This window comes from Canis aureus, chromosome 12, assembly GCF_053574225.1.
Source record: "Canis aureus isolate CA01 chromosome 12, VMU_Caureus_v.1.0, whole genome shotgun sequence".
NCBI lineage: Eukaryota > Metazoa > Chordata > Mammalia > Carnivora > Canidae > Canis > Canis aureus.
The window spans coordinates 34,395,169-34,539,347 of record NC_135622.1 but is presented as its reverse complement, the minus strand read 5'-3'; the positions used below and the strand labels follow the sequence as shown (position 1 = coordinate 34,539,347).

At 38.9% G+C, this 144,179-nt stretch overlaps 1 protein-coding gene and 3 long non-coding RNA genes across 12 annotated transcripts; 1 reads left to right on the top strand and 3 right to left on the bottom strand.

The window, feature by feature from the left end:
- The first annotated feature begins 13,970 nt into the window (after positions 1-13,970).
- Positions 13,971-32,451, top strand: LOC144280961 (uncharacterized). 3 transcript variants are annotated; one of them, XR_013349413.1, is made up of 4 exons: positions 13,971-14,053; positions 14,683-14,794; positions 30,417-30,707; positions 32,142-32,451. It is a non-coding gene; the product is annotated as an uncharacterized LOC144280961 (long non-coding RNA). The 3 variants fall into 3 exon arrangements; XR_013349412.1 differs by lacking the exon at positions 32,142-32,451 and having other exon boundaries at positions 30,417-32,114; XR_013349414.1 differs by lacking the exons at positions 30,417-30,707; positions 32,142-32,451 and adding an exon at positions 27,058-27,299.
- Positions 24,423-58,063, bottom strand: LOC144280962 (uncharacterized). Of its 3 annotated transcripts, none has more exons than XR_013349415.1 (3): positions 47,034-47,263; positions 46,592-46,871; positions 24,423-24,964 (listed from the first exon to the last, which is right to left on the bottom strand). It is a non-coding gene; the product is annotated as an uncharacterized LOC144280962 (long non-coding RNA). The 3 variants fall into 3 exon arrangements; XR_013349416.1 differs by lacking the exon at positions 47,034-47,263 and adding an exon at positions 57,786-58,063 and having other exon boundaries at positions 24,428-24,964; XR_013349417.1 differs by lacking the exon at positions 24,423-24,964 and adding an exon at positions 38,199-38,480 and having other exon boundaries at positions 47,034-47,265.
- A 1,725-nt stretch (positions 58,064-59,788) lies between these two features.
- On the bottom strand, positions 59,789-61,913 carry LOC144324665 (uncharacterized). The gene is made up of 3 exons (XR_013390092.1): positions 61,321-61,913; positions 60,863-60,946; positions 59,789-60,540 (listed from the first exon to the last, which is right to left on the bottom strand). It is a non-coding gene; the product is annotated as an uncharacterized LOC144324665 (long non-coding RNA).
- An 18,202-nt stretch (positions 61,914-80,115) lies between these two features.
- ATL2 (atlastin GTPase 2) lies at positions 80,116-136,027 on the bottom strand. 5 transcript variants are annotated; one of them, XM_077843574.1, is made up of 15 exons: positions 123,256-123,273; positions 118,893-119,013; positions 113,357-113,601; positions 97,518-97,652; positions 97,114-97,218; positions 93,399-93,449; positions 93,039-93,095; positions 91,455-91,547; positions 89,014-89,152; positions 88,119-88,246; positions 86,907-86,963; positions 85,123-85,194; positions 84,066-84,497; positions 82,541-82,555; positions 81,961-82,443 (listed from the first exon to the last, which is right to left on the bottom strand). In XM_077843574.1, exons 3-15 carry the CDS (start codon positions 113,555-113,557, stop codon positions 82,336-82,338), a joined length of 1,593 nt encoding a protein of 530 aa, XP_077699700.1. In that variant the 5' UTR covers positions 113,558-113,601; positions 118,893-119,013; positions 123,256-123,273; the 3' UTR covers positions 81,961-82,335. The 5 variants fall into 5 exon arrangements, with proteins under 5 accessions (XP_077699699.1, XP_077699700.1, XP_077699701.1 ...); XM_077843572.1 differs by lacking the exons at positions 118,893-119,013; positions 123,256-123,273 and adding an exon at positions 135,869-136,027 and having other exon boundaries at positions 81,963-82,443; XM_077843573.1 differs by lacking the exons at positions 81,961-82,443; positions 82,541-82,555; positions 118,893-119,013; positions 123,256-123,273 and adding exons at positions 80,116-81,954; positions 135,869-136,027.
- Between the last annotated feature and the right edge of the window lie 8,152 nt (positions 136,028-144,179).

The window sequence follows — 144,179 nt, the reverse complement described above, 5'->3', positions numbered from 1 at the left end:
ACATTCAGTCAGTTGGAATTGGTTCCCTGTGTTGTGTAAGACAAGGCCAGTGTACAGTCTCGCATCCCCCATGACTGAAGCAAAGAGACCCCAGAAGCAGGAAGGCCACCAGGAAAACAGACTGGGTGAGCAGCACATGGCTTGAGTCAGAACAATGGAGATTTTTCCCATTTCTCAGTCACAAATATTTTTCCAGCTTTGGCTTTTACTTTGAGTAAGACCTATATTTTGATCTAGCCAACTAATTTCCTGGAGAATTTGCTCAAATTGCTTATTTTGCATCTTGCTAACTGAAGTGGAAAATGAACACTTGAATGTTCCAGTTCACACGTTCCTGATGTGTGGAGATGTGAGCTCCGGGGAACCAAGGTTTCCTCCAGCTGCAGGGATAAAATGAATACACGGGCAGCTTAAACCAGGAAGAAAGTGAGCCATCCTGCAGAAATGTGTGGTTATGGGCTGAGACTTTAGAAAGTGAGGAAAAGACATCTTGTTATCAGACAGAAACTGAGTTACCTCAAAGGACTGGAAAGGTGAATCAAACAGTAGTTACGGGTATGTCAACGCACAGAGGCTGTAATATGGAGAGGATGTGGGGAAGCACACCAAGGTCCATCTGACTGGAACACGGGATAAATAGAGGGGAGTAAGAGGTCAGAAGATTAGACAAGTGCTTTAGGGAAAATCTGGAATGCCAGGATGGAAAGGAATGTTAGGTGTTCAGTAGTGCCTGGGTGGGGCACTGGGAGTTTGGTAAGCCTGATGGGAGTTCCCTTGTTGAAAGTAAATCCAGCCATGGTAAGTAAAATGAACTGGAGTAATCAGAGGCAAGACTTAGCAAACAATTGCCTTTGGAAGTCCTTGATGTGGAGCCTGGGTGAAGGGAAGAATGATACTGTCACTAAATTCAAAAAAGACCCCAGAAGAAAAACTTGGTCTGTGATAAAATATTATTAATCTACTTTTAGCTCTGCTAAGTTTAAGACACCATTCAAAACTTCCAGCAAAAATGTCTACCAGAAAGTAAGAAACAGAGTTTGGTTGCTGAAGGGAGAAGATAAAGCCAGAAAGAGAATTTGAGACATCACATGTAAGCAGTAAAATGGTGGGTATGCAAAGTGGGGGCAGTGGATGGAAATCATCTGGGTTTTCTTTTTCTTTTCTCTCAACTCAAAATACAGATGCCTTTTGAGTTTTGTCAGCCACCCCTCCCAAACCATCTACCTCGATTCAGGAATGAAATGCAGAAATATAGGACAAAATTTTACATGTGGTCACATGGATTAATTCCCTAACTTTCTGTTGTTGGGTAGAATCATGGTAGCCTTAGTAGAAGTGTGAGAATTCTAAGTAAAATGATGAGGGGCAACGCACTCTCTTTACTTTGCCCTCCACCAAGTTAAGACAAGGGCATCCATCTTCAGACCTAACATCCTGATCAGTCTCCCCACGAGCCACAGTGCATTGCTGCCCAGGACAGGCTTTGAGGAACTGGCACAGGGCAGGGAGAGCATATGCCTTATTTAGGGGTAGAGGCAAGGTGAGGCTCAAAGCTGGTAGGATATGCCCAGCACCCCCGAGAGATTACCCATCTGAAGAGTCAGTTAGTTCTTTCTTAAAACATCCTAAACAAAAGAAAGTGCAATGAAAAGGCAAGATTCCACTGTTGGATTCCTCAGCCGGTTCTACAAATGAAACATGAGTGTTAATGGGCTGAAAGTGAAACAAGTATGGAAGGAGTCTATACAATCTCATTTGGTCAGGCGTCAGGGGTCAGGAGCATCCGCTCATCACTCTTCCAATGATGGATGCATTCTCATTTCGGTCCGCTGTCTTCCTCTCAACTTGCCTTAGCTGCATCTGTTGGGTAATTTTGTGTCATATTGCATGTTTAGGATGAGGTTGCATGTTTCCATTGTGAGTACAAAGGGGTCACAGTAGGAGAACTCCCCCAACATGAACTTGGAACAACAGGAAATCAGATTGCTGGATGAGACCAAAACTTGAAAGTAAATGCTGATGAATCAGAGAAGAAATACAGCAGATCTCCTGAAAGAACAAATGTGTTCCTGGAAGAGCACGATTTGACTTGATTCTAACTGATAGCATATCTAAAGAAAAAAGGTATCCATGAGAAGGGGAACCCTGCTCAGTTATGAAAAAGGCAATTGCAGTCGTTCAATAAATATTTTTCTGAGTACCTACTATGTGCCATCAGTGAGCTCATATTCTAGGTGAGGAGACAGGAAATAAACAAATGCACATATAACCAAATGTCAGGTAGGGATATGTGTGTGTCCCAGGCAAAGGGTCTGCAAAGTAAAGGACAGCATCCAGTACTCATTGGCCACAGCAAGATGAACTCATTCAAGTTTTGTGCCAGATTTGGAGGCATGGTTGGACCTACAAACCCAAACCTGTGTCTCCAGCACTTACTGGTGATATTTTGACCTAGAAATAGCCCTTCTGTCGATTTCTTTCTGTGTGACTTTCATGAAGACATACACAGAAAAAAGAATACATATACAAGCATGCATGGTTCAATGAATTTTCCAAACTGAGCACATCTGTCTAACCAGCACCCTGAATCCCTCCTCATGCCCCCTCTTAGCCCTTCTTCCACCACAGACTAACCACTACACTGATTCTAACACCATGGATTTGTTTTGCCTGTTTCTGAAACTTAATATATATGGAAATATCATAAGCCTTCTTTTATTCAATATTACGTCTACATGATACATTCATAACATCGTATGTATCAATAGTTTATTCTTTTTTCACTGTAGTATATTTCATTGTATATCACGATTTATTTATCCATTCCATTTAAATGGACATCAGGGTCATTTCCACTCTTCTTTTGATAAATTATTTTTGTTTAAATCTGTTAGGGCTAATTTCTGATGTTTGTAACTAAGAATCCTGAGTGATACATTTTTGTTTTAATTCTAAATTTTTATTGAGTGAGAAAGTGATTGAACATTTTCTGTAGAATTTCTGTAGAAATTCTTCTTCTTTTTTTAACAATGCTATGAAGGCATGGACTTTCTCTTCCTCACTATTTGGCAAAGAACATTAACTCACTCTATCTTAACAGTGAGGTCAAATGATCAACAATAACATTCCATGTAGATAAAACTCTGAGTTCCTGGCTTAAATACAGTAATTTCTGGAACAACAGCTATAACTTGGGGTCTCTTTGGTTGCTACACAGACTGGTTAGGAGGTTTTCTCTGCAGGGGCCAGGGAAATGACCACTTTCGGGTATGTGTCTCAGCAGTTACAGTGGTTCAGATTTTGATTGTGCAATAGGAGAGGTTTTGAGACTGTGGTTTTGGTTTTCCTCACAATCCCCATGGCCCCAGCTGCTGCTCTCAGGAACTCTGAAGAGTATTATTAATAGGCAAACACAATCCAGTGAAAAGGAAAATGACAGACTCAGTTAAAAGACAGTCATACCAGTTATTCATCAGTCCCTGAGATCTTTCCATTATTCAAGCACACATCAGTGCCCTTCATGTGGGAGTTCACCCTGTCCAAGCAGGGCTATAGGAGAGAGGAATGGCCCACTCTGCCTTTTCATCATTTTCCTCTTTGGCCAGGCTGAATCAACTGTGGAGGCAATCATTCATGGCCTGACTTTTGAGCAATGACTTGGGCCAGCCGGTAATTGTTCCCCTTGGTATTCCACTCAGACATTTGTAATAACTGTGGCAAGTACTCACTGTGCATTTATTATCTGTACCAGGTACTATGCCAAGGACGCTCTGTGCATGCCCACTCCATTAAAGGCCAATCTCTCTATTTATGCTCTGGATATATCCTCTCATCCTTCCCGTAATTAATCTCTCTCTTCCCCTGTCATGATCAGTTTCTCCCTCTCATTTCCACGAGCAGTCATATCTCCCTCCAGGCACATCCCACTCCTCTGCTTTTTCACAGCGCAACTTCCTGAAAGAATGATCTACAGTCCCATCTTCACTTCCTCATCTCCTAGTATTAGCTCAACCAATTCCAGCAGGTCTTCCTCCTCTCCGTGCCATTTGGAGATTTCAAAGTCATGACCAACCTCCTTTGCCAATCCAAAGGTTACCTCTGTGTCTTCACCTTACTAATTTTGCAGGAGCATTTGACGCCATTGACCATGCCCTCCTTAAAATCTTCTTCTCTCCCAGATTCCATGATGCCACTTCTCTTTTCCTCCTACCTAACCAGCTGCATCGTCTCTGACTTTTTGCTGGTTTCCCTTTCTTTGCCTGATCTCCAAGTGGAATGATGGGAGACTTGTCTAGATATTATTCTGTCCATCTCTACCCTCTCCCTAAGTGAGTTCACACAATCTCATGTTTTTAAATATTATCTACATACTGATGTTGTTCAGATGTAAAATATCTAGTCTTGATACCAGTGACCTTCTTCCGACTCAGGTCCCTGCACCACACTGTCTGCTCTGCATCCCCAGGGATGTCAAAGAGGCATCTCAGATTCAGTATCAACAGACAAAGCTGTTCCGGGTCCCCAGTTTTGCCTCCCTGTCTCAGTAAACAGCACAAATACGCACCCTCTTGTTTAAGGCAAATATTTGGAAGTCATCATTAGGTCCTCTTGCTCTCACTTTCCCAAGTGAATCATCAGCAAGTCCTGTTGGCAACAGCTTCATATCCATAGTCAATTCTAAGAGTCTTTTATTCCTTTTAATTTTACAAATTAAAAGAAAGTTTGAAAACAGGAGGGAAACACCAGGGTTTTCTCATAATCTTATAATCAGTATTTTAATAGTTGCACATTGTCTCATGGAGTGGACACATTCTGATTTCCCAATGCTGCATCTTCAATTCTTCTTATATTTCACTTTTATAAACAGTTGTGCAGTGAATATCTGCATGCACATATAGGTATTTTATTTACTTTTCTTTTTTTTAAGATTTTATTTATTCATAGGGATGCAGAGAGAGAGAGAGAGAGAGAGGCAGAGACACAGGCAGAGGGAGAAGCAGGCTCCATGCCGAGAGCCTGACGTAGGACTTGATCCAGGGTCTCCAGATCACGCCCTGGGCTGCAGGCGGCGCTAAACCGCTGCGCCACCGGGACTGCCCTACTTTTCTTTTTAAAATAGAGAAGCTGAGGGGCACCTGGGTGGCTCAGTTGGTTATGCATCCAACTCTTGATTTTGGTTCAAGTCATGACCTCAGGGTTATGAGACTGAGCCCTGCATCGCTCGCTCTCTCTCTGTCCCTCTCTCTCTGCCCCTCCTGCCACCCACTCTCTCTAAGAAAAAAGATAGAGAAGATGATATTTTTATCAATATAAGATCACTGAGTAGTTGTCTTAGCAGAGAAAAAACTAATACATAAAACCTACTTCCTACAATTCAAAATTAAGGAACCCAAGAGGGGGGACCTGGTATGACCTCCCAGGTCCTGTGGGCAGGAAAGGCAATGAGACTATTGAGACAAAGGCCATGGAGAAAGGGATATTAGGCTAGTGGTCCAGATGTAACATAGTGAACACTTGGACTCATCATGTAGCTCAAGCATCTGAGCTGGAACTTTTGGAGCCAAGATGTGGAGATTATTAATAATCTCAACCTTGCAGCATGGGGTTATGTTTTAAAGAGCTCCTGTGGCAAGTGCTGGCACTTAGAGGGATCTCAGTATGACCCCAGACATGGATGCCCTGGACCATTTTCAATAGTAGTGCAGGTGGTAATGACAGAAGCAACAGTAACTGAGCCTGGAGGTTCTGCTGTGGACTAGTCCAATCCCCTTCTTTTCTGACTCTCTTTGGATTGAATAAAGCACCTAGTATTCTTAACCAATAAAGGAAGTGATGAGAAGCTTCAAAAAGTCAAGACTCAACTTCCTGCTAGTAGAGCATTAGAAGTTCAGGCAACTACCTAGAAAATGGGTATTTGCATCCCTCCTACTGTGGAGCAGGTTTGCAGGTTACATGAGGTATTCTTTCCTGAGGCTAGATTCCCAGAAAAAGGATTACCGATTCAAAGGGCATGAACATTTTTATGACTCTTGGCCAAAAGTACAATTTCTTTTCAGAGGGATGCACTAATATCCACCATCTATTTCTCTATATCCTCTCCAGCAATGAATAATTAAGTGGATTTTCTTTTTGTCAAAACCAAGAATTCTTGAAAGGAGCAATCAGTGTGAGAAGCAGTGACCCACAGAGGGGTCAGTGCACTTGTGAAATCAGTAGCATTTTGAAACCCACTCATTGCCACTGGTTCCAAAATGTGCATTCCCAGGCTGCTTCCCACGTGCCTCATCCACACTCTCAGGGCTTCCCTTCTGCACCAGCCCTATCAGATTCTCATGCCTTTGCCCTCCTTTCTCGTGCTTCTTAAAGCCAGCATAGGAACAGATATGACAACAGTCACCTCTTCATGTGGCTCTAAATCAAAGTATCATCTCTCAAGTACATGCCTGCATCTCTTAAAGATTTAGGAATGAAAAGTTCTCTGCTAAAGGAACTGTGAGCTTAGATGTCCCAGACGGAGAATCTGTCAAAAGCCATACCTTTGACTTGAAGAGCAAAGGACCTCATCATCAGGCCATGATTTGAGAAGCACCAAGAGGCCAGAGCTTCAAAGCTGAGATCTGGAAGGTGGAATTGGCAGGGGGAAGATAAGAGCAGCCAAAGAAGACTGAGCCCACCAGAGGAATAAGGTGTTGGGGATCAAACATGAGATAAAGAACTGAAAGTAGAAGCCCCCCAGGCTGAAAACATGCCTCACTGATGTCAGCATTTCACCCAGAGCCGCTCCAAGATGAGTGAAACTCACTTAAAATAAAAACCCGAAAGCATAACCCGAAAGTTATGCCTACAAATAAAGAGCAATTTAATAAATACTTGTCAATTATGTTTGTATAAATTGCATGTGAAGCATGAATGGTTTTAATCTTTTATACTCATGACACAAAAGCTTTTAGTCCTGTTTGTGGTTCTATCATTGCATAAGCCTAGGCAAGCCTTGCAATCTTGCTGGCCTTGACTTTTATTTATGGGCTATAGACAATTGCACCCTGCCTAATGGCCTGGGGGGCTGGTGAGGATGAAGAGGGGGAACTGAGTGGTTAAGCTGAAAGTCAGATGTGGTCTTTAGTGGTTGATGCCAAGCATTACCTATGGTCAAGGTCTAATCGTGAAGAGCCGAAGATTAAATAACAAGGAGAATTGAATGCCTTGAGCTCATTGTCTCATGACATGGATGTGTAGTTAACAGCCTGCAGCCCAGATTTGAAAGATACTAATGGGAATATAACAAAAACCCCATAGAGAGTAAAGGGCAAAGGAAACTTAAAAATGAGAGGCAGGAAATAAATGTTATTTAATTTGGACATGTGCCCCCAATGCATCTGGAGGAAAATCAACAAAACATAGATATCAATGGAAAACCTAGAGCGATGAGCCATAATTACTCTAAAAAGATATGCAGACAGGAAATTGGATGGGAGCTTACAATGTTGTTTTGGGCTGCACAGATGGCCTTTTGGGCCTGCAAAGGGAAATGAGTTTATCTCTGAATGATCAAACGGAGTTGTACATAAAATCAGACTACAATTTGTCACAAGTCATCTCAGGATGGCCGGGGTTTTGATATACTGCAGGTCAGTCTACGATCCTGGCAGAGACATGGGTGCAGGGAAAGACATCTTTCCGGTTTATGGTCAGACATCTTCATGGGATCTTTGCCTTTGGCTAGCTCTGCCTCGTTAAATGTGTTCTAACTTATCTAACCAATGGGTTTGGTTCAAGAAAATGGAGAGAAAAAAAATCTTCCATTCAAGGTTGTTGGAAGGACTCCAGATAAAGTATATGAAGTTCTCAGCACATGCAAAATGGCAAGCAAATGTCAGTCAGTAGCAGCAACATGAGTAGAAATGAAAGTGGACTCCTAAGTTTTCAAACTCCACCCATCACTGAGTCTTTTTCTGCCTTAAGTGTTCCCACAGTCCTGATCCCTGCACCTGCACTCCTCACCCACAGCCAGTGGAAGCTCTGGGATTGTTTCATAAGAGGGTTTTGGGAGATGATACAAATTGCCTGCAGGAGGTATTCAGCTACTAGGAGAATGAGCTGTTACCTGAGTTTCATGGTGGATGTGATCACTAGCTGCCTTGCTCACCAGCCAGTGCCAGCAGCTACAAATCCACCCAGAGAGTTGCTTAATGAACTTGATAGAATGGAAATCTAGGATATATTGTCTTTTAAACAATACGTTTTTCCAGTGGCCAAGTATGTATGACACTTTCTTAACATCTCCCTTCTACAAATTATGGTGGAATGCATTTTCAATACATGCTTTGCCAATTATTGTTCAAATGTTGCTTTTGATAATAACTTTGATCACATGCTTTGCCAGCTACTTTATGTATTTGTTCATATGATAATTTGGGCCACATGCTTTGCTATATGCTTATTGCAAACGCCGTTAGAGATTGAGGCCCTAGCAGCCCGCCAAGTCACCTGCTGGCACCACCACAGCCTCCCAGCTCCAGAGGTAGTTTCTAGGAAAGCAGGAACCCATCCAAGCAATGGCCTTGACTCTGATACCAAAGTTACCACAGGGCCCTTGCTCACTATGCTGCATTCTCAAAATGGAAATGACAGCTGTGTCCATCGGAACCCACAGAACCCCTGAGAAATGAAAGAGGGAAGCAATGATAGGTAGAGGGAGGCTGGTGGGAAGATGTTACCCGGCCCTAATGTTCCCAATCCTTGAGCCCTTTATGCTGAAAACTGTTTATGCCAGACAGACTGTAGATTTGGGCTGGATGTTGGCATGCTGTGGATGAGTCAGGATCTCTTGTCCTCACCCAAAAGAAAGTCATGTGTTGAACGGCACTTTGTCCTCTGTTCCCTTACTTTATTGGTTTCCTGTAAATTATAGCATAGCCTTTGGGTCAGAAGGCTTCTCAGACAGAGAGAATTAAAATGAAAGCCTCAGAGCAACAGAATGAGTCAGAGTGATAGATCAAATATTGAACTATGAGAAAAAGAAATTGGAGAAGGAAAAAAATGGGATTCAGAAGTTTTAAGTTATGACTTCTAGAAAGCAGGCAGAAAACTTGAAGCCAGAGTAAAGAATATAAAGAAATTCATAAATGTTCACTATTTTAGCTAAGTTGAGGAAGAAGCATGAACTTCAATAGAAAAAAGTGTTTGGAGATGAACATGAAGGCCCATTCAAGATGTGGAGGAAATTAGGAGCAGAGAAATACATGCAAAGAGAGACTATATTAAAGAGAAGTGGGACTCAAATAAAAGTTCACACACACACATACACACACACAGAGATAAAACCAAAATATTTAGTGATTTCCTTTTCCTGTGGTCTGCTTTAGAATTCACCCCAAAGCCATTTGCTTTTGTGGTTATTCAGATTTTGTTTCTCCTTTCAACCTCCTACTGTCTAGTCCCTAATCCCCAGAGTTGGGGTAGAATAAGGGAGAGGAAGTGAAACTCAAATCTGTGTTTTACCCTCTGCTGGCCTTTTGGCTGAGAGATGTGAGGAGTGAAGAGGTGTCTGTGGCTACAGTGTGGTTTGGAGAATGTGCTGGTGCTGTTTGTTTATTTTTGTTTTTAGCTACTCTACTCAGATTACCCCAATTTACCACATCAAAAACTGTTTGGGCAGGAAAGAGAGAGACTCAACAAATGTGTTGAATGGCTCGACTCCGCTTTGCTCCTTTTCTTAAACATTCCTCAGTGGAGTCCTAGCAATAGGAACCCCAATGCTAGTGTCTGATTAATTGGGTCATCGATGATGTGCTAATCATTACTGGGAGACAAAGTGGGCTAAGACTTGCAGTAGCCAAAATACATTTTATAATGTATTCTTTAGAGTCAGAAACAAGGTAAATAGGAGGAAGTCTAAGCTACTCAGGAGCATAAGCTGTTTTCAAATATTTCAGCAGTAAGTATTTGCTTACCAACAAGAAACATGCTAAATACAAATGGCATTTCTCAATTCGCTAAAGCAACCAGCAAACCCTTAACCTGGGTGTGCCCAATACACTTTCTTAGCCACTAGTTCATGTCCTTACATATACATGTTTGTTGTAACCTGTTCCTCTTCCTAATTCTCAATATTTGAGATCATTCACTAACTTGGTCTCCCCTCCAGTCATTCAAAGTGGGGTTTTACTGTGATTTTCAAAACTATGTAACAAAGCAGGAAGAGGTATGATCTTCTAATATTGACTGTTCCTTTCTCCTTGTGTAATATAGAAAAGACTCTACACACTCCCTCCCCTAAAAAGCAAAATTCTATACAGCAAGATGACTTCAGGCTGGATGAAAAGAAAAAACAAGCATCTCTGAGGTCAGTAAAGATAGTAAATGTGATTTGTAAGAGGAGAAGGGATCTAAGAAGTTGAAAAGCCCAGCTCAATGTGAGACGTCTTTCTCTTAGAACATGGATTCCAATTCTACTCCAGTTCCATACCAACCTGGGTATAACCATCAGGAAATGTAAAGTCCCTTTCAGGCCATGCTCCATGACCTGGGAGAAACACTACCCACCAGCATGCATCTGGAAAGGCACTAGCCATCCTGGGCTCCCCAAGAGCCCGGCACCTTGGGTTTTTTGAGAGAACCCCAAGTCCCATAAAAGAGATATATTACTCACCTCTATCCTTGATAGTAAGCATTTCTTCAGACTCCTCAAAAGAAGATAAGCCTTTTTTTTTTTGTCCTTCAAAAACTTGACACCTGAAAAAAGGGAAGCAAAGAGAAAAAGAAAAGCATAGCATATACCAGGAGTCTCATATTTTCAGAGCCTCTTCTTCTGTGAATCTACTTTCCACTGAGCTAATGTCTGCCTTCTGACAGGCTGACCACTCTACCCTAAATTCAACTCAGTAACTTGTTCGACTTTGACCAAAGACATTTTTAAGAAAAGCTCCATAATAGCATAACATTTTAGATATGGCAAAGGCAATCAGTATCCATATAAAACTGATAAACATGCATGATTCAAAGGAAGAAATTTTCCTCTATATATTATCTACTGTTGATAAATCCTTGGTCAGTGAATCACCTCCTCTGATTTCTATCCATCCTCTTCACTATTCTTGGGAGGATAGGTCACATCAGGGATACTTCTCCACAATCTCACTGTAAATAAGTCAGGGATTCAGGTTAGGGCAGCTTTAAGAGATCAAATTCAGTTTTGTTTTTTTTGTTTTTTTTTTTTTGAGTACAAATACAAGATTGCGTGGCAACCTTCTGACTGGGGTGGTCTTTGGGTTTTGGGTTAGGCAATCCTCCAAGAGTACCATAGGTAGTGCCAGAGAAGTGGATGTCCCTGTGGGACTTAACATAGCCATGAAGACTAAGTCCCATTTTCACTCATTCATAATCCATCTCCCATTCTCCCTTCCCAAGCCATTCTTGTCTTCTTCATACATCTCACAAGGTTTTCCCTGACCCTGTGTCCCAAAGAAGCCTAATTCATTCCTAGATCTCCCTTCCTCCATGAAAATAAAGAATAGATAAAAATTACATCTAGTAATTCTTTTAGAAGTTAAATTGACTTGATTTCTAGTTGAAATCAACATTGGCCAGATGAGATGGTTTTCATGAGTGTTAATTCTTATTTTGACGGTGGAATCAGCACAATGGGCCATTGCATAGGTAAGTACACACCAAGTCTGCCAGTGAGATAAACAATACCTAGAGCCATAAATGCGCTATCACAGGGCTCCTTCAAATGAATCTTTATTTATTTATTTAGTCTACAGCAGGAAGCCAAGTGCCTCACTTCAGCCCAGAGGAGGGATGCTGAGATACTGAATGAACCACATGCGAGTATCTAAGCTTCAGGAAATTCTAGTTGACACTGACTGACAAAGCCCATCCTACTTGTACTATATTGAGCTGTTGTTTAAGCCCTTTTTCACATGTGATGAGCGCATATTCAGAATGTTTTGACTCAACATGCATAATGGCTTGGCAAAGGTTTGTGGGGAGGAGCACACTGTCACAGAAAGCAAGAGAAAAATAAGGCTGGGGCTTGGCACATTCTCTTAGAGCACACAGGCCTTCAGGAACCAGGCTTTCTGGTATTAAAAAAGCAAATAGAGACTCTCTTCTCAATACCCCACTAATTTCCAGGTTACAATAAGTCAACACTTTTTCCATGGCTTTCTACTACAGAGCATTCCAATAAAGTGTATACTTGATCTACTAACATATGTTCTAAAAGGTAGAATAATTAGACATTAGCCAATATTGGTTTTGGTTATTTTACCATCACAAACTTGTTTAAAATGGCCATCATTTCAGAGTTGACCACATGCAAGATACATATTGCTTTAATAAGTTTATTTAACATCTGGAAGGGATACATATTTTGCTAGGACACACTGTTCCAAGGAGTTTATAAAGGATGTAGTGCTCACAGGGCCAGAGGTTGTTAGCTCTAAGACTGCGCATGCTTGTACTTGCCAGCATAAATGCCCACAATGCACATCTAGCCCCAGACTTACTCTCAGATTTCAGTGCCTCCAAAGAAAGTCCTTGGAAGTCACTATGAACACAGTTCATGCATAACGTTTTCACCCTCAAAAAGACAGTCATCCTACAGCATCTGGGTGGCTCAGGTCATGATCTCAGGGTCCTGGGATCGAGCCTTGCATTGGGCTCCCTGACCAGCAGGGAGCCTATTTCTCCCTCTGCTGCTCCCCCTGCTTGTGCTCTCTCTCTCTCTCTCTCTCTCTCTCTGTCAAATAAATAAATGAAATCTTAAAAAAAAAAAAAAAAAAAAGACAATCATTCTATTCCTGTGTTTCAGTGGAAGTTGTAGGTAATCCAAATTAAGAAGAGCTAGAATGGCTGCAATGAATGGACTGCACAGAATGCCATATTGAGTGATATTTACTTTATTTTTCCATTAATGTGAAATCCAGTAAGGTTTTAAAGTCTCTTTGAGAATGAGTCCAACAAGAGTGAGAAAGATGGATTCAAAGGAGTATACAACATACAGAGATGTAGGGAGCAGATCAAGGCCTTGACATATATAATGTTGGTAAGAACACAAAGGAAGGGAAGAAAAGAAGGGACAATTAGATAAGAATTGATTAGCCTTGATACAGAGCAGAATTCTAATGAAGGGTCTTAAAATTCGCACTACTGGATCTGCTTAGTCACATATCCTCCCAGAACCAATCACAATGACCAAGGAGTCAAATATGGTGATCTGAGTCATATGCTCCACCCCCAGAATCAGATTCTGTAGAGACAAATGAATCCCCAAATTGAAATAAGGACTAATGGGGAAAAAATAATAGAAGTTGCAGGATCAACCCCAAATATCTATTATATATTGTTTGGCTGAATCCCTTTCTCTTTTTTTCCATATCAAGTTTATGACTTTTCTGCTAGGTAAATGATTAAGTGGTTTGCCCCAAAGTTTCAAAAATGTATTCTACAGAAATCAGAATCGCTGTACTTATGATAGGGCTGAGAAAAAAGAGCAAGTGTTTAGAAAAATTTTTGAAAGGGTAAGAAAAGTAACTAGAGTGAATAGATTCAAGCTCTAGACAAATGCAACCAAGTCTTTGCCCCTGAAATATATTTTAGGCAGCATTCTCTAATGCCAGGTGAAGTCTGAGGCTGACTCAGTTGTGGGCTGGCTTGGTGGTTGGTGACCCAGTTATATGAGGTTACTTGTCACTCTGGCATTGATGATGAGTGGTGTGACAAAGTTTGATATAACTTTGAAAATTATTTTAAAATAACTCCAAATTATCCAGGTCTTTTTCCCCTACACTATTGCATAAGAAAGTCTTTAGCAACCCGTGGTACATGCTTCTGAGAAGCATTTGACCACAAGTGTCTTAGATTCAAAACACATTACTTTGTGGGAAGAAAGGCACTAACCAGCACACAGACCCATCCTAATTTGGAATGGACTTAACTTCTGGATTCTAGACATTGCCTCACAATGCTATTAAAAACAGTAAGTGCCTCATTAAAACTCCAAGAGGCTGAGCCTATGAACAGGGACTAACAGAGTTCCTAAGAAAAGGTAACTGGACGGCATTTCTAAATTTTGAGCTATCTGGCTGGCTAAGGCAGATGATCTCATGGCAGGGATGGCTTTCAGAATATTCGACAATGACCAAGCAGGGCAGACAGCCAACCAACCTAAATAGTCACTGATTCTCACATGCTACCTTTCCTCACCAGTTAAATATCAGACCTACTCCATGGACAGGGCAAATCTGAAGGGGGAAACTCACATAAGGCTGCACTGAAGCAAGTGAAGGCTGGTCTGAGTGGCAAGATGGGGAATCAGCCCACTTCTCCTAAGTCAATGCAGCCAACATGTTCCAAGGAGGAGGCACTGATGAAAAGAAGAAGGGAAAGAAATGGAAGAAGAAGTGGGAGGCAGGTGGAGATGAATGAGGACAGAGCAGAAGCAGAGGAAGAGAGGGAGGAAAAATGAACAGAGGAGAGAATGAAGGAACATGGAATAACAGACCAGGAATAAACAACAACAGTGAAGAAGACTGAGGAAAGAGGAGGAAATTCAGATAGTTAGAGGAAGAAAAAGAATAAGGATGAAAGGGAAAGCAGAAAAAGGAGAGGTGTTAGGGATCAATAAAAAATGGTAGTGTTTATGAGTGATCATTGTCTCTCATGTGTGTGATGCAGGAGTCAGCAGACTTTTTCTGTAAAGGATTTGACAGCAACTATTTAAGTTTTGTGGATGGTGTGGTCGTCGTTCAACTACGTGACTCCAGTAACATGGAAGCAGTCCCAGACAGTAAGTACACAAAGGGGTAGGTCTGTGTCCCAGTGACAGCCCAGTCAGCCCATGGGTCATAATTTGCTGACTCCCACACACAAGGGTAGTTCTGACACTTCTGGTACCTCCACAGTGCCTAGCACAGACCCAAGCACAAAATACTAGAAATATTAAAACCTCCTGAAAGAGCTATTTTACAGGCAGAAAAAAAAGGTCAAAATGGCAGCCATTTTCAATGGCTTTTTATAACTTTTAGCCTACAAAATGGCAGTTTCCAGTGATTCAACCTATCACTTCCTTAATTGGCCATCTGTTGCCCAGATCATATGACACTCTCACTCCCAAATACATCTTATAACAATGTACACAGAAGAGAAGCACTAGGCAGCTGATTCAGAGCTGTATTCAGTACTGACTGTTAAGCTTTCAGACTGAGAGTTCTCTATGCCCTATAGGTAATGGCTTCACAGAGTTTAGATCTGTGTCCCAATACTGCTTCAGATACCAGCACCAAAACCAAAACCCCTTTTTTGTCTCTTTAATGTATAGCCTCCTCTTTCTCCTCATCTTTGACTTCTAGAATGTCCCCAGCTTAACTGCAGAGCTAGGTTCTACAACCACCCAAAACAGCCTATGGTGCCTGGGAACAGCTTCAGTGATGGGAGGTATCAAGACGTGGCCAAGGGGGGGCTCCCCAGGAGTTGGAGCAAGCTTAACTCTCAAGCTCAGTATCAGAGAGATAGCTGACTCTCTGCAGGCTCAGACTTCTGACAGTGACCTCACATTCTCTTGTTTTGTGATTGGAAAAGAGTACCTTGCAGCCTCTGACACAGGCAGCTCTTACTTGACAATTGGGTTTCTGTTTGGGGAAGGCAGAGTCACTATTCCATGGCCTATGAAGCACCATGTAGGATGTGGGAGGTTGATCTGGTGACTGGTTTTCTTTCATTTATGTTCATTTGGTACCTGGCACCATGGCCATCTTTCCATTCGTTTTGGCTCCTGACCTTGACCGTTCTTCAGCCACTAGGAGTTTTTGAAGTCCTTCTCACATCATTTCCCAGGGCAGCACAAGCCACCTTGTGAATTACCAGAGTTAAAAAATGCCCCCGAGGGACATCATCTTGAAACCACATGATGAGAGACACCGTCACATGATTGTAAATAAAGCTTGATGATACCAAACATTCAGAAAAAGGAAAAGCTAGCACAGGTCTAGCATGAGCACCTGCTCTGCATTCCAAAGGGAACACACAGCTCTTGTAGGAAGGGAATCCTAACATGTTACTCTCCAAGTAAATAAAATGCTGAAATGCTTTTGTAGGCATTTTGCCTTTGCAGAAAAAAAATTCAGTTTGCATTTAGGAATGAATGAGTGCACATGGGTGTGTTTGCATGAGCACATTTGCTTCAAAACATTTTCTAGTAACTGCTGACAGCAGCAACCCTAAGCCACCAGACACCCAGTTCTCATCTTGAAATGGACTGTTTGCTTCCCAGAGCAGCAGCTGTGATGCTCCATAGAATCATTCCTGGCCTCCCCAGTTTCTGAAATCTGCAGATCCTGACCCTTCCTCCCTGGCCTCATCTGTCTCCCTGAGCTTCCCTGCTCCTGTCACGCAAAGTTACTCAATACCCAGTAGGAGCTAACTAGAGCCAAGGAACCATGTTCCCACGGCTCCCATCTTGCTATTCACTTTGTGCGGCTGGGTTCCTCTGCACTGCCACCCTGGGGCACAGAGGGGAGAGAGCTTCATAATTCACATCCCTAGCTTTGGTCAGATCAGCCCTTCTCCTTTGTCCCACACCGGTCCCTGCTGCCCCTGGTTGAACCCATTCCCCACACCCTCTGTCTGTAGCCCAGTACATGCTGTTTCTCTTTGTGACCAAATTTCACAGCAGATTGTGTGCAGTTTAGTAATATCACCAGTAGCGCTTCATCTTTTTCAATCTATTTAGAGATCATGCTGAAATCTACCAAACCAGGGGCACCTGAGTGGTTCAGTCCATTAAGGGGTCTGCCTTTGGCTTGGGTCATGATCTCAGGGTCCTGGGATGGAGCCCCACTTCCTGCTCAGTGGGGGGCCTGCTTCTCCCTCTCCCTCTGTCCCTCCTCCCTACTTTCTCTCTCTCTCTCCCTCTCTCTCTCTTAAATCAATAAAATCTTTAAAAAAAAAAGAAAAGAAAAGAAAAAGAAATCTACCAAACTAGCTCTCTTATCTGCATTATCTTCCATAGTCTTTTCTCTTTGAGGCTTTAGTTCATACCATTTCATATGGTATAAGAGACAAGCTTCATTTAAGACAGATTTAATAAATTTTTCTAGTCTCTATATCTTCCTCTATAAAATAGTGATAATACTGTCTTACTAACTCCCCAGGAGTAAGAAAATCTATGTGAAATTCCTAGCATTGAACCTGATTCATAACGGGTACTCAACATATGTTAATAGCAACCTTCCCACCACCATAGCCACATGGTGTGACTAAAGTCAATTCAGATTGTCAGGTCACACTCTGGACCAGCAGTTCTCAACCTTGGGAGCATAATATAGCTACCTGGGAGCTTTAAAAAGCACTTGTGTGGGGAGCCATCATCCCCTCCTACCCTTAAATATCCCAAGTGGCCAACCTCCCTCACCACTTCTTTTGAATTTAGGCATCAATATTCCTAGGTGTCAGCCCCGCCACCAAACCAGACATTTGGTTTTCTTCCTCTTCCTTCTCTCTTTCTCTGCTTTCCACAAAGCTTTGGGGACTATTTGTTACATAGCAATAGATATCTAGTACACTCCTCATATCACAACATAGCACAGTTATGTCCCTGACTTTAGATAGATTTTCATTTTTATATGACTTGTTTCCCAGAAATAAAAATTGTCATCAAAATTGTATTGGACTGCTCCATTAGCTGTGTTTTAAAAAATGAATGCCTGAAGCCATAGGACAAGGGAAGGAGTGGCAGGGCTTCCAGGTGCACGGCCTAACTACAGCTGTGCTGCTCTGTGCCCTGGCCCAGGCTGCACGTGCAGGGCATCCCACCTACAGGCTCCTAAACATTCAATCTGGAGCCCTTGATGGACACAAAGTCAGTGACTGACAGGGTGGCTCAGACCCTGCTGTGGACTGAGCTCTTCCAAGGACTGAGCAGGGTCCTGAATGTCCTGTTCTGGGAGCCGGCCACCATCAACTACCCAAGGACCCACTGAGCCTGTGCTTCCATCCGGAGAGGGGCACTGCACCATGCGCAAGCTCTTCCAGGCTGTGCACCCTGTCCGGGCCATCACCAGCGAGGCTGAGCCCCGGGGCCCACGTCACCCGCAGGACCAACAGCTAGGACATCCACAAGGCCAAGTGCATCTACTGCAGCATCTACTGGGAGGCCTACCCTGTGGCGGCATAGTTGAGGGCCTCAACTTGAGTTCTCCACAGAGATGCATGAGGAGCTGCTGTAAAACAAGGAGAAGTAGCTCAACTGGGCCTAGGAGGAGGCCAAGATGCAGCCAACATCCAGTCCCATTACCCCTACCACTGACACCCCACCAACCCCCACCTGTAGCCCACAGCCCCCGCAGCCCAATACAAAAGCTCTGCCTTCCCCCCACACTCAAAATAATGGTTTCTTTAGCAGCCCTTGGTTCTCACTGGTGGGGCTGTGTTGAGGCTCCATCTCTTAAGAAGTGAAAGATTACTTCCCCTCTTGAGAATATTGGATAATTCATCAGTGGGAAACTCGTTGTGGAGCCTTCCTTGTATTCAGTATTCCCCTTCCTACCTGACCAATAAATATGACCGATGATGCCCATGAGTTCCTTCTGTTCTTGGAATAGACATTACTTCTTCAGGGACAGCTTGGCTGACTGACAAGTCCCTATATTTCTTCTCTCGTGGAACCAATACAAATCAATACTTTAAAACAGATATATACTTAATATTTTTTTGAGAATGCTTATGTATACTAATAAACTGCATTCACCTTTCTTTTGTATCAGAACTACATTTTTATACACATATTGCTTAAGAGTATTATGATGAATGCATGGCCTTTCACAGACTCATCCTGTACCAATTTACCATCATTATATTCATATTCATTATTTGATGTTCATATGCCTTTTTTTTTCCTGTCCCACAACTGGATTCAACTGACTTCCAAGAAATTCTGATTGCTTTGAGAAAGGAATAATGTTAGAAATGACAGTTCAAGCTTCTTGCCTGTGTGTTACAGAGAAGTGCCAGGCCTTTAGCCACTCTTGGGGCCTATTTTGTGACAGAGCCAGGAATGATGTTTTCATAGGGTAGAAATTCATGCTGATTTTCCTTATGTAGCATACTACGTTGCTATAAGATTTCTGTCAGCCAGGGTCTCATAAGAAAAATAGAGTGACTATTCCTAGAAAGTCTAAAGGTAGGCAGTTTCCCAGCCAAACAGTGAGGCAGAAGCCCTCAGAGGCACGTCCTCCCCAAGATAGCATCACACAACCTTGCCTGGGTCCTCAAGAGAGAACAACAGGGCTCAAGCTTCCTCAATGGCACTGCCTGGCCCACTGATTATTTCCCTGAGCTGCTTCCTTTTTTAAAACAGATTTATTTACTCATTTTAGAGAAAGTGAGTGAGAGAGAGAGAGAGCATGAGCGGAAGGGGCAGAGAGAGAGAGGGAGAGAGAATCTCAAGCAGATGCAATGCAGAGCATGGAGCTAAACACGGGGCTCGATCCCATGACCCAGAGATCACAACCTAAGTGAAAACCAAGAGTCAGACCCTTAACCAACTGCACTACCCAGATGACCCCAAAGCTGCATTTCTATTAGGACTAATACTTCGTCTGCACTTTGCCTGCTGCTCTACTCCCTCACTGTCTTTCTTTGCCTCCAAGCAGCCTCAGTGCTCCACTCTAGGGTTCTCAGGACCGAGAGGGTTTCTAGGATGCAGGATTTTCCATTTTCAAACCAAACAGTCCCCAGGCCAACTGGGATGAAGTGGTCATTCCATCGCCAGTGACCTAATAGCAGGATAGCTAAAGCAATTCATCACTTCTACACTCTGCTTGATGGAATACTGGAAGATGGAATACAAATATGCTTGAGATTTACATGTAAGGCAATCATTCATGTGAATTTAAGAGTCATACTGCAGTGCAGACAAATTCTCCAGCTCATACAGCCAAGATAATTACATGCAAAGCTGGAAGAGGCTGAGCTGTTTAACCTAGAAAACACACAGCTGTGAACAATTTTCTCATTCAAAAAGCCCTGGTCTTCCAGCTGCAAAACCTGGTTTTCCTTCCCTATCTCAGAGGGCCCTACAGAAGGTAGGTCTGAAAAACTAATCCTGGATAGCATATTCCCCAAGAGGGAGAGGTACAGAGAGTAAAGCCCGTAGGAGTTTTCTTTACCCACAAACACCCTCCCTCCTTACCCAAAACACCCTCCTGCCTCTCACCTTTGAATGATCACAGGTCATTTGGATTTTATAATCAACCAGTTCAATACAAGGCTTATTTTTCCATTTGAAACTCAAAAACTTGAAACCCAAGGGATGTTATTTTACCCACTGTCAAACTGGAACTGTTCATTGTAAGATGCCACAGCACTGGTTTTTGCTGTGCAACCATCCAGTTGAAATACAAATGAATGTGAACCTTCTATCTAAAATACATCATCATAAAAATAAATAAATAAATAAATAAATAAATAAATAAATAAATAAATAAATAAAATTAAATAAAATACTTCATCATGAAATTTTCCATGCATCAAATAATTGAAAGGCCAAACCACTGATCAGGTTGTAAAGTTGTGAAATTCTCTCAATTCTGAGAGGTAGTTTGAAATTAAACCAAAAAATACCTATGGTCTCAGGAACAGCCACCGTGATTTGTAATCCAATACGGAAAGAGCTATGGAGAAAATGATGACCTTGTGTAAGGTATGTGCACTCTTCCTTAGAGTTCTTCCCTCCAAGGTCAGAGGGCCCATCTCGCTGCCCTATGTGGTCCCCTTGTGGCCTGGAAGTGTCCATTCACCACCAAGTTTACTTCTGAACACTAGGTTACCATAGCATACTTAACTATATTTTCTGAAAGAAGTACCTCAACCTTGTATATTGGCACAAGCTAACTATAAACCTACAAAAGAAAAGGATCCCACATCCTCTGGCCATTTATGGACATAGTACTCGGGGGGCGGGGGAGGGAGAAGAAACTTGAAATTCTCTGTCCCCTACATTAAGAAAGTCCTCTGTAAGAGCTCTTTTCGGATTAGAGCTGACAATAGCAGGGACAGCCCAGTCACGCCATGGAATTCTTCCCAGATCCAGTTTCATAATTCACCCTCTCCCATGCGGCCTCTATTATTACATTTAGAAGACTTTTCTTAATAAGGGTCACTTATGGGATCCTAACTGGGAATGTAAGAAAGAAGAAGTTTAATAGCTATTCCAGGACTCATGACATTGTAAAACAAAGGGTGGATTTTAAGACTAAAAACTTAGCACTGAGTGCAACTTCCACCAGACACTAGATGTGCTGACCTGGGAAAGCTGCTTGCCCTCTCTGAGCTTCAGTTTTTTTCATCTGTCAGTTGTTCAATGGGCTTGGTCATTTGCAATAATTTTTATTATTTTCTAAAGTCCTCTTTAGGTATTGTGAGGGGGGATGGTTGGATGGATGGATGGATGGATGGACAGACAGATGGTTAGAAAAATGATGGATGAGTGGGCAGATGGATAGATATGTTATAGGCTGAACTATGTCTCCTTAAAATTCATTTCTTGATGTCTTAACCCCCAGTAACTCAGATTGTGGCTGTATTTGTAGATAGGGTCTTTAAAGGAGACCTTTAAGATTAAGATTAAAGGTTAATTAAAGATTAATTAATTAAATTAAATCTTTAATTAAAGATTAAAGGATAATTAAAATTATCTTAAAAATTAAGATACAATGAAGTCATATGGGTGGCCCCTGATCTATTAGGACTAGTGTCCTTTTAAGAAAAGGAAATTAGGACAGATACACACAAAGAAAAGATGGCCATTCCTAAGCCAAGGAGAGAGTCCTCAAAACAAAACAAAACAAAACAAAACAAAACAAAACAAAAACAACCCTGTTGACACCTTGATCTCAGACTCATAGCTTCCAGAACCATGAGAAAAATAAATTTCTGTTGTTTAAACCACTCAGTCTTTGGTACTTTGTTATGGTAGCCTTAGAGAACTAGTATAGGTAGTTGGATGGATGGATAGATAGATACATAGATACAGAAACAGATGATAATCTGGAGCAGAGAGACCTATTGTTAGTAAGATTCTGGTGTTTAAAGTCAGCAAATCCAATAAGAAGCATCCCTTTTTGTAATACTATCCTGGCAGAGCCAACAATTTCTGTGTAGATGTGCTATGTATTACAAAGAGTCTTCTGCAATTTCCAAATATAAAAAGATAGTCATCTGAGAACCCCACATCCCCACTTTTTCAAGCCACCAACTCTTTCCACAAGGTCATGAGAAAATTATTGTAACAGGAGACTCCAGAGTCATGTCAACTCTTTATTGCGAACTGGACCTTGGGCCTGAGCCTTAGCCAAGCTGGGCTGATCTGCTGATCCAGGCTGCACAGGTACAAAGAAAGGACTTCTGTTGCCCAGAAGCCTTGGCAGCCCAGACCAAAAGTAATAAAGGAGCTAACTTGGCCTCTTCTCTGAGGCTTACACTTACACCTGGTAGCCTAAGGTCTAGCAATTTGAAAAAGTCAGGAAGAATGAACCCAAAGAACAAAAGGAATGAGAGCTCTCCTCCCTGGGGTTAAGAGCAGTTGGCCTGAGTCATCCTTCCCTGGGCTCTACCCTGTTCCTGCCTGGCCTTCCCAGAACAGGATGCTCCCACACATAATGCAGCCCCAAGCACTTTGTGCTCCTCCAGAAGCCTAGGAGCAAGATTCCAAATGTGAAGAAAATGATCCAAGAAAGAAAAGTCAGAGTCAATGGCATTAGTATGTAAATGCCTTTAAACTCTCCTAAAATCTCCCCAGTAGTATCCTCCCTTTTGACATGGATCACACTCCTTTTTCCCAATCATGGAGCTCTGAGGGTGGGGTGGAAAACAGAGAGAGTGACCTGGAAAAAGCACTGAAGTATAAGAGGCCATTACCAAGAGGTTTCATTACCAAGATGTCTATGTTTTTCCATGAACAATTATTCAATGCATCTCGATGCTAAGCGCTGTCCTAGGAGCTCATCCCACTAGATGAGCCTGGCCCTGGTAAGGAATGTGAGAATAAAGTGTGGTACTCAGAGCCTGGCAAGAATTAATTGTCTTACCTCTCTTCTGGATTCCAACTGTCCCTTCTCTGAATTGTTCTTTTTGTGTTGTCTGACGTTGACATCCTCTGCACGTCTTTCCCTCTAAAGTCCTCTGGGAACAAGGCTATGCTTCACTCATTTGTGGGCTTTTGGTACCTCCCAGCCCAACCCCTACTCACATGCAAGTTGGTTCAATGTTTGTGGAAGGAAGGAGGGGAGAGAGGATGGAAACTTATGGCTTGCTTCTGAAGACTTCTTACTAATTCAAGGAAGAATTTCAATGATTATTGGTCACACATTTTGAACTCTCCACCTCACCACTGCCATATATTTATACTATGGACCAACCCAGCTGAAATGGACTTACATTTTAAATGTGTCATTTTGCAGAGTAAAGCATACATCACCAAGGGGCTCTCAGAAACAGACCATGCCACTATCTTACCGAGAGTGATGATTTCAGCAGCAGCACACCAGGGTCTCGGACACTGCATGTCCTTAATATGTGAGACATTCATTAGAGGGGCTTTCCCAACTGTTATTTTCATAAACCACCAGATTAATATAGGGGATTTTTCTTGCATTTGTTTGGAGACATTTTATCCTGATGTAGAACATTCAAACTCCACTGCTTACAAATAAGCTACAACCTTTCCTCTCAGTTGTCCCTTGGCCTTCGATCTCATCCCAGCTGAAGCAACAAGTATGCTTAATTTTGGTTTGTTGTCCTTCTAATATAGAAAGCACTTCAGGTCAAAGAACTGAGAGAATATAAATGCTGACCCTACATGTTTCATTATTTGTGGTTTCCTATGTACTTACTGTAGTGTGGACTTCCCCCCCCCCCTTCATCCCTTTACCCGCACCCCCCCTACCCCTGGGGCCCTTAGGATTAAACCAAAGTATTGTTCTAGCTTTAAAGCAACAGCTTCTTTACTTAGTTACAGCCATGAGAGGCCTACCAGAGTTCAACAACCACAAAATTCCATCAGGAGTCAACATTTCCCAATCACAAGCCTGAGGGGCCTTCCCGGGGCCATCAGGCTCAATGCTGCCTCCTCAGAGGGTCCATGGGCCACCCAAGATGGCTGGTTGTCTGCGTCATCTGTTTCCTTTTCCAGCCAACTATCTTTGAAAGAAAGAAAAAGAAAAGATCTCTTTGCACCCATTTCTTTCCCAAAAATCCTGTTTAATGAATTCCTTATTAGGCCAAATCCCATGCGCTGAAGTATGTGCCGAGCACGGCACTCTGCACAAAAGGAGTCTGAAAATAGCCAGCAGCTAATGTAAGGAGAGCACATGTGAAAGGACTCGGTGAGGAGTTTCCCATCAGTGGCTGGAGGTCCACCACTGCCTCGCTATTTGCAGATTTGGGCTGAGCTATGCACTACATTGTTCATGTAAAGAAAAAGCGGCCGTTCTCCCTGAGTGCCCCTTCCCTGCTCCGAATGGCTGCGATCAACAGCCCCAAGACCCTAATTGCCACAGCCTATTAGAAATAATGAGACTTCCATGGCAGAAGCCAAGGGTAAAAGCGACATCTCACAACACGAAAGGTTAATATCAACATATACTGCCAGTGAGTGCAAAGGGCACGTCAATTGGTGGCTCATTACCGCGGGTTGACCCATGGGGAAAGTGTCATTCTGCAGAGAGGCTTTCTCAGGATGTGGCAGCAAAAGTTACAAAAGATAAGGACTTGCCTGTGGAACACGCTCAACTAATGAGAGCTGGAAATTGTTTGAAACATCCCGATGACCTCACAGATGGGGGATGCTGATTAAGGTGGCTACATGAGGCTCCTTTCTTGTCTGACAGCCCATTGAGAAGCTTTGGTGAGATGTGACTAACCGGCCGTGAAGGTGTCTCCATCTTCCCTGACATGGTCCATGCTTTGGGCAAAACAAACATGAAAAATAAGTCTAAACTGACATGCATGTTTGAGTTGAGTTTTCAGAGACATGCTTTGGGAAAAGAGCACTGGTGGGACTGTGAGCTATGATTCCTTTATGGCAAAGGGGGTCTGTGACTCCTTGCGTGACTAATCGCATGACTGCGCTGGGGGGGAGCCAACAGCAAATTTAGGTCTTGAACACTTGACAAAACAACTCTACTGTTCTCTGGGTGAAATTCTATGGAGCTTCATGTGTAATTAAATGAAAGTTTCACAAGAGTCTACACCTCAATCATTCAATGCTGATATGTGGCACAAAGAACGGATTTGGCCACATCAAAATACATCCACGGAACAATAGGGAAATGAAACCAGATTTTTGTTTGCTTTGCTGGACGTTTTCTGAGACAGAGATGTTCAAAAAAGCCACCCTGGAGTTCTCTTGACCTTCATTTAGAGCCTGAGACTCTGAAAAGAGATCACCATTATGGATGCCCTGTCCCTTTCTCATACTACAGATAAGGATGAGGGTGTATATTGTACTGTTTGTCTTAACTCTTTCTCTAGAAAAGCCATAAGTAATGCCGGCCTGTTTACCACCTCACTTAAAATTGCAAGAATCACTCATATCTTACAAAAATAGTCAGATCTCAGAAAAAGAGCTTATCATTGAATTAAATAAAGTTAGATAAGGATTTTTATAATGAGATTCAGGAATATTTTGTTCAAGCATTTCTAACTGGTTGTACTAGTTACAAATTGCTTTATAACAAATTATCACAAAACATAGTGACTTAAACAGCAATAAACTTTTATTATCTCATATAGTTTCTGTGAGCAACCACATAGGTTGCAGTAAGATGTTGACCAGAGCTGAGATATCATGTAAAGCCTTGTCAGGGGGTGGAGGATTTGCTTCCAAGGTAGCTCACTCACATGTCTGACAAATTAGTGCTGATTGTATTATGGAGGCACTAGCCAGCTCCTGCCACATCCTTACTATAGAGCTACTTGAGTGTTCTTACTACACGGCCACTAGCTTTCCCCAGAGTGATAATCCCAAAGAGAGAAAGATAGAAGCCATAACTTCTTTAGTGACTTAGCCTCAGAAATCATGCCTCATCATATCCACAATATCCTAGTGGTTACACTTCAAACTATTTGATGGGAGAGGGGACTACCCATGGGTATGAATACCAGGAGGCAAGAATCTTTGGGAGCCATCTTGGAGAATGAATACCACATGACTTTTTAAAATATTAAAAATATATCAGACTGGTAAAAAAAAAAAAAAAAAGGAATATGATTGTTAACCTAGTCACCCAGAATTCTACAGAGACAAAACCAAAAAACAAAAGTCCATGGTAAAATTTCTGAAGAAAATATGCTCCATTCAACGAAAAAAAAAGTCTTTTAAGTATACCTATATTCTGTGCCTGCAAGGCCAAAGTAAAGAGACAAATTAAGAGCTTATTCAAGATAAGTTAAGCTTGATAGATTTTTTAAAAACAAAGGTTCTTTTTAAAACAACTCTTTTGACCTCAAGAGCAGGATGTTTTTTTACCTAAAGCATCTAGAAAATTTCATAGTCTCCCTTTTTAAGTGCATATCCATGGATGGTTTATAATCATTCATCAATGTGCCAAGTACAGAGAATTCAAAAGGAATGTGGTGAGAAAAATCAAAATTGGATAATCCATTTTAGGCAGAGACACCCTTTTCAGGGAACTGGACTTGATAAACCTGTGAGGAGTCCCTGTGAGTAAGAAAATGACCAAGGTTTATACCATATATATTTTTTTGATATATTTTATAAATCAGCTATATATATATATATATATATATATATATATATATATATTTATAAAATATATCAAAATTTATCTCATAAAAGAAATTCTTATTTAAGTACTTAATGAACAAAAAAAGTACTTAATGAACAAGTTTAATAATGAACTTTTCTTGTTTCTTTATAGAATATTATAGACTTGTTTACCTAGTTCAGGTTTATCACAAAATTAGATAGTCTGTCCTCTAATTTATATTAAATTCCTATTTTCTAAGAACAACAACTTTCTTTTTTTTTTTTAGATTTTATTTATTTATTAATGATAGACATAGAGAGAGAGAGAGGCAGAGACACAGGCAGAGGGAGAAGGAGGCTCCATGCCGGGAGCCCGACGTGGGACTCGACCCCGGGACTCCAGGATCGCGCCCTGGGCCAAAGGCAGGTGCCAAACCGCTGAGCCACCCAGGGATCCCTAAGAACAACAACTTTCTTAAACCTCTTTTCTTTTTGTCTCCCATCCCAACTATTCTGATCTAAATAAATGGAGAGACAGACCATGTCCAGAGATTAGAAAATTCTATTATTAAAATAGCAACATTGCCAAAAAAAAAAAAATAAATAAATAAAATAAAAAAAAATAAAAAATAAAAAATAAAAAATAAAATAGCAACATTGCCCAAATTCTCTCCAAGATTCAACACAATCCTCATCAAAATTCCTACTGGCATTTTTGTAGAAACTGACAAACTAATTCTAATATTTATATGGAACTTCAAAGAATCTAGAAGAGCCAAAGCAATTTTAATAAGGAACAAAGCTGAAGAACCTCTTCTACTTGATTTTAATACTTAAAATAAAGCTATACTGATTCAGACTGTAGGGTACTGTCTAGGAATAGATATATAGATCAATGGAAAAGAATAGAGTCAAAAAATAGACAAAGTGACTTTTGACAAAAATACCAAAGCAATTTAATAGGAAAATAAAGGTTTTTCCAATAAATGTTCAATGAACTAAGTATTCATATTTTTAAAATAAGTATCAATCCTTAATGACTACAATACACAAAAATCAACTAAAAAGGTATCCAGTAGCTTAATGTGAAGCCTGAAACTACAAAACTTCCAGAAAACACAGGAAAAAATACTTTAGACCTTAGGGCAGACAAAGATTTCTTAAATATGACACCAAAATCATTATCTAAAAGAAAGCATATTGAAAACTAAACTGTATCAAAATCTAAAACTTTTGCTCTTTGCTCTGACACCAATAAGAAAACAAAAAAACAAACTACTGGCAGAAAACATTCACAACACAGCAATCTGGTAAAGAACTTCCATTTAAAACATACAGAGAACTCTTATAATTCAAAATTCTATAACACTCTTCACTAAAGAAGAGATATAAGTGGCCAATAAATACATGAAGAAATGTCCAACATCATTATTCCTCGTTGTGGCAAACATATAGCAATGCAAATACCACAATGAGGTTCCACTACACATACTTTGGCTAAGATTAAAAAGACTGAGCACTAAGTCTTTGCAATTATGTGAAGAAACTGAAAACTCTTACACACTGATGATAGGAATATAAAATGGCACACCCACTCCCAAAACAATTTGGCAGTTTCTTAAAATAAACACCTACCATGCAACACAATCATTTCAACTGCTAGGTATGTATGTATGTATGTATGTATGTATTTATTTATTTATTTCTAAGATTTTATTTATTTATTTGAGAGAAAGAGATAACAACAGAGAGCATGAGTAGGGAGGAGAGGGAGAAGCAGGATCCCAGCCAAGTAGAAACCCCGATGCGGGTTCTACCTTTGAACCTGGAATCATGACCTGAGCCAAAGGCAGATACTTAACCAACTGAGCCACTCAGGCACCCCACTCCTAGATATTTAACCAATGAAAAAAAAATGTATGCCCACACAAAGATTATACGTGAATTTTCTTAGCAGCTTTATTTTGTAATACTAAAATATAAAAATAATCCAATTGTCCATCAATAGGTAAATGGATTAATAAATTGTAGTGTATCATACAAGGAATACTATTCATTGATTAAAGGGATGATCTACTGAGATATACAACAACATGACTGAATCTCCAAATCATTATGCTAAATGAAAGAAACCAGGTTAAAAAAAAAAAGGCAGATGCTTGGGCTCAAGTTCCAACTCCATCTTGCTATGCAACATTGAGCAGTGTCTTACTTTACCTGCCTTAGTTCTCTCACCTACTAATGGGAATAGTAATAATGATAATGATTAATACTACTAATAATAGCTACCACTTACTAACTGCTTACTATCTTTCAAAGTCTTTCCTTGCAATATCACACTGAATCCTCACAACTCCACAATATTTGAGATAATGCATGTTTAACACTTACCATAGGACCCAACAAATTGCAGTTATTATTTTACTTTCTTATTTCTTGTTAATAATAAATAGATATATGTTGAAACCCAATTATGTCTAAGGCCATATGGAGAGATACAAAGATAATAAGTCTGAGTCCCTATCCTCCAGAATCTAACAATCTATGATTGGAATCAAACATATTCACAGGTAACTGTAACACAAGGTAGCATTAAAAAGAAGCAAATATGGTGCTGTGAGCAAGGATCATGGAAATTTTCATAGAGAAACTAGTGCTTAAGCTGGGCACCTCACCAGGGAAAGCTGCTGAGTATAAAGAAACTCTGGATATAATAGTATGAAGAGAGAATGTAGGAGCATTGGGAACAACAGCAAATAGGACGGTATTAGTGGAGCACAAGTTGTGTGAAAAGAAATGTGAGCAATGAGGGTCAGATCTTGGAAGGTCTGAATAGTAGGTAATAGTAGGAAGTTTGAGTGACAATCTGACTCTTGATGAGATTGTGGTGTATTTTAGCAGGATTACTATGCCAGGGATATGGCCAAAGGAGAGATGAGAGGTGAGAAGAGCTACTAATAAGTTTCTGTGAACAGCTCAGTGGAGCCTGAACAGAGGCAATGGCTGAATAAATGAAAACTATGTAAGAATTAATTCTAAAGTAACATCAAATTGGTATAGTGAATAACGTGGACCAGAGTAGAGAAGGAAGTCAAAGGGATTCCAAAGTGGCAAGCTTTCTTGACTGGAAGGAATGGGAAGTCCATTATTAGATGTTCAGAACTCCAAAATAAAAGAATATTTGAGCAGGATACAAGAAGTGCTAACAATAAAGTAAAAAAAAAATAAATCTTGAATTACATTAAAATTAACATTTTTGTTCACAAAGCAAAATACAACACCCCCTAAGAGAACGAAAAGCAAACCACAGAGTGGTGGGAAATATCTAACAAAGGATTCATTTTTAGAATATATAAAGAACTAGTATAAATTGGTATGAGAAAAACAGACAGCCCAACAGAAAAATGGACAAAAAGCCTCAAAAAGCACTTCACAGGATGATATGCAAATGGGCAAAAATGCTAAGTTGCTCAACCTGATTAGTCATTGAGGACATGCAAAGTAAAGCCCTAACAAGATTACATGGCACACTCACCAAAATAACTCAAATAAAAAAAATAGGAAATACCACATATTGTCAAAAATATAGACTAAATGGAATTTTCTTTTCTTTTTTTTTTTTAATTTTTTTATTTATTCATGATAGGCACACAGTGAGAGAGAGAGAGGCAGAGACACAGGCAGAGGGAGAAGCAGGCTCCATGCACCGGGAGCCCGACGTGGGACTCGATCCCGGATCTCCAGGATCGCGCCCTGGGCCAAAGGCAGGCGCCAAACCGCTGCGCCACCCAGGGATCCCTAAATGGAATTTTCATACATTGCTGGTGGAAATGTAAATCAGCATAGGCACATTGGGAAACTGTTTGGCGATATCTGCTGAAACTAAATATGTGCACATCACAAAGCCAGCAATACCACTCCTAGGCACAAACCCAAGGTAAATGCACATGTATCCAAAAAACCCAAAACTTTAAAAGAGTGTTCAAAGTAGCATTATTAATAACAGCCTGAAACTGGAAACTACTTAAATGTCCATCAACAATATAATGGATTTTAAGAATTGTGGTATGTTCACATAATGGAATATTATACAGTAATGAGAATGAATAAACTCTCTCTACATGTAAGAACTTAAAATGATATTATAAATATGATGTTGCATGGAAAAAGTCATAAAACACATAAATATGATTCCATTTATATGAAGTTCAAAAATAAGAAAAACTAATCTATTCTGTTAAAAATCAGGATTGAGGTTATTTTTGGGGTGAGGGGACAAGGACTTAGAAAAAAGCAAGAGAGGGGATATCTGGGATGCTGGTAATGTTCTGTTCCTTGGTCTTGGTGCTGGTTACAAGTGTGTGTTCCCTTTGTAAAAATTCCTTGAACTCTATGCTTATTATTTGGCACATTTTTCTGCATTTCTGTTATACATTAATAAAAAATGTATCCCTGAAAAAGCAAGTTTGAGGGTTAGGTGATACAGTTAGAATTAGAAATGATGATTTCTGTAGAAATACAGATGTTCAACAAGCAGGAAATGTGGCTCTATGTTAGTAGTTGACAAGATGTTACTGGAGATAAATATATGTGTGTCATTCATCACAACAGTCGTAGATAATGACAAAAGGGAAGAGGGAGGAAGCTAAAGAAAGAATTTTGGGGAATGTCTACCAACATAGGTGTTGGAAGAAGAAAAATAGAGAAAAACAAAGAGGTCAGAAAGGGTTAAGAAATGCATGCACATAAGGCAAAGCAGAACAGTGCTTCCAAGAGGAGAAGAGCAGCTCAGAGCAGCAGCAAATGTGGCCCAGTGATTAAGGGTATGGACTTTGGAGCCAGGGTTTCTGGGTTCAAATCTTCCATTTCCTCATCTGCCAAATGCCAAATGCTAGCACTGCTCAGATGAATGGACACTAACACATTGGGTGAGTTCATCTGAGCAGTGCTAGCACCCACTTATATAAAGAGTCCCAAGAAGTGTGGGAAAGGCCGCTGAATTTAGTAGTTAGGACTTGAAATGGAGCTATTTTAGGAGAACAATGGGAGAAAGGGGAGGAAGTATGGTCTTTCTCACCAAGAGTGAAATAGTGATGAACAACCAGTGTCCCTAAGACCACAGATAGATCTTGCAGCTTTCTAACATGACACCAAGAGTCTGGTCAACCTCTCCAGTTCCCACCAGAGTACTTTCTCTGGTGCTCCAGACATGAGAGTGAGGCTATGGTTTGGCCAGGGTTCCCATTAGATAGAAACCTCCAGGCATGTGGCCCAGGAAAAAAACAGTGGTTTTCTCCGTTGGCTGAGAAGTTTGAATGCAGCCATACCTATCCTCTAGAAATAATGCTGGGGTGTTGTTCTTGTTTCTTAGATTAAGAAGCCTCCCCCATTAAAAACCCATCGTAGGAAGGAGAGGGGAGAAGTCCTAGACAATTGTACATAAAGGCCAACTTACCTGTTCTCTCTGAAGTTTCTTTTCCAGTGATGCCATTGATTGGCAGCCCACATGGTGAAACTAAGTTTTGCTGTAACTAAGTATTAACATATGGATGTATTGATGTAAGTATTGATGTAATAAAGTATTGCTCCTGTCCTAGCTTTCCCATTATTTCCAAGGGGCATCTCAGCCACTTATATCACTTCTTTTAAAAATGGATCCTTGAACAAGATTCACTGAATTCCTCGGGTGCTTCTATGTTCTCTGTGAGCCATCAAAAATGTCTTTTTTATGGCATCAAATTCCTTACAATTTCTTAGATTCACTGAAATTCCTATATAATTCAGGAGGTTTTGTTCCAATGCTGATACTATCAGAAAAAAATATATGAAAGTCAGAATAGCACCTCCATCCTATATGCTGACAAATGGATCCAAAGAAACAAAAACAGATCGGATAATAGAAATTTGCCTTTCCTGAAAGGCATCATTTGTGTTTTTAGAAATCTTGCTGTTGCAAGAGCTAGGGTGGATAGGTTATACCCAGGATTTTGGACAAGTTAGTTCTCCAGGGTTTCAAGTAAGAATAAGACTGGACCATAGAAAACTAAAGTCGAAACCAGAAGATATGATGTTATGAAGAAACTGCTACTCTGAACACCAAGCATAAATTCCTGTTTTTTTCCAGAGAATACCAGAACCACAATTCACAAAACTTATTTTAAAATATCCTTTGCCTAAAAAACTCCTTCCTAAGAACTTAAGGAAGAAGTTCAAGAGACGCCAAACAGAAAACTATATATGATAAGATAATTTGGCAGTGTTATTTCTAATAGGAAAAAAAAAGTGGGAGTAACAAACAACCAATGGTACAAAGTTTTGTAAAATAGGATGTTAACAGAGTAAGAGTTAGTGATTTTTTAAACAGTAATTATGAAGTCCAAACACACAGGGAAATATTTTCCATATTTTAAAAATATAATAAGTTTAAAAAAGGACATAAAAACGTACATACACTTATTACTAACCTGTAAAAAATTACATGAATATTGGCAAGAAATGGAAAGGAATATGTAAAAATGAAAAGATGAGATTATAGGGATCCCTGGGTGGCGCAGCGGTTTAGCGCCTGCCTTCGGCCCAGGGCGTGATCCTGGAGACCCGGGATCGAATCCCACATCGGGCTCCCGGTGCATGGAGCCTGCTTCTCCCTCTGCCTATGTCTCTGCCTCTCTCTCTCTCTCTCTCTGTGTGACTATCATAAATGAAAAAAAAAAAAAAAAAAAGAATTCAAAAAAAAAAGATGAGATTATGAATGGATTTTTTTTCTTTTCTCAAAAATGTGTCAAGACTTCAGCTTCCAGGGATCCCTGGGTGGCTCAGTGGTTTAGCGCCTGCCTTTGGCTCAGAGTGTGATCCTGGAGTCCCGGGATCGAGTCCCGCATCGGGCTCCCTGGATGGAGCCTGATTCTCTCTCTGCCTGTATCTCTGTTTCTCTCTCTCTCTCTCTCGAATAAATAAATAAATAAAATCTTTAAAAAAAAAAAAAGACTTCAGCTTCCAGGAAGATAGAAGAGATGTACTTTTCCATTCTTCCCACTAAGTACAACTAAAAACCCTGCACATTATATATAAAGCAAACATGAGAAAGCTCTGAAAGGTAGGAAGAAGAAGGCAGCCAGCCAGGGATGTTAAGACCCATGGAACAACATGGTGGTGAGTTCCATAGGTTTTCTTTTCTTCTTCATATAGACCAGACTTAAATCCAAAGAAGCTGGCAGCCCAGAAACACCAACAGGAGCAGAGAAACAAAACAAACAAAAACAAAATAAAACAAAAACAAGAGAAGATTGCTATCTTAAGCCAAAGGACTGGGAAAAGGGTGGCCTAGAAAGACAGAAAACTTTTAGACAATTTAGATAATTATTGTTCTACTCCAGCCAAACACCACAGAAAAAAACTGTGGGCCCACCCTCACCCACACATGCAAAGGCTAAGTGAGAGCCAAGTCTTCCACTCTTGCCAGGTTGTATCCAGGCTCCCAGAACTCCAGCTAGGGTGGTGTTAGAGACCAGAACTTTAGGAAACCAGTACTTTCATCTTTGCTGGCTGATAGCAAACATTCCCTTTCCCCCTTGTGGGAAGCCTGGCTTTCCACTCTCACCTGGCAGTAACATGACCCCTCTCCCTTCTCTACAGGGTGGTATCAGAGTCAGGTGGACAGTCAAGACTTTAATTATCATCTAGGGGTAATGAGGCCACCCTTACTGTAGACCATCTGGAAAGCTAGATCTCCTTCCCATGCCCAGCAGCTATGAGGAGCCATTCTGCCAAGTCCCCAATTGGGGACTCTGGACTTCTACCTCCTTTGGAACCAACAAGGCAGCACTCTCCCCACCGCTTCCCTCTGCCAGAGTGATGTCAGAGAAAGCCAGCTAAAACTAATCATTTAAATTAAATCCAGGGTCTCATAATTAGAAAATGTCCAGGTTTTAATAAAAAAAAATCACTCATCCTACCAAGTACCAGAAATATCTCTAACTCAATGAAAAAAGACATGTTGCCATTAGGATGAGAAATTGACTAAAATCATCTGACAAAGATTTGAAAGCAGCCACATGTAATCTCCAGAGCAGCCACTAAAAGTTATACAAGATACACTTTCAAACACTATAGATAAACCGTTATAGAATTCTTTAAAATGTTCAAGTAACCCATGTGAGGGCAGAAAAAAATGAAAAACAGGACAAACAGAAAGCAAAAAATAAAATGGCAGACTTAAGCCCTAATAAATCAATGATTACATGAAATGTATATGGTCTAACTACACCAATTAAAAGGCAGAGATTAGCAGAGTAGATTCTAAAACATGACCCCAAAAAATAAAAAAATAAAAAATAAAACATGACCCAACTATATTCTGTAAACAAGAAACTCACTTCAAACATAATATAAGCAAGTTAAAAGTAAACTGCATGTAAAGTGTCACTAAACACCTACCAGAATGGCTAAAATAAAAAAAAATAGCAATGATGCCAAATGCTGACAAGCATGTGGAGAAACTGAGTCACTCACCCATTACTGGTGGGAATGTAAAATGGCACAGCCACTCTTGAAACAATTTGACAGATTCCAAAGAAACTAAGCATTTAGTTTTATCATAAAATTAAGCAGTTTTCTTTTAAAACTTAACTATCACAAAATTTAGCAATTGTACCCTTGGGCATTTATCCCAGAGAAATGAAGAAGGATGTTCACACAAAAGCCCATATACAATGTTTATAGCAGCTTCACTCATAATAGCCAAAAACCAGGAAAACCTCTCATGTCCTTCAATGGATAACTGGTTTAAAAAAATTTTTTTAAACCACCTATGGTAAACTCATATCAAGGAATATCACTCAGCAATAAAAAGAAACAAACTATTGGTACACACAATAACCTGGATGAATCTCTGGAGGTTTATGCTGAGTGGGAAGAGCAAATCTCAAAAGGTCACATACTGTAGGATTCCATTTATATGCCATTCCAAAATGATAAAATTACAGAACTGGAGAGTAAATGAATGGTTGCCAGGAATTAAAGAGGGGATGGAGGTCAGGGAGAAATGAGCATGGCCCTATAAGGCAACAGGAGAGATCCTTATGGTGATGGAATGTTCTGTATCTTAGCTGTATCGATGTCAATATCCTGGTTGTAGGACTGCTTTATGGTGTTCACAATGTTACCTTTGGGAGAAACAGCCACAATCTTTATCTGACTCCATTTGACTTATAAGTTAAACACTAATCACACCTCACTAAAAGCTCCTTACGTTCACCTACAGTGTTGTCTTAGCTCAGGCTGCTGAAAAAAAAACAAAAAACACCAGACATAGACAACAGAAATATATTTCTCACAATTCTAGATACTGAAGTGCCAAGCATGGTTGGGGTGCTGGTGAGGGCCCACTTCCTGGCTTATATAGACGACCGCTCTCTCCCAGTAACTCCAAGTGGTAGAAGGGACTGGGGCACTCACTCAGGTCTCCTTTATAAGGATATTCATTTTGTGTCACTTGCTTGGTGATCATTTTTATAAAAGAAAAAACAGGATTGGTGCCTGGCCAACTGACAGAACAGCACTGTAGCATCTGGAGGGCTGAGACACTCTGGAGGCAAGAGGGAAAGTAAAAGAATGAGTCTTCCTATGGAGGCAGACTGACGAGGTGGGGGTCCTTGGTGAGAGTAAGATCAAAAAGACCGCTCTCGGCTGGCACCTGATGCAACTGTGCAAGGGGAGGGGAGGGGGGGCTGTCAGTGGCTGAAGCCTTCTGAGCACCTCCCCCAGTGAAGTCCCAGCTGGATGCCAGAGCTGTTTTTTTAACCCTAACAAGATCTGTCATTAAACGTTACTGGAGCCTGACTTTGCCTCCTTCCCTCTAGGCCCCGCTAGTGGAGGTCAAAGGTCACATCATCCTTCAACACAGGCTCCTGGGCCCCAGCTTTTGTTCACCAGGCTTCATAGTGATGATGGGGAAGCACCCTCCTGGCCCTTGGAAGGCATACAAGAAACCAGCGAACCATGGTCCTTAACGAACTGGGCCCCTACAAGGCCAGCCAGCAATAACCACTTATGATATTTACAGCCTTCTGTCTGTACAGATTAAACACAAGGAACCAAAAAATGGAACTCCTTTGTCTTGGTAAACTTATGTCATTCCTTATTAAGACAAATAGAGAACAAACCTTGATTTTGTTGGGAAACAACATTTGCTTCTAAGACAGTCTTGGATGAGGATAGGAGCATTTCTGGGGACAAGGACATCTTGTACGATATTATTAATAAGTGACTGTGTTCTGATAATTTCATAAACACTTGGCTGCATTGTTTTCTAGCAACAGAATATACTTTGGCCAAGGGCACAATTTATCACTTGTTCATTGACAATTAGTGTTGCAAACAGATACCTTGTGGGTGCATTCCTTAGAAAAGAATCAACACCAAAGCAACAAGATCTTGGCAGCTCGAGTTTTCACTTTTTGTTTGAAATGTGGACTTTTTCTAAAGCTCCCTCAGGGCTTTGGGTGCTGAGGTTGAGGGAAGTATTCTGTTCACTGTCTTTGCAATCTGAGAACTACGGGTGTAGGGACAATAAATTCTGGCAGAGAGACCTTTATCCAGAGAAAGAATATGCACAAACCCAATATGTCAATTTAAACCCAGAAGTGCTTTGATTTAAACCAGGTAGGAGACAAGAGCTCGCCTGACCTGCAACCCTACTTCCCATGCCCACCCCAAATCCACTGCCCTCACACACAAGCATCCCCTGAAGAGGCTCTTAGAACACAGCTTAACAGCCACACATCTGTCAACTGTGCCTGGAACTAGTTGTCAGAAGACCTGCATGCCTAAAGGATCTTCAAGCTTCATAAGCTGGGGAAAGCTCCATGGTCTCATTGTGGCTAGCTTTCTCATCTAGTAAATGTGACTTCCTTATTCCCTCTGCCCAATGGGGCTGTAATCAGTGTTGAAAATCAAGGACAATGTGCTGATAAGCCGATGGCATCCCACTCCTGAGGTGTGGGGGTTATTATTCATAACAGTTGTATAAAATAACTTGATTGAGACATGATTCACATATTTTATAACTCACCCATTGGAAGTGGCTTCAGTATATTCTATAACTATCACCACAGTCACTAACAGAATGGTTTCATCACTCCAGAAAGAAACCCTGTACTCACTGGTGGTCACTCTCTATTTCTCCCTACTCCTTTCTCTATATGCTGCCTTAAGCAACCACCAATCTACTTTCTGTCTACATGGATTTGCCAATTCTGGACATTTTATAAAAATGGAATCAGACAATATATGGTCTTTTGTCTTTTGTCTTTTATCATTTAGTGCATTTTCAAGGTTCATCACTACTTCACATCATTTTTTTTTTCAGAACCATCCATTGTGTTAATGTACACAGTTTGTTTCACTGAAGAACGTTTGAATTATTTCCATGTTTGAGCTATTATGAATAATGCTGCTATGAACATTAAAAACACAAACAAGGTTTTATTTTTTTCTTGTGGACATGTATTTTCATTTCCTTGGCTATATACCTAGGAGCACACCATGAGGGTCACATGGTAACTCTATATTTAACCATTTGATGAGCTGCCAAACTGTCTTCCAAAATAGCTGCACCACTTCACATTCCCACCAGCAGCATGGGATGGGTCTAGTCTCTCCACATCTTTGCCAACACCTGTTAGTATTTGTCTTTCTGATTACAGCCAGCCTATAAAGATGAGATAAAGTAGTATCTCATTGTGATTTTAACTTGATTTTCCCTGATAGCTCAGGATGTTGGGTATCTTTTCATGTGTTCATAATGGGTCTTTCCATTTACTGTTTCCTTTGACCAAAATACCACCCTATGCACTTCCCAAGATAATGACAGACAATCTAATGGTGGAAGATGTCTGGATAGACAGAACTCTGCAGGTGTCAATTGTTCTCTGTGTCTGTCAAGTGTACTTCTTATTTGAAGACTAGAAATATTTTTACTTAAATTATGACAACGATCTGTGTGTCCCCATATTCCCCTTACTACATTACTATGCTTTAAATTGGGCCAAACTGTTGCAACAAAGCTTTTCCTACAAAATTCTCTGAAAAACAGATGAGCTCCAAAACCTAGCCAATAACTCACTTTTTCAATAAATCCTAGCATACCAGGTCATTTGAATTTCACCAAGCTAGCACTCCAACCAACCCTGGAAGATGTGATTCATATCATCATCTACCTGTGCCTGGAGCCCTCTAGAGCTCTCTCCTTTCCCTCACCCACCCCTAACCACACTATTAATGGAAAGTGTTTTCAGGAGTTTTTGTTTAGCCAGTCATGGGAGTGATTTGCACTGACCTAAAGGGCATCTGCAAAGTAGCCAAGTCAGGTGAAGAACAGGGTGACAGTGACCATCTCGATCTGTTCTGTCCATCTAAATGTTGATTTCACAGACTTGCCTAGAGCAATGGTCATCCCCAACATCTACATAAAGCTCTCAGTCACAACTAGTTACTAAAGGCAGCTCTGAACAGCAGTTAGGAGCAAGAGCTCATTCTGCTACCTAAGGAGTCTTCATCAAACATCTCCCACAATGCACCAGCTCTGATGTTACAAATACTCCATCACTCTTGTTTCCTCACTTGTAAAATTATCAATATCTTGCTCAGAGTTGTGAGAATAAATAGAACACTGTTTAATCCACCTTTCACAGAGTGCTTAGGAAATGGGAATATTAGAAGGAGAACAAAGAAAGGAACAGAAGATTTATTTGAAGTAATAATGGCTGAGAAATTCTCAAAACTAATGACAGACACCAAACCATAGAGCCAGAGAGCCCAGAGAACACCAAGGAGGATAAATACACAAAAATCTATACCCAGACATATCAAACTTTAGTAAATCAAAGACCAAGGAAAAATTTTGAAAGAAGAAAAGAACCCTTGACCTATAGAGGAACAAAGATAAGAATTACACTAGACTTCAGAAACTATGTGAGCAAGAAGAAAGTGAAGTGAAATATTTAGTGATGAAGGAAAAACCATCAACCTAGAATTCTGTACTCAGTGGAATTGTCACTGGATCTACAAAGAACTGTCAAAATTCAGCAATAAGAAAAGAACAACCTGGTTAAAAAATAGGCAAAAGATCTGAACAGACACTTCACTAAATAAGACATACAAAACCTTAAATAAGCATATGAAAAAGATGACATTATATGTCACTAGGGAATTGCAAATTAAAACAACAGTAAGACACCACTGCACGCCTATTAAATGATTAAAACATAGAGGGAAAAACCTGACAGTACCAAATGTTCCACACAAATGCAAGATGTTAATAATAAGGAAACTGGGTTGGTGGGGAAGAATCATTTATGAGACCTCTCTGTACTACTTGCTCAATTTTTCTGTAAGTCTAAAGCTGGTCTAAAAAATTAGGTCTATTATTTTTTGAAAATCAATACAAGGTAAATTGAAGCCACATGGAACATTCACAGAGTAAAAGAATAAAAAAAAAAAAAGAATAATAAAGATCAAATAAGCTTAAACCCAGAAAAGACCTTAGAATTGGTCATTTGTTCATCCAATTTATTGACCACTTACAGAGAATCACTCTCTGTGTGAAGCACTACAAGGACAATGAAAACAAGACAGCCCTGTCACAATACACTCTAAGTGAAAAATGCCAAATGACTTCATTTTTGATAAGCACTTGTGTATGGGGTAGTGGATAGAGAACTCTGAGAGGATGGTCACTAAATTATTAACTTTTGATAAATACTGGCAACCCAGTATTTATAAATAAAATGAATAATAATGAATAATAATGAATAGCACAATTATTTATAGCAGAACATATCAAAGCCTTCATTACTCTATGGTACAATGTGTGTCTCCAAAACAAAGTATACAGTGTTTCCCAAATTTGTTTGAGAAAAAAATCCACCACCAACACCATGACCCCCACCCCCTCACTTTATTCATTTGTTTTGGTGAAGGCAAGAGAATCATGGACTTGGTATCATCATTTCATATACATTTTGAGAACTGTTACTCTGTCATATGTCATATCATTGGTTCATGGGCCATGATTTACCTTCTTTGTCATATCTCCAGAAGCTAGCACATTGAAGACTTTGCATAATAATTTGTTAAATAAATGAATAAATGAATTTCACTGAGAAAAACTGACTTGAGGTGCCTGGCGGGCTGTTGGCAGAGCATGCAACGCCTGATCTCAAGGTCATTAGTTCAAGTCCCACATTGGGCATAGAACTTACTTTAAAAAATAAAAATTGAAAAAAGAAAAGGAAAAGAAAAACTGACTTACCACAAAGCTCTACACTTATTGTATTTTTCCTGGGTTGTGCTTTTACTTTCCTACCAAGAAAAGAAATCACCCAGGATCACAATGAACCACCCAAATCTGGACAATCCATGTAGGCACTGAAGAAGTCAAAATCTAATCTCACCAGGACTCTCTCTCCCAAGGGTTCTGTCATTTGTGAATGAAATTCCCTCCCCACCTGAGGTTAGGGACAAACCAACACAGATGGGTCTGTGGTTCATTTTACCATCCACTTTAACAAATTCAGCTTGCTTCTCAAGAGTCAATTGGGAAAGCCCCCCAAAGAAAACAGCCACTTAGGTTATATGAGGTGACTGCATGACCATCAAAGCAATAAAGCCTTGTCTTTTCCTTTTCCTCTTCTCCATCAAGAGGTTAGTGGGGACATGCTTTCCCCATGTAGCCTGGTAACAGCTGGGCTGGAGGATGGCTTGCAATGGATTAGAACCAACTGGAGTCAAGAAAAGGTCAGCCACAGTCTTATAAAAAGGGGTGCCTCTGGGGCTGACAAAGCACATATTCCCTCAAATCTTTTCCTGCCTCCAAATGCTCAGTGCCTGTGGTACTTGATGTTCCTATCTTCTACAGGCTCCTGACATGCTAACAACCAAGGAACTATTAGACTCATTTTTTAAGACACTGAAGGAGCTCGTTAGCCCCTCAAAATACAACAAAGGAAAACTCTGGCCAAAAGTTCAAGCCTATATTTGAAATCTAAATATTTGAACTTACACTGATGTCCACATGCTACAAAATTATAACTTTACTTAAAAACCCTGCTGATTGTACCATATTTTAAGAAGAATGCCTTTTAAGTCTAGAGCCATTTTAAACTCTCAAAACTTCGAATCCCTGGGTGGCGCAGCGGTTTAGCGCCTGCCTTTGGCCCAGGGTGTGATCCTGGAGACCTGGGATTGAGTCCCACGTTGGGTTCCCGGTGCATGGAGCCTGCTTCTCCCTCTGCCTGTGTCTCTGCCTCTCTCTCTCTTACTATGTGCCTATCATAAATAAAATAAAAATTAAAAAAAATAAACTCTCAAAACTTTATATATGCAAGGAAAGCAAACTGAAAGTGAAAGTCCCTGTTTACTTTTATTTCTAAGATTAATTTCAACCTCCCTAGTTTTCAGCACTCCTGCCATTGTCCAGACTACTAGATGCCACTAAAATGAGGGATTTCCTAAGTCACATAGGAAACCTGGACTAAATTACTGTAGGGGAATATGTGCCATTTCTAAGTTTGTGGTTTGCTTCACTGTGTTTAAAGCAAAGGTTATTAGACACTAATGCTGCACAGATTTTCTAAATATTCTGTATTGCCAGTGGCAGAGCCAGATGTGAACCACATCAGGAGAGACATGCGTGACAGTGTTTTCCTAAATGCTTGTGATGAATTATAATTTGCAAAGGGGAAAATTGCAGTTGTGTGGTTCCAGGATCATTTCTTTCAAATACCACTCTCATCAGGGTATTTTCTCCTCAGGGACAGCTGGGGCTCCCTTTTGTGTGAAATCTAAAGACTGGTATTGAAGAGCTCAGTCATTGGCCTACACTACCTTGAGGCTATCCAAAGGGAGTCCCATGCCCCAGGACAACCTCTCTCCTCTCCTCTTATGTATTTGCTTGGGTGGCTACCTCTATCTGAAGGATGGCTCTAACATCCTTCAAAACCTGGCTCAAACATCGTCATGTTCAAGGAGTCTCCCCTTTCCAGCTCCTCTCCAGGCTCATCATTCTCCTATATTTGTTATTCCTTGTAGTTTTCTATACTTATCATCATGACTATTGGTGGAGGCCACCATCACATCACATCTGTGGTCCCCTTAAAGCAAGTTTGTAGAATGGACTCCCTAGTGTGTATTTTCTACCCTTCCTCCTTCTTTCCTTCACTGTACACTATATGTCCCCACTCTTGACTTTCCTTTACTGTTTCACCCTTTCTAATGTGTTACCTTGTTCTAGATTATCTATTTTTACATGATATCTTCCATATTCTCTGGACGAAAATGGAGTGTCTATGTGACTCTGTGGACTATATTAGCATGTGCTATTCTCTCAGCACATCCTCCATGCATGGCTGAACTCCCACCACTTTATATACTTTGTTGAGTAAAAAGTTATCTCAGAAGCAAGTTATCTTCTTGTTCTGATTGTCTTCTTGTATCTAGTTATCTTTGATGTTCTAATTTTTGAAACCAACATTTTTTGTTCCTCCTTTGATTAAAAGAGTAAGTGTAAAAAAAAATAAAAAATAAAAAAATAAAAGAGTAAGTGTGCAAGACCTTTTATATGTATTATCTGTAACCCAGAATTATTATTCCATGTTATACATGAATAACTAAGTAATCAGAAAAGTTAAGTGGTTGGCTCAATGTCAACCAGCTAATGAGTTAGAGACTTGAACCTCAGTCTACCTGATTCCAAATCCCTTGACTCTATATCTCCTAAAAGTGTCTAGCTCCATAACAGGCACTCCACGGTTGTACTAATTGATTGTTGAAGTATCACCAGGAAAAAGTGGTCCAGAATCAAATAAAATCCTGGAGGCAAAGCTACTGCAAGTTGAACTTGTAAAACTGGTATAAATTGGCTTCATAAAGACTGTGAATTGTCTTTCTATGACTTTCTATGTCTTTCTATCTGGGAAAGACAAGTCAGACCTACTAAAGTAACCAAAACACTTAGAGTTGGGAGTAAAGAATACAAGAAGGTATGCCATGTGCTGATGTCCAAGTTTGGATACAGAGAAAGAACGGATGTGGCACACTGGTTTGGATGTAGGCCCAGGGAAAGCTGATCCAGCTGTGCAACCATCCCAGCAATTCTAGCCCAAACCCTGGATTTTAATAAGGGTAGCCTTGGTGGTTATCTCCTGAGGGAATCTGACAAAATGGAATAGACAGACTTCGTACATATGAAGCCAGAATATAGAATCTTTGCTTACTGAGAATCTTTACACATGTTACCTTCTCTGTAACATTTTCCCTAACTCCTCCCTGGTATTTCATTTTTATGTAATATTTACCACATGGTATTATAATCATGTGTCTAAAACTGTCTTCCCCCACTAGACCATCAGCTACTCAAGGGCCATAATATAATCTTTTGGAAATATCATACATATGTCACTTCTTCCCAAACTGATCTAAAGATTGGATGCAATTCCAATAAAACCCAAATAGAATTGTGGAAGAATTTGACCAATAATTCTCAAATGTATATGGAGGAGCAAAGACCTAAGAATAAAGAAGGCACTCCTGAAGGGAAGGATCAAGATACATTACAAAACTGTAGTAATAAAGACAGTGTGGTAGTGGCACAGTTATCAACAAATTGCCAAATGGAATACAGAAAGAGCCCAGAAATACAAAGAGAGGAGAGAGGAGTGGGTCCTTGGGGTACAACAGAGCAGGTACTGCAAATCACTAAGGGAGCAAGAGATTCATCAACAAATGATACAAGGCCAATTGGCTTTCTATATGAAAAAGAAAACCTGTAATCAGATCCTGCTTCACACCATGCAGAAATGTCAAATCCTAGTGGATTTAAAACTTAGATATAAGAGGCAAAACTCTTTAAATTTTTGAAGATGATTCAGGAGAACATCTCCAGAATCTAGGAGTTGTGATGATTACTTTAAAAAGTACAAATTATGGGGGCACCTGGGTGGCTCAGGTGGTTGAATGTCCAACTCCTGACTCAGCTCAGGTCATGATCTCATTCATGATTGTGAGATCAAGTCTGCTTGACATTCTCTCTCCCTCTCTCTCTGCCCCTCCCACTCATGCTCTATCTCTCTCTCTCTCTCTCCCTCTCAAATAAATAAATACTTTTTAAAGTACAAACTACAAAAAATAAATAAATTCTGCTGCAAATTAAGAACATCTGTTTTAACAATAGATCCCATGATGAAAGTGATCAGAAACCCCACAAACCAGAAGATAATTTGCAACATGTATAACCAATAAAACATACAAGAAGACAATATATTCTTTTTATCTTTAAAGTCCAGTAAATAAATGAATAAATCCCAGTAGAAAAATGAGCAGGTTCATAGAGCAGGAAACATGACAGGCCCACAAACACATGAGAGAACACTCAGCCTCATTAGTAATAAAGGAGACACTAAGACACCATTACTTTTCACCCAATGGTTGAGCAGAAAAGAAGAAGTCTAACACTGTCAAAGTCTTGGTGAGGGTATGAATCAACTGGAATTTTTTTTTAATTTTTATTTATTTATGATAGAGAGAGAGAGAGAGAGAGAGAGAGGGGCAGAGACACAGGCAGAGGGAGAAGCAGGCTCCATGCACCGGGAGCCCGATGTGGGATTCGATCCTGGGTCTCCAGGATCACGCCCTGGGCCAAAGGCAGGGGCCAAACCGCTGAGCCACCCAGGGATCCCTCAACTGGAATTTTTATACATTGTTGGCAGGAGTCAATTGGTACAACCACTTTGGGAAAAATAAGTTGAACAATCACATACTTTATAGCCTAGAAGTTCTACCCTAAAGAAATTCTTGCACCCATGCCTCAGATTCACGTGCTTCTACTTCTATGTATAAATCCTAGAGAAGCTCTTGCACAGCATTTACGTGTAGGAACATTCTTAGCAGCATTGTAATAACAACTGGAAACAACCCTTGTCCAAAGTGACTAGAGAATGAATAAACAATTATTTATTCTACACAATAAAATGTGAAAACAGCAAGTGAAAAAAAGACTGGGTATAGTATAATACCATTTTAATTAACCAAGCAAAATTAAATAATATACTATTTGATATTGCATGTATATGTGCTAACTTATTTTTTTAAACCAAGTGTTCATTGAAATCAAATTCAGGGCAGCCCCAGATGGCTCAGCAGTTTAGCGCCGCCTTCAGCCCAGGGTGTGATCCTGGAGACCCAGGATCGAGTCCCACATCGGGCTCCCTGCATGGGGCCTGTGTCTCTGCCTCTCTCTCTCTCTCTCTCTGTCTCTCATGAATAAATAAACAAAATCTTAAAAAAAGAAAAGAAAAGAAAAGAAAAGAAAAGAAGAAAAGAAAAGAAAAGAAAAGAAAAGAAAAGAAAAGAAAAGAAAAGAAAAAAGAAATCAAATTCAGAATGTTGGTGATTCAGAATGTTGGTGACCTCTAGGGATATGCAGGGCATGATACAGGAAAGGAGCCCCCAGTGAGAGAATATTAGCCATGTTCTCCTCAAAGTAAAGCTCACAGGTACTCCTATTGTTGTTATATCTACCACTTACCTGTGTGATATTCACATTCTTTTGCACATACCAGCTATTAAAAGGGAAATCTAGCGACCAGGCTTTTCTAAGAACACAGAAACAAGATCCTTCCAGTATCTCATGTTTCTGCCTGTGCTCACAGACTCATCAGCATCCAATGTTAGAGGAAGACAGGGCAGCGAGGTCATCCAGGCCCGTCACTATTTCTACAGAAGAAACTGAGGCTCAGAGAACACAGGCCACTGCTCCATGCTTACCTAACAAAGGCAGGAGCCAAATCCAGGTCTTCTGACACTTCCTGCCTTGAACCAAATCCCTATGCTATACTCTACCATCTGTTGGATAATAAAAAGAAAAGAAAATTCCAATCTTCTTTATCTTTGCTTTTCTGAGATGGGCACAAGGTCTGACAATTTATGGGCCCTCAATGTATTTAGCTATGTATCATAGAATTCTTGACAGATTGCCCACAAGGTGTCTCCAAAAGCGATACCAAGGACTTCTCTCTCCTGGGTCAATGTCTTCAAACCAAGATTCCTGGAAGCAAAACAGAAGAAATGATCAGTGATGTGATTAACAAGCATTCCCAGAACACATGTGTGGGAGAACCTGGGAGGCGATATCTGAGGGAAGGGAGGGCAGAGATCTCTGCAGTAGTCATGGATGTACTTCCCAGCAGCCCAGCCTCGCGTGACTAACTTCTTTAGCTTAAGGTGTAGAATTCAGGAGAAAGGAGCCAAACCCTAAGAATGTGTCTTTGTTGCCTTTGAGGCAAGGAGTTGCCAGGGTCTGCGGTTTGGCTGTGGAATGAGCAGTGAAGCACTTTCTCTTCCATTATAACTGTTTAATAGACTGGCTGATCCCATGCCAGGTTACTAAGTTCCTAGCAAGGCAAGTGGTTTCCAAGTTACTGCACTGATGACATCTCTGAATCTCAGCGTTCTCTAGTTCCTGATTCTGTGTGGTGAAAATTCCAAGTATCATTAGTCTTCCTCTTTTGTTTTTTCTACACCTTCCCTATCACCAGAAAACAGAGCCAGAGTCCTTGTTTGTGGGAAATTTGCAGTCAGCCTCCTTCCCTAGCTCCTGTCTAGAAGAATGCTTAGCAAAGGCTCTTAAAGCAAAGCTGTAGAAATGGCCTCCCCTGAGTGAGCAAGTCATTTGACCTCCCTATGCTTCATCCCATCTGAAAATGGGAACATGAATACCCACCTTATAAGACTATGGTAAGGCACAGATGACTTTGCCAAGAGTTGTACAAATGCTGGATATTATACTTTTACCCTAAGAATAACAATAAATGTACTATAAATATCTTATTTCAAGATAACAGTTATTTAGTTAGTGCTTATATGTAGACAGAATATAGGAAATGCTGGTAACACTAGAAAATGACAACAACAAAAACAATAATAACACTGGTTTATATTCCCTGGACGCATACTATATGCCAGGCACTTTGCTAAACCCTTCATGTGAAATAACTCTAACCTTTGGCTGATAATATTATTTACCATTTTTACTAAAGGAAAAAACCATGTGTAGCAAGTTTTAGTAACTTTGCCAAGATCACAAGGCTTCTAAGTGGCAGGGCTGGGATTCAAACACAGAATGTCAAGTCTTGAGCCTTGCTTGTTTCAAGAAGCTTTCAAACTATCATGAAAAGTAAAACATATTTGCAAATAAGACATAATCACCAAAAAAAAATCTATCAAATTCACAAATTAACAAATAAAGAAAGAGGAGGTAAACCATGGGTAATACCCAATGATTACCCCAATATGTGCTTTATTTCCTGACTCTGGGTCTTTGTGCTCACAACTGCCTTTGTCTGGGGCATATTTTGCCTCCTTTACTTGTCAAAATACTCATACTTCAAGGCACAGATAACATGCTACTTTTTCCATGAAGTCTACCCAAATTCTCAGTTCTCCCTATCTCCCTCTGGCTCTTTGTTTATAAGTGGAGGAGGGAAAAGTGTCCTAGACAGAGGGAGACATGGGCAAAGAGGCTCAGAGCCAGGAGACAAAGCACATATCTGGGTAGTATATTTTGTGCAGCTGGAATGTAGACAAAGTAAAGGAAGACGTAATTAAAAGTAGGGACTGAGGGCAGCCCAGGTGGCCCAGTGGTTTAGTGCCGCCTTCAGCCTGGGGCGTGATCCTGGAAACCCGGGATCAAGTCCCACATCAGGCTGCCTGGATGGAGCCTGCTTCTCCCTCTGCCTATGTCTCTGCCTCTCTCTCTGTCTCTGTGTCTCTCATGAATAAATAAATAAAATCTTAAAAAAAAAAAAAGTAGGGACTGATAATTATGTCCTAGTATCCATTTGTTCTTCTTTTTGTTAAGAAAACCCCAATTTTATCCTGGCACATGGCTACCCAGCTAGAGACTACATACAATTTCCAGCCTCTCTTGAAGCTAGGTATGGTCATGTAACTAGGTCTGAGCCAGTGGTGCATGAACTGACATGACATGCTACTAAAGCACCATGCTAATGTCCTAAAGACCGAGCCCCCCTTCCTGAGACTTCCCTTGTTCCTCTTCCTCCTGGATGCAAATGGCAACAAGTACAGACTTGAACTCAGATATGGAATCCATAAGTGAAGGATGGCAAAGCTACCCACCATAGCTGGACACTCACCTCTAGACCCATGACAAAGGAATAAATTTCTATCTTATTTATGTCAGGGTACTTCTGCTTCTTGTGCAACCTCCAGAACCACAAATTTCTGCTGTCCACACCCTAATTAATACAGAACCCACCTTTATAGGGTCCTGATTCCAAGCTAAATATTTGGAAGTAATTCATAGACAATCGGAAGCCTCTTTTTTTTTTTTTTTTAACTTGAAACATCTGTATCCACACAGTGACCTAGTGGCATGGTTTATCTTTCTTAAAGAGCATTAATGTATTAATGATGAGCCTTTCTATCAACTGCATTTCAAATTATGTTAGCTAGAGCTTGAGGTCAGAATACATGTTTGCCTGGGTCACATAGCAGAAGGTTATACTGGCTTTACTGAGAGAGTTTTGCTTTCAGACTGTAGAAAGGAAAGAGGAAATACATGGAAAGGTGAGGAACATGTGTATCTGAGACAATTCCGCCAAGAAACTGTTTGCTCTTAGGCTTCAGTAAGTGCTATTCCAGGTTATTCTGGAATAGGGTTACTCTAAGGAGGGAAGATCTAAACCATTGGTACCCAGCTAACATCCACCATTTTACATCTTCCATGTAGAACACAGTAAGCAAGTAGATTGAGACCTAGAGTAAGATCTTGTCTATGTGTTTTTTTAAAGAAATGAGCATTTCAGACAAATTCTTCTGATATCTGAAGCTTAAGTTCTCAAGTATTGTCTCATTGGCCAATAATTAAATTTGTGCTATTGTTCCCAAGCTGATCATAAACAAAACCAAAAACACATGTACTAAATTGGTGGCAGAAATTATCAGAAGGTGGGTATCTGAGTAATCCAGAACATGCTTGCTTATCCTTTTTTAGACTAACATAACAGAAACACAAAACATCAGCATTTTCTAGAGAATCTGGGGTCAATCTATAACTCTCCTGTTTGAGAAATTCGGGTATAAGCAGCCAACATTTTGAAGCATGTGGTCTATTAACCTATCATTGGTCTTTCATAAATCTTGCCTTACAAATATATGTTCAGGATACCATTCAGCATGTGTTGTATATTAATTATTTCTACTACACAGACTTTTTCCTCATGGATCTGTGGTGAGAAAGGAAAACTTTAAATGAAAAGTAAAACTGTGTAGTTCTCAAATTACACCTACATCAAATCAGCCAAAAGTCGGGATACTATTACTTGAAGATAAAATAGTCCATTGATTTACAGGGCACTTGCGTTCCTGGAAAACTCAAACTATTTTATTACAATGTAAAAAAGTATTTGTATTTCTATCTAAAATGGAGTTCACATCTAGGTTCAAGCAATTGCAATTGAGTTTTTTACGTGAATATGCAGTGAGATTAGAAAGTCGTATGGGATGTGCAATAGTGTATATGATGTGCAGGAATGTGCTGTGCATGGTAGGGTGACCAGCACCCCTAACCCCACCCACTAAAAGCGAGTAGCCCCCAATCATCTTGGAAGAAAAAAATACTCCTAAAATTCTCAAAATCCTCCCCACTGAGCATCACTGTCCAGAGTGGCAAGCTTTCCTAACTCACTTTCTCCAGTATATCCCTCTGCACCTGAGGGCCTCAGGGGGTGGTGGGCATTAGAAAGCTGGCATAAGGGATGTGTTTAGACAAAATGTTCAGATCAACTAGGCGCTCAGCCTGAGGGTCCCACCCTCCCAGGGAAAGGATTCTCTGCCTCACTGAACTGACACAGAAAGAATTTACACAGTGGAGCATTTTCACTTTGGGTAAACCTTCTCTGCACATAGCCCCAAAGCCCTGGCTGGATTAGACAACTACGCAACTGGATTTTAGCAGCATTGATAGTGAGCAGAAGTAATGCAGGCCCTGACCCCAAAAGCTCTTTTTTCATAGTCTAAAAGACAGCTTGACAGGCAATAGGAAATGTGGAGGCAGTTGGGGCTGGAAGGTGAGAGGCTGAATTCTGATAAGAGGGGAGGGGGCCGAGGGCAGAGAGACAGTGTGGACAGGAGGTGCCAAGTCTAGAGTTAACGCATGTCCTTTAAGGTGAGGGCATGGGTTGTTTGCTTTGCACCCCTGTTTTAGGGACAGATATGGGTGGTCTATGTACAGTGAGTGTTTGCAGACAAGAAATCAAAGGAAAGCAGAAGAATCTTGCAACCCAAGATCCCCACAAAGAATTAACTTTCCAGTTAACTATAACTCTACCAATAGTCTCATTTAACTGAAATGATGTCATATCAAAGATTCAAAGGTATTCTAAGCTAAGCACACATGTCTCCATGTCCTTAGGAAGGAGGGGACACAGGCCTGGAATCTCAGAAAGGGGAATAGCTGTAAGGTTCCTCTCTGCCTTCCATGTTTTACTCCATAGCTGCATTCTTGACTCAACTGTTGCCCATGGCATTCATTCTGCTCTGTTCAGGCTAGTCCCAGGGGTCAGAGCTATTCTCCTGCCTCTGTGCTGATAGTCACTCAATCCCACCTCACCCTGGGAATCAGACAAGGCAGAGGGAACAGCAATTGCCTCCACTAGTGCACAAAATATAACCCCCAAAAGGAAACTCAACATGCTCTAAAAACAAGAAACAAAGGGCACTGTGTGGCTGTGGTTGAGTATATGCCTTCCACTCAGCATCGTGATCCTGGGATCCTGGGATTCAGTCCTGCATCAGGCTCCCTGCAGTGAGCCTGCTCCTCCCTCTGCCTATGTCTCTGTCTCTGTGTGTGTCTCTGATGAATAAATAAATAAAACCTTAAAAAAAAAAAAATCCCGAGTAGGAAGTGACTTGTCAAAAGGAATATAAAGCCATTAGATTGTCTAGATTTGCAAACTCTATCACCTGTAACCTTTCAAAAGGATACTTCACACTGTAATTTTTTCAGGCAATTCATTTTTGAGATAGAATTATAATAATATGGAAAGATCTCTAGGGAATATTAAGTGAAAAAAACAGATTGCAGAACATTATTTTTAGTATGATCTCATTACATATATCATTTAGGTCAGCCTTACTAATTAGGTCATTTAGATCTTCCATATCCTTATTTATTATTGTCCACTTGATCTATTTTTTAAGATCCATCAGTCAATTCATAGAAAGACAAAACTCATTTTACAGAAGGTAAAAGGGAGGAGTCTATTCCAGATTACTCAGGCTGGTAGTGCCTCTTAATCTTTAAAGCCCTTTACTTTCTTTTCAATTTGCTCAGATTTTTCATTTATATCCTCTACTCCATATTCAGCAGTGTCTGTTTTCCTTCATGTTCCTTCCAATATAGCTTTAATTTTGATCACAGGGTTTTTTGGCCTTTTTTTTTTTTTTTTTTAATTCTGGGCTCTGTGCTTCTTGAGGAAGATAGATGTTTGGCAGTTTTCTCTATTTCTTTTAATGTAATTGGTCTATATAGATATTCTATCTACCCTTAAATCTTATTTGGTAATTTATATTATACCTGTTTACATTTCAGCAACTTTTGTTATTGCAATCTATTTCCCTGATCTTTTGTATCTCTGCTTTAGGCTCTTAATTTGATTACTTTTTTTACCACCACTTCCTGCAAGATACAGTTCAAACAAATTCTTTTTTTTTTTTATTCATTTATTGGAGAGAGAGTGGGAGAGCGAGCATGAGCAGGGGGAGGGGTAGAGGGAGACAGAGAAACAGACTCCCCAGTGAGCTGGGAGCCCGACACAGGGCTCAATCTAAGGACCCTGAGAACATGACCGGAGCTCAAGGCAGACACTTAACTGACCCAGACACCCAGGTGCCCTCTTGATTACATTTGAAATTAATTCCAAAGTATTTTGTCATAATTTTAAAACAAACTTTATTTTTTAAGGAAGTTTTTAAGTCCATAGCAAAACCAAATACAGAGAGTTCCCACATACATCCTGCCCCTGGCATGCATAGCCTCCCCCACCATCAACATCCCACACCAGAAGTAGTACATATGTTACAACTGATGAAGCTACATTGACACATCATTATCACCCAAAGTCCATAGTTTAGAGTTTACTCTTGGCATGGTACATACTACAAATTTTGACAAAGGAATGATGCCATGTACCCACCATTATGATATATAGAATAGTTTCATTGTCCTAAAGCTCCTCTGTGCTCCACCTGTTCATCCCTCCTACCCTGGCAACCACTGATCTTTTTACTGACCATCATTTTGCCTTTTCCAGAATGTGATATAGTTGGAATTATATATATATATATATATATATATATATATATATATATATACTGTGTATATATGTATATATGTATATGTATATATACAGTATGTGTATATATATACGGTATATATATTATACTATACTATATATATGTATACAGTATATATATACTGTATTATATATATATATATATATATATATATATATATATATATATACACTGTATAATTCCAACTATATTACATTCTGGAAAAGGCAAAATGATTGTATACATATATATATATATATGCCTTTTCAGATTACCAAATATAATCAATACGCATCTTGGGTTCCTCCAAGCCTTTTAATGGCTTATGGTCCATTTCTTTTTAGCACTAATATTCCATTGTCAGGATACACCACAGTTTATTTATCCATTCACCTACTGACGGCCATCTTGGTTCTTTCCAAGTTTTGGCAATTATGAATAAAGCTTCTATAAACATCTGTGTCCAGGTTTTTGTGTGGACATAAGTTTTCAACTCATTTGGGTGAATACCAGAGAGTGGGATTGCTGAATCATATGGTAAGAGTATGTTTAGCTTTCTAAGAAACCACCAAACTGTCTTCCAAGGTGGCTGTACCATTTTGCATTCCCACCAGCAATAAATGAGAGTTCTTGTTGCTCCACAACCCCTCCAATATTGGGTGTTGTCAGTGTTCTGGATTTTGGCCATTCTAATAAGTGCAGTGTTGTTTTATTGTCATCATTTTTATCAGTGAGACTGCAAAAGTTTTTCTAGAGTGTGTGTTCTGCTTGATATTTTGTTTTTACTTCTCCTTTCCTTTTTTTTCTTGTAACATCTTTGTATATTACATCCTTTTTTTTTTTTACTACTTCTTACAGAAACAGGAGATATTTTCCTGTATCAGCTTTTTGCTTTCCTATTCACGTTACTTCCCTGCCTAAGTCAACCACTTAATGACAATGTAAAAGGGAAAAATGAGCTCCCTGGTGTTCCTCTTCTTCCCAGACCCTCCTTACTCATCAGAAAACCAAAAGTAGAGAGCATAGGTAGAATGTGTACATATCACGAAGTAAAGTGCAAACAGCTGAGTTAGTTGTGTGCAGTGCTTCTGCTCTGGCTAAAACAAAATAACATATGTGTATGTGCAAGCTACAAAATGTGAATTGTGTAATTTCAGTGATTGTGCCTTTGATTTCAATGATTTTACCATTAATAACTTATAACTGACATTGCACAATATAAAGATAAATGGTAAAATTCATGCTAACATTTTAATTTTTATTTACTTAGAACATTAAATAGTAAATGGAAAACATTATGACTGGTCGAGGGAACACAGGAAAAAGGAACAATTTATATCTTAGGATCTTAAAAAGTACTTTTCCCGGGATCCCTGGGTGGCGCAGCGGTTTGGCGCCTGCCTTTGACCCAGGGCGCGATCCTGGAGACCCGGGATCGAATCCCACGTCAGGCTCCCGGTGCATGGAGCCTGCTTCTCCCTCTGCCTGTGTCTCTGCCTCTCTCTCTGTATGATTATCATAAATAAATTTTAAAAAAATAATAATAATAAAAATAAAAAAATAAAAAGTACTTTTCCCGATTTTTGAACAAAGGCCTCGCATTTTCATTTTGCAGTGAGCCCAAAAAATTATGTAGCCAGCCCTACCCAGGAGGTTAGTGCTAAAAAAGACCTTAGAGATTATCTAGCTCAATCTCTTCATCAGACAAGGAAGATAAGGCCCAGAGAGGTGAAGTAACATCTATCTTGCTTAGGAAATCAATTAAAAGGGAAGGATAGAATGAGAGGAACATCGTCCATCCTTAGAGCTTGAGGAGTGAACTGGGGCTTCGCTGAAACGTCCTAATTCCCAGAGACCTGACCCTCTCTGCTCTATCACAGTCTAGGTTCTCTAGCACCCAATCCCTCTCATGATGACCTTGGTGTTTCCAGAGCCAGCCTTGTCTCCAGGGTCGGAGGACAGTAAAGCCAAATTCCCACATTCTGTGTGGTTGCTTCATATTCCAGCCACATCCCCACCATCCTGGGATCCCCTTAGGCATCACTTGCATACATTCAACAGCCAGACAAGGTCTTTTGCTACCAACTGTGTCCTGCCAGCTCTGAGCACCTGGGGACTTTCGATGGACATGTTTTCTATCCTCAGGAACATCTGGCTTCTAGTAAGTCCACAAACCCTTTTAAGTTTGGGAAATAAACTATTAGAGGTGGAGTTTAGGGGGGGAGCACGGAGAGTTCTGATGCAGTGTCCTGAACTTTCCTGCCTTACATCAAGTTCTTCCTTCCTACGAAGACAACATGAAGGGGAGAAAAGGAGAGCACTAGGAGAACAGAACTGGGAAAGATGTGTTGTATTTTTCTACTGGCCTCAGGACACTCTTGCTGTGAGGCTCAAAAATGTTGACTTCAAAAGACTTAACAATTTCTTCCGAAGGCAACTGACTGAATAGCTCATATAACAAGTCTTTTTTCTCAGATGGCCTGTCTTCTGATAGTCCAGCCAGTACCTCCACCACACACACACACACACACACACACACACACTCACACTTTATTTTCACTTCTTCAAGGAATAAGAAAATAGGCACTTCTTCTCAAATTACAGTGAGATCATTTTACCCTCTCCTATAGCCCTACAGCCAACGCATTCCCAAAACACATTCCCAGAGCAATGTCTGAAAGGACACCATGTACCCTATCATTGCTTTGGGTGTAAACATGATTTTGAACTCCACTCTGCCTTCCGTCCACCTACATCAAAACCCTAGAAGGATATTTTCTTCGAATGTTATATTTCCTGGGACTTCCTCGTGTTGCCTGAAAAGTGTTTCTTTCTAACCAAAACCTTTCAGCCCAGGCCATGGCCAGCTCTGGGTGTGGAAGCAGATTGGGACCCTGGTTGCACAGCACAAGAGCGGGGCCTCCCACCCCAAGACCAACACTCCTGCCAGCTCTTGGGCCCTTCGTGCTTCCTCAAGGAATGGTCTTTCTCCTGCCACCAACCAGAGATTTTACAACAGAAGACCACACCCTCTGTTTCAGTGCTATGGGGCAGCTTCCCGCTCCACTTCCGGACCCTCTGGCCCTTCGGGGGTCCCACACTGTCTAAAGACCCTCTGCTTTGGACACATTGTCTTGCCATTGACTCCTGAGTGTTGAACTTCAGATTCTCATTGCTTCCTGAGCTTTCCTGCCTGGGCTGGGAACTCAGTCCTCCTGTCTGGTTGTCTGACTGTCCTGCAAGAACCAGTTCCACGCAGCTGGCCCTCCACACCTCCCCTAGACATTTGAGAAAGGCCTGTATTCTAGCACATTATCTTCCTCTCGGGATTGCTTCACCCGCTGATTGGAACTCAGGGATGATAACTTATTTCTCTATGCCTCCCCTGCGCCCCAAATGCCTCCCGGGCAGGACTGGCGTATAGGTCCCCTAGGAGCTCGGCAGAGACCGGCGGTGTCAGGGAAAGCTCCCACCGCCAGCACAGCGCTGTCAACATACCTGCACACATGCCCAGTAAACACGTGTGCTGGTAACTCTGATTTCAGCTCGATGCCTGTCTCCCAGTGTGTTCCCAGCGCCCCTCCTCCATCACCGTAAAGGCCCAGCGAGGTTGTCACACCCCTGTGAGATCTAAAAAGCTACGTGGGCCGCTCTGCCCAGCTGCAGAGCACCAGAGGCTGTTGGGGAGCTTTGAACAAATCCGGGATTATTTATAACTGAATGTCAGACTGCAAGCGCCTGCAGAGCCACGAAGGAGTTTATTATCCTCCGCCCTCGCATGCATCTCCCGGCCCTTGGCCCTGGCCCTGGGCCCCCTGCCACGCTCACAGCCGGCCGCCCGCTGGCCTCGGAGCACCTGTGCTGGCAGCAGCTCCCTCCGGGCGGGGGTGGGTGGGTAGTGGGGGGGGGCGCTCAAGCATCTGAGACCACCCAGCACCACTGGACCCTGCCGACAGAGGTGGAGCGTCCCAGAGTAGAAGGGCCAGCTGAGGCAGAACGGCTGGACTGGCTTCCTCCAGACTTATCTCGGGGGGTTGGGAGGGCCGCTGCAGGGTTGGGGCAGGGTTGGCAGCCGCTAGGAGAGCCCTGGGGGGAGCCTGTCCTGGGGGTGGGGGAGTTCTGGTTTCCCTGTCCCCAGCACTTGGCCTGAACTCCCTGGCCTCGAAGGCCACCCACCTCAACTACCTGAGCTGCAGAGCCCTTTCTTCCAAAGACCCTTACCAGAAACCCAGAAAGAACAGCCCACATTTCTCCATTGTGGTTTCCAAGGTGTCTGCATTTTACTCTCCTTCCTCTGCTCCCTTCCACTCCTGACCAGCAGAGGCACCTGGCACCACGGAGCCCAGCGCCAGGGACCAGGCCGGCAGGCAGCCTGCACCTGTCGGGCAGGAATGGTGTTTATGGAAAGCCACAGAAGACAGGCACATGGATGAGTGCATTAGAATGTTCCTTCCTGCGAGTGGTGGAAGATCAGTTCAAACAAGTTTAATTAAAAGGGCCTTTACTGGAAGGACCCCCGAGCACCTGCACACACATCTGGGTTCTGGGTGCTAGGATTGGGCCTCAGAGTCACGAGGATCCCTCTCTGTCTCTCCTCTCTCCTTACCTCCACATGGCTTTTATCCTCTCCAGTGGACGTGTCTGAAAATACAGCCTCTGGGCAGCCCGTGGCTCAGCGGTTTAGCGCCGCCTTCAGCCCAAGGCGTGATCCTGGAGACCCGGGATCAAGTCCCACGTTAGGCTGCCTGCATGGAGCCTGCTTCTCCCTCTGCCTGTGTCTCTGCCTCTGTGTGTGTGTGTGTGTGTGTGTGTGTGTGTGTGTGTGTGTGTCATGAATAAGTAAATAAAATCTAAAAAAAAAAAAAAAAAAAAAAAAAAACAAAAATACAGCCTCTGGAACCCTAACCTCCCGCCCCTTCCCTGCAACCTCCTGAGTTCAGATGCAGTCACCCTGACGTCTTCTCAGAACGATCCCAGGAAAGGCCTCTGATTGGCCCAATCTGTCACGTGCCCACCCCTGAACCAATCACCGTAGCCCGAGGGAGAGATGCCCGCCTACTCCGTGGCCCAGGGCAGGGAGCGCTGGGATTGACAGCCGCTGCGAACCGCAGGGGGAGCCCAGGGAAGAAGTTCGCCCTGGAAAGAGGGGCTCCCGTTAGGTTAAGGATGGTGGACAGCATGGGTTCTTAACATTTTGACGAGGCTTTCTTGGAATCCGTGTCTTCACCAAAAGAAATGGTCCGAATGAGTTCAACCTCAAGCATTGGAGATGGGGGCGAGGAGAGCCTCGCAGAGCCCCCGGGACCACCCACAGAGGGAGCCACGTTCGCCCGGTGCCTACTCCACCAGAGCTAAACCCAAGCATTAGCTGGGAGCATGTGTGTTGCTTTTCCTTTTAAACTTAATTCAACTTGAAAGGGCTCTTCATCTTATCTTGTGCAAGTGAGCAAGGGAGAGTGTGTTGGTTCAGTGGTGCAATAAATAACCTCTCATTATGAGAAATGTGATGCCTCAGTCCGCTAAGCCATTTGGTAACCATAATCTGACATTACAGAAGCTTTTCTTGTGAGACGAGAGATATCTGAGCCACTTCCCTTTTCAAACAACTTCAGCTAATGGCTTTCCATGCTATTAGTGGAATGAGTCCAAGCTATCTTTGATTTGTGGCCACTTGATTGGGTCCTGAAAGCAGAGGCTCAGCCTTGTGAGGAGGAATAATTGCCTGGGAACGCCGCAGAAAGATACAATTCCTGTGCAGTCAGAGGGACCACAGATGGAGAGAAACTCAACTCCCCTCAGGAAGATGAAAACGTTTGTAAAGATTTCTCACCCCTATGCTGGCCCCTTCCTCACTCGGACAGTTCACTTCAGCCCTCTCTGCCTCTGCAATTTTCCTGACTCTGGGAATGTTTTCTTAAAAAGGAAGGAGTCTTCTTGGATTCTACTACACCCAGCCAGAAGCCATTTAGAAAATGATCCAGCTGCCCGGCCTGGCTAACAGGTCAAACCTCCATATCTGTAGGCAAAATGTCAGTCCTCACAGTGCACCTTAGCCTCTGCCTATGAATTCCAAACTGACTCCAGCTGCTGCAGGGCAGTTAGAGTGAGGGGGCAGCAGTGTGTGTGGCTGCAAAGTAGACCTCTTACTAATAGGAAGAGAGACGCCATTTTGTAGAGCAAAGTTGCATGACCACCTGCATGCTTCTGGGCTAACCACAGGCCCGTCTTGGGAGTCTTGGTGTTCTCAAAGAAAATGACAGTAGGGGATCCCTGGGTGGCTCAGCGGTTCAGCGCCTGCCTTTGGCCCCGGGGCGTGATCCTGAAGTCCCGGGATCGAGTCCCACGTCGGGCTCCCCGCATGGAGCCTGCTTCTCCCTCTGCCTGTGTCTCTGCCTCTCTCTCTCTCTCTCTCTCTATCATGAATAAATAAAATATTTAAAAAAAAAGAAAAGAAAAGAAAATAACACTAAAGCTCAACACTGTGCTAAGCACCCTTCACAGGTCAAAAGAGGGAATACCAGTGGGACAGCATTTGTTTTGACATTGGAAACCCGGCTTCGTTTGCAGAACCATAACAACCAAAGGTTATCTCGAGCTTGGAAGGGACTTTTTCTTTTGAATAAACTTTTGATTTTGGAATAATTTTAGATTTACAGAAAAGTTACAGATATAGTACAGAGAGTCACCACATACCTTTCACCCACTTTCCAATAATGTTAACATCTTTCGTTATGCTGCATTTCTCAAAATCAAGAAATTAACATACCATCAACTAATCTCCAGACATTATTCAGCTTTTCACTAATTTTTCCACTAGTATTCCAGGATCTCACATTGCATTTAGTCATCATGTGTCCCTAGCCTGCCCTGATCTGTGACAGTTTTTCAGTCTTCTTTTCCTTGTTTATCAAGACCTTAACAATTTTGAGGAGTATTGGTCAGATATTTCATAGAATTCTCTATTTGGGTTTTCTGATGTTATCTCATGAGTAGACTAAGGTTAAGGGTTTTGATGAAGATACTCAGATATGAAATGCTCAGGAGGGATTTTTTTAAAGGCCAGGTAACTCAGAAGTTACAAACTGATCTGCTGTCAAATCAAGTCATAGTTTGTTTGCAGCCAATTTTGTGCTGAATTTTTTCAATTCAGATTTCTAGCTTCTCTTAAAAACTAGAAAGAGCTGATGACTGAGGGCTTCTATTGCAGTCAGAGGTGGGCACTGAGAAGCCATGGCCTCCCCAGCTCTACAGTCCAGCAGCAGCTGCCATTGATCCTCATATCAATGATTTTGATCTTCTTACAGTAAAAAGGTGCCTTCTATATTTCCATCACAATAGAAGTGGACCTAGATGGCTCCACACTTCAAGAGAAAGAAAGCAAAAGCAAGAAATGTGGTTAGGGGAATCTCAAAGAAACTACATTTTTCCTAATAATAGAAAAGGGCATGAATGCACACTCTGAAAACTACATGTGATTTTTGGTGACTATTGTCCACCTGACATCGACCTCACCACTTATTTGACAGCAGAAAGGAGGGGGTGGGTCAAGAGGGAAGCCAATTATAAGAAAAGTAGATGGGTTAGGAGAAAGGATATTGAAACTTCCATCTGCCCTGACTTCCTCCCAAGACCCTTCCACAGACAATGTTCATATTATTACCCAAGGATGGCCCTGTCACCTACCTAAACACAGACATCCAGTAGGGTCTACACATCCAGGCCTACCCTGAACAGGGGTTTCCAGTACTGCCAAAACCACCCCAGGACCTGTGAGCAGGGAGAGGGTCTGCCATGTCTTTTGTATCCTTCCTAACGTAGGACTTGCTAAAGGCAGTGTCAAAGTCGGCCTGATTTCTCCTCTATTGCCCAACCCTGCCATCTGCATGTCAGACATCCCTTGCCGCAAAGCTAGAATTCCCACCTCCCCCACCCCAAGCAAAGTGACCACAGGTTTCTCAACTCTTCCTCATGATCCCTCTCCCCTTTTCCATTTCTATCCCCCATACCCCCTGCCTTTGAAAGCTGCAGGATCTATAGAACGTGACCACACCAGGCACTGAGGTATTGACCAAGCCAATATCCAAGTCTCAAGCCCCCCTACCAATGGGATGAGTTCTACCCAGTGCCTTGCCAGAGCAAACCTGGAGTGGGAGAACTCCATTGAAAGAAGTGAACCAGGAGTCAGAGGATCCGGATCTGGTCTGGATTGCAGTGCTGTGTGGTATCAGGCAAATCACCTGATGTCTCTGAGCCCTAGATATCTAGCTATCTTAATAGCTGGTGATATTTTTACCTGCCCTGTTAACCTCTTGATTACTGTGATGTGGAAAGATGATCAAGCCACAGAATTAGCTTCCTAGCTTGCTCCCTTTACTACTAAGCACAAATTATATCCTCTACTGTCCACAAGAGCCACACCTTCTCCATCAGTGCACTTCCATCACATTCCTTGTTTATCTGTTTACCCTGCACCCTCACTCCTAACAGGACTGCCTTGAGGACAACATACTCATATTGGAACATGGGAACTCGCACTGTGGTATCTATTCCTGTTCTTGGTATAGGCCGTATCAATAAATATTGAATGAATAAATTAAGCAAGCAAGCAATAAAATTAATGTAGTGTATGTAAAAGTACTTTGTAAACTATTGGGTCTTGTCTAAATGTGAAGGCCTAGGATGCTACGAGTCCAGTTCTGGGGTAGCTGATCGGATCTACCAAGCCCCCTTCTCAGACAACCTTTTCTGCCCCACAGCCAATGGTTAGTCCTTGACCCTGCCTTCTGCTCAAAGCTGATTGGACCAATCCATTGGCTGACCAATCTAGCAGTCTATTGGCTGATGAGCTGCCAATGAAACACTTCCAGTATTGGAACAGTTACAGAGATCTTTAAAATCATAAAATGAAAGTAGATGATTCAATAGCCAGACTGTGGAAGGAGCCTCAGTGTCCATCAAAAAATGAATGGATAAAGAAGATGTGGTCTATATATACAATGGAATATTACTCAGCCATTAGTAATGACAAATACCCACCATTTGCTTCCACGTGGATGGAACTAGAGGGTATTATGCTGAGTGAAGTAAGTCAATCGGAGGACAATCATTATATGGTTTCACTCATACGGGGAATATAAAAATAGTGAAAGGGATTATAGGGGAAAGGAGAGAAAATGAGTGGAAAACATCAGAGAGGGTGACAAAACATGAGAGACTCCTCTAACTCTGGGAAATGAGCAAGGGGTAGTGGAAGGGGAGGTGGCGGGGGGAATTTGGGGTGACTGGGTGATGGGCCCTGAGGGGGACATTTGATGGGATGAGCACTGGGTGTTATGCTATATGTTGGCATATCAAACTCCAATAAAAAAAAAAGATTAAAAAAAAGAAAAAGAAAGTAGGTGATTGAACAGAAAGTGTTATGTAGAGCCATGCCTGGGGCAGCTATATTGGTCCAAGAAGCCAGTACAGTAGATGGAGAAATAGATGTGAGAAAGATTATCTAAGCCTTGCAACTGCAGAGGGCAATTTCTGTTCCCAACATTCCAGTTGCATTTCTAGTCTGACTGTACTTTGTGTCTTGTGCTGCGATGTCTAAGAGATTTTCCATTGACATTGTATAATAAATAAATCCCTCTTTGCTTAAACTAGGGGTGGAGTGGAAGTTGGAATATCTATTCTTTATACCCAAATAATCTTTCATTTAGACATTGAGCAAACAACACACAGCCTCCTACTAACAGGTACAAATTTATCCATAGGGAGAAGGAAGAGGACATCCTGAGAGCTAAGACACAAGGACTTACCTAAAGCACTTACTTCAGATAGGGCCTGTGGCCCAGAACAGACCCTGAATCCCAAAGTTGATAATGAGAGTGGTACCTCCCTGAGAAACCTCAGAGATACTGAGGAGGCTAAGCCATAAGGCAGCCAGAAAAAATATTCCAAAGAATTAAGCATCAGGTTGGCATGTTATTGCTGGAGCTGATGGCTAATGGTTAGTAGCCAGACCAGGAAGCCTTTTGGGACCCTCTGTGGAGACTGGCTGGCTCTGAAAGGCTGGGATTCCACCAAATCAGGAGATGGCTAAGCTCACAAGAGGCAAAAGTGCTAAAGAACCAGATGAGCAAAGCGTCAAAACCAGGAGGAGACATAGCCGGATTTAGCTCTGGCCGGTGGATCCTGGTAAGAAAAGATTTCTCATCCAGGAAACATAAGTAACTCAGATGGTGTTTCTCATAAGATTATGAAACACTGTGGAACTTCTGTTTCCTGTCATTTGTCTGCCTCAGAAGAGCTAATGTTTATTGATTTTCTTCTGTAAGAGGCAGAATCATCAATTTGGTTTGCCTATATTGAAAATTCTCAGGTTTCCAGGGCGCCTGGGTGGCTCAGTGGTTGAGCATCTGCCTCTGGCTCAGGGCATGATCCCAGGGTCCTGGGATCGAGGTCCACATCAAGCTCCCCGCAGGGAGCCTGCTTCTCCCTCTGCCTATATCTCTGCCTCTCTCTGTGTGTCTCTTGTGAATAAATAAATAAAATCTTTTCGAAAGAAAGAAAGAGAGAGAGAGAGAGAGAGAGAGAAAGAAAGAAAGAAAGAAAGAAAGAAAGAAAGAAAGAAAGAAAGAAAAAAGGAAAGAGAGAGAGAGAGAGAGAAAGAAAGAAAGAAAGAAAGAAAGAAAGAAAGAAAGAAAGAAAGAAAGAAAGAAAGAAGAAAGAAAGAAAGAAATATAGAAGAGAAAGTTAGTTCTCAGGTTTCCAAAAGAAGTTAGAACAAAAGAATTGAAATCAGGGTCTCCATATTGGTTTTATCCTTATTCACAGAGAGTACTATAATGACAGACTTCACAAAAATCTTCAGATTTTCAGAAAGACTTCATCTAAAATCTTACGCTTTTTCAAATACTCGGAAGCCAAAAATGTTAGAAGGAAATGAGCATTTATTGAATACTGAGCATGTGTCAGGCACTGAGTTAGGCCCTTTTATGAGTCAAGCAGCAAAATTTATCTTGCAGGACTTCCAAAAGTTATTATACTCATTTCACTGAAGAGAAAACTGAAAAATAAAGAAACTAAATGGCTTGCCCAAAGTTCCACTTACAATATGGAGCCAAACTGAGATTCTGATCCATGTCTATTTGTCTCAGCTTCCTCATCTTTCCATGGCACAGACTGCCTCTCTGTGACTGGCCTCCCCAGGTCCTTAATAAACTAAGTACTGTGAAGAGATCTAGTTTTTATGACAATCTTGGGCCAAGAATGTAGAAAAATATTGAAACCCCAAACTGTGACTAGTATCATCTTTTTTCTAATGTAGTTTTTAAGACTTGTATTGTGAATCCATCTGGAACTTATTTTTGAGTAAGGTGTGAATTAGAGGTACAGCTTCATTTTGTCTTAACAGACACCTGTGTACACCTGGTACAATTGATTTTTTTAAGCTTCTTTTTCCCACTGAATTGAAATTGCCACCTTTAGCATTCATTATGCTTCTATATTCACAGGTTCTACTCCTCACTCTTTTCTTTCCACTGATCTATTCCAGTACCATTTCTCAGCTGTCTAAATTTTGTAGTTTTTTTTCAAGTTGTACTACCTGGTAAAGCAAGCCATCCTTCTTAAATTCCTCTCAGGTATTTATTCTTCCATAGGAACATTAATACCTCCACCTACACAAAATAACGAGTTTTATTCCTTTAATTTTGAATTATATGTGTATAGTAATATGGCTTATTAATAAAGATTGATGTTGCAAATTAAATCTTATATTGGTGTGTATCTCCATTTTTCAATCTTACTCTATGTTAATTGACATGATTTTTAAACATGTTATTTATTTATTCATGAGAGACACACAGAGAGAAACAGAGACACAGAGAGAGGGACAAGTAGGCCTCATGCAGGGAACCTGATGTGGGACTCGATACTGGGACTCCAAGATCACACCCTGGGCCAAAGGCAGGTGCTAAACCACTGAGCCACCTAGGGATCTCTGCTACTGACCTTTTTATATGTTTATCATATCCAACCACCTTACCAAATTCTCATCTTCAGACTAGGAGGTTATTAACATCACTAAATTCTAAATATATATTTCTGAAAAAAAAGATAATTTATTTGGCTTTCCTCCAATACTTTACATATTTTATTGCTCTTTTGCATTCCTTAAAACTTCCAAAATAATACCAAGTAGTGATAAAAGCTCTCAGTGTTATTTATTCCTGATTTTAAAATGGCTTTACTATTTCAAGTTTTAATATTAATATTGCTTGGGAACTATTTCTAAACCTAGGATAGTTTAAAAAAAAACTCACCACAGTTTCATAGATGCTGACACAAAACTCCTGGATCAGAGACAAAAGACAGTTTATTACTGCAATAGCAGTTGTGAGAGAACAGTGTATTTGTGCCAATCTCTTAAACCCTGATCCCCACAGGGCGATGTGAAGAGGACCAGATGACACCTGCATATGCAGTGGTTGGATTACAGGAGCAGAATCCTGAGTTTAAGGAACCTGATCTGATCGTTTTATAATGAGCATTAAGCATATCCACTCTTTGCTCCAGAGTGAGACACACTCTCTGTCTTCCGAGGTTGTAAAAAACCCACCCTTTATTCTGAAGAGAATCATTATATCTTTCATAGTTGTTTGCAATACAAACATCTTTGAAAAGATAATCCAGAACAAGGAGCAGTCAGTAGTTCACTCATAAATATTCAAAAAGGTGAGAGATCCATGGAAAGTTATTTCCCAATGATGAAAAACTGAGGCAAAACAGAAAACACATTAGTGCTTGTTAATTTTTAGCGGGCATATGAATGGCATTAAAGTATTTCTTGTCTTTTTTCTATATTTCTATAAACATCTGCTCCCACCCTCCAAAAAAAAAAAAAAAGAATCAAGAACTGTCTAGTAATGAAATAGCTGCCTCAAAATATGGTGAATATTCCAAAAAAATATGAGTAACTTCCCCGTAGGGACACTGGAATCCTAAATTGTATGGGTAGGGCAGGGTAGGTCCCTTCTAATTCAAAGAATCTGGAATATTAGATGGCCAAGTCTGAAGGCATGTCAGAGTTGACTTAGCTACTTCTACTTATTACATCTGCATTTCCCATCATATTCATAGGAGCGCTAGAGACAAATGATTGGAAATCACACACACATGTACACACATACACAATTTCGAAAGAACTTGTGGCTAGGATTATCCATGTTTCTTAATCTCTTTAGTCTTTCTTTAATGAGGTCAGTGGGAGGACTGTTATTTATGCTCCTAGAGCATTGGCATATGAGAAATGTCATGGGCACAGGAAAGTCAATGGTGAGGAAGATAAACATGACCCTGTCCCACAGAACTTACTATCTTGAGGGGGAAGATAAATAATTCCACAGAATATGAGATGTAATTGGCTCTCAAATTCACTAGAAATTGATTTACCCCCCTCCTCCTCCACATCTACTCACCCACTAGCTCTCAAGGGATCCATAGCTAGAGAGAGATGGTGCAATTTTCCTGTGTATGTCCCACAGGGAGTAACAGAATAGGGGGACCAGGAAAACCAAAGGTTAATAATGCAAGGTCCAATAAGATACTGGATGAAAAAATGCTGTCTGCTTAGGTGATTCTGCTCTCTCTGACTCAGATTTTCCTTTTCAAAGGAAACCTAATATCTATCTTCATAGCTCAAATGAATACTAATTGTTTTAAAGCAAATCTAACATAGCATTAAAAAGTCCAAAATTGGGCAGCCCGGGTGGCTCAGTGGTTTAGTGCCGCCTTCGGCCCAGGGCCTGATCCTGGAGACCCAGGATCAAGTCCCGTGTCAAGCTCCCTGCGTGGAGCCTACTTCTCCCTCTGCCTGTGTCTCTGCCTCTCTCTCACTTTCTCCCTCTCTCTGTGTCTTTCATGAATAAATAAATAAAATCTTTTTAATAAATAAATAAATAAATAAATAGTCCAAAATTAAAATGATCTCTTGAGGTTTTTGCCCAAAATTTAATACCCCACATCCCTGATCCTTCCTTTGTTTCTGCCTCTCTGATACCATTCTTATGGCCATAACAGTATATAAAACACAGATGCACACACACTTACATACACTCACACACACGTTTGCTTTCTCTATATTTCTAAAATTTCCTCTTATTCACTCTCAAAATTTGAGACCTACTGTGGCTGGAATAAGAATAAGATTTTAGCCAATGGGAATCATGGTTTCTTTACCCTCTCTAACAATAAAAACGCAACTACCGTTCAATTTGAGCAAACACCTAAATGAAAATTCATTGAAAATATTAAATTAATATTAAACCCACTGAATTGTCTTTATTTTTGAAAGCATTCAGAATAGAATTCCTTCACTTAGCAAGCTTCTCTCACAGCTCTTCCAGAAAAATATTTACTCTGAAAGGCAAAATGTTTGTCTTTTTCCCAAATTTGATGCCAGATGTACCCCAAGTCAGATAAACAATGAGCAGAATGCAAAACCCGGTTCCAGATTCCTTCAAAAGCTGAACTAAATAACATTTCTACTCTGCAACGCCTGAAATGCTAGGCCTTGCCAAATGATTTTGAAAGATGGACTTCCTCTGCCCCCTGCCGTACTCTAGGTAAATGACAGGACTTCCTAACAGCAGGAGATGGGGCCAGGGTAGGTAGGTACGGACATTCCTTGTAGAATATAAAGGCTGTGGTCAAAGGGCCTGTGCCTGTCGTTCGGCACTGTGCTCCTGAAATGAGGCAGAATTGGAATATAGCAAGCCCTCTATAGATAATGTGCCGAATGAGTAAACATACAGGTGAGGGAAATGGGCTTATGTACTCCACATAGGCATAATAGCAAAAGCATACTGGCCCAAGGAAAAAAATAGTCCAAACATCTTGTGATTCTTTCTTCATAAGTGTTTGAAATAAATTGGTAGCAATCAGCATGCCTAGCATTCTCTAATAATTCCCCTGGGCTAAACAAAATAATAAAATTGGAATAGTCAGACTTTAAGGATAAAGGTAGATTTTTCTAAATGTTACTGTCAAGAAATAAGTCTTTGAGAGCTTAGGATCTAAAAGCCATGAGGTAAACAAAACAAAACAAAACAAAACACCATATAATTTTCTCCAAGATGGCAGAACAAGTTGAGAGATCATAAAGTTCTCTGTGTTATCTTTCATCCTTTTCTCCAGAGACCCCTGTTTCTACCAACCCTCCAATGATTACCCATGTATCTCTCCAGGAGTAGCAAAGCAAGGTTGGGACAGATAGGCATCATCTTTAGTTGGAGGTAGGTTTATTGAATATGAAAGAAGTCATGTTAGGGCTAAGATTTTGACATTTGATATACCTATGTACCTACCCTGAAGAAGCTTAGGTTTCACTGAGAAGTCAACAAATAAGTATATGCAGAACAGTTCTACAGGGAATATAATTAAGTGCCAGTTGTGATATACAAAATGTCCAAGGGGCAAATGTTTCCACCAAGGAGTATTTCTACCAGTTGAAACAGACACTTATACAGTTCAGGTTCTTTAGACCATATCCCTAAACAAGCAAATAAAATGGAGGCTAGATGGAGGGTGGAGTGAGTGTTTACTACTTTAGCTGAGGTAATTGATCCTGGTTACGAAGTGGAAATAGGATTAATACTACATGAGACAGGAAGGAATGTTTGGAAACTAGGGGATCCTCCTTGTCCTGCCTTGTTTAGGGATGAAAGTTAACAGAGGCCTAGAGCAATGCTAGAGAGGTAGAGGGCCACCAACGGCTCAGATCTCTCAGGAATAAAGGTTTGTGTTGCTCTACTAGGTAAAGCCAGATGAAATAATAGTAGCTGAGGGCAAAAGAAACATGGATTGGACAAATATCAACTACGGACATTTTTCTCCATCCTTGATGAGTTGTGTGCATAAGCATGTATGCTAATTCTTTCTTCTTTTTCTCCCCAACCCTACTAATAGTCTCTGTTGATTCGTTTCATATTTTACAGATGATAGGGTATTAAGATGAGATTGTGTTTAAATTAGAAGAATGAACATCAAACCCAAATCCTTAATTTAGAGTTGAATGCAATAAATTAAAATTTAGGGCTTCCTCTTTTGAGGAATGAGTAGCATACTTTGTAAAAGAGATAGTAGCCTAGTGTGAAGTAGAGTGGAGACTCATTTTTTCCCTAACAGTTACCACCTTCTAACAAACCTTATAATTCATTTTACTATACTTGTTGTTGTCTGACTTCCCTACAAAGGCTTGATGTTTTAGTCTCTTTTGTTCATTGAGGTTTCCCTCAGGCCTACACCTGGGTCTGAAATATGGTACCCAATAAAGATTTGTGGAATGAATAAATTGAATTATCAAATGAGTAAATGAGTTATCAAATGAATGAGTGACTATTGCTTCTACAACTCTTCTGCTGCTGCTGCTACTACTACTACTACTACTACTACTACTACTACAGCCCTCTTTCCTGGCCCTTCCAAGTTCATTGTATTCACCTTGCAAAATTCTGCCTGGGCAAGAAGTGAGATTCAGAGCAGGAAGTTACTAAGCCAACAGCATAACTTTTCCTTATCAAGAATAAAAAGCTATTAATTTTCAAATGTAATTTTGTTTGGGGGGGTGGGAGGAAGAGAAGGTATAGGGGGATTCTTTCATTTGTTCATATTTAAAATGCCCTAATCAATGAAACCCAGTGACTCAGCCTAGAAGCACAATTCTTAAAAATTAAGAGGTAAGGTAAATGGATCATCCTTAATTTTTGAGGAATCTTTAAGATCTAGAGCTTATGCCACACAACCAGGGTAATGTCCATGAAAAGTTAGTTCAAATTCTTGTAGTGGATGGTCAGGGGCTTTGGCTATATGGAGATATTTATAAGATAACTGGGAAGAATTGAATGCTAACTAGATATTTGATTTTGAGTAGTATGTTATTCTTTTTGGAAAAAAATCGTATTGCTTGCTAACAATGAAAGTCCTAATGTTTTAGAGGTATATACTGAGGTATTTATGATTGAAATAATATACCTGAGGTTCAAATTAACTGAGTCTGGGGATGGGGAATGGGAGTACATAGATGAAATCAGACTGGCTATATGCTGGTAACTATTTAAGCTGGGTGATGGGTACATAGCAGTTCATTATACCGTTCCACTTTATGTCTGAAAATCTTCATAATAATATCCTTAAGCATCTCTTTATGGACTTTTACATTAACTCCTCATTTGATCTCTTCCCCCTGGCACCACACCTCCTTAGTCAAGAAAAACATAGTCTGTAGGTATATGCACTGACACCACAAACAGCCCAGAAATAATATCCTGACATTTACTCAACAACAGCTGTTTGCCGACACCCAAGGAGTCAACTTCCATGGGAAATATTACTCAAGGCAAACCACTGTGAAGCTTACCTGAAACTTGCCTCCTTAATTTCTTTCTCCTCTGTGGAGCTTCTTCTCCACTATTCTACTCACATTGTCCTTGAAAGATTTACGAGAGTTTTGCTTAATGTATGTATAGGATCTTTTTAAGCATTGAAATTATCTGCCAAATACTTTTAGTTAAATATAAATGATATAAGACTATTCTTTTCAATATTAAGTTTATCCATTTACTTCTCAAGACCCCTCCAAATTTGTGATATGAGTGTGTTTACAGGACCATTTGCTGTGGCAGAGACCTGCAATTGTTTCATCCAATAGCTCTGTTAAACTGCCTAACTGTATACTTAACGTGTTTACAGTTCTGACAATTCAAGTAGTTAATAATACTGTATTTTAACTCTACCAGGCAGACTTCTAAAAGCTAGAAATGTGACAGTTGAACAGAGAACCCTTATCCTTTAGAAGCCAACATACTAATATAGAAAGACATAATATGCAAAAAATATGTTATCAGGTACTGCGAAGAAAATGCTAAAATAGACTAAGGCAATAGAGCTACTGGAATAACTGGTTAGGAGACATCTCTAAGGAGGTAACTAACATTTGGATTAAGATCTGAATGATGAGAAGGGAGATCTGGCAAAAAGAATGTTCCTAGTGGAATAAACAACAAGCATCGAAGTCCCGAGATAGTCTTCATATGCTTAAGGGCAGAGTCAGTGTGGTTGGAACACAGTGAGTGAGAAAAAGAGAAGATGAGCTTCTCAGCCAAGGTAAGGAGCCAGAGCTTAATTTTTCCAGTAAGGGGAAATCATTGGAGAATGAAACAGCAAAGTATGATCTGACTCACTTATTAGAGAAAGAGTGGTTCTGGCTACTTTGGGGAGAACAGACTAAAAGAGGGTGAGCAGACCAGTTTGGGCTGATGACAGATGACCGTGTATGACCACAGCTGTAGCAGGGGAGCTGGAGAGAAGAAATCAAATTCAGGATATGTTCTAGAACAGAACCGATGAGCCCAGGGTGGGTTGAATGTGGCTATGAGAGAAAGAGTAGAATGGAAGAGAGCTCTTAGACTGTTGACTGAGACAAATTGCTTTTGAGCATTCTCAGTTGGGGCTGAGAGACAATCAGTAGACCTGTTCTTGGCAGAAACTGAAATGGACATACAAAGGGAGATATGGATCAGTTCAATACAGAGTCTGTGTGGGCGATAGAGATTTAATAGTCACCAGTGTAAAGATGGTGGTTATGGGATCCAGCAAAGGACAATGAGTAGGAGACCAGTGAAGTGAAATAATCACAAACGCATTTGAACGAACGTGTGGTCAACTCTGTCAAATGCTAAGAGACTGTGCTATTAAATTAACCGTTAGCTTTGAAGATGTCTTATAACCTTAATCCTAACTATTTCTATAAACTGGAGGAGGCGAGCCAGCTTGGAGTCCATTCAGGTCGGAAATCAGAGACAGTGTGTGTATATAAATCTTTCAGAAAATTTTGCTGTGAAAAGTGAAAACAGAACTATAGCTAGAAGGAACAAGGACAGGCTAAGGGAAGGGTGGTTTTTTGTTTTGTTTTTTTGAAGTTGGGTGAAATTAAGGAAGGTCTGAAAGCCAAAAGAAATGATACAGTAGCCTAGAATTTGAGGATGCAGAGAAATGCAAAGAAAAAGGCTATCTACAGAATCAAAGTTCTCATGAAAATGGATTCCAGAGCACATATAGAAGAGCAGAACTTAGATATGAACAGGGACACCATCCATTATGTAACAGAAAGAAACACAGAATCATGTGGGAACATTTAGAGTCACACTCATAGATCAATTGTGGCAAGATAAAAATAATTGCCTTCTTGCATGCATTTTCTTTATGAGCTAGAAGGTGAAGTCATCAGTGCAGAAGTAGGGCAGAGAAAGGATTTTAACAATCTGAGGAGCAAGAAGGTAAAAAACAGCCCTTCAATTTACCAGAGAAGTGTGGTCAGGTTGTTTGGCAAGGCTGAGTACCCATTTCAGATTTGCGGACATGCAATTTAAGGAACTTTTGCCGGCTGGCTTCTGTTATTTTCTCCAGCTATATTGAACCGCTAGAGAAGAGGTACAAATACCATGAAGGGACCAAGGATGTGTGTAAAGGAATGAGTACAGTGCTGGAACACTGCACCTAAGAAAAGTGGGAAGGGAAGTGAGATGGGGTGACATGCACGAAAAAGCAGTGGGGCCAAAGGAGGGATAGATCTGAAAGAATTAGAGAATGTCTTGAAAGGGAATATAGGAGTAAATGAGCTGAAAAGGTGAGTGACTGCTGTCAAAAATCTAACTTGGGGAGGCAGAGAGTTCTACAGCAGGAGGCTGTCTTACGAATGGGTGGAGATGGAATGGAAGGAGATATCCTTAGAGCTGAAAAAAAATCATAGCGTGGGATGGGGCACTTATAGGAGGGAAGGTTGCCAAGACTGATCACAAAAGGAGTAAAAAGGCTATAAGCACGGTGCTAAAGTTATCAGTGCAGGAGAGGGCAGTGGCAGGGAAATCAGTAGACGCCCACAGTATGCTGGGGGCCGAGTGAAACATTCTGACAACTCTGAAGAAGCTGTTTTGTTTTGTTGTTAATAGAAAAAAGATTTGATATCAGCAATGGAGGACAAGGACATCTAACCCTCCTTTAGTACCCGAAGAACACAGGGTGTGTTCTGAATGGGCTGCGCAGGAGACATTCAGCTGGGAAAGTAGAATAGGAAACCAGGTTTCAGTTCAGGAGAGAAATTAAGAGAAAACACACAGTGAAGGTGTCTGGGTGGCTCAGTCCACTAAGCGTCTGGCTTTGGCTCAGGTCATGATCCCAGGGTCCTGGGATAGAGTCCTAGCATCTAGCTCCCTGCTCAGTGGGGAGTCTGCTTCTCCCTTCACACATCCACCCCCCACTCGTCATCTCTCTCAAATAAATAAAATTGTAAAACACACAGAGAGAGATCAAGTTATAGGCAATTTTGCTAATAACAGTGGATTATAGAGCACCAAGAAAGCGGCAGGAAGGCAGGGAAGGGTTAAGCCCGGAGGAAGAGTAGGTAGTGCTTCTCCATCCTACCTGCACAATAGAACCAAGTAGGGACCATTTAGGATACAATCTCCAGGGGTGCCATGATCCTAATACGGAGTTGTGAACCACTTGCTTAAATGATAGTGAAGCAGTATGGAGATAAATGACTTCATTGTCTGATGTTGAATGGGGGAGATAGGGAGTGAGGCACAATGGGGTTGGCCCCAGAAGCACTGGCAGAGGGACAGTGTTCTCAAGTACTGCTAGAGAGGACGTAATTTGTACAAGACTTCTAGGGGGCAGTGATTCTACTTCCCAGAGTTTGTTCCAATATTCTGGTTATTAACACAGAGATGCATCAGATGCTGGTTACAAGGTCCTCCATTGCTGTATTAACACAGCAAAAATGAAAATGTCAAATATGCAATGTTATGAAGCATATAAGTGTAAATGTAAAGAGTAACAAAATAAAATGTAACCATTTAAAAAGACTTAGAATGTGATTTCTGTTGTGAAAAAAGATTCGGGATATATCAAAGAGAGAATGCAGTTTCAAAAAAAACATTATGTACAGCATGGTATTAACTCAAAAAAGACTTACTTTTACACACTAACACAGTAACAGATTGGAAGACCTTTAAAAAAAGGAAATCAGTGTTTATCCCTTTGAACTTTGACAAGTATTAAGGGTGATTGTTTTGCACATTTTGAAGATTTCTTGCACACATTTTATATTGATGGAAAAAAAAGGTTTTTGTTTGGGGCAGGGCGGATGGCTTATTTTAAAGAAATGGGCCTAAAGTATCAGTTCCAATTCCTACTGTTCCCAAGGAGAATTTGGTCAGTGCAATTTGTTTCTGGTGACAGGCACATGCCATGGGCTTCTAAGTATTAAGAAAAATTACCTCAAATATGGAAATACAGCAAATGATGGTACACCCTGTCCTTTCAAATTCATACAGGGGTGTTAACAGGCCTGCCAAGGGGATTTTTTACTGTAGGGCAGTGGTTCTCAAAATGTAATCCAAGGATCCCTATGAGTCCCCAATAGACACTTTTGGGATTCTGGAAGGTCCTCCTTTTCCAACTACATAACTGCAAGACCAGATTTTCTTCATATACTTCAACCAAAACAACATATTGCAACATATGAATGTGAAAGCTGATATGAGAATCCAGCTGTCTTCGAAGCCAGTTAAGTGTTCTATTTGCAAACATGTAAAATAATGACTTTTTTCTCAAGATATATGTGTGTGGGGATCCCTGGGTGGCGCAGCGGTTTGGCGCCTGCCTTTGGCCCAGGGCGCGATCCTGGAGACCCGGGATCGAATCCCACATCAGGCTCCTGGTGCATGGAGCCTGCTTCTCCCTCTGCCTGTGTCTCTGCCTCTCTCTCTCTCTCTCTCTATGTGACTATCATAAATAAATAAAATTAAAAAAAAAAGATTAAAAAAAAAAAAAAGATATATGTGTGTGTATATATATATACATGTATACATATATATGTATGTATATCTGAAGCTATTTTTATAAAAATACTAATACATTATGGGTTTGATTTTTAAATTAATACGTTTAAACTTTTAATTTCTAAAGTAATTATTGACAGATCATTTGGGGTCCTCAGTTTTTAAACCCGTAAAGGGGTGCTGAGACCAGAAGTCTGAGACACACTGATCTTTGCTATTTACTCTGAGGAGGGCAGATGACTCGGCATACTCATTTCAAAACCCTCTGTGGGTGGACTATGTGACTCCTGTTCCTCCAATTGTGCTTTGAACCAGCTTTGCAGCCTTAATGATTTCTTCATTAAGGAGGCAAATAAATTTGACAAATATTCATTATATATTTATAGGAGTCATTTTTTTTTGAAGATTATACTTTGACAGATATAATCTGATTTCTAGATATTATGATTTAGCCCTGATGTTCTTTCTTTGCATTCAAAGGTGGATGAAAAAACAAACACTATGAAAAGTCTCCTCCTTCTTAAACATTTCCCTAATGACTGCAGTACCTAAAACTAGTTTGTTCCTCAAGAAAAATATTAAAAGGGAGAATTGGTCCAAAGGTTGTGAATCAGAGCAGCAGTTTTAAAAGAATGGTTAAAGAATGGGTAATTTGGCAGAAACAATATCCACCTTCATATCAAAGAGTACACTTTTCACCTGTCACCATGTCCTTCCCCAAGGCTCGACCACCCTTCTCAGGTAAACAACCAAATACAAGAACATAATTTCAGCTCTGTGCAGAAAGCTTTCCTAGTCAGTATGAAAACAGCAGGAGAATAATCCTACTACCCATTAGGAAATACTACTCTAATACTGGATCTTAAGTTTCAGTGGGCATCAGAATTATCTGGGAAGCCTATTAGAAATCAAATTTAAATCCATTATATACAGTGTGAGGGAGGGCAGGAGTGTGCATCTGAAACAAACACTCCAGGTGATTCTGATTAAAAATAAATAAAATCAAACTTTGAAAAACTATCCTAAGACTACTAAAACTGCCACTCAACTGATCTCTTCCATTTTTCTACGAATCATTCGGGTATCCTCAACATCTAACTGCCAAGTTCCGCCACAGAGCCTGTAAGGAACTCCGCAATCTGACCAGTCTGTCTTTACAGCTCTGTCCCACAGCCACATCCACTTCTGCCCTACAGCCATCTCACTCTCCTGGAGCCCAGCTGCATTCCCCCTTGCTGAGCTCTTCCCCATTCCCTTCCTCTGCCTGTGAAGGACAATTTATGCTTCATGGTTGTGTGATAGGGTGGGCAGTCCATGGCTATCTGGACTCTAAAACCAGTAGATCTGGCTCCCAAGCCTAGAGCGCACTCCCATGGGCAACCTCTGAGACTCGGATGACTCCTCTATCAAAATGAAGGTAAAAAATAGCCACCCCAAAATTATTGCTCCAGCACTGGCAGTATTTAGTTTAGATGTGAAGTGTATTCATTTGGGGTGTTTGTTTGTTTGTTTTTTTTGGTCTCTTGTAAAGGCTTCCATCCTCCCAGTAGTGCGTTCTAGCAACATCAGCATTCTTAGAGACACATAAGGAATATAAGAACAACTCTTTAACTCCTTAGACAGGCTTATAAACCCAATTCTGGAAGAACTTAAGAGCAGATACTGAAGCTGCATCAGATCAAATCAGTATACTAAAGTCCTAAAGATAATCCAGGTCCGTAAGGGTAGACTGCTCTCACCTCACAATTATTTTGCCAGACATTTTTAGTTAATAATCCTGTTTCCTTGGAATGCCTGGGTGGCTCAACAGTTGAGCGCCTGCCTTTGGCTCAGGGCGCGATCCCGGGATCCAGGATCAAGTCAGTCCCCTTATCGGGCTCCTTGTGGGGACCCTGCCTCTCTGTGTCTCTCTCATGAATAAATAATTTTTTAAAAAATGTTTCCTAGCATTTTGAGGCAGAGGGTTTGAGAAAACACATTGATTGCCAAATGACAAGCCGGCTCATCTAGAGCACACGGTACATGTGTTAAGTATGAGAGGAGGATGAAAGGGATGAAGTTACCAGTCCAGCCCATGTTATTCTGCATATTCACCATGCACAAGAATATTGGATAATGTGAATGATTACAAAATGCATATAGATTTCATCTTTCCAAGGAGCTAAATCTAGATGAGAAACTTACTGATACCACATTTTTTCAGACAAAATAGCAATGACCATTAACCTCCAAGATGGTCATGTTTTTTCTCTTCAGGAAGCAAAGGGTATAAAATCAAAAGTAGGTATGATTTGGAAGATAGTTGCATTTTTCACAAACATTCTCTCCATAAAAAAGGATTCAAAAGAATGTCTACCAGGATTTCGATCCATGTTCTCATCCCGTCCTCGTAACAACCCTGAGAGAGGTATTCTCTCCATTTTGCAGATGAAACAGCAGAGGCCAAGCTGTCATGTAGGATTTACACAAGTTCACAAAGCATGATAAGGTGGCGCTGGGACCAAAGCTCGGTTTTAACTCCAAGGTCTATCTCCTTTTCCTGGAATTGAAATTTAAGTATGCCTCCAAGTTTTTAAGTAATCTTCATATTTTGTGACTGGGGAAGTCTAAACTAATGCACAAATGATCCCCACCCCACAACCCAAAAAAGTTCCTGACAAGCTTCAGGAAGTTATCAGACTACATGGAGCATTAAAACAAGAAAAATTGAGTGCAAAATTTCTATCCCTGCTTCCCAAACACCTTTCACATTTTATTACTTGACTCTCTTACCAATCCTGTGGTGGGGGAAACTCAAAAAATAAGACAACTATTAGCAATCCAAGGTCTAATGGTCTCTCCTTAAAACCCCATCTACCCTCAGAAGAATCAAAGCAATCTACATGAGCATAAAGGATCTTCTTGGCCTAGGTAAATGTCTGTTATTTGAAAAAAAAAATCACATACAGGGTAATTCTGTTTTTGTGCAAGATAAAAATCAAGAGTATGTCTTATGCATAAACAGACATATCAATAAGCACAGGAGTTATTTCTACAGCATACCAGATAATGGTTACCTCTGAGGTACACAAAGAACAGGAAAATTTCACTTCTTGCTTCATATAAAGGAATATTGTGGGTGATTTTCACCTTGTTTCAGTATTAATAAAATTGTGTTTCCTCCACCTTTTGGTGCTTTACAGAATGCCACCAAGACAGCTTTCATCATGAGGAACTTGATTTGTCTGTGTCTGAAACCCCTGAAGGTGTGTAGTAACATCCTGGTTTGCAAGCCTGAGTTCCCCAGATACTTTTTTTGATAACGTGCTTTCCTACCAACCTCACAGGACCACTGTATGAAGTGAAAGTGCTTCGCTGGGCTATACAAAAGCTGTGATCCCCTCTTCTCAACCTTTTTGTACATATCTTTAGGCAATTTTGAACTGGTCAACTGCTAGCTTTGGCTCCAAAGAGCCCAGAAAGTCACAAATCTAAAAGAACATAACAAAAGTTGTATTGCACTGAAGGATGTCAAGAGTGGTTAATTCCTTAACCTTAACTCCAGCAAACCCCAAATCTGGAGGAGAAATCCCTAGGATCTAAGACTTCAGTAGAGAAAGCAGCAATTCTGTCCTCCTTTGAAAAGTCCCAATTCCACTTTGTTTGCCCAGGAGGCCTACTGGCAGATTCCCCAAAGTTCCAATACAGAGGCTTCAAACTGAATCCAAGACAGACAGTCACTTGGTTAGCAAACCTTGTGAGATTAGTAAACGCTGGCATGAGAAGGTGGCTGCCAGCAGCACAGTCAACTGCTCTCAAGGCTGATTTTTCTCATCATCCCACAACTATGACAGGAATGGGAAAATAGACGCACAGATTGATTCTGATCAAAGTTTAGGAATTCGACCATGAATAAAGTCTAACAGTTGGAGAACCTACCCAAGTAACCTCCCCTAGCAGATAAGCAGCTTATCAAAAAGCTGATTCCCTGGTTAAAAGGCTAAGCATGCACTTATGAAGACTGTGAAAGGCCACTTTGAATATTTATCTAGTGCACCACTAATAGCACCACCACAGCGTTTACTGAAATTTTAACAGGTTCTTAACCTTAACCTTAAGTTAAGACCAAGCTTCCTTTAATCCCATAATAATGAAACAACGTAACTAACACCAACAGTACCCATGCCTTCAACAAGGATAAAGCCCCTAGTCCCATCCAATTCTGGAAATAACTAAAGCCCAAGTCCAAGTCAGAGTTTTCTGAAAATATAACCCTCACAAGTGAAATACTGCTATTCAATTCTACAGAGGAAGTTCAGTAAAATGAGGAGGACTAGCTATCTTCATGAGAAATGTGTATGTCAGAGGTGCCTGGGTGGCTCCGTCCATTAAACATCCAACTCTTAATTTCAGCTCAGGTCATGAGATGAAGCTTCACATTGGTCTCACTGGGCATGAAAAGCCTGCTTGGGATTCTCACCTCCTCAACCCTCACACCTCCTTTCCCCTCTCTCTTCATCCCTGCTCATACACTTGCTCACTCTCTTTCAAAACAAAAATTTATATATATATATATATATATATATATATATATATATATACACACACACACACACACATACACACACACACACACACACGACAGTAGCAGGGTTGTGAAGGACTGTCCCTCCCATAAAAGTAAATTATTTGTGTCTTAATTAGGAAAATAAATCATTTGTCATTAAGCATTCCTTTAAAAAAAAAAAACTGTCATATTATATGGGCTACTACAAAATTGTACCACAGAAAATATACTAACACCAAAGTTAGTGCAGTCAACAGTTTTGAATATGCCTTTAATCCCTTTTATTGCTTCTTACTTAACAATTATTTTCAGTCTTCCAGCTGAAACCAAAGTGTTTTTTCTTGGAATTCTTTATAGAATTTTATCTTCTTCGTGGAAACACATTCTCCAATAAGAAATATTAACAAATCCATGGTCTAGATTTCACAACTCTTATGATTTGTTGTTGTTGTTGTTGTTTAAAAAAAAAAAAAAGGTAAGCTCTGTCTTTAATTTCAGAAGAATTGCTATTATACAACAAACTTTTTATTTTTTCATTCATAAAAACAGTCCACAGCATTCATAAAACAGGGTGTTAGAAGAAATAAAAAGACTTTTCAAGTAGATTCTTTATGTTTTAAGAACAGATGAGTCGGTAGCAATTTAATACAGATGGAAACAAATACAATCCATATAAAAACAGGATTTGAAAGAAGGAGGGGAGGAGATATATCAACCGAAGTAAATTTAGAGCTTTCAGGCATGCAACTCAACATCTGAATTTTCTTTACTTAAAAACCAAACTAGGTGCTTTAATAATAAGTGTTTATAAAGAAGGCTACAAAAATATTGCAAAAATATTAAATATTAGCCTTACATATACCATCAAAAAAAAAAAAAAAAAGGAGAGAAAGAGGGAGAAAAGAAATTAACAAATCCCCAGCTACACCTAGGCTAATCACAACAAGTTTTCCCTAACAGAGACAGACAAAGAAAAATAATTTTTACAAGCTCAGCTTTGGGTACAATACCTTAGAGCTCTCACTTGGGTGTTTCCTGCTCATGCTCTTTTCAGTTTAAACAAACATGGTTTATGTAATGGAATACATACTTGAAGGATTCCTTAAAAAAGAATCACAAGTTTCATTTTATATATACAACAAATTTTTAATTATGTACTGAAAATAAATTACAGGAAATAACTTTAAAATGCAACAGAGGACAAAGTCACAATAAACATTCCCATTGAATTCCCTTGGGGGGGGGGAGGTGAGATTGCAGTGCTCAAGAAGATAAATATCACAAATATATCAAAAACTTCAAATTGTCTATGCATTCACACACTGACATGAGCCACAAACATTCCTTCACAGGGACTGTACTTAGCCTACCACAGAACCAGATTTTGCCATAAACTACAAAACTTTTAATACAAAATCGTATTTATATATTTATAATTCATATACATGCCCTATCTGTGATTTTAGAAAATAAAAGCTACACACTGTACAGACACTCTTAACTCATAGCTGTAGGCAACATTTTTGGATGGAATTTCTCCCCCAATAAAATTAATGGCATATTTTATGTACATGAAGGCTAAACTGCATAAAGACAGTTCAGTTTCCCAGATATGCATCTCCTTTTAGGGCAGGTTTATAAATTTAAAAAGGCAAGACAAATGTACACCTCAGAATCACTTTCTTAGCTACAAGAGTTGTCATGTAATTTCTGTGAAATTTCTGATACATGCACTTATGTAATACTGGTATTGAAGGCAGTAAAGCAATATATACTTTTAATGTAGTGGCTCAATAAAGGCTTCATTGTCATTCTGATTCTTGATACAGTGATTCGTAACTTCACTAAAAATTAAAATTTCAATGGGACACTGGTGTTAAAGAGACTCTAAATAGATTTTTTAAAATATTTCCCTGAAATATCCTTTTACATAAGACAAATTTCACTAACATTAGATTAAAAGGAAAAGAAAATAAAAGAAACATGGCACAAATGTGCATGATAAACTAATGCTCCTCAGCCAATCTCCATGTCTTAGGAGCCAAGAACAGAATGCTTAAAACCAACAAACAATTTTCACACTCTGTGGCAGCCATCTGTGAAGCCAGTTATACTAAACTACTTCTACAGTTGATTGTAAACTTTGGTTTATTTTTATTTGAGTTCTCATTGTACAGCAAGCATGAAAAAAGGGAGAGTGGAGTCCATGAGGAGATGAATTGTCAGTCTGTCTTTAATCTGGCATGATGAGACACCTGGTCAGTCAGGCCTGCTTTGATAGAGTTTGTTACAGACTGCCTTATGTTTTCCTCCATCAAATTATCACCCAGGGGCTTCAATACCTGTGGTATGAGAAATGTGCAAAACAAATAAAAACATGAGGTAAAAAAAGAGTTACATATAAAAATAGATATAAAAATTCAATTCAAAGCAATGAAGAAAATAACCAGAAATGTGGGAAATAAAAAGATGCTTCTCCCAAAAAAAGCTATGATGCTACAAATAATGCAGTTAGACATCTGATAATGCAACAAAAACTAGTTTCCTCCTATTCAAACCATTTACAATTCCTAGGAGACGGATGTGCAATTCCATACCCTATATGCAGCATCAAATCTGGTAAGTATACAGCATTTATGCAGACCGGCCCAGACGGTCCTGCTTATTGTCCTACATGTATTAGTGGGAACACTTCAGATAGAGAAAAAAGTTAAAAATACTGTCTAATTTTTCTTCTTGTTATTGTTGGATGACAGTCTCTGTCGCTGTGCTGATGAAAGAGCACGATGGACCATTCGACGTCTAGTAACTTCAAACAGTTTGGAAAACACCTAAAACATGGAGTGATTCGTTAGGACAATGACTCAGAGTGCCTTGAAGTTAAAGAGTTTAAGACTACAAGAATCGGAGACTTTGTGGGTTTCTCACCTTCCTGGGACTCCTCTGAAGCAAAAGAAAAGAGAAATGCAAGAAAATTTAGGCAAGGTTTGTTGACACAGCACAGATCTCTGACTAGTGATCAACTTACCTTCACTACACTGAAAATAATTTTACACACTTTAGATTCTTCCATTTAATTATTTTGTAATAATGGCACCTCTAAAGTCCTAGAATCAATGCTATACAGGAGAATGACTGGCTTTCAAAAGAAAACACTGTACAATGATTAAAATTCATGCTGCAGAAAATTAGTAATGGTCCAAAATTTTAAAGTAGGTAATTTTTTTTAAAGTGAGATTGTTGATAGCTTTTAATCCATCCTCTATTAGAAGATATCAAAGGAATATGAAGAGTGAGATTTTTTTAGATAAAAGGTTAAATTTAACAAATATCCAAACACAAGCTTCCAAATCAGATCCAAATAAATCGAGCATTTCTCTGAAGAATAAATACAAAATCCAAATTAATATAGTGGGTCACTTTATAAAATAATGACATTATTACAAGAAAAATCAATACCCAATCAACCTTCAAAAAATTATTTACTTCGTCAGTCTTTAAACTTAATGCCAAAACCAACATGAACCTGCATATCCTAGATCTTCAAAATAAGCTCAATTACTTCATCGGCCCAGAAATGATATTTGAAAATGCCATTATTATACTGTCCGTCAATAATAACTGCAGCTTTCCTTCTGATCCTTGACATGATGCTCAAGTATTTCATGATGATCATTTTAATAACATCCTTGAATGGAATTTTCTCAACACAGGCAATTCCAGCACACAGTTGGCCAATATACAACATGGCTTTCCTTAGTAGATTCTTGTCAGGCCCGACTCTGAATTCTGGTTTGAGGTAAAATATTATGATTTGAATTCTGGCTGAGGTAAAAGATTACGATTAAGAGAAGCTGGTTCTCTTTGTAGTGCTTTGCTTTGTTCAGAGTGTAGTGTTTCCAAAGTACAGAAGTCAAACAAAATTCCTTTGGTAAAAGAAATCTCTACAAGACTGTTCCTTGTAGTACATCAGCAAATCACCACTATCTTCATGGATGGCAACAAAGACCTGAATGCCATCCACTATTTTTCCTCAAATAAGCATGCATTGCTTCTTGCCAGTATTATTAAGAGACTTCTTTTGCTTTCTTAAAGCATTGCACTTCCAAATTTCTTTTCCTTATACCGATTCTATTTTCTTTCCTCTAAGAAAAAAATCCTTAGAGACTCTGGCCCTGCCCATCATGTGGCATAATCAGGCCCATGACTAAGAATCTATCCAAAGGATATTACAGATTTAAGCTAATCAAAGCACACTATAATTATTTATGACTTTAAGAAAAAATTTCTCCGGTTCATTTTTATATTCATATTATACAACCAAACAAAACAGAAAACATCCTCTTGACATTCCTCATACAAAAGAAAAGCAGGTGTGCAAATACTGCAGAAGGGTGGGGAAGTGTCACAGGGATGAGATTAGTCACTGAAAAACCAAAAGATAGATACCAACCTGTTCCCACAGTGTTTCAGCAATCTGATCAATCATTGTTCCAATTTCTCTGAACTCCCCAGAGTACTTTACATATGCCCAAGTACAAAGAGATGTCAGTGCTAACCCCATGATAAGGTTACACAAGACGGCTATAGAGTTTAGGCCAATGAAGCCAGTCAGTCCTGAGATTATATACATAGCAAACATGACTGCAAACAGTGTGGCAGGGGTACGAGCAGCATAGAAGATATTTTTGCCATCATTGTGCTTTATAAAATTTGCATAGGTTTCTTCGATTTCAGCTTCAAGCTGGTCCTGATAACGATGGCAGAATTCATCTCCACCCATTTTTTTTACTGAACGGAACTGTTTAATCGCCACTTCCTTGAGATCCAGGTGTTTTCGCTCCAGATCTGAAGGTGCAATGTAAGGCTTGTCCCCACCACATACCTGTACAGACAGAATTACAGGAGGACACATTACAGGCTAGAAGTAATTTATATTTGGGAAGAAGTTCCCTGCTCACAGTTTTTAGTCTCAAAGTCAAGCCACCTACATGGTTGAGTTCAACTTGTTCATAATACCCTACACATAAATTACTTCTTATATGTTTAACTGACTTGGGCAAAATAAATAATCCCAGTAAAGACAGAAACAATTATACTGCAATCTATACCTGACTTCATTGGCCCACCAACACACCATTAGAATACAAAAAGACTGCTGGCACAGAGTGGGTAAAAAAGAGAAAAAAGGTATTTTAATGTTTGAGTTAGCAAGATTAGCACAGAAGTTGTTATTGGCCTTAAACTGATATTACATCATAAGATACTAATAAGAGCACTCTGAATCATGTGTCAAAACTATTTTAGTACAATTTATATAATAACTTGCCACCTGTATCCTGCACTCCAACCATGTGAATTATATTCTTAGTTTATTTGCAGTAGAGATGGTAAAGGGGAATCAGTAACTGATATAACGTGATAATCCATGCGGAGCACAAATTAGTTCAATTATTTTAAATGTAAAAATCCTCTTACTCTAGTGTCAAATTTAAATGTTGGTTACAAACCTGCTCCATACTTTTGCAATAGATCTCTCTTGCTCCTGCTACTGCAGCAAGATTATTAGCTTCAGCTGTTGCCTAAAAAAATAAAACAAAATGTGTCAATTTTATGCAAAAGATATTCAATGGCTCTATAAATTCTGATTAACACAATAAATTATATACAATGAACATGCCTGAAAATGAACCAGAGAAAACATTATCTACTTCCAGTTTTCCTTTCCAATGGAAGGGAAGACCAGTATAAAATATCTAATAATTGCTTCTAACAGGACTGCCTAATTTTGTTTTGCTTAGGTTTATTAAAATGGGTATGCTAAGGTGTCTGGGTGGCTCGTCGGCTTAGCATCCGACTTTTGGTTTTGGCTCAGTAAGAGTCATAAGACTGAGTCCTGAATTGGGCTCTGTGCTCAGCAGTCTGCTTGAGATTTCTCTCTGCCCCTTCTGCTTGTGTTCTCTCTCTCTCGAATAATCTTAAAAAAAAAAAAAAAAAAAAAAGGATTGTAAAAAAAATCCGTATGTGCTCAAGAAATCAAAGAATCAGACATGATCATAAAATGTGTCAAGCCCCCAAATGTACAGAACCAATGCTTGCTCTCTCTCCTATAAGTATTATACAAGAGACTTTCAAATTGACAAAACAGCTTATTGCAGGAGCTGTAGAAATAAATACTGTTTAATCTACTATAAAACTGAGAAATTGCCCAAAAATATCACCTAGAAATGCATCTGAAAAAAATTAAACATAAATTTAAGTGAAAAATTAACAGTATGAACACGGTGATATAAAAGTTACAAGAACAGGGATCCCTGGGTGGCGCAGCGGTTTGGCTCCTGCCTTTGGCCCAGGACGCGATCCTGGAGACCCAGGATCGAATCCCACATCGGGCTCCCGGTGCATGGAGTCTGCTTCTCCCTCTGCCTATGTCTCTGCCTCTCTCTCTTTCTCTCTCTGTGACTATCATAAATAAATTAAAAAATTAAAAAAAAAATTAAAAAAAATAAAAAATATTTAAAAGTTACAAGAACAGATGGACATTAAAATAACAATTATTCTTGATCTCTTAAATTAAGCTGTCTCATCTTCTCTTAAAAAATGAACTAGGTTAAAATAACATTGTCCCAAAAGAACACTTTTTTTTTTTTTAAGATTTTATTTATTTACTCAAGAAAATGAGAGACAGAGACAGAGAGAGGCAGAGACACAGGCAGAGAGAGAAGCAGGCCTCATGCAGGGAGCCCAATGTGGGACTCAATTCCAGGACTCCAGGATCACGCCCTGAGACAAAGGCAGACACTCAACCACTGAGCTACCCAGGCATCCCAAGAACACTTTTTATAAAAAAAGATTTTATTTACTTATTTGACAGAGAGAGAGAACAAAACCAGAGGGAGCAGCAGACTCCCCACTAAGCATGGAGCTAGCTTAGAGTTCCATCCCAGGATACTGGGATCACGATCTGAGCTGGAGGCAGACACTTAACTGACTAAGCCACCCAAGCACCTCTAAAAGAACAGCTTTTAAAAAAGGAGAGGGAAAAAAAGAAAAAAACTATATGCACTAGAGGCAGCTCTAAATCATTAATATCAAAGGGATAAATAAACTTTATTTCCAACGTTTATGGTCAAAGCTCAGAGAACAGAAGAAATTTGGTTCAGAGAGGCCCATATTAAGCCATCTCCTGCAAAAGAAATTATTTGCTTGAAAGAAGCACAACTCCATCTCCAGCACTTATTTCTAAACCAAAGACTTTTTTCCTTCATAAATATATGTACAACACACACACTACCTGAAGCATGGACTTTGGATGTGGAAGTTCCTCTCCTTGATAAATTTTAATATAAGCCTAAAAATACAAAAGACATTATATTGGCAGGTTAAACAACTTGGCTCTACATCATGAAGGAAGAAAAACCATTTAATATAAAAATAATTCATGCTTGTAAAAGGGAAGTCTAGGAAAAAATTCTAAATAAAAAAAAGGAAATTAAAATCTTAAAAATCATAGACTCTCATTTCCAAAGTTAACCCTATTCTCAACATTATTAAAAATACATGTTGCAAAAAAGTTGCTAAATAATATCCTAGAGATTGTTTCTAAATATAATTCCAACTTGCATAAGTTATCTCATATATAAAAATTATTTATACAACGCCATCTACTTTATGAAAAGACATTCATAATTCTTCCCTCCTGCCATTGTTTTAAATGTTAGAAAATATTTTTACTCAATATTTCACTTTGACCAAGTTAAATTATATTCCAGTTCAAGAAAAAAATTACCTAATTTATGCTTTAAGGATAAGAAGGAAAAATGAAAGTTTTTGGTAAGTTCATATAGGAATTGCTCATCTTAACTCCTTACTACCTCTAAATTAATTCATAACAAAAATAGTATGAAAGTGAACATCAACTGTCCAATAAATGACCCAAAATATACTTTCAACTGGAATTTCCCTTCCATCTCTAACTACTATGAACAGAAAGAACCCTGACAATGGTTTTGTTCTGGCAAGCAAGCTATGAGGACTAGAAAAGAGCAGAGAGAGAGAGAGAGAGAGAGAGAAAAAAAAAAAAAAATCTATGAGTAATTTACTTAAACTCAGAAACCAGTTTTGTACTTTCAGTTGCTCTTATCAAGTTTTCAAGAACTCAGAGAGAAGGCTTTTATGAGAACTCAAGATGCAGAATTACATTCCCAATTATTTATCATCATTCACAAATGATAGAATGGTATGACAATTATATGGTGAATGGTCTTCTCTTCATATCAGAGCTGAAGAAAAAGCAGGATAATTCCATAAACAAATAAAATCACTGTCTAAGAGATACAAGTTGTCTGCTGTAATTTTAACTATCCTTAAAAACTGATATAGCCGATTCAAAGTAGAAAAAGAAACTATATATAAACCTCACTTTTTTGCTTTAAAGTATACATACATATCAATTTTAAGTCAGCTATACTTCTAACTGAGACAAAGTCATTTAATGTAGTTTTACCTTAAAGTATTCTACAAGATCTCTACAAGTGACTTTAGATCCACTTATCTCTTTTTCTACCAAATTTTCAGGGGCAAGCAGCAATGGAACTAGATTTCGAAGCTCTCTTTTAAAATCTTCATCAATATCTGGAGGAGATGAGATAAAAGCCAGCATGTTAGTCAAGAAAAGAAAGAAAGATTAAAAGCAGTCCCCTCTGGTAAAGATTCATAAAATCTTGTTTCATGAAAACGACAATATACATACAGTATTTATTACTTGAGTAGATTTATTTTAAAAAAAAAATTTCATCCAAACACCTATCTCCTAGGAAAAAATACTCCTCTTATTCTGCTATTCCATTTCCCTCATCCTCCAATAATTTTTTCAGCTCAAATAATAAACTGCGATCTACCAAAATAAATTCCAAGTCTTTTTCAAAAGACAAACAATTCCTGAAATTATACTAAATTTTAATACTAGATTTTGTATTTCCAGCTATATTGTAAAACTTTCATTATTCCTCCAGCCTTTAGCCATCACATTTAATCCTAAAACATACCTAAAAATTTGCATCATCCCTAAAACAGTCTTAAATCTGATTACATGAATACAATATATTAGTAAAACATTTTACAGACTGCAAACAGATGAAATACTGAAATGTTCTCAGCCTTTGGAATTTTTAGGACACTAGTGCTAAGCAACAGATCACATTATAAAATATGCTAATCCATACACTAGGTGTCTGTGACAAACCCAATGGAAAGCTAGACAGACCACACAGCATTAAAATCACCTCATTAAACTATCTTCCAGTACAAAACAAAACATTAAGGAACCATGTATTTTTCTTTTAAACTCTCAGCCTCTAAAAAATTAAAGTTCTGATTTTATCAAGAATGGGAATTCCCACCTTTCAATCTCCCATCAAAACTAGGATTAGTTGCAACTTTAAGACCAGGATGTGGCAAAAGGAAGCAACCAAGATTTGAGAAACAATTGTGAATGTGCTTCCTTACATTCTGTAGCTCTTCATGTTGATTCTGTTTTACCTGAGGGGAGAAAGAAACAGGGTGAAGATGCAAACAATAAAAAAAAAAAAAAAAAGAAGAAGAAGAAGAAGGAAGAGGAGGAGGAGGAGGAGGAGGGGGAGGAGTTGGAAAAGAAGAAGAAGAAGTTGTTTTAAAGAAAATACACATGCATACTCACAAGTGTGCACACTTAACTCCAATGCTACTTCCAGATGGGTGTTTTTTGACAACATAAAATTTTACTAAAGACCCATTTCTGACCACTTTGGTAAGACCCCACTTTATCTGAAAACTAGAAAAGATGTTTTCCCCCATGTTTGCTGCGAACGGATGAAAAAATACAAATAATAATTAATCATACTATCTAACACCAGACTAACAAGTAGTGGTTGTGGTTTACAAACCAGTAGATAAATTAAGAATTTGCCTTTAGGGATCCCTGGGTGGCGCAGCGGTTTGGCGCCTGCCTTTGGCCCAGGGCGCGATCCTGGAGACCTGGGATCGAGTCCCACGTCGGGCTCCCTGCATGGAGCCTGCTTCTCCCTTTGCCTGTGTCTCTGCCTCTCTCTCTCTCTCTCTCTCTCTCTCTCTCTATCATGAATAAATAAATAAAATCTTTAAAAAAAAAAAAAAAGAATTTGCCTTTAAAGTACTTGTAACAGCAAAGAGAAAAACAAAGTACTAATTTGCCTACAAATAAAAAGGTCAACCCCCGAGCAAAATAACAGCTAAAAATGAAAAAGCTCCAATGCAGTCTAAAAAATATTTGAAACTTGTTGGGATTTCACTACTTACCCCAAATGACTATTTATGATTTATGCTAGTTATCAGTGTTTTGGGAAGAGAGATTGCTATGTGTTTTCTAGAAGAAAATCTTAAATTTAGATTTCGTTTAATAACTACTCATCTCAGTATAATTCACATACTCTCTCAATGACTCTTCTCAAACACCATTTTAAAAAACGATGCACTATTTATAATCAACAAAACCTGGAAACTACCTAAATCTCCATCAAGAGTAGAATGAAGAAATTGTTGTCCAGTCATACAATAGAATACTGCATAACAATGAGACTGAATGAACTAAACTACATGTAACAATATCTAAGAAACATAATACTAGCAAACGAAGCTAGACACAAAAGAATACATGATGTATATGATTCCTTTCCTAAAAAGTACACACAAAGCTCGTCAGAGGTCAGGATACAAGTAGAGGGCTGGGGGGTAATAGATGAAGGTGGGTACTTCTGGTGAGTACCGAAGATGGCTACATTCATTTGTATAAATTTATCAAGCTGCGCTTACAACTTGAGCACTTTCCTGTATCATTTCAATAAGATAAAAACAAAAACAAAACGTGGTCTTTGAAGTTCAAAAAAATTCTGAGTTTAGTTAGTATGTCTGATATGCTCTGTATTCATTTCTTCTGAATAAACCAGAGAAAACTCTGATGATTGAAATTATCTCTGACAATAGGGTCTGGAAATGCCTTTCCAATAGCCAAGAACGAGGAATTGGTTTCCCTCTTATTTTTTTAATAAGAAAATTATATTATGCCCCGAGTTTTTTAATGTAGTTGAGAAACTAAATACATCATCCTACAGGCAATAAAACTTTATTACCCAAAAGTGAGGACCCTACCACTTACAAATTAAGAGATTTTCATGTAACTTTTGTGTATGTGAGTAGATGGATACATCTGACCTGATAATTTCCCCCAAGTACTTCGATAGGAGGGTACACCTCAGGAACAAAGGATCATGCTGTGAGGTTATTTTCTAGGAATGCTTTAATGTAGCATGTTGCATGGATCAGGAGTCTGGACATTAGGGTCCTAGTTCCAGTTATCAACAATTAGTTAAGAGACCAAAGGCAAGTCACTTTTCTGGGTTCAGTTACATTATATATTTAAAAAAGGAAGCTGAATTAGATTTGGTTAAGATCCTTCTTCTAGCTCTATATGCTGTCACTCTAAGAGACAGTATTCTTTGGACAGAACACATCATCTGTGTTCAATGTATGTATATCATATTACCTATACCTAGTCTGTTCCAATTGTTTGGAAAGCTCAGCTATGCCAAAAAGAGACACATGCAAGTAGATCAAAAAAGTTAGTCTCCTTCAAAATTTTATCCTTTGAATATTGTACAGGAGTACAACCAATCTACTTTTCATCAATTCTATATAGGCTAATTTGGGATATGCAATTTATAGTGGCAACACTTAAGAGACAGGAAGTCTAAGCAACAGTCCAGACAGCAGACTCCTTCATCTGGCTTCATGCTTATTATGCTCTCCTCACTAGGAAATGGGGGCTTACCTGCAATCTCTTTTCAAGGAATTGTTTTCCACCTTCCAAACCATATGAATGTTCATAAGGATAACTCCAGTCTCGAATCAAAAACATTAGTGTCTACAGACAGAAAAAAGTAGAAATCATTTCTTAAAAATTTTACAAAAAAAAAAAAAAAAAAAAAAAAAAAAAATCACTAAACAATTTAACAACCACTCCCCTAAACAATCCCTATGAAAAGTTATAGTAACCAAATGGTTAATACTGCTCATAGTTCTAGCAAGGTCCTACCTAAGCCTACAACACACACTCCTAGCCCCTATACCAAGCAATTGCTTCCATTTGAGAACTTCATGGTATTTGAAGAGTCACCAGAGGCAATAATACGGGATCTTAAAAAAATCAACAAAAGGCATTATTAGGGCATACAGATCATAATTTTAAGTCAAGGTTGTATAACTAACAGCAATTAATCTAATTCTAGACCAACTGATTCTTTTCACTGAATTTCTTATTCATATATGCTTTGGTTTCTCAATCGCAGCCTTACTGATAATTTGAACCAGACAATTCTGCATGTGGCTGGTTGGTGAGAAGTATTTCTGGCCTCTATGCACTAGGCCAGCAGCATTAACCTCCCTCCAAAACTGTAACAACCAAAAATGTCTCCAGACATTGGCAAATGTCCCCTGGGTGACAGAATTATCCCAATTAGGAAAAACTGATTTGGGCCAAATACAGTATATTTCATCCCTAGACAGAAAATAAAGCCATAGCCTGCCCCGATATTTCATAAAAGTGATCACCTGAGTCACATAAGACTGAGGCAGAATCAATATAAACCCACCAACACTAAAGATCATCAGCTGTCACACAGTAAGTACTTCACATACTGATGAGCAAACAGGGTGGAGTCATTCTCACCTATTATAACACATCTGACTAAACAGTACTAATGTCAACTTACAAATTACACTTACTTGAAAAAAGAAACCACCTGAAATTAGCTTTGCTTTTATTAATTTAAATCTCTGTCACAACAGGACTCTACAGAAGCAAACAGAGCATATACTTCTCAAATAACTCCACCTAGGTTTATTTCTGACTTAATATTCTGTACCTGGCATTTAACAGGAGTAAAAAATATGGGGATTGAGGGAATGGAAGGAAGGGAGAGATATAATAAATTGTGAAATTTTCTATATGAAACCAAAATTAAGAATAACTACAAAAAACCTACAATATTTTGTAATAGTTTTCCATGTATAAAGAAACTTACATGACTGTCTCAAGTTTAGGAATTAAATTACATCTAATTAAGAGAAACATTAACCTCTTAATCTAAGCATAGCATTAACAATCTAACTATATTCATTTGTTCTATTTCCTACTCTTGTTAGCCCACTACAGGTGGTAATTACATTAGTTTCAACTACACTGAATCTGTTACTAAAAATGAGTTTGAAAAAAAATAAAATAAAATAAAAATAAAAATAAATAAAAATAAAAATGAGTTTGTTATAATATCCTCTTATCTTCAGACTTAAAAGATAAAGTGGCTTGACAGCTTTTTATATGTAAGTTTTTAAAAATGATAAAATACTTATTTACCTGAAATGGTTTCTGGTAGATTTCTTCCATTGCAAGTCTGCCGTACTCTGTAAATAACTATTAAAGCAAGTTATTTAAAATAATGCCCCCAAATAGATTGAAAGAAGACATTTATCTATAAAGCCGTTCTATGTAAGACCATATAGATGTCAGAGCCTTTAAAATCATTTGAAAGTCAAGCATTTAATTTTCTAACAGACTAGTTATACATTAAAATTTCTTCTAGCTAAGAAGTTATATTTCAGTTTAAAACCATGTAATACTGAATCTTCTTACACTATAATAGGTTTCTAGATGGAAAGTCACAAGTAAGAATTATATTTTCAATTCTTTGGCACACATTCTTTGAGAAATACATACTTGCAAGTGTTGAAGATCATCTTCTTGAATATTCTGAGACAAATTATATACCTGTTAAAACAAAATTGTAGTTTTTATCCATTTTTTTTAATACCTAGCTGTGTACAACTTTACTTGTTGAAATTAAGGGTATTTTATACATCAGCACAAAAGAATCACCTAGCCATTAGCTTAACCAGTGGCACATGAAAAGAATTTTCTTTTTTCCTAACAGGATAAAACATTAAGGGGGGAAGTAGTGGCGGTAAATTACGCAAAAATCATGAAAACATACATAAGGGGTCTAGAAAGTGGCAGATATTTTTTTAAAGGTATATTATGTAATAAGGATTTTTTTTCCTCCTTCCCAAAGTTTCTTTAATGTTGTGACATGATCATTTTTTTTAACAGTGAAGACTGTTTCCACAATTATTTTCCTAAGTCAATGGACATAATTCTGCAAAAATATACTCCTCCCTAGTATAATCTTAAGAGTGTGTGTTTGGGTGGGTGGATGGATAGATAAACAGATGTGTTTGGACAGATGGATGGATAGACAGATATAGTTTATAGTTATTTAGTGTGTGCCTTGACTATCATCAACTTTACATGGCTTTTTTTTACTTCAAGTAAATCATTGGTCTAAATAACTTAAAATGAACATTTTACCAGCCTATGATAGCTGAAAAATATAACAGTAGGTGGCACTCTTGCCCTTTCTAGAATCTTTTATGAGGCTTTACAGGGCACAGAGCCCAGAGCTGAAGATTTGCGTGCTGTCAAGGAAGGAAAACTGGAGAAAAGACTGGAATTGCAAAAGAGGTCCAATCCTTCCAAGTCAGGCTAAAAAGTGACAGTCTGCCGAGGGAGAAAAGTGAGTATCCACAGATGTCACCCCTGCAGAAAAATAACTCAGGTCTAAGAAAATAGGGTTACTCCAAAAATAGAACAATTTGTTCTAATGGCAAATAAGTGATAATCTAGCTGAATCACTTGGATGTCAAAAATATAAATAGCCAAAACAGGCCAGCAAACCTAAAATGACATTCTCAACAGACTAACTCCAAACATGGAACTTAAAAAGTAGTTAATGACTGAGGTGATTATACTAGAGCTAAATGTAAAATCTGAAAGCATGACCAACCTATTCCTACCCATAGGGATCTTAGGTTTTAGAAAACAGGTCAAGATATTTTCATTGTCTGGGCCAGGTTGCAAATCACAAAGAGAGACTTGTTTATCTTAGATCATTAGTACTTAGTATATTGTATTTTACTTAATAGATGCTTAACAATCACTTGTTGAAAGAATAAATGACAAATGGATTTGTCATTGATCGACCAACCAGATAATTTATGAAAGAAAAATGTAACCTCAAAGATGAAGAAAAAAATGAAAATAATTTTCACCTTCATTGTTCATAGTTTGCAAAGTATCTTCTTCTATATTATCTCATTTAGATCTTATTTCTGCCTCCACACAACAATCACATGCAAGATGGGTAAAATCCTCATTTTACAGATAAGAAAGTGGTGGAATGGCTTTAAGTGATTGTCTAAAACCAGGCCACCTACTATCGTGAAGTTAAATAAATTGACAAAAGAACACCAAGGTACAAATTTCAGGACAGAGAATTCCTTCATTATAACTTAAGGCAAGCTACAGAGCCAGCTAATCTGAAGTGCACAAAGACTGGCTTCTGCTTGCCTCAAGGGAATGGCAGTAGTGCCACCCTGCAAGATCAGAGAAAAAAAAGGTAGAACAAAATGGAGAAAAGATATTGTAAGGGTTCCCAAAAGCATTATTTAATTGGCAGTACCAGAGCTCACCGGCCCTAAAAAAAACAGAAGCCACTCTGAAAAGCATTCCTGTTTTATCTCATAATAATATCCAAAATTTCTTTTCATTCTGACAGCTAGATATTTCAAAATGAGGAAGGAAGGAAATGGGAACTTATAAGAGACTGGACATATGTTCCAGATATTACCAGAAACCATTAGCAAAATTCCAAGATGCTATGACAGTACCACCTATGATCTACCATCAATAAGAAACATCATCTGAGGAGCATATACTTCTACTGTTTGCACATATACTTCTGCGTACATCACCACCAGCTAGGGCTAACCACCATACTCAATAATTCACTCTTCAGCCAGAGGAGCATCAACCACAGATGATCTCAGGGGAAAAAAAGTAAAGAGATACAAAATGACATGTGGTAGTTTAAATCAGTCCATCAGCCTAAATTATACAGAAAAGAGATGGACTAGCTTGAAGAGACCAGAACTTGATATAATAAAAAACACAATTCAAGTACAGAGTAAGTGAAAAACAGAAGGGATTTTACTAAATCAAATGGTTCCTATAAGTCCTTAGAGTATTATAGGACCATCACATAACATTTTGTAAGTTTAATATGAATTAATTCTTCTGCCTCTACTACCACCAAATAATCAAGTACTAGTTGTCATACATATCAAGTAGAAAACTAAGTTTAATTACTTGGGATCTTTTCTTTATTGGTTTAGCCAAAACATAAAAGACATACTCTATAATATAGCTGGGAACCATATGACTGAATTCAATTAAAGATAACATGCGGGGCAACCCCGGTGGCCCAGCAGTTTAGCGCCGCCTTTGGCCCGGGGTGTGATCCTGGAGACCCAGGATCAAGTCCCACATCAGGCTCCCTGCATGAAGCCTGCTTCTCCCTCTGCCTGTGTCTCTGCCTCTCTCTTTCTCTGTGTCTGTTGTGAATAAATAAATAAAATCTTAAAAAAAGAAAAGAAAAGAAAAAAGATAACATGCGGTATCTTTAAAAAGAAAGAAGAAAGGAAAAAAGAAAAGAAAGAAAACGAAAATAGAATAGAAAAGAAAGAAAAGAAAGAAAAGAAAAGAAAAAAAAGAAAAGAAAAGAAAAGAAAAGAAAAGAAAAGAAAAGAAAAGAAAAGAAAAGAAAAGAGAGAAAAATCAAGCAAGCATAGGGGTGCCTGAGTAGCTCAGTGGATTAAGCCTCCAACTCTTGGTTTTGGCTCTGGTCATGATCTCAGGGTTGTTGAGATCAAGCCCCATGTAGGGCTCTGTGCTCAGCGCAGTCTGCTCGAGATTCTGTTTCTACCTCTGTCTCTCTTCGCTCCCACAGGTTTGCGCACACACTCTCACTTTCTCACTTGTCTTTTCTCTCAAATAAATAAATCTTAAAAAAAAGTATAGATGCTATGATGAAAAAACAAAGGGATTGGTTATTGGTTTATTACTTCCTAGCTAACCACTCAAAGTATGAAATTCCACACTGTGAACCAGAAAAGCATGGAAATGTAAATAACTCTAATTTTAATCCTTCTTTCTTCAATCAAAAGACATTTGTTTTTCAATGTGGATCATTTTTTTTCTTTTTCAAATTTTTATTTAAATTCTAGTTAGTTAACATATAATGTAATATTGATTTCAGGAGAATTTAGTGATTCATCACTTACATATAACACCCAGTACTCAACAAAACAAGTGCCCTCCTTAATCCAGATCACCCATTTAGCCCATCCCCCACCCACCTCCTCTCCAGCAACCCTCAGTTGTTCTCTATAGTGGAGTCCTTTACCAGTTCAGGTTTGCTTCCCTCTCTCCCATCCACTTCCCCTATGCTCATCTGTTTTGTTTTCAAAAAGCATTTGAAGAAAGAGCAAAGGTATTAGGATTATCTGAACTGATTATACCATGCCATTTCGTGTCTCACCTGGACAGAGCTAGTCATGGTGCTCAGAGCGAACACCGTTGCGCAGTCTTTGATAGTTGACTGGCTATCAAAGGCACCCTGGGTATCCATTAGCAGCACAGCCACCTAGGAATTTAAAAGTTTAAAATACTAAGTAAAATATTCACCAACAGTGACCAATTTTTTTTTTTTTTTTACCAACAGTGACTATTAAAACCAAATTTAAAATGATAAATGTCAAAATCAGTAATAAAGTCAAGGAAAGTACTCTAAGTATCTCACACGTTTTGACATGATAATCCATATATGTTATGTTAAAGTTAACATCGCATTAACAGTTCTGTGTTTTGATCTTTAATACCAGGAAAGAGATCAAAAAAAGAATATGGGAGGAAAAAAAACAGAAAGAAAGTATAAACATTTACTTTTGTTCCATTAGGTCTGTCGATCACAAATACTTCATTCCAGACTTGTATGCCTGTTGTTTCTCTTTCACAACCACCTCGCCACGTAAAGCCAGTCAATGGTTCATTGTTTCCACCAATCCAACTTTGGGAATCCTGTTAAAGTCAAGCATAAATGTAAAATAAAACACAAAAAGTTAAGAACTAATTAATGAGAAGTGTAAGAAATCACCCATTCTTTATTTTACAAATGAGGCAGGTAAGCCCAGCAAGATAAAATACACTTTAACATTACACAAGTAGTTACAAAAGCAATTCCAAGTCCTATCTGAGGTGCTTTGGTCTTAGAGACAGTCTCCTACAAACTAAACATCTCAAATCTCACATTTTCATTCCCTAGGCTTCTAGATAAGTGAGATCATACCCACTTTCTCCCCATTTTGAAGATTTCCTATGTTTAAAAATCACAAAAAATAGATACTAGCTATTGTGACATCTTGTACAAATAAGCAAAACTAAGTTCCAGAAAGAATGGCTGTCAAAAAAGCACTCCTCTCTTAAAATAGCTTATACTAAAATGTTTTCACGCTGCCTTAATTTTCTCTTTAAAAAATACCAACTTTAAAAATAACCAAAACACTTATTTAGAATCAGATTCAAACAGTCCAATTGTTTTTTTGGTTTAAAAGAGAAAAAAAAAAGCCTTTTTTAAAACCAAAAGGGACATCTGAACCCAGACAGGATATTTTACTAGGCAGTGCTAACTCACAGTAAAAATGACTGTTTGGTGTGATAACGGTACTGTGGGTAATACTAACAATAACAGAGTTCTTATCTGTTAAATACTCAAGTACTTATGGTAAAAAAATATGCCCGGCATTTGCTTTAAAATATTCCAGCAAAAAAATAAAAGTGCAGGGAGGTATACGGATGAAACAAGACCAACAAAATGTTGATACATACATTGGAGTTCATTATACTATCCTATCTTTGGTTATGTTTAAAATTTTCCAAATAAAATGTTCTACCTAAACCACAGGGCTAGACGGTTATAATTAAATATCGTGAAATAACATAAAAATTAATACATAATAAGATAATTTATCTGGAAAATTAATTCTGGGACACAATAAATGAATAAGTTTGACAGATATCAAGATCCCTATACTTTAGCCCACATACCCTTTACTCAAAAGTAACCCACAGGAAAAATTCATTTGTTTCAGAAATACTTTTAACAAGCTTAGATACATAGTCCAAAACAGATAGCAAAGGTCACATTAAGAGTAAAGATGTTTAAAGTAGGCTCAATGAGGAATGAAACAATTTATGAAAAACAGATTTAAGGTGGGGAAAAAAAAAAGTGTTGTCTAGACCATCATCTAATGTAAAAATCAGCCTTAAACTTCAAGCCATCCTATAGTTATTATTATCCCACAAAACTCCCATCCCCAATAGGTTACCAATCTTATCAATCACAAAATTCTCTTGCAGTCTTCTTCACTTTTCAGTGTCTTCAACTTAAGGCCCCTTCATCCCTGTTGGTGACAAAGCTACCTCATGGCATAACTCTATTTACATTATATACTAAGGACTTGCACTTCAGGAGGGGCCCTTCCAAGGATTAGAGAGATTATGATATCCCCTAAACAAGCCCAATGGTGGTCTTGCCCCTTGGACTATATTTTGGATGCTCCACATAGGTCTTCTTATACCTCCATGCTATATTCTCCAACCCATCCTTCCATAGTCACTTAATTTTCTCAACAAGAAATGGAATCATGCTACTGTCCTAAAATGTTATCTGCAGAGGTCCTGGGTGGTTCAGTTGGTTAAGCATGACTCTTGGTTTCAGCTCAGGTCATGATCTCATGGGTGGTAAGATGGAGCTCCAAGTTGGGCTCTGCTTGAGATTCTCTCCCTCTGTCCCACGCCCAAATAAGTAAATAAATAAAATCTTTTTTTAAAAAGTCATCTGCAGTTCCCCATTTATCTATAGAACTCTGGAGTTCTGTTGTATACAACCCACTTTTAATTTTTTTAATTTACTTTTCCTATCTCTGCTCCCAATAGTCCCTACGATCCCCCTAACACACACACACACACACACACACACACACACACACACACACTTTTTCTGCCATACCAAAAAGATCACTATTCTAAATATGTATGTTGTTTAGCAGATCTATACCTTTGTTCCACCTGTTCTCTGCGTGGACTGAGCCAGCAATCAAGAAACTCTAACTTTTATGAATTCCTAAGAATACTGCTGACACTACAGGTGGTTATCTTTACATGGCTTTGGACTGCACTTCTTGCGTGAGTCTTCAGAGCACACGGTATAAATTCCACCTGTTTACCAAATTGTTCCTACCAAAGTGTCTTACCCCATTTTAGGCTCTCACATGTGGCTTCTCATTCCCCTAACAATGCCAAAGTGGTACTTGATAAATTATTTTTAAAAGGTCCAACCTATAGGAACAACTTAAAAGAATCCACCCTGTTAATCAATTTTTATTCTATATTTTACTTGTCTTATGTATCTATGAGAATGTATGAGACTGTAAGTTCCATGATGTCACCTGAATGTATGTTCCATGAAGAAGGAAGTTTTGTCTTTTTTTTTTTTTTTTTTTTTGTCTCAAAACATAGATCAGTATTCCCAGGACATAGAAAAAACACAGATCAGTATTCCCAGGACATAGAATAACGCCTGACCTGCAGTAGGCACTCAAAATATTTGTTCAATAAATGAACACAAAAAATTTTACTAAGCTTCAATGTGTTTCCTTTTGAGCATGGGTAAGATATATGGAAGAAATACGATCCCTTTTATTATTCCTAAAATCAATTACACAGACAAGAAAGTAAAAACAAATTTTAAAAAGCAGACATGACTGAAATCACAGGCCAACATATTTGCTAATCTTACCTTCTCCAAAACTTAAAAAGAATTGATGTCTCAAAAAAAAAAAAAAGTCTCATAAAAAAAATCTACTATGTATCATGGTTTCCTAGTTCACCCTGTTACGGAAATGTTTAAAAACCACTAAATTTACCAGTCAACAAAAGTATGAAAGAGGAGCACCTGGGTAGCTCAGTTGGTTGGACGTCAGACTCTTGGTCTTGGTCATGATGTCATGGGTGGTGAGATGGAGCCCAGAGTCAGGATCCACAATCAGCAGGGAACCTGCTTGAGATTCTCTCCTTTTGCCCTCCCCCCACTCATACACTCATATTCTCTCTCTAAATCTTTTTTTAAAGAGAGAGAAGAAAGGTAAAACTTGAAGAAGTCTATCACTATATCATACTGAATACTGATAAGCTCCATGAAACATATTCATACATTCACTCAGCAAGTATTCACTGAACCCCTACCACGTATCAGCTACCGTTCTAGGTTCTAGGGCTACAACAGTACACAAGAACAAACTTTCCTGCCCTTCAGAAGCATTCTAGGGAATTCTAAAAGCAGTCTCACTGTAAAAAGATGATATTTGTCATAAGTTACTAAAAATAAATCTAAGAACTGAAATACAGTAAACTGGTGCCATTTACTACTGGGGAGATGAAAAAAAGCCTTAAAACTCAGAATTCCAAAAATAATCTTAGTCCTTCAGTAAAAAAAAGAGATCTTTTAGAATGAATCTCAATGGTAAAAAGTAATCTAAAAACACCTGAACTTTAAATATAATCAAATACTATAGAGAATAAACATAAGCCTTGCCAAAAAGACTTACCAATGTAATATAATTATCAATAATAAAGAAACCCTACCTACTCTAAATAATAAGAAACAAATTCTTTTTTTTTTTTTTAAGATTTTTATTTACTTATTCATGAGAGAGAGAGAGAGGCAGAGACATAGGCAGGAGAAGCAGGCTCCATGCAGGGAGCCCGACATAGAACTCGATCCCAGGTCTCCAGAATCATGCCCTGGGCCGAAGGCAGCACTAAACCACTGAGCCACCTGGGCTGCCCAATAAGAAATAAATTCTTATTTCACCATAGGCAAGATAACACTCCCTAGCAATGAAGTGAAACAAGCTAGGTAAACTTTAAACAGAGTTGGTGGTCCAGCCAGGTCAATGTCAGAACACACACAACTTCCTGTTTGAAGGCCTACACCCTTCAATGGGCAGATTGGAAAAATAAAGACCATAGTAACTTATCATAGCTAGGAGGAAAAACTGACAAAAGAGATGAAATTAAAGTTTCAAGTAACACTACAATAAAAGAGGAGACCCTTCCTAGTTGAGAGACATTCCCCCACAAAAGCACCACAGATGAAAATTTTAATCTTGTAAATCTACCTAATTAAGGAGATAGGTTATTAACAATCAACATCCAAATTGTGGATAGAGTAATATACATATTCTGACCACAAAGCATCAGTTAGTCTTTTTATTTAAATACATAAGAATCCTCTGCAAATCCTAGAACAAATTAAGAAACATTAGAGTCTTAAAACAGTTTTAAACTATCTAACATCTTACCTAACCCCATGCCCAACTCCTCTCTTTGGGGGCTAGACAGATAACATTATGACTTATCCAAGTCACAAGCGCAGACAAAGGACAACTCTATCAACTTAGGTGCACACTAACGAAGAATTAAAAAAAAAAAAAAAACTGGTTAAAAGATGTCCTTGACTTTGATGACATTATACTAAATGAAATAAGCCAGCCACAAAATAACAAATATTGTATGATTCTATTTATATGAAGTACCTAGAATAAATTCATGGAGACACAGAGGAGAATGGTAGTTACCAGGCACTGAGGGGGAGGGGAAAAATGGGAGTGTCATGGGTACAGAGTTTCAGTTTGTGAAGGTGAAAAAGTTCTGCAGACATTAAAAGGAAAGCTACAGACCCATAAAGCACAGGAACACAGATGCAAAAACATTCAACAGAATGTTAGCAAATTAAATCCAACAATGTATATTAAAAAAAATTATACACCACAGCTAAATGAGACTTATTCCAGGAATGCAAGAACTGACTCAATACTCAAAAAATTAATATCAACAAGCTAAGAAAAATCACATGACCATATCGATAGATACATAGAAAAAGCACTTGACAAAATCCAACAACTATTCACGATTAAAAAACAAAACAAAACCTCCCAACAGACTAGTAACAGAGAGGAACTTCTGAACTTGATTTAAAAAAAAAATGCAAAAATTCCTACAGCTAAAAATCATAGATAATGGTGAGAACTTCAACACTTCCTCCCCCAAAGATTAAGAAAACAAATAAGAATACCAACCTTACCACTTGTACTCAACATTGTACTGGAGATTCTAGACAGGATATAGTTAGCCAAAAAGAGGTTAAGAGGTACTTAGATTGGAAAGGATGAAGTAAAACTATCTCTGTTTACAGATGACATGACCTGGTATGTAGAAAACTCTAAAGAACACACTAGAGAACTATTGAAACTAATGAAGGAACTGAACAAGGTCACAGGATACAAGATCGATATACAAAAATTGATTATATTTGATGGAAGCTTGCAATGAACGATCTGAAAATAAAATTAAGAAAACAATTTCAGGGGTGCCTGGATGGCTCAACTGGTTAAGCATCTGCCTTCAGCTCAGGTCATGATCATGCCCTCACTGGGCTCTCTCTGCTTGGTGGTGAGTCTGCTTCTGCTTCTCCCTCTCCCTCTCCAATCTCTCTTGCTTTCCTTCTCGCTCTCAAAAAACAAAAACAAAAAGAACCACAATTCCATACTTAATAGCATTTAAAAAGTAATACATTTATCAAAAGTAGAACATACTCTGCAAATAATTAAGCATTTTTGAAAAAAAATTAAAGATCTAAATAAACAGAAAAACATCTTTAAAACAAACAAATAAATGGAAAAAAATCTCATGTTCATGAAGTGGGACACTTAATATTAATATGGCAATACTCAAGTTGATCTTTCACAGTCAACCTAATCACCAACAGAATTCCAGCTAACTTCCCATAAAACTGACAGGCTAGGGATCCCTGGGTGGCGTAGAGGTTTAGCGCCTGCCTTTGGCCCAGGGCGCGATCCTGGAGACTCGGGATCGAATCCCACGTCGGGCTCCCGGTGCATGGAGACTGCTTCTCCCTCTGCCTATGTCTCTGCCTCTCTCTCTCTGTGTGACTATCAAAAAAAAAAAAAAAAAAAAAAAACCGACAGGCTAGGTCTAAAATTCATATGCATGGACTTGCAAGGAACCTAGAATAGACAATCTTTTTTTTTTTTTTTGAGATTTATTTATTTATGATAGACAGAGAGACAGGCAGAGACACAGGAGGAGGGAGAAGCAGGCTCCATGCCAGGAGCCCCACGTGGGACTCCATCCCAGGACTCCAGGATCGCGCCCTGGGCCAAAGGCAGGCTCTAAACCACTGAGCCCCCCAGGGATCCCCAGACAATCTTTTTTTACTATTATTTTTTATTTTTTAAGAATTGACAATCTTTAAAAAGAACAAAATAAGAGGACTCTCACCTCCTAATTTGAAAACTTCCCTAAAGAGCAATTGGTAACCAAGAGAGTCTGGTCCTGGCATTAAGAATAGACATATAGACCAATGAAATAAAACTGAGAGTCCAGAAATAAATTCATATGTCTATGACCAACTAATTCTCGACAAAAAAAAAGTACCAAGACCATTCAATGGAGAAAGAACAGCCTTTCAACAAATGGTGCTGGAACAAATGGATAGACATATACAAAAGAATTGAAGCTAGACCCTTGCCTAATTCCATTATTATTATTATATACTACTGTTTTATAATTAGTGAATTATATTAATATGTATTCAGATAATTATAACATTATTCATAAGCCAAAAGGTGGAAACAACCCAAATGTCCATTAACTGATAAACTGGATAAAGAAAATGTGGTATATCTATAAATAAAATGATATTGTCTTAAAAATTAATGAAGCACTGATAATGCTACAACATAAATGAACCTTTAAAACGTTATGCTAGGGGTGCCTAAGTAGCTCAGTTGGTTCAGTATCTGCCTTTGGCTCAGGTCATGATCTCAGGGTCCTGGGATCAGGCCCAGTGTCAGGCTCCCTGCTCAGTGGAGAGTCTCCTTCTCCTTCTCCCTCTATCTCTAAACCCCCACTCATTCTCTCTCTTAAATAAATAAAATCTTTAAAAAAAAATAAAATATTATGCTAAATGAAAGAAGCTAGTCACCAAAAAAACCACATATATTATTTATGTGTATGTCCAGAAGAGGCAAATCTATAGAGACAAAAAAAATTGGTAGTTCCTTAAGGCCAGAGGTTTTGGGGGTAGAGAAGGGGAAGTGATAGTTAAAGGATACAGGGCTTCATTTTTCTCATTTTTAGGTGATAAAAATATTCTAAATTTGATTTTTGGTGACAACTATCACCATATTTTGTGACTGTCTATTCTAGGTCCCTTCCAAGTACAACTCTGCGAATATACTAAAAACCATAAAACTGTGCAGTTTAATTGGATGCATTATATGGTGTATGAATTATATCTCAATAAAGCTGTTAAAAGAAAAACCAAAAATCAAATACACTTAGTAGACAAGCTTAACAAAGACTTCCAGTCATACAAAATCCATCCCATACTACTACAGAAGTCTAGGAGGAAAAGGAAAGTCCACTGGAGGTTCTGCTATATATCCATGTACTAGTGTAACATGTCATAAATCCTATGGCTTAAGTTTTTTTTTTTTTAAGATGTTTTTATTTTTAAGTAATCTCTACACCCAACATGGGGCTCAAACTTACAACTTCAACATCAAGAGTCGCATACTCTACTGACTAAACCAGCCAGGCACCACTAAACTTGTTTGGGTTTTTTTAAGATTTATTTGTGAGAGAGCGCGCGCACGCGTTTAAGTGCACATGAACAAGGGGAGAGGGGCAGAGGGAGAAAGAGAGAATATTCTCAAGCAGATGCCCCAGGCTCAATCCCAGGACCCTGTGACCATAACCCCAGCAGAAATCAAGAGTCAGCTGCTTAACCAACTGAGCCACCCAGGTGCCCCTAAACTTGCTTTTTGATGGACGGATTATGATAACCATTATCCAAAGTATCTAAAGAAAATGCATCCTATTAGTTATTTTAAAAATGTGTAAGATTATGATAACCATTATCCAAAGTATCTATAGAAAATGCATCCTATTAGTGATTTTAAAAATGTGTAAGAAAATGATGTTTCAAACAGAACAAACATTCCTGAACGAAAACTCATTCAGTTAAACAGCAAAATTTTCTGGGAGAATGAGAGAGACAGGGAGTTAATAACTTTAAAAAACTATTCTTCAACAACAGTTAATAATAAAAGGCACTTAATTTATACAAGACTGTTTAACACCCTAAATGTCTTAATGTGTTTGATCAGTTCTTACATTAACAGTCTATTACTTAAAGATATCCTTCAGTAAATGACCTAAATGAAATCAAGTACTTTAGAAATAGTAAATTTTATTTTTTTTTAAGATTTTATTTATTTAATCATGAGAGACACAGAGAGAGAGGCAGAGACATAGGCAGAGGGAGAAGAAGGATTTCCACAGGGAGCCAGATATGGGACTCAATTCCAGGACCCCAGGATCACTACCTGAGACAAAGGCAGATGTTCAACCACTGAGCCACCCAGGTGCCCCAGAAATAGTAAATTTTAACTTAAAAGAAACACAGATTTCAGAATGGAAAAAAGCTCTGTTAGAACAATTTATGTTCTCCCAAGTACAAATATATGACGACACAGGTACTGTAATTGTGATGATACTACAAAACAGGCAGTATATACAAGTGGGGCTTATAGCTGGAGAGATGTTTTCAAAGCCTACAAACAACAACATTTTTCAGGGAATAGACACTCAGGAATGCAACTGAGAAAGCCTCTCTTAAGATACTGCTATAAGGACTTTGAACAATATATTGTAGACTACTCCATCTCATCTGCTTTTGATTCCTCTAGCTTTGGCAACATTTGGTGAAGTTTTTCTAACTGAAATTACTCACACTAATTTTAAACCTGCATATGAGAGAACAGAAGGTTAGTTTCAGCCCAGAAATCAAAATCTAAGAGGAAAAAAAAAAGCCAGTGTGCTGATGAAAAAACGGTAATCCACAGTTCACATAACTCAACCCTTTAGCTTATATTCAGGGATAAAAATAAGCCTAACAATTTTTATTTTCTTTATTAAAATTCTGATCAAATTTTGCTGGCTTAAAAAAATTTTTTGCTGGCTTCCTGCATAGGCAAAAATAGAACAATGTAAAATTTAAATTTTCAGCAGCTTATCACATAAGTTATATAGAGTATTCCTTTCACCTGTCGTAAGTGAAATACACAAGTTAATTCAGTTCAATAGATGAATAAGCTAAATTTCTACATTAAATGTAGCAACAGTTTTATAAACATGAACCTGTAAAGAGTAGGATGATGACTTAAAACTTACAAAATGCATACCTATCAGAACGCTAAAATTAAAAAGACAATAGTGTTCATAAGATGCATAACGAACGTAAATCTCTTACATTGCTCGTGGAAGTACAAATTGGTAAAGCCACTTTGGAAAAAATTTTGGCAATCCATCTAGTTAAATGGGCATTATGGACCTAGCATTTCTACTCTTGGGAATATAACCGACAGAAGTAAGTACTTATGTCACCAAGACTTATATAAGAATTTCATGGTAGCTTTATTCATAACAGACAAATATTACAAATAACTCATATGTCAAAAGGAGTAAATAAATTGTGATTTATCTTCATCCAATGAAATACCACTCAGCAATAACAATTACTAATGCATGTGATAACACAGATAAATCTCTTAGATTCAATGTTGAGTGAACGAAATGAGACACAAGACTGAATACTTTATGATTACATTTATGTAAAGTTCAATCAAGAGTAGACAAAACTAATCTGTGGTGATGTAAGTCAGGATTGTGGCGGACTCTTGGTGTTGAAGACAGTAATACCTGGCAGGGAGCACGATGAGAGAGCCTTCTAGAGTGCTAGTAATGTTCTCTTTCTTGATTTGAGTGGCAGTGGTTACAAAAGTATAGGTACACAAAAATTCACTGGCTATACTAATAAGGTTTATGCACTTTATTTTAAGTTATACCACAAAAAAAAATAATGACCCTTGGAAGAACCTTTTAAAAATATTATTCATACTCTAAATATATTTCTTTCTTAGAAAAGAATATGAAACAAGCCTTCCTTCATGCATCCACACATTTCCCACAAGTCTCACATCTCAGACATTGTTATTAGCCTTAGGGGAAAAAAAGGGTGAAATCAAGTTCAACATCCCATATGGCCAATTCGGAGTTATTTGTACTTTTGGCAAATTATATGTAGCAGCACATATGATCCTTAAAGATAGTTCTTACTCCTGATCTCTGGAAGCCATTCAGGGAGCAACTCTAGTAAAATATAAAAACTATATATAGTTTCCCTTAAAATGCCTTTAGTAATTATGTTATAAATGTAGTCAAAACTCTTTACTCACCTAAGCATAGATACCAGTGGGCAGCAAACAAGTTAACAGGCATGCACTCCTGTCAGTCTATCTCAACTACTGAAATAGACACTGAAAGTGACCATTTTCAAAAGAACAGTTCAGTGAAAGTATGGAAAAGGACCAAACATCATTTTACATAGTGGTTTTAAGAATAAAGACTTTGGAATCAAACTGTCTGGTCTGGCTGGTTTCAGCCTTGCCATGTCTTTTAAATTTAGCCTCATTTCCTTACCTATCAAGTTGAAATACTAATATTACTGTATTGGGGTAATGTGAATACTGAGTGAGATAATACCTATTAAATGCCCAGTAATCAGAATACCTAGAATTCGACAAAGATTCAGAAACTGTTATTTTAAGAGATAATCTGTACTTCCTCATGGAAGAATACATCATCTATGAGATGCTTTTGCCAAAAAGTCGAACAAGTCCTGAGTCTGATCAAGTCCATAGATTTAACTCACAATTTATAGTACATTCACAGGACAAAGGAACATGTAAAACTACACCATTCAGATAAAAAACAACAACAACAACAACAACAACAGCAAATCCAGACTGGAGAAACTGTAAGACCAGCAACTAATTTATTTAAAAAATAAACTGCCAAGAAAGAGACGGAGGGAAGCCTAAAAAGAATTAAAAGCACTTTAAAGGCCACCAATCACAATGTGGATCTCATTTGGTTCAATCTTGACTTGAACTGTAAAAAAATTTTTAAATTAAAACATATGAGTCAACTGCAAAGTTTATCCCTTTTATTACCTAACTTACGAATTACTCGTTTTTATGCATGATATTATTGTAATGCCCACAAAACCCCTTATCTTTAAAGAGATATATACTATAATATTGACAAATTCTATACCTGGACATACTTCAAAACAACATATAAAGTATGGAATGAGTTGGAGTATAGATGAAATGAGATTGAGTTGATAACTATAAATACATGAGCACTCATTATGCTATCATCTACTTTCATAGGTGTTAAAAACTCACAGTAAAATTTTTTTAAAAAACAGAAAATGATATAAAAGTACAAGCAACTCTGTACAGAATTAAGACTAGCTACAAGAGTTCAGTAGCAGCTCTCACCCATATATCCCAAGTATTAAGTTTTACATTCATAATTTAATTCTAAATTAAGTTTTGACCTTCCTAAACCAATTCCTGAAATTCAAATTACTTTTACATGATAATTTTTGATCAGCATTCTTCTAATACTTCCTATTATCACAGGTGTAATCTACTTGGGAAGCAGGGGATTCACAAAAATCAACTTACTAAAACTGGTAAGATCAAAACAAATATCCACTGACAGCTAAATGAATAAATAAAATGTGGTATAATCATATAGCAGATAACAAAGTAACAAAAATAATGAATGCTCACTACATGCAAAAACACGGACACATTTCATAGATATCTCAAAGAAATAAGCCAAACACAAGCTTTTATAGTATGATTTCATTTACATGCAGTTCAAAACTAGGCAAAACTGTCTGTGGTACAAGAATCCAGGATAGCAGTTATCTTTTGGAGTAGATATTAACTAGGGGGTAGATATTAACTGGAAGGGATATAATAAGGTGGGGGGTGAGGTTCTGTATCTTTATCTGGGTAGTGGTAATATGGGTGTGTACATGTGTAAAATTTCAGAAAGCTATACAGTTAAAGATTTGGATACTTTTCTGTATATAAATTATACTCCAGGAAAAAAAGAAAAGAAAAAACACATTTATCTAAACTACACCCCTCAACAACCAAATCAGCATTAGAAAGGGAAAGGCAGGGATCCCTGGGTGGCGCAGCGGTTTAGCGCCTGCCTTTGGCCCAGGGCACGATCCTGGAGACCCGGGATCGAATCCCACGTCAGGCTCCCGGTGCATGGAGCCTGCTTCTCCCTCTGCCTGTGTCTCTGCCTCTCTCTCTCTCTCTGTGTGTGTGTGTGACTATCATAAATAAATTTAAAAAAAAAAAAAAAGGGAAAGGCATAGAATACTTGAATATACATATATAATTCGCAAGGAAAAGTCATCCTCTCTCCCACCACTACCACCTATTCTGTTTCTCATTACAGATTTTCATCTCCTCTTATATAACTCCCTACTTGTACAAATAATGATTTTTTTAAAATACTGACATAATAGACCTAATAGTTCTCACATAAATTTTTATAATTATTTACAGCTTTTTGAGAATTCAGTTTTTGAGAAAACTCAAACTCTTTTACAAAAAATAAATATTCTACTTACAAATTACTAGGTTCACCAACAATATTTGAATTTCTGTAGTATTCCTCATATGTGGCATTCATAGTGAATGTCGTAAGTGATATCCTTTTAAGTTCAAAATGTGCTACTACTTTATGAATTCAAGAATCAACAATTTTAGTGACCCTCTCATATCTTATATTTCATGGTAAAAGTTGAACTGTAGTTATTGATCAATTCCAATACACAACAGAATCTTATTCTAGAAAAATGTCTAGTTCATCTCTTGTTTACAAAAGAAGACTAACTTCTTTCCTCCTATACTTTTAAAACAATCTTTTCAAAACACAGTGGTAGCTCAAACAAAAACCCTGTGTAAAAAGCTATTTACTTCACAAGAATATAAGACCTAAAAATCAGAATTTCCCCTATTATTTGGAAATGTTTGATAAAAACCTCAGAATATTCTTAGTTTTAAGAATTTGAATACCGAAGTTTTCATTTTTATCCAACGGAAACAAGCCTACATTCAATCTTGTATTACTTTACTAATTACTCAAAATGAAGTCATCTATTTCTAAATCGTAAAGTAAAATATTTATATTTCGCTCCTTTAGTGAACTGCATCCTTACATAAATTGACTCACGTCAATAAAAAGACAAAGTCAGTACAAGCCACTGCTCATCTCCTACCTTCTTCAGCTATCATAACACCTTTGCAGGCAAGATATGGTTAATGAAATAAATTCAGAACTATTCCATTGTGACTTTCCTTCTATACTTTCATTCTCCTAGGAAAAGCATAACCCACCACTAAATCAGTGTAAGTAGAGGCATGCTGTCCCAAAATTCAGACTATGTTTAGCGTCATTTTTAATTAACAGAGTAAGATTATTAATATCAGAAATTCTATATGGAAACCTTATCAATCAAAAATTAGTAAAGTTATTTCAGCTTAGAAGCCACTAAGTAGGTATATAACCTCACTCAGGTCCTGATAACCTTCCTATGGCTTCAGTGTCTCCCCCAGGAAAAGGGATATTGTGTTACTTCAGAGACGATAAATACAAGACACATGCTACTCCCCTCCTGAACCACCACTACCAATTGATCAGAGATTGATGTAGAAATGGCACCTGAGGTGAAATTTATCTGTCATTGCTAGGTAAGTGATCTACACTTCCTTCCCCTTTGAACATTCTGTCTGTGACCTACCTGGAATCAAATACATTTGCACTCAACATCTCAAGACACACATCCATACAATAGTATAAGCTTACTTAAGGAGTCAGAACCTCAATTATCATCTTTAAATGTACAGTCTTTTTTAAAAAGAATATGCCACTATTTATTCATTTCTCTATTTCAGATGTAAAATTTTGAGAATAATCAATCTAAATGGATGAAATAATGCATTTTTCTCAGTTTGCTACACATGTAACATAGTGCTGTTTAATATGAACTACATTCTTGATATTGAGGCATACCTGACCATGCCTGAGGAGATCTTATGAAAAGAATTTACTACTGAAAAGTTTCCTGGAAAATCAGCTAGGAATGTTTACCTTGTTACTTACCTTAAGGCAGATGCACACCCAGTTACAGATTGATATAGAACTTGTAAAGGTGAGCACCCTGACATGTGTTTAGACAATTACATAATTCTGTCAAAGCGTTATTTCTAGCATCTTCATGTGGCTTCTGAATGTCAAACGCCCCTGTAATGAGAGTTCTTCCTCCTAAGTGCGGCACTCCAAATTTCCAAGTCCTCCTTCTTTGTCCCTATCAAATTCTCCCTCCCTCAGCCCAATATTCAATGGTTAGAAAAACATTCTGATTCAAGTGAAATTATTTTTTGCTTTTTTTCAGGGGAGAATGCCAAAATCAGGGGAAAGAAGGAAATAACAATTGCTTGGTATTATGAAAAAGTGAAAATCTGTGGAGAAGGGGAGATTCACTGGTCAAAACAAGAAGTGCTTACTACGGGACAATTAATGTGTTAGATGAGGGAGATATGGTAATCAAGATAAGACCCACTCCTGACAGAGGTTAAACTCACCAGGAAAAATAAGTAAGTAAAACAGTATCAATGAAACAAATGACTTGTACATCAGAGGTGGGAGGAGAATATAACATAGTCTTAAAAATCAGAGGAGTCCTCAGGGCACCTGGCTGGCTCAGTCACAAGCATGTGACTCTTGATCTCAGGGTTGTGAGTTCAAGTCCCATTTTGGGCATAGAGCCTACTTAAAAAAAATAAAAATAAAAAAAATCAGGGAAGGCCTGCTATGCAAAGATTAGCCAAAGATAAAGCAACATTTGAAGAAATAACAAGAAACACTTGAGGAACTGCAAATACGATGGTATGCTTGACACAGAGAAGCAAGATACGAAGCTCAGACATCATCAAAGGCCTTGGAAGCCACTCTAAGGAACTGGACTTTAGCTCAAAATGTAATAGTGACTGAAGCGAACTTATTTGAAGAGCACAGGTATACTTTTACAAAAGTCTCTATCAGCCCACTTCACACATTGTTGGAAAGGTGATTAAAAAGGGGAATGTGTGGGATCCCTGGATGGCTCAAAAGTTTAGTGCCTGCCTTCGGCCCAGGGCGTGGTCCTGGAGTCCTGGGATGGAGTCCCACAGCAGGCTCCATGTAGGGAGCCTGCTTCTCGCTCTGCCTGTGTCTCTGCCTCTCTCTGTGTGTGTCTCTGCCTCTCTCTCTCTCTGTGTGTCTTTCATGAATAAATAAAATCTTTAAAAAAGGGGGGGGGGGGGGAATGTGTGAAGAAATAACAAAAAGGGAGAGATGAACAGTGTATCAGAGACCTTAGCGTATACTCAGACATCTCGGGTTAGAGCTACAATGACTCTGACGTAGATTCTCACTCACATGCATCAACATGTACTACATGCAAAAAGCAATTACGGAGATGAGGAGGAATCAAAAACTCAAACAAACTTAGATTACTGTCTTAGAACTGAGTAGTTTTAGCAAGAACTGGATTTTGGTAAAATTAAAGACACAGTTCTCACTGTTTTTTGTCTATTATTTTTAAACAAGGTTGGGTTTTGGTTTTAATTGGGTTCAATTTAAAAGACACTATTCACCTTGTTATACATATATCTAAGCATGAAGTCCAGTAGAAATGATTTCCCTTTACGAAAAGCTCCTGCCACGGATACCACTACTATGTTAAGATCTCGTATGTGCTCCTGTAGCAATATCTGCTCCAAAGCTTCTTCATCGAGCTCAAAGTTATGGTCATCTTCATGAGCAAGAACAATCTGTACTGGACATGGTTTCTTCATAACCTCATCAGAGTTTACTAGGTCATCATCTTCATAATTCTCACCTAGAATTAAAACAAGAGAAAGAGGTTACTTGAATTCCTGCATGACAAATTTCTAAAGGATCACAACTAAAGCAAAATTTCAAGTAATTTCCCCCTTATTGCAGATCATCTGAAAATACTTATATAAAGTAATATTCAAGTACATACTGGATTTCTCACTCCCTCCTCTATAACAGAACCAAGAATACGCTAAGATTTCCCACTATATATACAATAAGCAGCAATACTGAGTACAGCCTCTACTATTAAGTCTTAACAGCTAAACGTGAACAGTAGCTGTTTCTTGAGCCTGCATTATTCTATAAACAATTCCTGTATGCACACATAAAGTTGATCTGTGCAAAAGGGAGTAGGAGGGGAGTCTATTTTACCGAATAACTCAGATTCCAATTCTCCCTGTGGGCATCACCTGGAAATTACTCTAAGCCACAAAGATTAAAACATGAGTTGTAAACATTGCTCCCTGGGAAACTTAAAACGGCTAAGCTAGGGTCATAAGAAGTTTCTAAAACGGACACTTATGGTAAAGCTAACAAGTCCCTAATTTAGTAAGAGTAACCTAAGAGTACAGCTTCCCTTATTAAAGCAAAGCACAGGATTAATATCTTAGTGGAAAACACAAGAACAGTGAGGTGCCTAACTATAAGATAGTTTCATTTGCCTCTGGGCTCTTTTTCACCAAAGACCACAGCCACCACTTCAAAATTACACATCTCCCCAAAACAGTTATATAAACTCTTCCTTCATTCACCCCGCACACCAAAAGAATGTAACCTTTGCAGAACTTTACTCAACAATGAGAAGAAAAAAAAAAAAAAAATGAGTAACTATAAAACCCGAAACAGCAGAGACAAGTTTCTAAAGTTTAGGTTTCTGTTCTTTTAAAAAATAAACAAAAACATCTAATAGCTGGTTTCAGAGTCTATATCCCTTGTCTGGCTCTCCTCCCTATCAATTATCCCATGTAGCAACAACTTACTCCTGAGGACCTTATCCTCTTCCACATCAACAATTTTAAGAGACTCTCCCCCTTGAACCTGTCTACTAAGCTCCTTCCCAATCTATGGAGATGTACAGTATCTGTTCTGTTCAATGCAATGACTGTCCCTTCTCTACCAGCAGACAGCCCAATGAGAAGTGGCACATTAATAGCCAACACTGCTAGAATATCTTATCCAACTAACAACTATTCTTAAAAATGAAGTATCTACATTAATGGATTTTTTTTTCTCCTTACAGAAAGAAAAATCTAGCTTTTGATTTGCAAAAGCTAGGAGAGCCTTTACTTCCACATTACAAGGCACCTTTAACTGTAAGTAGCAAAAGCAGCAATACTATTTCAAAATGCACTGCAAACAATAACAATATAAAGAGCAAGCCATTTCAAAGAAGAATCTTTGAAAGTAAAAGCAATCAATATTTAATTAAAGAGGATATTATCACTTCCAGTTTCATGGTACACATGCAGAGTGGTACCTAACTGGTCTCTTCTTGCTGGTCTCCTTCCTCTAATCTGATCTAAATTCCACAGAGTAGCAACTAAGTAACATACATAAGTGAGTGTGATTAAATTACTCTCCTTAAAAATCACTGTTACAGAGGATTAACAACTGCGATCCTACATAAAATCCTGTACTCACTGCCAAATCTCTCCTGCCTCATTTGGTGCTACTCTCGCCTCTGTAAACTACAAATAGACAAGCTAGCCTTTTTTCAGATCCTTATGCTATTACAGCTCTTTCTAGACTCATATTTCACTCATGATATTCCTTTGTCTGGAATATTTTTTCCATGCCATTGCCCTAATCAATTCAATAAGACTTATTCCTTAAGTCTCAGAATATGTCCCCCCTTCTAGACTATCAATCTTCTGTTTAAAACTCTCAATTAGCTTCCCACCGTAACCAGAAAATATAAAGAAAAAAACAGAACTCGAAGTTCCTTAACCTCCACAGCCCTGTGTTATCTGGTTCCTTCAATCTAGTCCCCTAGCTTTTCCTTGAACAGGCCAAACCTGTGTCCCCTGTGTCCCACCTTAAAATCTTTGTCCTGGGGCAGCCCCAGTTTAGCGCCGCCTGCAGCCCGGGGTATGATCCTGGAGATCTGGAATCAAGTCCCACATCAGGCTCCCTGCATGGTGCCTGCTTCTCCCTCTGCCTGTCTCTCTATCTCTCTCTCTCTCTCTCTCTCTGTGTCTCATGAATAAATAAATAAAATCTTAAAAAAAAAAAATCTTTGTCCTGCTTTCCCATCTGGAATGATCGGTCCCTAGAAACTCGTGTGGCTTAATTCTCCATCATCCAGGTCTCAGCTCAAATATTCTCTTAAGTGTAGCCTTCCTTGATCACTCAAGTCTAAATTAAAGACCCCTCCACATCACTTTAAAAAAAACAGGTTTCTTTCCCCACAGTCCTTTTCAATATCTAAAATGACCCTTTTTTATGTGTTTACACGTGTATCTTATTATCTCTCCCTCCACAGAATATATGTACCTCAATCACCCTGATGACCACTCCATCTCCCAGCATCCAGAACAGTGCTTGGCACCTAACAGGTGCTTAATAAATATTTCTTGATTGAACGAAACTTACACATTTCATTCAGGAGTTTTATACCTGCCCCTATGTATTTTAAAAGCAAATTTGAGAATCACCTAGTTTGGGAAAATACTTCCAGCAACTCAAGAGTAGTGTACTTATCACAAAATTACAATTAAAAGTATTAAGTTCTATTAAGTAATACACTAATTATAAAGAATCCAAAATGATTAAAGGTTAAAATATCACAATGACCAAACTTGGATTGATTTTGTTAAAAAATCAACAAATAGTCTTGTTCTTACAATAAAGAAAGCATTAGTTTTTGAAAAATAAAAACAAATCACTTGGCAGGAAATTTTTATTAACTTGAAATTTTACCTAGATTAGTTGACTATAGTTACCATGTAGCCAGTTTTCTTTGATTAACATGGATAAAGATAGGTACCTCAGATTTATAGGCAGGTGTCTAGATTCTGTCATCATTTCTAGTGTGTAGACTTCAAAGTGAAGTGCACAAACCATGTTTCAAAAGTATAATGGAGCACATTATAGTGACCTGGTTCACTTAAGTTTACGCCCTCATTATGATTTTTCTACCAAATTTGTACTAACTACAGATAAAGAACTCCATTCATCAAACACTGATATAAGCAACTGAAAAATAATGTACATTAGATTACTTGTAAACATTAACACATAGTGATTACATACAATTGGAAATCTTTTTAAATTTAGCATCACTCTAAAATTTTAAACTAAAGTTAAATGCGATGCAGAGAATAGTGATTTTATTTCCATTTTTCAATGCCGGAAAATGACTTAAGGTGACTTCAGATTTCCAATAAATTTTCCTGATTGACTGTTCCAAGTCAGTTCTTCCCCACTCCAATTCCCAAAATGATCTTTCAAGATAAAAGCTGAAATATACTTATAGAAAATCAATTGTTCCCCAAGTATTTCCCCATGCCTTAACACTAAGTATACTTAACCTATTTGCCACAAGGCCTACAAAAAGACACCTGCAGTAGTAAAAAAGATGAGTAATTGCCAGGGGTTGAGGGGAAAGGAGACAAGGATTTTTAGGGCAATAAGCTATTCTCTCTAATGCTATAAAGGTACACACACGGCATTACACATTTGTCAAAACCCAAAGAATATACAACCCTGTAAGTGAAGCCTACTGTAAACTGTGGGCTTTGAGTAATAATGATGAGTCAATGAAGATTCATCAACTCTAACAAATGTACCCACTTTGGTCTGGAGCAGGGAGGCTGTTGATGTGTGTGGGGCCTGGGGTATATGCATACTCTGTACTTTCCACTGAATTTTGCTATGATCCTAAAACTGCTCTAAAAAAAGAAACCTATAAAAAAAAAATTTGTCTTTTTGATTGCTCTTTAAACATACTTTATCTTAAATCTGCCAAACTCATACATTCAGCATATATTCCAACAGCAAAATTTACACTTCAAAACTGACCTAGATCCGTCTGCATTCAAGCTTAATTATAAGCTAAGGCAATAAAAAGATACTACAAATCTGTATTACAATAAAATGTTACTAACATTAGATTATTTCAACCCCAAACTAAACTTGTAGAAAGAGAACCAAATAAAGAATAATTGACTTTTCAAAAGCAATGAAAGTATATTTTAAGTTATTATTCACATTCCAACTAAAAACTTAAAACAAGGATCCCTGGGTGGCGCAGCGGTTTAGCGCCTGCCTTTGGCCCAGGGCGCAATCCTGGAGACCCGGGATCGAGTCCCACATCGGGCTTCCGGTGCATGGAGCCTGCTTCTCCCTCTGCCTATGTCTCTGCCTCTCTCTCTCTCTCTCTCTCTCTCTCTCTGTGACTATCATAAGTAAATAAAAATTAAAAAAAAAAAAAAAACTTAAAACAATTCTTATGGAAAGTAGCCTGGATTCAGTCTACTTAGTCTATTTACAAAAATTTGCAGTTTGACAAAAGCAATGTTTTTGTGTCTGGTATGTTTATACTCAACATTTATACTCTATAACCAAATGGAAACAGTATCCAATTACTTTATTATTAATTATTCTAATTATTTTAAGTTTATTCTAGCACATATTTTTAAAAGCCATAAAGAGGTTATACCATGGCAAAGCTATTTGTAGGAATCTTATAAAAAATAAGGATGCAAAGATGTACAGGTTTGCTGACCAGTGTTATTTACAGTAGTAAAAATTAATGTTGACTGTGGAACTCCATTGGAAATGGGCCCCATAGATCTCTTAACCATGTGGACATACTATGCAGCTTAAAAACACATCTACACATTTAAGAAATTAAGGACATTTAAGACATCAGTATTAAATATGTGGGAATAAGGCAGATCACAAATTATTATAACTCCTCTCCAGTTTTGTTTTGCTTTGCTTTTAAAAACACAGGTACACTTAGGGAGAAAAAAAAAAAAATATACACACACACACACACACACACACACACACACACACATCACTTGGGACTTCCAGGCATTAGAATAACTACTGGCCCTCTGTTGCAAACTATAATACTAGACAAAATATATGAGGCATCTTTTTTCAAGGATGGACAATAGTCATAGGAGTCAAGCAGTAATCCTTGCATGGGAAACCAAAGCACAAGCAAAGATCTGAGTTGAGGACTGCTAAAGCAACTGGAACCATTACACAGGGCAGAGAGTAAAAGAAGCTGTGCAGAGGTGGAGCCAAGGTGCAAAGGCACATAATACTAGCAAAGCTTACCAGAAAGCTGCTACTACAGTGTTGAACAGGAACATAGACTCCAGAGATGAAACAGTATTGGGGCACTTTGGCATTCTGGACCAGTTATGGTAGAGATCTTATGAGCACTTCAGGCATTAAGCTAAGGCAGAGAGAGCAAAGGCATAATAATCTGACAGGTTGGCTATGGAAGAATAGATAAAACAAAATGGCCATTATGTTAATAATCACTCAAAAATCTGGGAGATGTATATACACAGGTTCCTTATATTGCTCTCTTCACTTCCATACATATTTGAAAATTTCCATAATAGAAAGTTTCTTTTAAAAAGTAGAGAAGCGGGATACCTGGGTGACTCAGTGGTTAAGCATCTGCTTTCGCTCGGGGTGTGGTCCTGGAGTCCCCGGATCAAGTCTCACATCCGGCTCCCTGTATGGGGCCTGCTTCTCCCTCTGCCTAGTGTCTGCCTCTCTCTCTCTATCTCTCTCTCTCTCATGAGTAAATAAAATCTTAAAAAAAAAAAATGTCAAAAAGCTAGGGGCACCTAGGTAGCTCAGTTGCTTAAACGTCCAACTCTTGATTTCGACTCAGGTTATGATCTTAGAGTCATGAGACTGAGGCTGAGGCCGCACAGGAACTCTGCGCTCAGTGGGGAGTATGCCTGAGGATTCTCTCCTCTCCCTCTGCCCTCCCCAAACTCGTGAGCGCTCACACCTGCTCTCTCTCACTCACTGTCTCAAATAAATAAATCTTTAAAAAGAATAGCAAGGCTAAAGTTTTCATTAGGAGATGAAACAGATCCAAATACAAAAGACAGAGATACAGGTCAGTGCTATTAGAAGTGAGAGAGAAGTCTCAAAGATTGTATAACGCAGCTTTCTCAACCTTTCTTCTACTTCTACAGTCCTTTGGTGACTGGGAGAAACAAAGGAGTACACCATGGAAAATTTAAAAAAAAAAAAAAAAGGAAAAAAGAAAGTTTTCAAAATATACAAGGTCAAGCAATTGTAAAATTCTACATCTACACTACCATTCCCCCCAACCTACTTCCCCATGAAAACAGTTCATCTAAACACACATCAATCCTTCCCTCCTAAAATCTGAAAGCAAAATCCCTAAGAAACTCAGTATCAGTTGGCTAACTAAAAGTAGACACTCTATTACTAAGAAAAAGAAAAAAAAAAAAATGAGGCTTAAAATCAAATCTATTAAACACCCTAAAAAGAAAATTGTAGAACCAGATGGCTACACTGGTGAATTCTACCAAACATTTAAGGAAGAAATTATACCAATTCTACAAAGAATCTTACAGAAAAAAAGAAAAGAACATTTCCCAACTCATTTTATGAAGCCAATATTATTATTCTAACCAAATCAGACAAAAACATTACAAGAAAAAAACTACCAACAGTCCTCATGAACAAACATAAAAATCCTTAATAAAAATATAGTATTTTTCAGTATATAGTATTCAGAATATACAAAAAAAATCTACAACTGTTCACTAAGAACAATTCCATTTTTTAAAGACTATTAATCTGAGAGAAAGAGAACATGCATGCACAAGGGGGGGGGGGGGGCAAAGGGACAAGAAAACTTCCCGCTGAGCAGGGAGCCCAATATGAGGCTCGATCCCAGGGCCCTGAGATCATGGCCCAAGCATAAGTCAGACGCTTAACCAGCTGAGCCACCCAGGCACCCCTATAACAATTCCATCTTAAAATGGGCAAAAGATTTTATCTTCATATCACCAAAGAAGATATATGGTCATTAAGCACATGAAAATATACTCAACACCATTAGATGTTAGGGAAATTAAAAACAATACCACAATCAGATACATCTACATACTCTAATAACTAAAATTTACAAGACCAATGAAAGCGCTGGTAAAGAGCAAACGACACATATATTTCTGTTGAGAATACAAAATGATACAACCACTTTGAAAAACTTTTGGTAATATCTTTTAGAAAGTTAAACATATTTTAAATAATCTCTATGCCCAACATGGGACCTGAACTCACAACCCCAAGATCAAGAGTTGCACGCTCTACCAACTGAGCCAGACTGGAGCCCAAGTTAAACATATATTTACCATACAATCTATAATCACACTCTTAGGTACTTAAAAGAAATTAAAACATAACAACAAAAGACTGAAAATGAATATTCATAGCAGTTCTACTCATAATGGCCATAAACTGGAAACAACCCAATGTCCATTTACCGGAAAATGCATAAACCGTGTTAAATCTGTACAATGGACTATTACTTGGAAATGAATTACTAAAATACACAATGACACAGATAAATCTAAAAAGATATATACTAAATGAAAGGATATATGAAATTCTAGAAAAAGTAAAACTATAGTAACATAAAGCAGATAATTGGCCACCAAGAGCTGAAGGCAGGGGAAGAAATTGACTACTGCTACAAACTGTGTGTCCCTCAAATTCGTACGTTGAAGCCCTAATCCTCAATGTGATGGTATTTGGAGGTGGGGCCTGTGAGGGGCTAATATAAGGTCATGGGGGTAGAGCCCTCATGTATGGAATTAGAAAGGGACCTGAGAGAAATGATCTCTTCCTCCACCCTGTGAAGACAGATGCAGAAGCCATTTGCAAACTAGAAAGAGGACTAAAACCAAATCTGCTGGCACCTTGATCCTTTCCTAGTCTCCAAAACTGATAAATAAATGTGTGTGTAAGCCAACCAGTCTATGGTAATTTGTTATAGCAGCCCAAGCTAAGTCAATTCTAAAGGAGCACAAGGGAACTTTTTGAGATGATGGAAATGTTCTGTAACATGACTGGTGGTGGTGGTGGTGGTGGTAGCTACAAAACTAGCATTCATGAAAACTCATCAAACTATACTGAAAAATCAATGATTTTTATATAAATTATTTCAGTAAGGCAGATTTTGGAAAAATCAAATGCAACTTATTCCCCTTAGCACTTTTTTTTAATTCATTCAAGAGTGAGATCACAAGTAGGAGGGGAGGGGCAGAGGGAGAGGGAGAAGTAGACTTCCAGTTGAGCAGAGAGCCCCAGGCAGGGGCTCGACAGATGCTTAACCAACTGAGCTGTCCAGGTGCCCCCCAACTTTAGTACTTTCATTTATTAAATGAGAGGATAAAGCAATACAACAATTGATTAATCATTTTCCAGAACAAAAATGTCCCCTTCAAGGAGTATTACCCATGAAGGTTATACTCCAATGTCATGAAAAACTAGAGCTGTCAATCAATTCTGACACTACTCAAATTCAATATAAAATGCTTTCTCTTGACCTGAATTCAGGAACTGGAAAACATAATTTTGAGTGTTTCTAATGGTGACAAATGTACTTCTTTGTGAATGAATTCCTGTGAATCCACTACCACATCATGCCAAAATATTTTGGTTAGAAAATAAAAAGGTATTAGGAAGCTACTAATACTTATTTTCCTAAAGAACTCAAGACAGCTTTTTATATTGAGGAGGGAGGGCTTTTTTATTCCTATAAATTCCATAATCTGTTTAAGCATCAACAGATTATGCATATGCTTCCTAGCATACATATCTCAAGACATATGAGGACATTCAAGTTCTAGAATATATGCTTAAAAATTAGCCTCAATACTTAAAATTAAATCTAATATATCACTCACAGGGGCTTTAGAGATTCGGCAGCCAGATTCACTAATTTTACAGATAAGGAAAACACAGGACTAGATTTTTATTTGCAGGGAGAACTGGGCTAGGTCTTCTTAGTGTTTTTCCTCCACAGCAGTGCTTCTCAAACTTTTAGCATGCATATGAATCACTTGAGGATCTTGTTAAAATGCATATTCTGATTCAGTAAATCTGGAGTGGAGCCTGAAACTGCACATTTCTAACTCCAAAGTGATACAACACTAATGGAGTACCAAGGATCACCATATTTTACAGGTGTTTAGTATGTAAACTAATTTTATTTTGTAGTTTCTACTGATGTTAAGGTTTTTACAGGAGGAAGAAAGTTTTCAAGCTAAACTATAATCCTGCATTCTTCCTGAGACAGCTAATACTCTGATATAACTAATCACTCCAGGCTAGCCACTGAGGATTCTGGATAAGGTGAAAAAAGGCAGTGAACACAAGACACCCCTACTTTAAAAATATAAGTATAGAAAATGTTTTAGTATTTGACATGATATATATAGCCGGATTTGAAAATCATTGGACTGGAGTCATCATCAGCCACCTGGGTGAGCTTTTATAATAGTCCTGGACTTCCCTCCATTCGCCCTCCCCATCCCCCAAGACAGATGCAGCCCAGAATAAGAATGCTGACAGATACAAACTTGAACTTCCATCCTATAGTTTTTTTTGAAAAAGAGAAGCAGCTGTTACCTACCAGGTACTTCAAGAAAAGGTTTTATCTATTTGCTCCTGTAAGATAGTATTATTAAGAACTACAAGGTTACACTTCTTTCATAGAAAACATGAACCATAATGCAAATTGCAAAATAAAAACTTCAAAGATTCCAGAAGACCTATTAACACCATCAGATATCAGATACTTTCCCAAATTAGCTTTGCCACTTTTGTTAATCATTTTGCTAAAAATGCTCTTAAAGAGTTATCTAATGTAATTCATCTCCTTCCTTCATTACTGTCAAATCAGGAGATACACAAAAGTTGTTTTCTTAGAAGATTCATATATTATTTTCCACTTGAAAACTACTGTTTCCATAGTAACCAGCACTGATGTCATGGAATTTTTACTGTTCCCATTTAAAGAATACTGAGGCATAAAAATGTTTTTATGAATTTACCTTAATAGATTAAGAAAAATGTAAAATAGACTACAAATATATAAGCACAAAGTATTTTTCCCAAAGCTTATCACCAAATACTAAGTAGTTCTTAAAGCATACACTTAAATACAAGTGTAATTTGAGAGAAGAAAAAAATTTTCAACTAAAGTTAATTTAAACTAGATATTTTAAATGAGGATGCAGTTTATGAAGTCAATTTTGTTAGCTAGTTAAGAGATGCTAAAATAATGGCTCAGAGGACTACAACACAGAAATTCAGAAAAATTCTATATAGGTTCAAGTTCTATACAGTTTAAGTCCTTACTAAGGTTTTTCCCGATTGTCTTCTAAAGTTAAGTCTTGTGAAAAATCTCACCCAAGTCACCCAGGAGTCTTGCATCTGCCCTAAGTACTTTTTTTGGAAGGAGGAAGAGGGGAAGATGATATATTTTTGTTCTGTGGTCCCAGTTTTTAAAGAACTAAGAGTCCAAAATACTGAAAAATTTAATTTTTAGAAAAGTCATTTATATGCTAGAGGAATACTTACGCATACGCAAAGGAAGAGAAAAACAAGGTTCCTTGTTCACTGAAGTACTATTTGAAACGCCAAAAAAAAAAAAAAAAAAAAAGACAATCCAAATATTCATGGATAAATAAACCATGAAATAGAAAATCAAAATTAATGAATAAGATATAAGTGTGTGTACATGGATAAAATTCAAAACCAATGCCAAATGAAAAAAACAAATCAAACCACAAGCTGCTTAAGCTGCTTACTTAAAATTTTTAAATACAGCACAATACTGTATATCATGCATTTTTAAAATGCATATACAGGGGCAACTGGGTGGCTCAGTTAAGCATCCAACTCGATCTCAGCTCAGGTCTTGATCTCAGGGTTTTGAGTTCAAGCCTCACATTAAGGGAGAGTGTTGGGCCTACTTCAAAACAAACAAACATATATTTTATAAGAGTATTAAAAAAAACAGGAAATATGAATACCAACTTCAAGATGAGCGTGTATCTGTGGAGGGAGGGAAGAAAAGAAAAAGATGTTGGGAGAACCCTTCAACTTGTACAGTGTTTGCTTCTCTTTAAAAATGATTCAAAACAATTAGGGCAAATAGCATGCATTAAATCCAACAATGGGCACTTGAACATCTGTAATATTTTTCTATCATTTTTATAAGTTTGAAATATGTTACAATTGTTTTTAATGAAGCATGTTAAGTTACTTCAAGAATTTACATCCACAGAAAAAGGAACTATTTGAGTGACTATGACTTTAAGACAGGCATCGTGACAGAAATCCTCTCAACAGCCCTGTAACTTAGCAATTATCCCCATTTCAGAGAGAAGAAATGTAGACAAAGTTTTTTAATAAGAAATTCTACAAAATTCTACAGCTAAAAAGAAATATATGCATCAAGTTTTCTATAGTAAGTCCATCCTGCTTCCTTTATACCAGACTTTTTACGTTACAGGGTAATTCTTATAAAAATCATTGCTCCCCCAGTGGTATAGCCATAGAAAAGAGACTCAAATCAGTCCTTATTTTTGAAAGGATGTTTATCACTTAAAACAGATCCCTGGTACCAGTTCATCTATTCTTATGAGTAAAAAAGACAAGTACAGATTATCTGTAGGCTTAAAGGGTTTGATCTTGTTTGGTTGGGAGAGGTGGACTAATAAACATCTAGTATTTGAGATTTCTAGATCCTTAAAGCTCTGGATTTAAACTGCAGTCTAGAAAAAAAATAGAGTAACGAAAATAATCAAAACTACAGATACACATAAGTTTTCCTTGAAAGGAAAAAAAAAAAAAACCCCACAACTTTGCGATTGCATGGTCATACCACCTGCAATTTAATTATACATGGATCTGAGTTATGCTGACAACATTTAATTAGCCAAAACCACACCATAAAACAATGAGTCCCATGTACACTAAAGTTTAAGAACCACCTGGGTGGCTTGTTTGGAATACAGACTCTTGGACCTCGCCTCCAGAGTTGATTCAGCTGATCAGGAGTAGGATCCAGGAATCTACATGTGTAACAAGCACCCCACTAACCACCACCAAGGTCATTCTGATGCAGCGAGGTTAAAGGACTAGAAGTGGGAGCACGTAAATTTCTATTCCTTCAACAAACATTCACTGAACACCTACAACATGATTCTAAGAATTGCAAAATTCACTAGTGAACAAAATTAAAAAAAAAAAAAATCCTGCCATTAGGAGTTTATTACATCCTAAAGATGAGGAAATAGAAAACAAGTAAACAAATATAGGACATTGACTAGTATTAAAACTTCAAAGAAAAATAGAGCAGATTAAAGGAAATGGAAACAGGGGCTTGCTACTTCATAAAAGAATAATCAGGCAACACTTCTCTAATAAGGAAACATTTGAGCAGAGAATTGAAAGAAGTGGGTATCTGGGAAGAGAGGTGAAAACATTATTAACTTTTTCACTCTTCAAAATACTTTAATGTATGAAATAATTTTAGGTATACCTTCTACTACAGAAGAGGGAAAAAACAGTGCCTATTCTGAGTTAATAACTACATAATTATCTCTTTAATCCCCAAAATCACTTTGTTGGGTAAGCTATGAGTTTCTGTATAAAGGAGGACAATGAGAATCAGATTAAGCAATTTGCAAGGACATATATTTCCTAAGTATTCAAATCTGGACACATACTCAGGTCCTTGTCAAATCCATCATCTTCCAACTATGCCAAATGAGCATGTTTGTTGAATAAACTTGCTGAATTCTTACATGCTCAAGATTTCTAAAAGGCTGAAAAAAGTTACCTTAACCACAATTTGTTTAGGGAAAAAAAAAAAAAAAGGAAGAGGGGTTTCTCATCTTTTTTTTTTTTTTTTTTTTTTTTTTTTATTTATGATAGTCACACACACACACACACACAGAGAGAGAGAGAGAGAGAGAGAGAGAGGCAGAGACACAGGCAGAGGGAGAAGCAGGCTCCATGCACCGGGAGCCCGACGTGGAATTTGATTCCGGGTCTCCAGGATCGTGCCCTGGGCCAAAGGCAGGCGCCAAACCGCTGGGCCACCCAGGGATCCCCGGTTTCTCATCTTTATAACAAATCTTGACATATGATTATTTTTCCCTCTTTCCAAACATTTCCTTGTCAAAATTTAATCATTTATACAGTCAGCAAATCACTTATACCATCCTCCAACATTGGGGAAACAATCTTTTTATCTTCATAAGCTTTCTAGAAGAGCACTTTTAAAGTGCAGACTTTTAAGATATGAGATGCAATAAAATTATATTTCCAACTAGTAGTAATTAGAAAGCAAGGCATTATACTAGATACTAGAAAAATATAATTTGCTGATGATAATGGTTCTTACTCTCAAGGAGCCAACAAAAACAAGTAAAAAAGAACAGTATAAAGAAAGTGCTATGTTAGATTATTTAGCTAATGTTATCAATGAAGACATCCTGGAGAAGGCTGTACCTCTCTGAGGCCTGAAAATCTGATTAAGGCTAACCTTAAAAGTTTAGGCTATGAATACTGAGAGCCAAGGAAAGCATTATCCTGAAAGCTAAGGAAAATTTTGAGGCAGAGGAGTAACAGGATCAAAGCTGAGCTGCAGAGATAAACCAAAAGTGATGAGTGAATAAGAAGTGTAATGAGAATCTAAAAACAGAGAAATCAGATATTAAGTAACTAGAAGAGCCTGAGTATAAGATGAGAAGCCCAAAGACAGAAGGTGATAGCAAAAAGGGAAAGCAATGCATGCAAAAGCTAGCCAGTTCAACATCCTTCTCTGAAGTAGGCAACAGATAACACTAAACTATTCCATATTTTTATAAGGAACATATCCTTTTCTTATAAGCCTTTATAAAACAGCAATGTACTACATTTCCATTCCCAACAGTAATTTTGGTACAGTTACTCTAAGGTTTTCTAACACAGAGATCGGGAATCCATCATAATCAGATTAGATTTCCTTGACTCAGGCAAAACATTGGATCATTCTCTTTTTGGCCCCAAAATTAACTTAGTAGTAAGTTAAAAAATATTAAATCCATTAAAAAGCTACTGAAATTTGGGATAACCAATTAGCAAAGGAGTTGTTAAAATACACACACACACACACACACACACACACAGAGGGTTAAATTTAGAATAAGGTTTTTATGACAAATCTCAAATAGGTATCTACCAAGACTCCAGAAATAAGATGCTACATTCCATTTTGCCACAACTCTCTACCTCGGATGACTCATTATAGCAGCACTTTATTTTTTTTTTTTTAATTTTATTTATCTGAGAGAGAACGTGTATGCAGGGAGAGGGACAAGCAAACTCTCCACTGAGCAGAAAGCCTGATGCTGGGCTCGATCCCAGGACCCTGTGATCATGATGTGAGCTGAAGTCAGATGCCTAACCAACTGAGCCACCCAAATACCTCTATAGCAGCACTGGAAAAAAAAAAAAAAAAAAAAAAAAGTATACTCTCCCTAACTCAGCTCAAAATAGGCAAAATTCCTACTAAGAAAACAGCTGTAAAAATAGTGCAAAACAGACAAACATCCTTCCAAGTAGATAGATAAATGTGATTTTTTGAAAAAACAAAAGGGATAAGAAAGTCAGAGGTTCTCACTATACTCTCCTTTTACCCTTTCTCTAGTTTGGCAACTTTTTTAGAGTACATGTCAGGATTCTTTATGGTAGATAAATGTACATGCTCAAAAACAGGTGTACGGGAACACATCTTCACAGTTTTTAAGAAGTCACATTTGGGGCTATTCAGTTTTTCTAGGAATCATCCAGTTATTTAAATCAATTCTTTGCCCAACTTGACTACAAAAACTGCCCATATTCTCTTTTTATTACACATGCTCTAACACCATTTGATCCTCTAGTTACCTTTACCTAATTGCTTTTACATACTTTTTAAACATCCCTTCTGGAAAAATTCTTAGGAAAGACAAGGGCTTAAACTATTTTGTAAAAAACCTTACCAAATACTGCCTTTTTATCTTCAAAGAAGGGATATATCCTACACTCTGCTTCCTAAAACCCACTCATTCTTCAAGGCCTGATAAAGCCCACCCTCCTCCACGAAGTCTTCCTCAGTAACACCAGCACACAGTAATTCTTACCTGTGAAATTATAAACTTAAGGATAAACTTTACTCACAAATACGCATAAGGTCTATCTGATCTCCCAACTACATGAAAGCTTAGACAAGGGATCTGTTCTACACTTTTCTACACAGGTACTCATTACAAGCAACCAAAGAGCCCTTTCGTAAGGTAGGTGCTCAATATGTCAACAGATAACATCAAGAGGAAAAAAAGCTAGTTGTCTAAAAATGGTCTTCTATCGGCCTGTCCTCCTCTACCTCTTTACTCCCAAAGAAAACTAACTTCTTTACCCTGAAGGGGTGGTAACTTTCTTTGTACACTGAATACATGCCAAGTGTTTTTAAGACATTATCTTTTATAAACTACCAAAGTATGTTTTTTTAGTTAAGGAAACGAATCTACCATGCTACTGGGCACCAAAGCAGAAGCCCATACTCTGCCATTAAGAGAGTCAGGAATAAACAATGTATCAGGAAGAATTCAAAACAGTTCAAAAAATAAAAATAAAAATAAAACCCTTCTGGTAGCATACCTAAAAAATTCAGAAGAGATTAGCACCAAGAAGTTGAAAAGTTGACAATTTATTTAAGAAAAACACTCATATGGAACCATTTAGATATTTTTTCAAAAACACAATATTCCTCCCCAAATCCCACGAAATTAAAAAGCAAATATAAACACTGAGAGATGGTCCAAGAATATGAAAATGCAATAAAAAGAATTCAAATTCAGTTACCGTATTAAAATTTAAGAATTAACTGTAATTGAAGAAATACAAATGCAACAATAAGATCTTTTTTACCTATTATGTGTTAGCATTTGTTTTTAAATAATACCCACTTGTGAACAAAAGTATTTGCAAACAAGTACAAAAAAACCTAACCCAAATGAACACAGAATAAATCAGAACAAACTTTCTGAATGGATTTGCTGATGTGTCTTCAATCTTGAAAGGTATAGTAAGTAGTTTGATCCAGAAATCTACTTTTAAAACCTTATCCTAAAGGTCAAGATTTATCTACAAATATGGTTAGCCATCATTATGCACAAAAAATAACCTCATATCCAGGAGGATTAGTTTAGTACTACTATGCCATTTTAAAAATCATGTCATAGAGATTATTTGATCACACCGGGAAATACAGTATGAAATGAAAAAGTAAATTACAAAATCACAAAAGATCCCAATTTAGAAAAAATTAAATTATACATTAAAAAAGGATATACACTAAAAGATGTATACTAGAATGCTAACAGTGCTTACCACTAGGTGGTATGATTTTTACTTTTTTCTTTTTTATGTGTATTTTCCCAAGTGTCTACAAAGATTTACTGCTTTTGAAATTTAAAAAAAAAATGAAACTTTTACAAGGTATAAAATTACCCATGTTAGATTAAAAGCCATGATCACAAGATCTGATCAATCACAAGATTAGCTATAATTTAAAGGCAGTAGATACCTTTTTTTTTTTAAGATTGTATTTATTTATTAATGAGACAGAGAAAGAGAGAAAGAGAGAGACCCAGAGGCAGAAGTAGGATCCCCAGGAGCAGGGAGCCCGATGTAGGGCTTGATCCTAGGACTCCAGGATCAGAACCTGAACTGAAGGCAGACGCCCAACCAACTGAGGCACCCAGCCACCCCTAAAGGCAGTAAATTTCTATCTTAGTATCTAATTGTAAGACTTTTGGCATGAAAAAAAAAAAAAAAAGACTTTTGGCATCAACAATCTTGTTCAACCTTTCCGAGAACTTCTAGCCTACGCTACAGAATCTGAGAAACCATACCCAAGGCAACTGCCATTCTCCTGCAATAAAAAGCCTCTCAACTCTAAAACCCTCCACAGATCATATTGTCATATCTATTTTAAAATTAAAGTGCTGATGAAAAGAGCGATTTCTGGAAATGTGATTAATAACTATGTTCCAAAAAAACCTAAGAACAAGAGTGAGTTTGTGTCAAAGTTTCCCTACCATTTACCTCAAAAATCAGCTATCCTCATTCTGATAAGAGCAAACGTAATCTAACTTTTAATATCTCATAAACCCATTCATTCAAATATGGAATGAGAAGTTCATTTAGCATGCCCATTTCACCCCCCTTTTAAAAAAAGTTAGAGAAGGCCTTAAAAGTTTCTAAAGTGCCTTCACAGATTATCTATTTAATAATCCAAAAAGAAAAAAAAAAAGACCTGTAAATTTGCTAAGGCAGATATTACCTACCAGGAAGGAAAAAATGCTATTACAAAGCTAGTATTAAAATCCAAGCCTCGGGATGCCTGGGTGGGTGACTCAGTGGTTGAGCATCTGCTTTCAGCTCAGGGTGTGAACCTGGGGTCCTGGGATAGTCCCCCATGGGCTCCCCGTGGGGAGCCTGCTTCTCCTTCTGCCTAGGTCTCTGTCTCTCTGTGTCTCTCATGAATAAATAAACTCTTTAAAAAAATTAAAAAATAGAATAAGATAAAATCCAAGCCTCCATTCTAAATCCATTCAGGAGATCATAAGAAGTTTATAGAATTCAAAAGTTAAGTCTTTAGTTAAAATATGTCCTAATCACTATCCATGACTCTAAATGTGGACTTCCAAGTCAATCATTCTTTAGGCATTTTTGTCCAAAACAGACCCGAATTAAATTCTGCACATTTACTATCTAAAAAGTAAATGCACTCTCCTTGAAAACTGCCATGACCTTAACTAAGTTACTTCATATTGAATCCTATTCAGAAGACTATTTTGCCATATGACTGATTCTCTAAAGTGCAAGTTTATTAAACTGAAGATAGCAGAGAAGTATAAATATATATTTTATCTTATAAAAACAAAGTTTTTATCTTAGAAGAACAAATGTTTTTCAAGTCACCTATTTTGAAACTTAACTTTTAGTCCAAAATAACTACATTATAGTAATAACTACCATCAACAGAATGTCTGCCACTGGGTTGAGCACTTTTATCACATTTAATACCTGCAATATCCCTAATCATGAACACATTATCAGCATTTTACAGATAAAAAATTCACCTACCACCTTTGCCCAAACTAAACCTTTGTCCAAACTGCAGGAAAAAAAATTAGAAGAGACTGATTGCAAATATATACATGTATATACAATAGAGTAAGTAATCAAATTGGTGCATTCCTACATAAACATTACAGTCTCCTACACATAAACAGCTTTACCATTACAAAACACCTGTACCTATCATCTCATTTGTTTCCCACAACAGCCCTCCTTTGGGATTATTATCACTGCAGTGTGTAAGGGGCTTCAAGGCTGAGTTTAAGTGAAGTTACTCAGCTTCTGATTCCTTATTCTTTCCCATTGCACTACCTTCCTTCTCTATACTTAAAAAAACACTGCCTCCACAGAGTATCATGCAATAAAAAAAGGAAATGTACTATAGATCCTTGATACGCATCTTTCATAAATTACATAGTTCACCAATAAGTTATTAGTTACTGGTTATTTTGACACTAGTCACAGAAATATAATTTGTATGAATAATTTCATTAAGCTGGTACATTACCAAGGAATCCCCTAAATCCTGTCCATAAAACCAACTATCTGCAGCCACCCGTCCCATGGTAGATAGTGAAGGTGGGTACTTAAATACACATTTTACAAAAATCTACCTAAGATTAGCATATATGTTACACCTAAACACACAGAGATACGGTTACCAATAACCTGAAAAAATCATTTGTAAAACAGTTATCTTGGCTTTGCACTTCTGAACACTTCCTACTTCTCAATGTCCTTAACAAACAAAATTGTTCTATTTCATGAATTCTACTTCTTTCTACAACATCTACCTTTTCCCTTCCTACTTCAAAATTTCCCACTCCACTTAGTGACTTGATCTATCTTTACTTATCTATTAACTGCTCCAACTACTCATTAGTATGATTTCAGATGTCATTCATTCACCAGTTTTACTGAGACATTTCTAATTACGTATGCAATAATTTTCAATGAAAAAGGGCCCCTACTCTCCTCCAAGTCCACAGCAGTAAGAGTGCCTCTGAGTAGTTTCTGTGACTGTAGACAAGTTAAAATCACTCCCTCTAATGGGATTCCCTCAAAGGAAGATTTTTAAGGGAGAAATAAAAAAAAAAGCAAAATGTTTAAAGCGCTTTATAAAATATCAAGGATTATTCTATTGCCATCATATTTTCAGACTGGTGGGAGGTTTTTGGCAATTCTTTTTCAAAGCAATAGAGAAAGCACTCAACCATTCTTATAGGAGGGATGGTGAGGAACGGTAAAGGATAGGAAGAAACTTATATGAATAATGAATTCTTTGGGGATCAAGCTCAGTGACTCAATATTCACATCCATTTTCCTTAAGTTAAATAATGCCCAAGAAAGTAACACACTTGGATTTTAAAACTATAAAACAGTAATACAATCAGAATAGCACTACACTACAAAAAAAAAAAAAAAAAAAAGGCTATTTCCCTACAGCCACTCCACCCAGAAAAAACTCCTATAAAGCAGTAAATCACCAGTACAAAAAAAGTTTAACTTCCATTTCCATTCCTTAAATTTCTTTTGTCTCTTAATGTTGAGAGCCCTATTTGAACATAAACAAATTTTTAATATGCTTCTTGTTAAAAGTCTCCCAACTATAAAAATATTCCTTGAACTACAGCATGGAATGAGGTGACAGTCTTCTGTACTCTTTAACAACTGCTTAATATCAGACAGGTGGAAAAAGCATAATTTTGGAAATGGTCTAATAATTTCAAGAAAGTTGCTTTCATCTGTGAATACTTTAAAACTTTGTCCTAAAGTTAAAAAGAGTGGCAAAGTAAAATTGAATCCCAAAATAGGTGTACCCATTAAGGCCAGAATCTCATTTTAACTCACAGTTTATTTTCCCTATAATAAATACCTCTTTACTGTATATAAGACATCTCCTTCTTCCCCAAATAATTTCCAAGATATTTAATCACATGAACAGAACCTGTCATCTGTTAAGTCATTAAAATACAAGAGTACATAAATGTTTACAAAGATCCTGCATTCCTAAAGAGAGTATGCATTTCTCTTCCTAAAACTAAACTACTAGAGCGTAGAGCGGCACCTGAGTCACCCCTGAACTCAATTCTTCAAGTTTACTTATCCAGAAAGCAGAGGGAGACAAAGAGTTTCTTCTACAGTCAAAAACAGCTGAGTCCCTACTCATTCACAGCCTGTTTGCTCTCGCTTTAAACACAAATCTTAAGTTTTATTTGGATTTTTATGTCATACAGTGACTACAGAGCAAATCAGCAGGTTTTAGCCATTTGATAGGTATGGTTATCAAGCGAAGGGCTACCTCCAAGAGCAGGGAAAACCTGTAAGCAGACAGCATGTTTAATAAATGGTGAGCCCTATTTATCAACTCTTAAGAAGCACATTTCTTCTCGATGGACCATAAAATAAAAACGATGTTCATAATCATGACTAAGTCACAAAGTTATGCTTCTCTTAATAAGGCAAGTACACAAAACACTCTGAAACTACATCTAAAACGGCTATCTTAAAAATACATACGAGTAAGTGCAAGAGCGTATACACACATCACACACACGCCCCTGGGGTCCAAGAGATCTAAATCAATCAATCAGCATTCCCAAACTAATTACTTGAGAATTCTAACCAGAAGGGGGGCACTAAGGCAAAACAAAACCTCTCTTTGGTTGTGTTTTTTCTTTTCTACAGGTACACAGTTCTGTCAAGTGCTTTTGTTGGCAGGCAATAATGAAATACGCTTTATTTCCTGCTCTTTTCCCTGTATCAAAACTCGACAGTTTGTCACCACCTCGGACGTATGTTCAACACATTCAAAGGTCACTATAAAATGATGAAATCTGTTTCACATAAACTTTCCTGCTGAAGCTGGCCTTCGTGGATAACATCTTATCAAAATGCTTTACATTTCATCTCACGAAACCTTTATCGGGTTGGAGAAAAGCGGAATCTCAAGAACGCCAAGTCCACATTCGGAGTAGTTTATAAACTCAACGCGTGCCACGGACGCACTCAACTAACCGTACGCTTTTTACTGTTGATAAACCTCTGAAAAAAAAAAAAACTTTGCGCCTTAAGTACTACCAAGATTCTCCATCAGGACCTCATGCGTTCAAGTCACACCGCAGCGAAAAGCTCAAAGGCCGAACGTCCTAAAAATAGGGGTGTTGTGAGCGGGACCCACGACGGCCCGCGGCCACAGCGAACGCGCCGTGGAGGGGGCAGCGGCGCTCCTCGTACACGTACGAAGCAGCTCACACTCAGCCAAAGCCGGGAGCGACGGGTCAGGTGACTCACACCACACGCACCACAGTCTCCCCGGGCCCTACTACGCCGCCTGGGCGACTCGTGCCCGGCTCACAACCCTAGTTTAGCAACTCCCCGGACTCGCACCCTCGCCCCGCGCAACCCGCGAGAACAGGCTCCGGGGCCGAGGCGTCCGAGCAGGCGGGCCCCGGGGCGCAGCCCTGGCCTGCGGACTGCGGTTCCCTCCTGGAAGGGTGTCTGGAGAGCTCCCCGACCTGGCGGCGAGGGGTCGGCGCCCGCCCCGCGCCCCGCGCCCTCCTCCTCCGCGGGGCCCAGAACGCCCCGGCCGTCTCCGCCGTCTCCCAGAGAAAGGCAGAGGGCAGACGGCGCCCGCCGGGAGACACATGGCCCTGCCGCGCCCGCAGCTCTCCAGCACCCGGCCGCGGCGCCACCGACCTCCGAGCGCCCCAGGTCTGCGGCCCCAGCTCAAGGCCGCCCCCTCAGGTCGGGGCGGACGCGGCGGCAGCCACGCGGCGGGCGGGCGGGCAGGGGGCCGGGCCGGGCGCAGACGCGCGCGCCGCCAGTTCACCCGACAGCTGCGGGAGCCGCGGCCCCAGGGCCGCCCTCTCAGGCCGCGCGCCGCCACAGCTCGGGGCGCGGCGGGGGCTAGGCCCGGCGGCCGTCAGACGCGGCGGCGGGAGGAGCGCTGAACCAGCCACGGACGACGACCCCGCCGCCTGCGGCCGCTGCCCGCGGGTCCGAGCGGCCCGCGCCCTCTCCGCACCGAGGCCCTGCGCCTCCGCCCCGCCGGCGCTTACCTAGGAAGGTCGTGGACGAGACGTGGTTAACCCCGGTACTCGGGTCGCTGGTCCGGCGCCGGCGCCGCAACCCCTGGTGCGGCTGCTGCCTCCGCGCTGCCTCGTCCCCCTCCGCCATCTTGTACCGATTTAAAATTAACTCCCCACTGACGTCAAACGCCGCCGCCGCTTTATCAACCTCCCGGGAGCCGGCGGGGCGCCCGCGGGTCCTAGCGCCGCCAGCAGCCAGCGCCTCCGTGTCCTCCCCACGCCCTCTCGCGTCCCGCCCACCGGCGCCCTCGCTCCGCCTCCGCCCTGCCAGCCTCCCCGCCCGCCCGCCCGCCCGCCCGCCGGTCGCTGGGTTTTCCTGGCCTCCCACTTCTGGAAGGGATTGGGCGGCGCCGCGACCGCGATCGCCTCGCCTCGCCTCGCCTCGCCTCGCCTCGCCTCGCCTCGCCCCGCACAGCTCCGAGCTCAGCACCACACCCCCTTAGCGCCGCGCTGGTCTGTGTGAACGCAGAAGGGATCTCCAGAGAACCAGGTCCCTCCTTCCCAGTTCAGTAACCCAATTCTTCTTGCGGCTCTTCTTGATTATCGTTAACTCGCGCTCTGCACGTGAGGTTGCTTTCGCGAACGCCTTCCTTTCTCTGTTTTATCCCCCACCTTCTCCTCCACGGCTGTTCTCTTCCTCCCTCACTGTCCCCCCTCCCGGGCTATTGCCCTGCCCTGCTTCTCCTCTTGATCTGTGCTCGCCCAAGTCCCTAATGTTGCTTCCCCTCTGAGACCATCCTATGGTTTATTTGCATTAGCTCCTATCTGCTCATGAGACCCTCCCCCATCCTCTTGACTGTGCATAACCTTTCCTGCCCCCAGTACCTGCAGGGACAAGCCAGAAAGCACTGTCATCAGAAAATGAATTGTAGGAGGTCTTTTACTAACTATGATGAACCTTCTTGTGAGAATCCAGTGATATCCTGTAGAAAGTTCAGGTCACCTTTTAAAATAAATACCAACTAAATCAATAAACACAGACAGACAGACCAGCCTCTGGAAGCTTCTGTGAAACACAGTCTCTTTTCTTTTGGATTTTTACCACATCACCAATGCATTCAAAACTCTTTTTCTTTGGTCAAGACAGGTGTCCAGGTGTCCAAATTGCTGTCTTGTCCAGGTCTTCTCACAAGTCTAAAAATCATAGCCTTTCATCTTGCATGATCTCTAGAAAAGCATTGGTGTCCTAGGAGCTTGCACAGTGCCATCCTAGCAGGGTTTTCATTGGGCTATTTGTTTATTCATCTGTTTTCTGTCTTTTTAGAAAGGGAGCTGGACCTCCTCCTGGGCTTCCTAACTCCCTGAATCCTGGTTCAGTGCCCCTAAGATCCCAGCCATAAGCCTGGTTTAATGACGGATTTCCTATCATAATCTCCCCATGCAGCAACTATTTAATGTTGCCCACGATCTGTTTTATGCAAGAAATGGTCTTGGGCATGAGAGAAGATACAAAGATGAGTATTTTTGCAGACAAAGAATAAACTTTAGTTAGTATTAGCAGTTACCTTAGTATTGAGCGCCCCCCATCATGGACCCCCAAGGATTCACAGCTCTACTCCTCCTAGTCTATTGGCCTAACTGCTTTCCTTTCCACTATTAGACACTAAGTATATCCTGGACTGCTACTACAGTGCCCTGCACAGGTCCCCACAACTCCTGACTTTAAGGAGCGTGGAGAAGCCAAATGGAAATACAGTCAAGAGATTGAGCATTGTCCCACAGTCACCTCAAATCTGCGTGTGTTGAAAAGTCCTTGGGGCGCCTGGGTGGCTCAGCAGTTGAGTGTCTGCCTTCAGCTCAGGGCCTGATCCTGGGGGCCAGGATGGAGTCCAGCATCGGGCTCCTTGCATGAAGCCTGCTTCTCCCTCTCCCTATGTCTCTGCCTGTCTCTCTCTCTCTCTCTCTCTCTCTCATGATTAAATAAATAAAATCTTAAAAAAAGAAAAGTCCTTTCTTCGTTTTCACCAGTCAGCTATCCCTCTTGTTTCTCATCACAGTGAAACCTCAGTGTTACTTCAGATTTCTCCCTCCTCGCGCTTCCCCTCTCCACCAAGCAAGTATACGAGTCAGTTCTGACTTCTGAATCTCTGTCCAGCTCACCTCCAATCCATCCACTCAGCCTTCCTCTTGATTCAGCACCATCATTTCCCACTGCACTGAGGTAATGTCACTGTGGGCCCTTCTATGGGTCCTCCACCCAGCCACTGGCTTGAGTTTTCTTAGATGCAGATCTGTTGATGTGATTTCTCTGCTCAGGATAAAGTCCAAACTCTTCAGAATAGTTGACAAGGCCTTTCATGATTTGGACCCTACCTATGTATTGAGCTTCATTTTTCACTACTCTGTCACTTATTCTTCATTTTTTTTTAATTTAACAAATGAATTTTGACACTGTCGTATGTGTTAAACCACAAATAATGAACAAGACCGTCAAAATTGGTTTACCTAGTTGTTTTGTTTTGTTTCTTTCTACAGCCCACACAGACCGCTCCAACACAAGAAAGTGAGTTTCAGGGGCTCAAGGATCTAAATTATTCATGGGCACCTGGGTGATTCAGTGGTAGAGCATGTTAATCTTGATCTTGGGGTCTTGAGTTCAAGCCCCATGTTGAGTGTGGAGATTACTTTTTAAAAACTGTTGTTCTGGGGATCCCTGGGTGGTGCAGCGGTTTGGCGCTTGCCTTTGGCTCAGGGCGCGATCCTGGAGACCCGGGATCGAACCCCACGTCGGGCTCCCGGTGCATGGAGCCTGCTTCTCCCTCTGCCTGTGTCTCTGCCTCTCTCTCTCTCTCTGTGTGACTATCATAAATAAATAAAAATGTTAAAATAAATAAATAAATAAATAAATAAATAAATAAATAAATAAATAAATAAAATAAAATAAAATAAAAACTGTTGTTCTGGGCAGCCCCGGTGGCCCAGCAGCTGGGCGCTGCCTTTGGCCCCGGGGTGTGATCCTGGAGACCCAGGAGCGAGTCCCGCATCAGGCTCCCTGCATGGAGCCTGCTTCTCCTTCTGCCTGTGTCTCTGCCTCTCTCTCACTCTCTCTCTCTCTCTCGCTCTGTATATCTCATGAATAAATAAAATCTTTAAAAAATGTATTTTAAAAAAAAATATATATATACACTGTGAATTCCTGGAGGACAGAAACCAGAGCTTATCCACAGCAGGTACTTTGGACTTTGGGATTCTGCCTTCAGTTAGTGTAAATTGTATCCAAAATTATTTCTTCCAAATAGACAACTGTAAAATGTTTAAATCCTATGAACAAATGGGCAAAAGTTGTCCACAATTTGCAAAAAAAAAAAAAAAGTGTTGTAAAAATGGACCTTAAACATATGAGAAAATACTCAGCTTCACTCATAATAAAAGAAACACAAATTAAAATAACATTGAGACACCATTTCTCACCCATCAGTTTGGCAAAACTTCAAAAGCTTATGATTACACTTTGTTGTCAAGGACATGGGGGAAAACAGGCACTCACACACTACTTTCTCACTGAGACTACAAAATGGTGCAACCTCTATGGAGAGGAATTTGGCATTGCCCAACAAACTTCAAATGCATTTACACTTTGACCTGCCAGTCCCACTTCTGGACATTAACTCTGAAGGTACAACTCCAATAATACAAAAAAATACATTTGCGCAAGGTTATTCACTGCATTATTTGCAGTTGCAAAATATTGGAAATGAAATATCCAACTGTAGGTAATCAGAAAAATAAATTATGATAAATACTCATGATGGGGCAATTTGTATCTATAAAGAGAGAAGAGAAAGATCTCTATGAACTGGTATGGAATAGCTCCCAAGAGATATTCTAAAGTGGAAAAATCAAACTGCAGAAGAGCATATATAGTATGCTACCTTTTGGGTAGAAATAAGAGGGAGAAATAAGAAAACATGCGTATATCCACTTATTTGTCCAAAAAGAAACTCAGAAAGGTTAAACAGAAAACAATAGTTGCCTCTAAGGGGGTGGGGTTTTGGGGAGGGAATAAGAAAGAATACAAATGGAGGGGATCCCTGGGTGGTGCAGCGGTTTGGCACCTGCCTTTGGCTCAGGGCACGATCCTGGAGACCTGGGATCGATTCCCACGTCGGGCTCCCAGTGCATGGAGCCTGCTTCTCCCTCTGCCTGTGTCTGCCTCTCTCTCTCTCTCTCTCTGTGTGACTATCATAAAAAAAAAAAAAAAAAAAACAGAATGGAGTGACACTTTTCTGATTATACTGTTTTATATAGTGTTGACTTTTGAAAACATGTTCTACATGATCAAAAAAATAAACAAGGACAGGAAAGAGTTACTAAAATTGAAAGCAAACCAAATAAATAATTATAACAATATCTAAATGAATAGCCACCCTGAAGAGGGGGAAAAAAGGCAACAAATCCAAGTAATTTACAAACACAGAATCAGACTATAAATATTTCTCAGTCTTGGTTGGGATAGGGGGAGAACAACAAACAAATCCTGAACATTTTCTAGTAGGCTTATTCTTGTAGAGGTATGGGCAAAGCAATTCTGAATCTATTTTAGCTGTATTACGGATCAGTAAATATATATATGTTATATATAATATTGATATATATTATATGTAATCAATTTATATAATGTACATGTATATACATGTATATATTAGATATGAGTAAATATATTTTAGATGAATTATAGATAAATAAATGTGTTGTTCTTGCTGAGAGCTAGGGTTCTCAGTGGGGAAGAAGGGACATACAAATAATGAAAGGGGGAAGTAAGGTGGATCCTATAGGATGAACTAAATTGGAGTTATTGATATGGACTGAAGATTTATAAAACATGCATATATGTATATGTGTGTCTGCAAGTGTAAATATGCATGCGTGTGTATATACAATGTATATATGTATATACATGCATATATTTCCATTTCTTAGCCACAGAAAAGGCTTATAAACAAAGACACCCAGGTAGCAACAATCATACCTAGTGCCCAATCTTGGCCTCTAGTACCATTCTCTACTAAAAGGAAGCAGATGTCCATGGAGAAACCACTGATTTTAGAACTTGATCAGGGTGAGAACAATATGAACCATGAGCATCATTTTTGTAGCAGAAGAAGGAGGTACTCAAAAAACAAAACAAAACAAAAAGTCTCAGAAGAGGCTCCCACTGGCCACATTTGAAACAATTTGAGCACCAAAACAAGTAAGGACAACAATGAATTATAGAAAATAGGGAAAATAAGAATCTATAAGTCTATACCAATGATAGATTGGATAGGTAAATAGATGATAGATAGATAGATAGATAGATAGATAGATAGATAGATAGATAGATGAAGGGAGGACTCTTATTTACAGTAAAATGCTGAGGGTCAATTGGTAAATGTGAAGGCAGTGCTAGAATTGAAGAGTCATCACGTTGCAACCATGATAGCAAAGCCTAGGTCAGACAAGAATTATTAATGGATGCTAAAACTAGGGGCAAAGATTTGATGAAGAGTCGAAGATTTGCATGTCTTAAAGTTTCTCTTCACATTTGCTTATTAATTGCAAGAGAAAAATAGAAACCGAAATTAGTTGATACTTTGACTAGGTGATTAAAATTAGCATCACCAGGGGTGTCTGACTAGCTCAGTTGGTAAAGCATGTGGCTCTTGATCCAGGGTCGTTTAAGCCCCACATTGGGTGTAGAGCATACTTTAAAAAAAAAGTTAACATCACCAATGAGGACGCAGATGGACATCATGTGCCTCCAGATATCATGCTCTGAGAGAAACATTTATGCAGTATGCCAGTCTGGAATGAACCTAACCATGAGGGAACCTAAGATAGGCCTAAAACAAAAAAAACATTCTATTAAAAGAGGAAAGAAAAAAAAAAATAGAAGAGGGGATATATTCTTTAAAAGATATTCTTCAAATATTCTTCCAATTTTTTTTAACTTACCAAAATGACTTTTATTTGTATGTGCTACATAAACAGTGAATGGTAATTCATGGCACTTGTTACTTGGTCCAGACATGAAAAGGTTTATGGAACCAGTAAATGACATTTTGAAAAGGGTCATGTCATACATCCAAAGTAGACCTGTTTAGCACAATTCAATACTATTCCTTCCGTATTTTATAAATGGAATTTTCTTCTACTTGTATCCATTTCCCGGGGCTTATGGACCCATTCATATTCTCCATATTTAGAATCAAAGGTTCCTTTCTGAAGAGATCTTAATTTATCAGTGTCACAAAAGACAAAGAATGACTGCAAAAATGTTCTAACACCCTTGAGTCAACTGACAAAATTAAAATATGGCTGGTAGATAGAAATATTACAGTATTAAATTTATAAAAACATAGTGTTATTTATACAAAATACATACAGGAGTATCTTAAAGTGCCAGCATGTATCAAACTTTCTCTAGAATGGTTTAGATAATATTAGGAGAAGACAGAAAGGAAGAAAATAACCATAAAACAGATGGGGCAAAATGTTAATAATAGTCTGGATACAGAACATATAGATGATCAATGTTTATTCTTGCTCTTGAAACTTTTCTGTAATTTTGAAATTATTTTCAAAATGGATTTGTTTGGGTTTTATAATTTTAAAAATGTTTAAAAAATCTTGAATTGTTTCTTTTAAAGGATAAAAAAATCATCTCTTTGATTAAAGATTGATCAAAATTTACACTTCATATATCACTATGCAGTTATTAAAAATAATCACAACTAACAACTTAGTAGAAGAATATCTTTATGTCAAGCAGGAAAAAGTAGATTACAACTATGTAAAGATATGTGTGGACATAGAAAAAACTGGAAATATGTTAAAAACTGGTTGGATGATATGGGATTATGTTCTCTATTTTACAAATTGCCAGTTGTCCTGCTGCACTGCCCATAAGATATTTAAAAATTACTTTGCAAGTGGTTCATTTGGGCTTCTAACAAATGCCTATGATAGAGGATAGAAGAGGCCTTGATTTTAGGGGGGAAGAATTAACTTGGACATTCTAATGTCTATGTCTTCCTTCTTGGAAGAAATCTTAGAAAATATTGGCACAAGTCAGCAATAATAGAAAAATTTTAAATAGGGTAACTAATGACCCAAAGTCTCTCAAATCTCTGATATACAGTTTGTTCCTTTTATATAGAATACTGCTAAAAGCCTCACAATATCCTTCACAGCTTGTTCGATATGTCTAGAAGAGACGGAAAACTCTCAGCATATTCTCCAACCATACAGTCTGGATTTTCCAGCTGATTCTGCTTTCATACATAATCACCTATTCTGTATGAAATCGTACATTCAGATGTTTAGTTGTGAATATGTTATCACCATGCTTTGTAGAATTGGAGAACTTGCTTCCCCATTTCCTCTACTCCTCTTAATAATTACTCCCTTTTCCTTTCTTCTCACAGGACCTCTGGAAATTGCTTGATTTCTCTGAAAAGTCAAAAAGGAAGAATAAAGCTAGTTTACAGAAAAGCTACAGATTCAATCTAAATATTTAACCTGGGGATCCCTGGGTGGCGCAGCGGTTTAGCGCCTGCCTTTGGCCCAGGGCGCGATCCTGGAGACCTGGGATCGAATCCCACGTCGGGCTCCCGGTGCATGGAGCCTGCTTCTCCCTCTGCCTATGTCTCTGCCTCTCTCTCTGTGTGTGTGTGACTATCATAAATAAATAAATAAATGATTTTTTTTAAATAAATAAATACATATTTAACCTGAATCAGGAGTTCGTCCCAGTTGTCATACAAAACTGGGGGGGGGGGGTGAACTAGGGGGAAAAGCATTTCCGTGTTCTTGGCAATATTCTTTGAGTAACTGAAGTGGTCTGAAGGTTCTAATTCCAGTTCTGGGACCTGACCCACCACCACAATCCAAAGAATGATAACCTTTTCCCCTGCTTTCATATTAATGGCAGGATCTTTATCAACTTGTCGGTGGCATCCTCCTTATGTCTGAGTGACAGGCAATTTAGAAAGTTGGCTTTGTAAGGACATAATCTATTTTATTATTGGCCTGAAGAATATAGTATTTAAAAGAAGAAGACAAAAAGGGGCATCAGGATGGCTCAGTCGATTAAGCGTCTGCCTTGGGCTCAGATCATGATTCCAGAGTTCTGGGAACCAGCCCCACATGGGGCTCTCTGCTTCATGGGGAGTCTGCTTCTTCCTCCCCCATGCCTATCACTCCCCCTGCTTGTTCTCTCTCTCTCTCTTTCTCTCTCTCTCTGTCAAATAAATGCATAAAATCTTTAAAAAAAAAAAAAGAAAACAAAAAAAGAAAAGAA

Bases quoted from the DNA above. Each gene is read 5' to 3' on its own strand.
- ATL2 (XM_077843572.1), bottom strand. From the start codon at position 135,986: ATGGCGGAGGGGGACGAGGCAGCGCGGAGGCAGCAGCCGCACCAGGGG. The intron at 113,602-135,868 runs GTAAGCGCCGGC...TTTTAATTCTAG, and splicing joins CTCGTCCACGACCTTCCTAG to GTGAGAATTATGAAGATGAT. The intron at 91,548-93,038 runs GTAAATAAGTAT...TTCTGTCTGTAG, and splicing joins TCTACCAGAAACCATTTCAG to ACACTAATGTTTTTGATTCG.